Raw genomic sequence first — 144,179 nt, 5'->3', positions numbered from 1 at the left:
ATGAAAAGAGGAGAAGGATGAGTCAAGGATGACTGCAAGTTTTAAGTCTGGGTGATAGCAAAGATGATGATGTCATACACAGAGGAAGATGATGGGAGAGGAAAAGAGAAAGGGTTTCTAAAATACTGAATTAGAGTGGTGATGGCAAGTCATCCATTGGGAGACATTGTTTGAGCTTCTGGTGTATGGACCTGGTGATGTGGACATATCCAGATTAAGTATGATGATGATAGTTGAAGCCATTGGAACAGATGAGCTCCCTTGGTGAATAGTGAAAAGAGAGCATAACTCGGGATTTAGGATAGAATGTTAAAAAATTAAATATGATTCTGTATGTAAAGTGGTGGGCATATAGTAAGAAATCAACAAATGGCAGCTTTTACTACAGTTAAGAACATGCAGATTTAAAAGACAAGGTAGACAAGGAGCTTTCAAAGGAGAGGGGCATGCATGGCGAACCACAGGAGCACTCCTATCTGATCAGAGAGTGCATCTCCATGGTAAGGTGGTCAGGCCTCAGTGTGAGGATGCCCCAGGGCTCCTGAGAATCACCTTCCATAAACCTTACCAACTACAAAAGAGGGCTGAATATTAACAGTTTTGTTGGTAGGTTGAATTCCTAAGAGATATATTAATTGATCATTCAGCTATTAGCTGAAAGTGATGTAAAATATGACCCACAGATATTTTCTTAAGCCAGAGTTTGTAGGAGCCTACCAGTATTCTCACCTGGAGAATCCCATGGACAGAGGAGCCTGGCAGGCTACAGTCCATGGGATTGCAAGAGTCAAACATGACTTGGCACCTAAACCACCAACCACCACCACCATTATTAGTATTCTGGTCAGTTAAGATCAACCTTGAGATTATGAAGTATTCTTGCTTGAGTTCAAAGGCAGTTAGCATCACCTAGAACAGGGACTTCCACTTTGTAATATGCCTGCAACATCATGGCCACTTGGCTTCAGTGCTCTGTACCTGGACAGCTCTCTAATCAAGAAGTCCTAACATGAGGTCTCATAAATCCCATAGTACCCATGGTATCCATATAGGGAGACAGAAAGTCAGTCACCCATTTGCTAACATATATTGAGTACCAACTCTGATTCAGGCACAATGTCACCCACACTCAAAAAAATAAGGTCCTAAAAAAAGGGTAAGCCCAATGAATAGACATGGGAGTGGGGAGAAAATAATTAGTAAGAGCTAAAGAGATACAGGCTACTAATAAGATGCCACAAAGCATTTAACTCTTCATCTGTCTTCATAAGCTTCCTCCACTTTGTAGCAAAGAGGACAATTAGATGTATAGGCTACTCAATCCTAATTTCTGAATTTAAGAAGAAATTAATGGTTCCAAAAAAAGAAGAGTTTTTCCTCTTTTCCTACATCAATCCAGCATGAGCACAATTGTATCTCTGTTAAGGCTAGCGGGAGAAAAGAGGAGGGAGAATACGATTACTGCCAGAACAAGCTCAACAGACAGGAACAGAAAAGAATTTTACTGGCAGAAATTAGAAATTGTTCTTTCTCACTCCACCAACACATAAGTAATAAACGCAGAACTACCTTCTGCTGCCTTTAAAGCTGTGTTACAAAAATGATGCCTCAAGGGATACAAGGAGAATCTGCCATGCAATAAAACTCTACCACCTCACCTAACACACCTGAAACTATTTTTAAAATATTTAATTTTTGCTCATGACTTTTTTAATATTGACTCAACAGTCTAAGTTAGTTCCTAAATGAGGTAAAACTTTTTGGCCAGAGACCTTTGCAAATCCTCCAGAACAGATTGAAAAGCATATGGTGCAATCTTTAGAATTAATAAAACTATCACACACACGCACAAAATGATACACAGACATACAGGTTAAGTAAATGCTTCATGCATGAAACATGTAATTTTTCAGAAAGTACCAGATACGTGTAACAGGATAGTAAGACTGCTTTTGGCCAAAGCCCCTGGGATAATGAATGCCAACCACTCCCACATTCCAATGTGAGGTGCTAGATCCCCTAAGCAGGGCTTGCTGTTTTGTAACCATTGGTTGATCAACCCTTCTCTGCCTAGGAAAATAAGGCTGGGGATGCTGAGAGAGTTCTTGGAAACTGAGAAAAAATTTCTTCTAGAGTGAGTTGTGGAAGTGTGGTAGCATTCTCCTTCCCCATCATGCCTACCTCGCAGCAACATGGAGCCCTGCACCTTACCTCAAGCCCAAGGAGAGGAGAGTCAGGAGAACACCAAAGTTCAGAATGCATCTCCAGATAAACCTTGAGATATCTAAAGGGTCAGATGCTGCCGGAAGTACCCTGAGGCAGTAGAATAGAGCACTGCAGCTGTAGGTAGCTACATCCCCACTGACAGCAGAGCCAAAGTGCTTGCTTGCTATGAGTCAGTTGTGGACAACACAGGAAAGAGGGCACTGGCCTGGAACTGGTTGGAATAGTGCCCAGCAGGGTTTACTGTGAGCAACAAGACAACCTTCAGCTGAAGAGGCTCACAAGTATCAACAGGTATAGAAGTTACAGAGAGGTACCCAAAGAGGTTATCAGCAGCCAGGAGAAGGGGTTACAGTTGAGTATCCACCAGGGGGATCACTGAGAAGGCCACAAAAGCACCACTGCAGTTTGCCTTGGCTTCCCAGGTGGCGCTAGGGGTAAAGAACCCATCTGCCGATACAGGGGGAGAAGGCAATGGCACCCGACTCCAGTACTCTTGCCTGGAAAATCCCATGGATGGAGGAGCCTGGTAAGCTGTAGTCCATGGTGTCGCCAAGAGTCAAACACGACTGAGCAACTTCACTTTCACTTTCATGCATTGAAGAAGGAAATGGCAACCCACTCCAGTGTTCTTGCCTGGAGAATCCCAGGGACGGGGGAGCCTGGTGGGCTTCCGTCTATGGGGTTGCACAGAGTCGGACATGACTGAAGCAACTTAGCAGCAGCAGCAGCCAATACAGGAGACTTAGGAGAAGCAGGTGCAATCCCGGGGTTGGGAAGATCTCCTGTAGGAGGAAATGGCAACCCACTCCAGTATTCTTGCCTGGAGAATCCCATGGAGAGAGAAGTCTGGTGAGCTACAGTCCTTGGGGTAACAGAGAGTCAAACTCTCTGTAGTTTGACTGAAGCACAACTGAAGCAACTTAGCACACACACACAGTTTGTTTGCATCTCTACCCCAGCCAGAGGAAATTAAGATCACTACAGTGGTGCTGGTCAGATTTCTGGCATCCTGCTGTCCTCCTGTTTCCCCACATTTCACTATTAAAGGAGCCAGAGCAAGCCTAGTGATTGCTTGCAGAAGTAAAGGAAATAACTCACACCCACCTGAACAGCAAGCTTCCAACTGAAGCAGGTCCAAGTTAGGGGGGAAAAGATGATGTAACTTTAAATGAAGTTCAGAATTTTTACTATTACACTGGATGAAGCATATTAATTACTCAGCTAAGACTGTTTTAGGAAGTCAAATGACCAGAGGAGACGAGACTTTATGATCTGATTGTGGGCATGAAAGCTATTCAGTCTGCCCAAGATTTCATCTGGGAGCAAAGGAAATGTAACTGCACAAAACACAGGCAGTGAAGAAGAAGTACAAAGTTGTTTTCTGATGGCATCCTACTTTTTCCTCTATGTCCACAGGTCCTGCTGAAAGGACAAACCCGAGACAACCAAGTTTTACCCCTTGTAACTCCACTTCACTCCCAGTTCCTGGCCAAAGTTGATTAGGGAAGAGTATCTGTCCTCAGTCAGCCAAACAACAGCTCAGCCAGAGACTATAAGATGCTCTTAAGCAACAAGATAAGTAGGGCAATCAGTTTCCTTGGCATTTGAATATAAGAAAAAGAAGATAATGACTATCCTCAATCATGGCAGTTGAAGCTAAAATATTATTCATTGATTCAACAAATATTTTGTGAGGGTACTACCATGCTACAATAAGGAATGAAGTCCCTATTCTTGAGGAGCTAAAGTTCTAGTGGGGAAGCAGACAAAAAGCAGTTAAACTGAATAAATAAATTAGATAATGTCAGTACTAGTATTGCCATGAAGGAAGTAAATAGAACATTTGGATAAGGAATAGAAGAAGAAGGGACCCTAATCTAGGGTATGGGAAGGGCTTGCTAAGGTGTGATTTTTTTTTTTAACTGAGATGTGAAAAATGATACAGATCTGGATTTGTGAAGATTCAGGGAAATGGAGAAAAGCAAATGCAAAGCCCCTGAGGAAGGAAACTGCTCGGCACACTCCCAGAACTGACAGACGGCCAGGGCAACTAGATCAGAGTGAGGAAAGGGAAAGGTGAGCTCAGAGAGGGAGATAGGAGCCAGACCATGCTGAGATTGGGAGGCCACGGTGAGTACAATGTGACCTAGTGAAACAGAGTTGAGACCTGTGTGGACTATGTGAAATAAAACTTAAAAAAAAGAGCAAAGAAGTGACTATGAGCCATCTAGTAAGAAACTATAGCTAACAGTTATTGAGTTCTTTTGTGTCTTTTAACGTACTGTATCAGAGTTCGGCAAACCTTTCCCCAAAATACCTAGATACTAAGTATTTGAAACTCCGTAGGTCATACAGTCTTGGTCACAACTACTTAACCCTACTGTTTTCGTGCCAAAGCTGCCATAGACAATATGCAAAAAAATTCGCATGTTTATGAACACTGAAATTTGAATTTCATATGTTCATGTGCAGGAAATATTTTTTTGATTTTAAAACCATTTAAAACTTTAAAAAAATTATTCTTAGTTTCAGTTCAGTTCAGTCACTCAGTCATATCCGACTCTTTGCGACCCCATGAACCACACCACACCAGGCCTCCCTGTCCATCACCAACTCCCGGAGTCCACCCAAACCCATGTCCATTGAGTCGGTGATGCCATCCAACCATCTCTTCCTCTGTCGTCCCCTTCTCCTCCTGCCCTCAATCTTTCCCAGCGTCAGGGTCTTTTCAAATGAGTCAGCTCTTCGCATCAGGTGGACAAAGTATTGGAGTTTCAGCTTTAGCATCAGTCCTTCCAATGAACACCCAGGACTGATCTCCTTTAGGATGGACGGGTTGAATCTCCTTGCAGTCCAAGGGACTCTCAAGAGTCTTCTCCAACACCACAATTCAAAAGCATCAATTCTTCGGTGCTCAGCTTTCTTTATAATCCAACTCTCACATCCATATATGACTACTGGAAAAACCATAGCCTTGACTAGATGGACCTTTGTTGACAAAGTAATGTGTCTGCTTTTTAATATGCTGTCTAGGTTGGTCATAACTTTCCTTCCAAGGAGGAAGTGTCTTTTAATTTCATGGCTTCAGTCACCATCTGCAGTGATTTTGGAGCCCAGAAAAATAAAATCAGCCACTGTTTCCAATGTTTCCCCATCTATTTGCCATGAAGTGATGGGACCAGATACCATGATCTTAGTTTTCTGAATGTTGAGCTTTAAGCCCACTTTTTCACTCTCCTCTTTGACTTTCATCAAGAGGCTCTTTAGTTCTTCTTCACTTTCTGCCATAAGGGTGGTGTCATCTGCATATCTGAGGTTATTGATATTTCTCCTGGCAATCTTGATTCTAGCTTGTGCTTCTTCCAGCCCAGCGTTTCTCATGATGTACTCTGCATATAAGTTAAATAAGCAGGGTGACAATATACAGCCTTGACGTACTCCTTTTCCTACTTGGAACCAGTCTGTTGTTCCATGTCTGTTTCTAACTGTTGCTTCCTGACCTGCATACAGGTTTCTCAGGAGGCAGGTCAGGTGGTCTGGTATTCCCGTCTCTTGAAGAATTTTTCAGTTTATTGTTATCCACATAGTCAAAGGCTTTGGCATAGTCAATAAAGCAGAAATAGATGTTTTTCTGGAACTCTCTTGCTTTTATGATGATCCAGCGGATGTTGGCAATTTGATCTCTGGTTCCTCTGCCTTTTCTAAAACCAGCTTGAACATCTGGAAGTTCACGGTTCACATATTGCTGAAGCCTGGCTTGGAGAATTTTAAGCATCACTTTACTAGCATGTGAGATGAGTGAAATTGTGTGGTAGTCTGAGCATTCTTTGGCATTGCCTTTCTTTGGGATTGGAATGAAAACTGACCTTTTCCAGTCCTGTGGCCACTGCTGAGTTTTCCAAATTTGTTGTCATATTGAGTGCAGCACTTTCACAGCATCATCTTTCAGTATTTGAAATAGCTCAACTGGTATTCCATCACCTCCACTTGCTTTGTTCATAGTGATGCTTTCTAAGGCCCACTTGACTTCACATTCCAGGATGACTGGCTCTACGTGAGTGATCACACCATCGTGATTATCTGGGTCATGAAGATGTTTTTTGTACAGTTCTTCTGTGTTTTCTTGCCACCTCTTAATATCTTCTGCTTCTGTTAGGTCCCTACCATTTCTGTCCTTTATTGAGCCCATCTTTGCATGAAATGTTTTCTTGGTATCTCTAACTTACTTGAAGAGATCTCTAGTCTTTCCCATTCTGTTGTTTTCCTCTATTTCTTTGTATTGATTGCTGAGGAAGGCTTTCTTATCTCTCCTTGTTATTCTTTGGAACTCTGCATTCAAATGGGTATATCTTTCCTTTTCTCCTTTGCTTTTTGCTTCTCTTCTTTTCACAGCTATTTGTAAGGCCTCCTCAGACAGACATTTTGCCTCTTTGCATTTCTTTTTCTTGGGGATGGTCTTGATTCCTGTCTCCTGTACAATGTCATGAACCTCCACCCATAGTTCATTAGGCACTCTATCAGATCTAGTCTGTTAAATCTATTTCTCACTCCCACTGTATAGTCATAAGGGATTTGATTTAGGTCATACCTGAATGGTCTAGTGGTTTTCTCCACTTTCTTCAATTTCAGGCTGAATTTGGCAATAAGGAGTTCATGATCTGAGCCACAGTCAGCTCCTGGTATTGTTTCAGCAGAAGCTCTAATCTGTATAGAGTTTCTCCATCTTTGCCTGCAAAGAATATAATCAATCTGATTTTGATGTTGACCATGTGGTGATGTCCATGTGTAGAGTCTTCTCTTGTGTTGTTGGAAGAGGGTGTTTGCTATGACCAGTGTGTTCTCTTGGTAGAACTCTATTAGCCTTTGCCCTGCTTCATTCTGTACTCAAAGGCCAAATTTGCCTGTTACTCCAGGTGTTTCTTGACTTCCTACTTTTTCATTCCAGTCCCCTATAATGAAAAGGACATCCTCTTGGGATGTTAGTTCTAGAAGGTCTTGTAGGTCTTTATAGAACCATTCAACTTCAGGTTCTTCAGCGTTACTGGTTGGGGCATAGACTTGGATTACTGTGATGTTGAATGGTTTGCCTTAGAAATGAACAGAGATCATTCTGTCCTTTGTGAGATTGCATCCAAGTACTGCATTTTGGACTCTTCTGTTGACTATGATGGCTACTCCATTCCTTCTAAGGGAATCCTGCCCACAGTAGTAGATATAATGGGGGCCTTGAAAAACAAAATTGTGTGCAAGATTGGTCTATAAGCCATAGTCAGCCAACCTCTCTTCTACATGCTTTACTTGCAATTAACTCTTGTAATACCTCAACAACTCTATAAGATAGTTACTAATAATATACTCCCTCCTGGGCTTTCCAGGCAGCACTAGTGGTAAAGAACCTGCCTGCCAATGCAGGAGATGTAAGAGACATGGGTTTGATCCCTTGGTTGGGAATATCCCCTGGAAGAGGGCATGGCAACCCACTACAGTATTCTTGCCTGGAGAATTCCACAGACAGAATAGCCTGGTAGGCTACAGTCCATAAAGTTGCACAGAGTTGGACACGACTGAAGAGACTTAGCACACACACACAAGCTGCCTTCATAGAAGAGGAAAGTGAGGCAAAAGTTATCACAGCTAGAAATTAGCAGAACCAAACAAATCTGATTCTAGATTGCATGCTGTTAGTTTTGCAATCTTGTCTTGTGCTAACAAATAATTCAAATTTAACATATTCAGGAGAAGCACCTTTGGAATGGTGGAATAAGAAATGATAGAGTAGAATTCCGTTCCTCCATAAAAGCAAACAGAACACTAGCAAAGAGAATATTTGAAATCAACTTTTTCAGAACTCTGGAAATTAACCATACTTGCTACAATCTAAGAAGCATTTATTTACAAAAGTATACAAATCTTGGTAAGGATAGTGAGTTTTAAGTTGCCCTATTCCCAACTCCCTCTTCCCACTTCCTCAGTAGACTTGAATATTAACAGCCTTGTGAACACAATAGCTGTGAAAGTCAGCCTAATGGCCAATGGTAAAAAATTCAAAATTGATTTGGAATACTCCTATATGAGAGAATTATCATTGTATTACTTGTTTGATATCTCCTTGGAAGCCCCAAATCACAGGTCTTTATTTGATCTGGCCCAGACCCCATTCAGTATATATAGCCTTTTCCCTGGGGCATCTGTCAAAAATAATTCATGGTAATTGTTTAATGAAACAATTTTCTGGAGGGAAGATAATTACTGAGACAAATAAGAGGTTGTCAAAAAACCTAAGAAGAAAAGCTGGGGAATAAAATATCCCTAGGGGGCTTTGAAGAGCTGCAACATATTCTTGAAAATCTAAAAAGCTACACACATGTGCAAGGGTCTGTACATGCCCAGGAAAGGCCTGAGAAGGTTCTAGTATCTTGATTCTGGCTGACATTGAGGTTCTACATAAATAGGAAGTGAGGGATAAAGCAGAGTTGTGAACTGCCAGGGAGTTGAAGGTACACCCCAATACACACACATTGCTCATTTGCAAAGGCTAGGAGATACATTAATTCAAAGCATTTAAGAAAATCACTGTGCAATCATTAGTTGACCAGTAAGATAACAAAGCAGAGACTTTAATGATGAAACATAGTAAATAATGTAGAATTGACAGAATTAGTTTAGAAAAGTGTCAACTTAAAAAAATGCACAACATGAGATTATGAGTTACATTTTATTTGGGGCATTATGAGGACTACAGCTCAGAAGACAGCACTTCAGAGAGCTCTGAGAAACTATTTCAAAGAGGTAATGGGAAAAGACAGTAAATATGTGATTCTGGCAAAGCAGGAATACGTGCAACCAAGCACATATTTTTTGTAGAAAGCTTCTGCTGGCCTCATGAAGTTTCTGCTAGTTAAGAGAAACAATCATCACCCTGAAGGATTTTAGTGCTTTTCTAGAAATGAGGAAATATAAGAATTGGCCTCATAAAATCAGTTCCTGAGAATATCTATCTATCTAAAGACCTCTCCTGCCAGTTTCCCAAAGCAGAGAGTGCCTCATTTCTGTTCTCCACACTGAACTCCTTCAGGGGATGTTGAGGATCAGCAACTACAGCGGCACATGATTTAATCCTTGTAGAGGCAGATGGCAAGCACCCATGGCAAGTGCCAGTTTGTGACTGCCAAAAGTTACTAAACAAACAAGAAGCAATAACAATAATAAGGGGGAAAACAACAAACCCTGGGAAAGAGGGGCAATCAATGGCCACAATTAACACATTATATTATTTTAAATGCCTAGTTATGAATAAAAAATTAAGATACATGCAAAGAAACAAGAAAAAGCAATCTACAGAAACTGTCCCAAACATTGGACTTTCTAAACAAAGACTTTATATAAGCTATTATAAGTATGTTCAAAGAACTAAAGGAAAATAAGAATGTCTTACAAAATAGGAAACATCAAGAGATAGAAATTATAATTTTTTTCAAAAGCAAATATAAATTCTAGAGTTGAAAAGTACAATACTGAAATTAAAAATTTAATACTATGGCTCAACAGCTAATTTGAGATGGCAGAAGAAAAAAAATCAATGAACTTGAAGATAGGTCAAGATTATCCAGTTTTCAGAGAAAATAGAATGTATATATGCTTCTAGAAGTAAAGTGTCAGAAGGCTGTCAAAAATATCAACATCAAAAATATCAAAAACATCAAAAATATCAACATAGGAACATCAAAAATATCAACATAGGAACATCAAAAATATCAACATAGGCATAACAGGAGTTCCAAGGAGGAGGGAGGGATATAGAGGGGGAGGGGGAAAGAGGGAGTGAGAGAGAAAGAGGTCAGAAACAATATTTGAAGAAATAGTTGTCAGAAATTTCCCAAATTTGATGAAAAACATTAATCTGCACATTCATAATCAACACTCAAAAATTTCCAAGAAGGATAAACTTAAAGAGATCCATACTGAAATACATTGTAATAAAAATGTTGGAAGCCAAAGACAATGAATCTTAAAATCAATAAGACAAGCAATTTATTATGTACAAGGGAGCTGTAATAAAATTAACAGATAATTTCTTATCAGAAACTATGGAGGCCAGAAGACACTGAGCTGATATAATCAAAGTAGTAAAAGAAAGTCACAGTCAACCAAGAATTCTACCCCTAGCAAAATTTTCTTTCAAAACCAGTGAAATTAAGATAGTCCCAGATAAACAAAAACAGAGAATATGTATCATTAACAGATCTGCCTTAAAAGAAATACTAAAAGGAGACCTTCTAGCTAAAATCAAGGATATGAGACAATAATTCAAGTCCACATTAAAAAAAAAGAGAGAGAGAGAGAACCAATAAAGTTAATTACCTAAGTAATTATAAAAGACATTATAAACGTATTTTAAAATTATAACTCTTTTCTTCTTCTATTCGATTACCAGCTGCTACCCGAGGGTCCAGCTTCTAATAAACCCACATCTATGTATTGACAGATCCTGCCCAGAGCCCAAAAGAGCCAGTGAGCACTTCCCTACCTTCTCTCTCTGGCTCACTCCAACTGTAAAACCAAGTCACCAGGATCTTCCTGGAAGAAACTTGCCCAAAGTTTCTTCATCTAACACCCCAACTTTTACAGTTGCCACCTAAGGGTGTCCTCTGTCACCAACTAGCAACGACTTTCAAAGTGCATACTAAGTTGCCTCAGGTGTGTCTGACTCTGTGACTCCATGGACTGTAGCCTGCCAGGTTCCTCTGTCCATGGGATTTCTCAGGCAAGAATACCAGAGTGGGTTGCCATTTCCTCCTCCATGGGATCTTCCAGACCTAGGACCTAGGGCTCAAACCCTTGTCTCTTATGTCTCCTGTAGCAGCAGGCAGGTTCCAGCAGCACCTGGGGACAGATCCCCAAATCACCTAGCTCTAATAACCAATCTGGCTTGCATTCATCCATGAGTCCCATAGGACTTTAGCAAACAAAGAAGCTGGGATTTTTATTTTGTTTGGGGTTATGCCACATGGTTTGCAGGACTGTAATTCCCCCACCAGGGACTGAACCTGGATCCTTGGCAGTGAACCCACAAAGTCCAAACCACTGGACCACCAGGAAATTCCAAAAGAAGCAGTTTTTCATCAGGCATGTGAGCTCTCCCTGCAGCCGTAAGTGCAGGCTTAGTATAGAAGGGGCAGGCAAAATTTCCCATCTCCCAGTTTGCTCCCAGAAGGGGTTTACTGTGAACCTTAGTAACTGGTGCCTGAGAAGCTAACTTTTAATCAGTACACGTCTAGGCAATGACTGGAATCCTCCCAGGCACCCAAAAGAACTAGTGGGCTAGTAAACACTTACCCACATTTTCCCTCTTGCATATTCCAACAACACAACCAAGTTTCCAGCTTCTACCTGGGAAAAAGCATGTCCATATCTAGCACCTCAAATTTTGAGTACTATCTGAGAAATGGGCCTTTAAGTCACCTAGCTCTGATTGCCAACAATGCTTGGTATTCACAAGTCCCACAGAGTTATATTAATTTTTTAAAAGGAGTTTTCAAACAGGCACACAAGCAAAAGCGCCTATCTCCCATTTTTTTCCTGGAAGGGGTCTGACTGCATATTTCACCAGATGCTGCTTGAAGTCCTGGCTTCTAACCAGCCTGCCTATGGGAAGCTGACTAGAATCCTTCCAGAAGCCCGAATAGGCATGCTCCTGCTGTAACCCCCTGGCTCACTCCAGTAGTAAACCCCCAGCTTCTCCCTGAGAGAATCTGGTCCACACATCTAGGACCTTAACTTTTACAGTGGCCACCCAAGGGAATGGTTCTCAAACCACTTAGTTCTGAGAGCTATCAGGGCTCAGCATTCACAAGTTCCCCAGAACCACATAAAACAAAGAGGTGATTCTATTTTGTTCATAAGCACTCCCAGAAGGCAATGGCACCCCACTCCAGTACTCTTGCCTGGCAAATCCCATGGACCGAGGAGCCTGCAGTCCATGGGGTCGCTAGGAGTCGAACACGACTGAGCGACTTCCCTTTCACTTTTCACTTTCATGCATTGGAGAAGGAAATGGCAACCCACTCCAGTGTTCTTGCCTGGAGAATCCCAGGGATGGGGGAGCCTGGTGGGCTGCCGTCTATGGGGTCGCACGGAGTCGGACACGACTGAAGCGACTTAGCAGAAGCAGCACTCCCAGAAACTATTCCCTCTAGTTCAGCAGAATTAGTAGCAAAGAAAACAATGTTCCCAGTTTATCTGATACAGCCTAAAGTGCATGTCTAATGTCCTGACTTTCCTGGACATTGCCTGAAGGTCAGGCTTCTTGGACTCTAAAATGTATATGGAATCACAAAAAGCTCCAAATAGCCAATTCCTGATTTCAAACTACATTACAAAGCCATAGTAACCAAAATAGTATGGTATTGGCATAGAAACAGAAACACAGACTAACAGAACAGAATGGGGAGCCCATAAATAAACCCTTGCATATATGGTATCAATTTTCAACAAAGATGTCAAGAACATACAATGGTGAGAGAATAATCTCTTCAATAAATGGTGTTAGAAAACCTGGAAATTCAGTATGGTGGTTCTCTACAAAATTAAAAATAGAACTACCATATGATTCACCAACCCCACTGCTGGGTATATATTCAAGGGAAATGAAAATAGGATATAGAAGAAATATGCACTCTCCGTTCATTGCAGTATTATCCTCCAGAGTAAAGGTATGGAAACAACCTAACTGCGCATCAATGGATGAATGGATTAAAACAAAAATGTGGTGAATATATATATATACACACACACACAATGGAATTTTATTCAGACCCAAAAAAGAAAATACTGCCATTTGCAATAACATGAATTAACCTGGAGGGTATTATAATAAATGAGTTTGACAGATAAAGACAAATACTGCATGCTATCAAATTGCCAACATCCGCTGGATCATGGAAAAAGCAAGAGAGTTCCAGAAAAACATCTATTTCTGCTTTATTGACTATGCCAAAGCCTTTGACTGTATGGATCACAACAAACTGTGGAAAATTCTGACAGAGATGGGAATACCAGACCACCTGATCTGCCTCTTGAGAAATTTATATGCAGGTCAGGAAGCAACAGTTAGAACTGGACATGGAACAACAGACTGGTTCCAAATAGGAAAAGGAGTACGTCAAGACTGTATATTGTCACCCTGTTTATTTAACTTATATGCAGAGTACATCATGAGAAACTCTGGACTGGATGAAGCACAAGCTGGAATCAAGATTGCCGGGAGAAATATCAATAACCTCAGATATGCAGATGACACCACCCTTATGGCAGAAAGTGAAGAGGAACTCAAAAGCCTCTTAATGAAAGTGAAAGTGGAGAGTGAAAAAGTTGGCTTAAAGCTCAACATTCAGAAAACGAAGATCATGGCATCCGGTCCCACCACTTCATGGGAAATAGATGGGGAAACAGTGTCAGACTTTATTTTTCTGGGCTCCAAAATCACTACATATGGTGACTGCAGCCATGAAATTAAAAGACGCTTACTCAAAGTCTACAAATAATAAATGCTGGAGAGGGTGTGGAGAAAAGGGAACCCTCTTACACTGTTGGTGGGAATGCAAACTAGTACAGCCACTATGGAGAACAGTGTGGAGATTCCTTAAAAAACTGGAAATAGAACTGCCTTATGATCCAGCAATCCCACTGCTGGGCATACACACTGAGGAAACCAGAAGGGAAAGAGACACATGTACCCCAGTGTTCATCGAAGCACTGTTTATAATAGCCAGGACATGGAAGCAACCTAGATGTCCATCAGCAGATGAATGGATAAGAAAGCTGTGGTACATATACACAATGGAGTATTACTCAGAATACATTTGAATCAGTTCTAATGAGGTGGATGAAACTGGAGCCTATTATACAGAGTGAAGTAAGCCAGAAGGAAAAACACCAATACAGTATGCTAACGCATATATATGGAATTTAGAAAGATGGTAACAATAACCCTGTATACGAGACAGCAAAAGAGACACTGATGTATAGAACAGGCTTATGGACTCTGTGGGAGAGGGAGAGGGTGGGAAGATTTGGGAGAATGGCATTGAAACATGTGAAATGTCATGTATTTTCATACATGAAATGTATGAAATGCCATGTCCAGGTTCAATGCACGATGCTGGATGCTTGGGGCTGGTGCACTGGGATGACCCAGAGGGATGGTATGGGGAGGGAGGAGGGAGGAGGGTTCAGGATGGGGAACACATGTATACCTGTATATTAATTTCAATTTAAAAAGAAAAAAAAAAAAGAAAAAAGACAAAAAAAAAAACGCTTACTCCTTGGAAGGAAAGTTATGACCAACCTAGACAGCATATTCAAAAGCAGAGACATTACTTTGCCAACAAAGGTTCGTCTAGTCAAGGCTATGGTTTTTCCAGTGGTCATGTATGGATGTGAGAGTTGGACTGTGAAGAAGGCTGAGCGCCGAAGAATTGATGCTTTTGAACTGTGGTGTTGGAGAAGACTCTTGAGAGTCCCTTGGACTGCAAGGAGATCCAACCAGTCCATTCTGAAGGAGATCAGCCCTGGGATTTCTTTGGAAGGAATGATGCTAAAGCTGAAACTCCAGTACTTTGGCCACCTCATGCGAAGAGTTGACTCATTGGAAAAGACTCTGATGCTGGAAGGGATTGGGGGCAAGAGGAGAAGGGGACGACAGAGGATGAGATAGCTGGATGGCATCACTGACTCGAGGGACGTGAGTCTGAGTGAACTCTGGGAGTTGGTGATGGACAGGGAGGCCTGGCGTGGTGCGATTCACGGGGTCGCAAAGAGTCGGACATGACTGAGTGACTGATCTGATCTGATCTGATCATAATATGCAGTCTTTAAAAAAAAAAAAAAGTTTAACTCATAGTATCAGACAGTAGAGTGAATGTTGCCAAGGGCTTGGGGTCGAAGAAACGGGGAAAGATGGTACAAATTTTAATCTATGGGTACAAATTTTAATCTATAAGATGAATACGTTCTGAGAATCTAATACATAACATAGTGATTACAATTAATACTGCATTATATAACTGAAATTTGCTAAGAGAGTAGAACTCAAGTGTTCTCACCAAAAAAATCAAGCACGTGAGGTGATGAATGTGTTAATTAACCTTATAGGGTGAATTATTTGACATTGTATACACACTTGTATCAAATCATCACATTGTACACTTTAAGTATAATACAATTATTTGTCAGTTATACCTTAATAAAGCGGGGGGTGGGGGAGATAAAAGATCACAAATCAATAACCTAAACTTCTATCTTAAGAATCTAAAAAACTCAACCTAAAGCAAGTAGAAGGAAGAAATAATATCAGAGAAGAAATAAGTGAAATGTGTAATAGGAAAATACATAAAATCAATAAAATCAAAAGTTGATTCTTTGAAAAATTCAACAAATTGACAAGTTTTTGGTAAAATTTATCAAGAGAAAGTATCTACATTTCTAAAATCGGGAATAAAAGAGGGAACATTCCTACTGACTTTATAGAAATAAAAAAGATTATAAGGGAACACTATGAACAATTGTATGCCAGTAAAAGTTATTTAATGTTCAGGAAGATAATGAAATGAAGCCCCAGGCGGGTAAGGCTAATCCTAGGATTACAGACTGGACTCCCTGCACACCTGGTGCTTACAGACGTCACTTACCCACAGATACGCTCTCCCTCACCCAGGCTTTGTACTCAGGGGACAAACATTAATGTGTCCTAACATTAATGTCACACCACTCCAGTACTCTTGCCTGGAGAGTCCCATGGATGGAGGAGCCTGGTGGGCTGCAGTCCATGGGGTCACTAGGAGTTGGACATGACTGAGCAACTTCACTTTCACTTTTCACTTTCATGCATTGGAGAAGGAAATGGCAACCCACTCCAGTGTTCTTGCCTGGAGAATCCCAGGGACAGGGGAGCCTGGTGGGCTGCCGTCTGTGGGGTCGCACAGAGTCGGACATGACTGAAGCGACTTAGCAGCAGCAGCAGCAAAATACATATTACAGATGCAACTGGACAAATTCCTACAAAGACATGAGCTACCAAAATTGATTTAAGAAGTAGAAAATCTGAAAGAAAGAAAGACCTTCTGAGCCACCAGGGAAGCACCAAGAAAATCTGAACAGACCTTTAGTAAGTAAAGAAAATGAATTAATAATTGACAAATTCCCCAAAAGCAAAGCCCAGCTTTCCAACACTTCATAAATTCTCCCAAATAATAGAACAGGGGGAAATATCTCCCAACTGATTCTATGAGGCCAGTAATATCAAAAGGAGACCACAAAAAAAAAAAAAAAAAAAACCTCAAGAAAGAAAAATAGAGACTAATATCCGTTACAAATACAGAGGCAAAATACAACAAAATACCAGAAAGCAAAATCATACATCACAACCAAATGGGATATATCCCAGGAATGTATAGGTAGTTTGACATATGAAAATCAGTGTATAATGCACCATATCAACAGACTAAAGGACAGAACCACATGAGGTAGTAGAGCAAAATGGCTAAAAGCACTGTCTCTGGAACCAGCTACGTAAGTTTCTACACTAGGTCCACACCAGCTCCGTTGTGGGATCCAGGGCAAGTCAGAAATCTCTCTATGCCTATTTCCTCATAGGCTATTTTGAGGACTGAGTTAGTAGACTATAAAGCACTTAGAACAGTGCCTGACACAGAGTGAGTGCTAGTCAAGTACTTTCCTTTGTTATTATTTTATTCTTTTTTTAATTATTAAACTTGTTACAGAGAAGGCAATGGCACCCCACTCTAGTTCTCTTGCCTGGAAAATCCCACGGATGGCAAAGCCTGGTAGGCTGCAGTCCATGGGGTCGCTAGAAGTCGGACACGACTGAGCGACTTCACTTTCACTTTTCACTTTCATGCATTGGAGAAGGAAATGGCAACCTACTCCAGTGTTCTTGCCTGGAGAATCCCAGGGACGGAGAAGCCTGGTGGGCTGCTGTCTATGGGCTCGCACAAAGTCAGACACGACTGAAGCGACTTAGCAGCAGCAGCAGCAAACTTGTTAAAGATCATGAAAATTATAACTTCTCTAACTCCAGATTATATTTGCCACTGTGCCCCAAGTATCTCAACTGACATACTCAAATTTACTATCTTTGTATGCTGTAGAAATGATGTTGAAAATTGACAGATGCTTTCAGAGATTAAAATAAACTCACCAGTATAAGAAAAAAAAAGTTTACCATAATCAAAATCTTGGTGTTCCCTACTCAAACCTATTCTTCTTTCATTGTTTTCCTTCTCAGAAAATAACATCACCCAGTTTCTAAGGCCAAAAAAAAAATATTTAAGTCAACTTTGCTTTCATTTTCCCCCTCATAGGCAATATCCAATGGACAAGCAAATTCTTCAAAGTTTATTCCAATTCATCCACTTCCTACCTTCTCAGCAGTAGCAGGTTTAAGCTGTCACCACCCCTTTGTGGATTACTATATTCACCTCCTGGCTGGCTTCTCTGCTTTCACTCCTGCTCCCCTACAGTCTAGCCTCCACATAACACTTGTAAATTGTAAATCATATCACGACTGTTTATACCATGCCCTACAGGGCCCGACATAATCTGGCTCCAGGACACCTCTTTCCAACCCTGTTATCTGTGAATTTTCCCCCTGCTCTCAGCAACCTAGCCACAGCTAATATCCATGCTGATCCTTTCGCTGGCCAAGAACATTCTTGCCTTAGGATCTTCATACCTGCCATTTCCTCTGCAGGAACACCCTCCCCCACTTGGCTCCTTCTCTCAATTCATTTGGATCTGTGTTTACCTCTGAGAAATGCTTTGTCTGACTATCCTATCTATTATAACACAGCACCCTGCTCCTCTCTATCTTATTATCTGGATTTATTTTTCTTCATAGTATGTATTGCTACTTGACATTACTCATTTATCTGTGTTTTGCCTGTCTTTTTCCATTCAAGTTGAACTCCATGATTCTGTTTTGTTCACTGCTGTATTCTTGGTGCCTAGAGCAGTACCCAGCATATGGTAAGTGATAAGTATTTGGTGAATGAATAAAGACAAAGCCGTCCAGAGAGCAAAAAGAAAGTCACGTAGGGAAGCCAGATGTCTTTGAGAGAACTGGAGAAAGCAGCCTGTCTCCAGACCTGCTTTGACTCCAGCCAGATTTCTAGCCTCACTGACAACCCAAGTATATCCTTAGAATGGTCACTCCCCTCATTTATCTCTGCTGCTGCTGGTGCTAAGTTGCTTCAGTCGTGTCCGACTCTGTGCGACCCCACAGACGGCAGCCCACCAGGCTCCCCCATCCCTGGGATTCTCCAGGCAAGAACACTGGAGTGGGTTGCCATTTCCTTCTCCAATGCATGAAAGTGAAAAGTGAAAGTGAAGTCGCTCAGTCGTGTCCGACTCCTAGCAACCCCATGGACTGCAGCCCACCAGGCTCCTCCGTCCATGGGATTTGACAGGCAAGAGTACTGGAGTGGGGTGCCATTGCCTTCCCTGTCATTTATCTCTGGTTCCTCACAATTGAAAGAACTAAACCTGAAATTGTTAGCAGCATTGGGGTGTCAAATACTAGTCCCGAGGAAAGTGTAGCACTGACTAAGGCCTACAATCAGGGTGAGGAACAGTAGCATCTCCCCATTTTTGTATGAAAAGGAGGAAGTGTAGAGTTTGAGAAGGAAAGGCTGGAATTATAAGCCATGGACTGGGATAGCTTGAGCCCCTAAAAGATAAATCTTTCAGGAACCTGATGGTCCCTGCCTTAGAGCATTTATGAGGAATAAAAGTAAAGAAGAGGGGTTTATTACTTTTCATTTTCTCAAGTAAAGCACAGCAGGAAAGAGGCAATCTTTTTTTCCAGACTGCCCAGCTAGTGGCAGACAAAGAAAAACAGGGCCTGTGTATGACCTTGTAGAGCCATCGTAACCTTCTTGCCTCTGTCCTGTGTCTTACAAATCAATATATCAGGGAACACCCACACTGAGTGCAAAGAAGGAAAAGACAAATTATACTGCCTAGCACTGGAAAATCCCACGGACGGAGGAGCCTGGTGGGCTGCAGTCCATGGGGTTGCTAGGAGTCGGACACGACTGAGCGACTTCCCTTTCACTTTTCACTTTCATGCATTGGAGAAGGAAATGGCAACCCACTCCAGTGTTCTTGCCTGGAGAACCCCAGGGACGGGGGAGCCTGGTGGGCTGCTGTCTACGGAGTCGCACAGAGTCGGACACGACTAAAGCGACTTAGCAGCAGCAGCAGCAGCAGCAGCAGCACTGGAGATCAGGCAGAAGAGGACTGCTCTGTGGGGCTTCTGTGCGTAGCGAACTCCTACAAGGCAGAATCAAAACTCAGTCTGCTTGGTGAGCAAAAGATAAGCTTTTCTCCAAACAGTTGAGAGAATCAGCTGACAGCTATGGGGTTTCCTGGTCCTATTTTATATCCTTCCATCCCACAAGAAGCTGTGTTGTTTCTCAAAGTGGCACCTGATTGGGAAGAGCAAAGAGAGACCAAAGAAACAGGTAGATCATTTTGTGAAATGAAGTATTTCCTGCCTTATCAGTAAACAAGGATGTCAGCGATTTGGGGCCTCCAAATGTGAATTTCTGAGCCTGAAGGGCACCCAAAAGGGAGACAATACTTGTGATCCAACAGTTGTAGGCTGGGCTGCTGCCAATCCCTAGGAGGAACTAAGAATGTAAAAAAAAAAAAAAAATCAAGACACATGGTGCTGGCCCCCAGAGAGCTGAGATGCATATAAAAGAAATTATTTTAGTGAGCCTAGAGGCTTGTATCTTCCCATACAAAGAAGAGTGCTAAATTCCTTGAGATATCTGGTTTTCCTTAATTAACAATAATCTTTTGATATTCTTGCTGCAAACTTCTATATAACCTGACTCCTCCCCACGCCTCATGGCCTCCTCTGAAAAGTTCTCTCAGGATCACTTGAGATGCTGTCTTCTGGGCTCGAAGTCCTAAGAATTCCTACCAAATAAAACATAACTCTCAATTTCTAGGTTGTGACTATTGTTTTAGTTGACACATTCCAGATCGGTAAGTGGCAGTTTCAATAAGCAAGGGCGCTTACTCATGAGACTTACCTTGAGTAGCCACAAAACAAGTAGATTTCCATGCTCTCCTACCTCTCTGGCCAGAGTCTGAAAGTTCATATAGAGGCTTTAACCTGGTTAGTCATGTATCCAATCCAGATGGCTCAACAACACATTACTCTTTCAAGGCTGTGCCTTTGGAAAAGTTCCCACTGTGGGAATGGTGGGCAGAACCAACATTCCAAGGACAGGGGAGGGAGTGAGGAGCTTCTGATGCCCAGGTCCAGCTCTCAGGTGGGCACATTCTCTTGATTACCTCCTCCAACAAAATTGGCCTTAGAGTGCAAGCTTAGAGTGGGAGGGCAGACCTTGTTGCAGTTTGCAAGCCTGGAGTGCAAGTAGGAACAAGGAATGTAGAAGATGTACACCCTTAGCTCTTCTAAGAGGTACCGCTCTGTTCAGCACTCTGATGGTGTCCATTTAACCTGGTTATATATCAGTAGCATAACCTTTGCCCTGCTGCTTTAACAGTGTTGTTGAGAGAACAAACAGGCTCCAGACTCCAGGATATTAGTAAATGTTTCTCCATTGCCTCTCTTTGTTATTTGAATTCATAAGAAGCAAAACATTTACAAGCTATCATATAAACTTCCAATAAATTCAAAGAGATACCTGTGCTCTCTTCTGCATTTGACAATCACAAATATTCAATGATTTAAGACTAAAAACTTTATTGTTTTTTAAAAACAGTCATTTTAAGACCTACAGTGAAACTCATCTCAATCTTCATTTCAAAAAACATTTCCTTATTTAAAAATGTAAAGCAAGGTATTAATTACAGTTAGGTATGGCTGCAAGTAACAGTGACTTAAACAAGGCAAAAGTTTATTTCTGGATCAGGTCAAAGTAAGGTGGCCTGGGGCTGCTATGAGAATCCACAGTCTTCAAGTATTCATACCTTTTCCACATCACTGCTTTGACATTCTGTGACAAAGTCTCTGCCCTCATGGACAAAGAGAAGAGCTAGAATTTGGTCATCACGTCAATTTTCCAGGTGGAATGATGGAGAAAGGATGAAGAAGGACAGAAGACACCCATCAACTGTTTTTTTTTTTTTTTTTTTATGCTTAGGAACACAGGGTATTTTTATTTGGGTGATACTTTAAAGCTGAACAGTTGTATTTTTTTAATTTTATTTAACTTTACAATATTGTATTGGTTTTGCCATATATCAAAATTAAAATGGTTTCCTGAAGGGCGCTGCACAATATTTCTTTTTACCTCACATTAGCAAGATCCTAATCACCTTGTCATGGTCAGCTACAAGGAAACTAGAAAGTGTCTGCATTCTGGGTGGCTAATTGCCTAAGTAATATTGAGGGTTATATTACTAGGGAAAGAAGAATAAACATTGAGGCTAACAACTGGCAATCTATGCCACAGTGCAGGATAGAGCTCTGGAAATTCTGTTTCCAGAGCAGCTTAGCCACAGCTGTTGCTAGGCATGAGAAGATTAATCCATGTAGCTATTAAGACATGCCTGGCTAGAAGTAGAAAAAATGGAGGTGGAAATTTCAGTTAGAAGGTAGAATAGAATGCTTTGATTTTAAAATACAAAGAAAATTATTCTTCAGAAAATACTGATGAGGGGCTGGAAAGGAGGGCCATGCTCTTAATTGATATCTGCTCTGCCCTTCAGGCTATAGAAGTGGGAGAGTCTGAGGAGAGTCGATTAAACTGATGATTAAAAGCAGAAGTCAATAAACTATGGCCTTAGGATTAAATCCAGCTCACTGTTTTTGTAAATAAAGTTTTATTAGAAAGCAGTCATGCTCATTCATTTATATAATGCCTGTGGTTGTTTCCATGCTTGTAAAGGTAGAAACTGGTAGTTGCAACAGAGACCATGTGGCCTGCAAAGCTGAAAATATTTGCTATCTGGATCTTTAAAGAAAAAATTTGCAGACCTCTGGTTAAAACATCTGAGTGAAGCAGTCCAATCTCTAACTTTAAATACTTGCTATGTTCTTAAAGCAATTTCACATGTAAAAATAACAGATTATAAATATGATCTGAGGTATAATAATAAGAATGCAATAGCTGCATATTATTGAGGGAGGGGCAAAATTGCTTTTCTTAAATAATGAGTTGCCCTTTACCCTGGAGAAGTTTCTACTCATTGTAACTAGTTGGGTTCTCTGGACTCTGAATTCTCTTGTTTCCATAACATCCTTTGCATGGCTTTTGGAGCACTGTGTCTGGACCTCACCTCTGATAGGTAATGAGAAATGGAATATTTCTTGCCATATCAGTAAACAAAGGATGTCACAATCATCAACAATTGCAGCCACAATCAGAAGGTGAGCTGGTGAGAACTGAGGGTACTCGGGAAGGAATGAATACCTGACATCTAGCAGCCATCAAACTGCAGCCACTCCCTATGATGAACCCTGAGGAAGCTCAGGATGCGAAAGACACAGGATACTGGCCCTACATAGCTGAGGTGTATTATCAAAGGAATGACTTATGTGGGAGGTCTCTTGCATCCTCCCATACACATAAAAGCTCTAAATTCCTTAACTTGGGATATCTGGTTTTCCTTAATTAAAAAAAAAAAAAAAAAACTTTTGACATTCAACCTTCCTGCTCTTTGTTGCAATATTTGTATGTAACCTGGCTCTCCCCCCTGACCCCCATCCTCAAAGAAGGTCTCTCAGGGTTACTTGAGATGCTGCCTCTCAGGCTTAAGTCCTAAAAATTTTCATGGAATAAAACATAACTCTCAACTTTTAGGTAGCATGTACTTTTTCGGTCAACAATAACATATCCAACAAGTCATCTCACATGCTGTCCCTGAAGTTGCTATAATGCAAAATGGAGAGATTTAATTTTCTTAAGCTAATAAATTTACCTTTTCATATAAGGAAAACATCAAAGCACAGTGAAAAGGGAAAAAAAAACCCTCATCTTTCATATTCTAGATCAAATGTTACTTCCTCTGTGACAGTTTCTGTGCTCTGCTAGATGGAATTCATGTCAGACTCATCTGTCTTCTGTAGCATGTAGCTTGTACCTCTATTGAATCTGTCACATTATGCCTTGTTTTGAGATTGTCTGTGAACAGATCTCTCTTCTCTTCCAGAATCGGAGTTCCTTAGTGGTATAACTCTTATCATGGAGGCTTCTGAATGCCCAGTATCCAGCACAATGCCTGGCACCTAATTTAGGTGCTCAGTAAATGTTGAATTGAAATGTGAAAATTCACTCCAAACACATATTTTCTCTTTCTTGTCTATCACAGCAGCTAGCAGACCTGCCTCCAGCAGACCTTGTTCTGGCCATTGCATTGTTTTCCCCTTTCCCTTCTCAGTTTATTTGCTCATTTACAGATCTATGTAAACTGTATCTATGTGAAAAATGTATCTTTCCTGCTAAAAATTTCAAACTATGGATTTTATTCTTTCTTTAAAAATTCTCTTTCTGTCATACTTTTTCTTCCTCTGGACACTATTTTCCCTTGCCTCCTTCTCAACTCTTAAACATTCACCTTTATGTACCCATCAAGCAGTGAAGCAGAAGAGAGAAAAGGAGCTTTATTTTTCTATATTCCCCCACCTCCTTCCTCTTGCTCCATTGATCCAAAACATTTGAACCTGTCTTGGCAAGAACTGATTCTGGTAAGAAGGGCAGCAGCTTTCCTGCCCTGAATTTTAAAACTTATGGTAGAAGAGCCTCTTCCCACCCCCACTCTCATCAAAACATGGTCTTAGCTACAAGGACATAGGATTCCTTTATTTTAAAAACAAACACATGGAAAACCAATTGTGATGAAAATGAGAGCCCACAAGAATAGATACTCCCACAATGCCCTTCATGGGCCATGGAGTGGCTCTGCCTTTATTAGCAAGGGACCCGTGACAAGAGTCAAAGAATGGCTCCTATCTGGCCCTGGCCCTGTATCTGTGGGCCCTTTCACCTTTTGCTCATGCAGCTGCCAGGGCTGTCTCTTAGTGTTCTAGCTTCCTAGGCACCCACCAGATTCAGCTGCCAGGCTGAAAGGAAAGGAGAACTGATTTCAGTTTCCAACTTGAGCATGTCCTCACTGCTCTGACCTTGAACGGGGCTACTTCACTTTCTTGCCAATCCTTAGTCTATAGCCAGAGTTGTGTTCTCAGCATTGTTTTGATGCATTTCCCCAGGATTCTTTTCCTCATTTCTTCTCTGTGGCCTCTCATCTTGGCTGGCCCTGTGCCCTGACCCTCTCCAAACCCAGCAGGGCCTCCTTGCCAACCAGGATAATGATGGGCACTAAGAGAGTTGCGGCACTGGCTCTGGCAGGCTGAGAGGCACCAGAGAGGACCAGCAGCTGGAAGAGAACCAGGGCTACCTGGTCCATCCCTCCTAGGCTGAGCATTCCTTTGTAAATGGAGAGAGACTGGTCCTAACATTGAGGTGGTGTGACCTTTGGCAGGATCTATTTTTGCCTCCTTTTTAATTTATAAGATGAAAACAACACCAGAAAGGCACAAATCTTCACACAGAGACACTCAATGTCAGCACAGTGGCAAGAGCTCCTTGAAGGAAAGCAGTGATTGCTCTAGGCCAGAACAATTAAAGATGTGAGGAAGCAGTGCAGGAGAACTCAGATTCTCTCAGACTTTGCAATGATAAGATCCAAACTACATTAGGTAATCTATAGTCAAGCAATTACACTTCTCTTGCCAGTGAGTGTATCTTATTTTCACAAGTCAGGCTTATCTAGAAAATACCGATTCTGGCACAGTACTGCTATTCTAGAACCCCGTATTCATTCCATCCCTCTCTCCCTGGGCCATATCCCAGCAATAGGGGGTTGCATGACTCTCTCTGGAGCAAAGTTTATCCTTCTTGCTAAGAAGCAAAATGAAGATCCATAGATTCTTCTGCAGCTGGCAGTCAGGAATGAAGAAATATGTGATCTAGTTTCAGTTCTACTTCAGCTACTTGGGCAAGTTTCTTCACCTCTCTGGGTCTCGATTTCTTCCCCCTGTGAAATAAATTGGCTAAATTTTTCTCAAAGGTTCCTCCCAGGCTCTGCTGCAATCATTCATTCTTAGCTGCGTTAAGTACATCACAACTCAAGGCAAGAGAGAAGTGATTGGTTCTCAGGTGCACTATTTTCTCTTTGCACCTTTAATGGAAACTGCAGGGGACACTGCCTGGGGGGACAAGAATGGTGGTCAAAGAAGATTGTGCTCCAGAATCCTGGACATCAATTCCTCTTGAGAATCCATAGAGTTGACACACTCCTCTACTGGTATCTACAGAGGTGGCAAGAATCATCTTTAAGCATCATCCCTGCCCTCCGCTGCCCATCCAGTTTGCTGCACATGGAGTGAGTACTTCTCAGGGTCAATCACTGTTAGAAATACAAAGATTAATTTGGCAAGATAGCTTTCAAATCAAGCTTACAATATTTGATGGATCAAGAACCCATCAAGGTAAAAACCCAAGGGCCCTAGTTGAAGAATCATTTTGATCCTCGTTTTCACCTGAGGAGAAAAGGAATTAAGCATCAGTTCAGAAGATGTTTGACATCAGACATACCTGTATCCAAATTTGGGCTAATCTCTCAATTAGTTTCCTCATCTTCAAAATGTCACAAAAATAGAACCACTCTCAAAGGATTAGTGAGATAATAATGCATGTAAAAATGCTTTACTTTTTTGTCATAAACAGCTTTTAAGTGCCTTTTTGTACTCTGGAAGATAACTAAGCATATAATTTTGAGTGCAAAACTGGACCTTCCCCTCACGAATTTTTCAGTGTGGTGCAAACATCAGATATCATACAAATAAATATATCAGTTTAAAAAGCTCTAAGTACTATGTGTCATTTGGGTCCTCCAGGGAACAGTTGCAAAGACAGAATTATAAGCATAAGAGATTTGGTAGGGGTGGGGGTGGGGTTAATGTTTGAGAAACATTAAGGGCAGAGGAAGCAGAATTGGGCAGAAGAGTCTTAGACTGCAATGCAGTCTCTCAAAAGCTTGGCCACGTCGAGAGGGACCTAGGAACAAAGGTTGCCCATTAGAGGAATTCCACGTTGGACAAGAATGACCAGGCACTAGGACTACGCACTATGTCTAGTCACTAGATTGGGGCTACTGAAGAACGTGGCCTGGCTAGAAAGCTGGGGCAGGTCCTTGATGCAATGAAAGAAGACAGTCAGTCAGCTGTACTCTTTACAACTGCACAGCAAATTCTTAACAGGAGATCCATTTGGTGTAACTCCATGGCTGTCCATGCTATAAAGGAGAATTCCAAGAGAGATTAAGGCAGAACCTAGCTTAGCCTTCCTTGACAATGTCTCCTTTACATGGAGATGTAGAGGATAAAGCCACATTAACCAGACCAAGAGGTACTGGCAGGAGCCGCCTAGGATAAGCAAGAGCATCTGTGAAAGCACTCTGCCAGGAGAGGGCAGGACTTGGGTTATGGAACCAAAGGAGAATAAGATTTGAAGCTGAAAAGGCTGAAGCCAGATTGGGCAGGACCTAGTCATCCACGAAAAAGATTTTGGTCTTTCTCAGAAGAACGAAGAGAAACCAGTAAGAATTTTAAGAAGGATGAGGGAGGAGTCAACAATATGATCAGATCAGCAGTTTTTAAATATTACTGTGGCTACTCCGTTGACGTAAGAATTAAAACAAGAAGAAATTTACAGAGACCATTTAGGAGGTTCTTGCACCTGAGTTATTACTCAGACATAGTAAACCCTCCAAAATCAAGACCAATTACCATTATTAATAATTATAAGCCTGAATTACATACTCTTGCTCCATGCATTAAATCTAGACAATTTTGCATTTGCCTTAAGCTCTTGACCAATTAACTCCAGGCTAGTCATTATTCATCACTGATTATACTATTCCATACCCCTCTATTTCATTGCTCTGTTTTTCATACATTTCGCTTCGTTGTAACAACCTTACTATTCCCTGTACACAATTTATACATTTCTGCTCCAAACCACAGTCCATGTCCATATGCATGCCTTTCCCCACCTTCTGCCAAAATTTTCTTCCTCTCTTCTCAAACTCCACTCAAGCCTACTCCTCCTGGCCTGATAGAACCAGAGGGTGAAGGGAGGGAGGAACTACCACCTCTATAAGGCAGGTACATGTATGACAAACACCTCTGTAAGGCAGGTGCATGTATATGAGGCATGTGGCCTGGCTAGAAAGCTGGGGCAGATCCTAGATGCAGTGAAAGAAGACAGTCATCTATACTCATTAAAACTGCACAGCAAATTCTTGATGGGAGGCCCACTTGGTGTACCTCCATGGCTGTCCATGCTATGAAGGAAAGTTCTTTTCATGGTATTTTTTCTCTTATGATCTTCTAGAAATCAAGAACTTGAGGAGTAATAGGCACTTTGAAAATGAAAATGGATAATTTATATTTCAAGAAACATCGTTTTTAAAAAGTCAGAAATGGTTAGTATAGATAGTTTAGGACGGAGAACAGGAGCAAATGAGGAATTGCTAGAAAAGGAAAAAAATAAATGTGATGTGCCAGGAAAATACAACTAGTAATAACAGGAACTGAAATGTGTTTAGCACTTACAACATACAGTTACTATTCTAAGAACTTAATGAGCTATATTACATCACTTAATTTTTGCAAGAACTGTATGAGGGTATGATTCTTATCCCTACTGTATAATGTTGAATGATGAGTATCACCCCTGAGCTCTAAAGAGAAAGAACATTTTCTCGGACAGCTAATTTCTGAGCCTTAGTTGTGCCATGTGATCAGGAGGGGAGAGGGAAAAGCTGACAGAAGCCAAATGACTTAGAAGATGAAGCTGATTCCCAGAGGGAAAGACTGGGTAAGTAGACAGAGGAAAGGCAGGTAAGAAGGAAGTGGGATTCGGAAAGGTGAGAAGTTTACAAAATATTTTAAGGAAGTTTTGCATATCTCTTCTCCATGTCTTTAAGAATTAACAAAGACCTACACTGCCCTTTAGACTTTTCTGCCTTAGGCTTTTGTAGTCTTCAATAATGTGCTAAGTCTGGGCTTAACGAGAGCTGGATAGCCCAGCTCCTTCAGATTTACCCAAAGGTATGGTCTCTGGGAACTGTGGAGGAGTATACAGTACAGATATTAACTTTTTCAAGATTTTTTTTTTTGACGTGGACCATTTTTTTTTCTTTTTTTAATTTATTTATTTTAATTAGAGGCTAATTACTTTACAATATTGTATTGGTTTTGCCATACATCAACATGAATCAGCCACAGGTATACATGTGTTCCCAATCCTGAACCCCCCTCCCACCTCCCTCCCCATACCATCCCTCTGGGTCATCCCAGTACACCAGCCCCAAGCTTCCTGTATCCTGAATCGAACCTGGACTGGCAATTCATTTCTTATATGATATTATACATGTTTCAATGCCATTCTCCCAAATCATCCCCCTCCCCTCCACAGAGTCCAAAAGACTGTTCTATACATCTGTGTCTCTTTTGCTGTCTCACATACAGGGTTATCGTTACGATCTTTCTAAATTCCATATATATGCATTAGTATACTGTATTGGTGTTTTTCTTTCTGGCTTACTTCATTCTGTATAATCGGCTCCAGTTTCATCCACCTCATTAGAACTGACTCATATGTATTCTTTTTAATGGCGACCATTATTTAACTTTCTTTTTAACTCATAAGAGCTATAGGATTTAAAGCAGAGCAAACTGCTGAGATTGCGTGGTTATACACCCATGTTTCAGGGGCAAGGGCTGAGTAATACTCCATTGTGTATATGTATCACAGCTTTCTTATCCATTCATCTGCTGAGGGACATCTAGGTTGTTTCCATGTCCTGGCTATTATAAACAGTGCTGCAATGAACATGGGGGTATACATGTCTCTTTCCCTTCTGGTTTTCTCGGTGTGTATGCCCAGCAGTGGGATTGCTGGGTCGTATGACATTTCTATTTCCAGTTTTTTAAGGAATCTCCACACTGTTCTCCATAGTGGCTGTACTAGTTTGCATTCCCACCAACAGTGTAAGAGGGTTCCCCTTTCTCCACATCCTCTCCAGTATTTATTGCTTGTAGACTTTTGGATAGCAGCCATTCTGACTGGCGTTAAGTGGTATCTCATTGTAGTTTTGATTTGCATTTCTCTGATAATGAGTAATGTTGAGCATCTTTTCATGTGTTTGTTAGCCATCTGTATGTCTTCTTTGGAGAAATGTCTATTTAGTTCTTCGGCCCATTTTTGATTGGGTGGTTTATTTTTCTGGAATTGAGCTGTAGGAGTTGCTTGTGTATTTTTGAGATTAGTTGTTTGTCAGTTGCTTCATTTGCTATTATTTTCTCCCATTCTGACAAACCCACAGCAAACATTATCCTCAATGGTGAAAAATTGAAAGCATTTCCTCTAAAGTCAGGAACAACACAAGGGTGCCCACTTTCACCACTACTATTCAACATAGTTTTGGAAGTTGTGGCCACAGCAATCAGAGCAGAAAAAGAAATAAAAGGAATCCAAATTGGAAAAGAAGAAGTAAAACTCTCACTGTTTGCAGATGACATGATCCTCTACATAGAAAACCCCAAAGACTCCACCAGAAAATTACTAGAGCTAATCAATGAATATAGTAAAGTTGCAGGATATAAAATCAACACACAGAAATCCCTTGCATTCCTATACACTAATAATGAGAAAATAGAAAGAGAAATTAAGAAAACAATCCCATTCACCATTGCAACGGAAAGAATAAAATACTTAGGAATATATATACCTAAAGAAACTAAAGACCTATATATAGAAAACTATAAAACACTGGTGAAAGAAATCAGAGGACACTAATAGATGGAGAAATATACCATGTTCATGGATTGGAAGAATCAATATAGTGAAAATGAGTATACTACCCAAAGCAATCTATAGATTCAATGCAATCCCTATCAAGCTACCAACGGTATTCTTCACAGAGCTAGAACAAATAATTTCACAATTTGTATGGAAATACAAAAAACCTCGAATAGCCAAAGCAATCTTGAGAAAGAAGAATGGAACTGGAGGAATCAACCTGCCTGACTTCAGGCTCTACTACAAAGCCACAGTCATCAAGACAGTATGGTACTGGCACAAAGACAGAAATATAGATCAATGGAACAAAATAGAAAGCCCAGAGATAAACCCATACACCTATGGACACCTTATCTTTGACAAAGGAGGCAAGAATATACAATGGAGAAAAGACAATCTCTTTAACAAGTGGTGCTGGGAAAACTGGTCAACCACTTGTAAAAGAATGAAACTAGAACACTTTCTAACACCATACACAAAAATAAACTCAAAATGGATTAAAGATCTAAACGTAAGACCAGAAACTATAAAACTCTTAGAGGAGAACATAGGCAAAACACTTTCCGACATACATCACAGCAGGATCCTCTATGACCCACCTCCCAGAATATTGGAAATAAAAGCAAAAATAAACAAATGGGATCTAATTAAAACTAAAAGCTTCTGCACAACAAAAGAAACTATAAGCAAGGTGAAAAGACATGGACCATTTTTAAAGTCCACTCAAATTTTTTGAATTTGTTACAATATTGTTATGTTTTGGTGTTTTGGCTCCAAGGACTGTGGGATCTTAGTTCCCCCATGAGGGACTGAACCTGCACCCCCTGCACTGGAAGGCAAAGTCTTAACCACTGGACCACCAGGGAAGGCCCCAGACATTAAATGGAGAGGCACCTCTTTCTCTCCATCTGGAGGGTAGGATGAGGGAACACGGTTGGAAAGCATTTTTTTCTGTCACAGTGAAGGGCGATTTTGAAAGAGGAGTTTCATGGGATATCAGTGCCAAGGAAATGAAAGCAGGGACTTAGTGCAGAGGGTTTACAATTCCCATGTTGATCCAAGTAATCATGAAGGCTCACAGGGACCAAGGATCGGAGGCTGCACTGAGGCCACAGTGAAGGTGAAGAGGCTTAATTTCCACTAAATTGTGGCTAAATCTGTACTGTTCTGCTTTCTCTCCCTTAACATTTGGCTCACTGACTTCCCCACCCACCCAAGAACCAGAATTTTATGTCCTGATCCCCAAGTTACCAGTGGAAAGAAGAAGGAGCAAAACTTTGCTCAAGGAAGAGCTGTGTTAACAAAATAAGTATAATTAGTGTGGTAGTGCAGGGAGAGAAGCTCCATTTCTTCTGCTGAATTCCGGGCCTCATTTGCATTAGAAAAACAATCTCATTAGAGCAGTATATTAGATTATAAGATATTTTCCAGGACAATCTTTCAGAAGATCCATAGCAATCCCTTGCATATACGCACACAAACAGACACAGATGCAAATCCTAAATTTTCCAATTAAAAGTACATACTTTTTTTTTAATTAAAAATCATCCAGAAAGTAATATAAACTGACCACTGGATGCTTCTAAATTTAAGACAGGAAGACCTGTGGAGCTTTAAAGAGATAAGGACTGGGAGTTTGAAGGAAGAGACATTAAGGAAAACTGTATGGCAAGGTTAAGAGAATTGTGGAATTAATGCTGTTTAAAAAAAATAATTGTGTTAAAATTTTTTCTCAAGGAATTAGTCCATTTTATTGGCTTCAGATCAGATCAGATAAGTCGCTCAGTCATGTCCGACTCTTTGCGACCCCATGAATCGCAGCACGCCAGGCCTCCCGTCCATCACCAACACCCGGAATTCACTGAGACTCACGTCCATTGGGTCAGTGATGCCATCCAGCCATCTCATCCTCTGTCGTCCCCTTCTCCTCCTGCCCCCAGTCCCTCCCAGCATTAGAGTCTTTTCCAATGAGTCAACTCTTTGCATGAGATGGCCAAAGTACTGGAGTTTCAGCTTTGTAATTCCTTTTTTCAGGAATTTTAAATGGATGGCTACAACAAGGTACACCTGGGGAACCCCTCCTAGGGCTAGAATTGCAGTCAGCATGCTAAACCTGTTCCCATGTTAAGACTACTTGCTTACTTTCATTCCTCCTTACCCTTACCTTGCAAAATATTTCTGTTTTCTCTCTCGGTTGCACAATAACATAAAATAAAACTATTTAGGAGTAAAAAAAAATTTAATGATCATCTTGTCCTATTCTCTCATTTTCTAGGTAAGAAAGCCAGGACAAGATAGGTTAATTTTCCTAGGATCCTACCACCAGTTAAAGGCAGGGGTGAGGAAAGACCTAGAACCCAGGTCCTCCTTCCAACAGGCCTCTGGCTGTTGCCTCCAGTAACCCTCCTAGGGCAGCTCTCTCATTTTCTAATTTTCCTTCCTGGGGGCTTTTGCTAGCTCTTTATGGAATCTTTACAGATGACATGTAGTCAATATAACACACACACAATATGTTTATGCAAGGGCAATCTCAAATGCCCTGGTCTGGTTTCTGAAACACATTTTTGTGGCCTTTTGGCTTAGTTTGCACACTGGACATATGTTTCATTTTAAGCAGGCTGGCCCAAATGCCTTCCCTCTACAAGAAGTATAACAGTAAAAAAAGAACACAACAGAAAATCCTCTATTTTTCTTTTTAAAAAAGTGGAAAATACAACAAATACATAACAGAAAACTGGGAAAGTCATAATCCCATCACTGTAGCCACCTCTGTAATCACTATGATGTTTTAATACTTCCTCCAGGCCTTCTCACAGGCATCTCTTTTTAATATCATTGTTATCTGTCCTTAATCTGACTTAGTTCTGACTTGTTTTTGGAAGCAGCTGTCTGCAAACTGTCTTGTTCTTCCTCAGAATCAGTGAAAGGACATCTAGAGAACACCTCAGAGCTTCACTCAACACATAGCTGGGAATTAAATAATTTTTCTGTCATATGGTTGGGGTTTGTGGTAGAGCCTGCTAATTGTGTTTAATATCCATAATTTCCTTTTATCTTATGAAGAAAACCCCAATTTTATTAAAAACAACTCAATACCAAGCTTAAAAAAACTCCTATTCCTACAGCCTCTCTTTTAGTTAGGACTGGTCAAGTAAAATAGATGGGGTTAAAAGATGTAAGTAGGGATCACAGTGGGGAATCTTACAGAGAATAGCCTTTAAAGCAGACTGACACTCTGTTGATAAGCGCTTGTTTGGTTCTTCCCCGCTTCCTCCCTCTTCCTACCTGTGTGGTGGATGTGAAGGCTGGAGTTGCAGAAACCCTGACGGTGAAGCAGTCCTGAAGAGGAAAACTGCAGGCCAAGGAATAAGCCCCATCCTTCGCGTTGTGGTGCTGCAGACCGGCTCTGACTACCAAGTTTCCAACTTTAGGTTGTTTGAGAGAAACGTACATATCCATCTTGTTTAATCTACACTTTTGTCAGATTTTTTTAAACTTGAAACCCAAAACTACTGACGCAGGAGCCAAACAACCCTGAAACGCAATCAGAGAGCGTTTCCCTTGAACGCCTTGTCTGAATGCCCTAAAAGTTCCTCTAAGTCTGGATTCCTCGGTTACTTGCAGTTCTTCAATCCTCTCTTCGCACCTCCATCTCCCACACTGGTGCCCTGGCAAGGCCACAATCTCAACCTCTGGACTCTTTAAACCTGACTCTCTGGACACCCAAGGCTGTGCTCTTTTCCTCTTAACCTTTGCCTGAGTTCCCATTGCATCCGGGCCGTTGCTCCTTCTAAACCCCGCCCCTCCTCACTCCTACCCGCTCAATTAGTGTCTGCACCTGCTGGGGGGGCTTCCTGAACAACTTTCTACTAAATGCCTATAAAAGATTTATATGAGATATTTCTTTTTAGAACATCACCTAAGATGTGCTCAAATTTTATCTGCAATTTCCAGATTGTTTTTCCCCCTTTCCTAAAAGTCTCTATCAAATTAAGGACTAGTTCCCATAGTGCGAGCAAGAGGTAATCATGGCTAACTAGACCCAGCTGAAAAATCTATACATAGGTGGGTGGAAGAAGAAGCTTTTGGGGGAAATTTTCCCCCAAGGGTTAACCATAGAATTAGAGAGGCCCTTGATCTATTATATTATTTTTACCCCTTAATCTTTCTCATTAAGTTATGATTCTAGCAACACAAAAGATCTGAAATCTTTAAGATATGAATTTACTTGATGGAGGCGATGGCACCCCACTCCAGTACTCTTGCCTGGAAAATCCCATGGACGGAGGAGCCTGGAAGGCTGCAGTCCATGGGGTCACGAAGAGTCGGACACGACTGAGCAACTTCACTTTCACTTTTCACTTTCATGCATTGGAGAAGGAAATGGCAACCCACTCCAGTGTTCTTGCCTGGAGAATCCCAGGGACAGGGGAGCCTGATGGGCTGCCGTCTATGGGGTTGCACAGAGTTGGACACGACTGAAGTGACTTAGCTGCAGCAGCAGCAGCAGTAACTTTTAAGCCAATCTAAGATATCCAACTTGTGCATAAAAATAAGCAAAGAAAGTGAATTATTAAATAGTAACCTCAGTGTCTGGATTTTAGTGCTAAGTACAATTCTCCCCTAAACTATCCCTCAGCAACATTAGCTGTGACTATAACTTAGTCTGGTCAGGTATTAATATTTTCTCCTTGGATTCTTGTGGTTGTCCTTAATGCAAACCCTCAGGGAAGCAATCTATCTGGTTCAGATTCACTGCTAATAAAGCATTCACAGGACTGTTGCCTAATATAATTTAACTTGGTTTGTGTGTGCTCCCACTTGTCTAAGAGCCTGACTTTAGATAGAGAAAGACAGAAGAGGCCCCCTTGGCTGGCTCTGGGAGGAACTGTGCAGAAAAGAATGACTTGGAGAAGATGAAAGGCTACATAAGTGTCTCTTGGCATGAGTATCTAAGGCTTGGCTTTTGGAGACTAATTATTACTTTCAACAAATTGAGAACTGCTATAAAAACATTTATATTCCAGGGGAGATATTTCAAATCCTAAAAGATGATGCTGTGAAAGTGCTGCACTCAATATGCCAGTAAATTTATAATACTCAGCAGTGGTTACAGGACTGAAAAAGGTGTTTTCATTCCAATCCCAAAGAAAGGCAATGCCAAAGAATGTTCAAACTACTGCACAATTGCACTCATCTCACACACTAGCAAAGTAATGCTCAAAATTCTCCAAGCTAGGCTTCAACAGGTATATGTCAAGACTGTACATTGTCACCCTGTTTATTTAACTTATATGCAGAGTACATCATGCGAAATGCCGGGCTGAATGAAACACAAGCTGGAATCAAGATTGCCGGGAGAAATATCAATAACCTCAGATATACAGATGACACCACCTTATGGCAGAAAGCCAAGAGGAACTAAACAGTCTCTTGATGAAAGTGAAAGACGAAAGTGAAAAAGCTGGCTTAAAACTCAACATTCAAAAGACCAAGATCATGGCATCCAGTCCCATCACTTCATGGAAAATAGATGGGGAAACAATGGAAACAGCGAGACTTTATTTTCTAGGGCTCCAAAAATCACTGCAGATAGTGACTGTAACCATGAAATTAAAAGACACTTTCTCCTTGGAAGAAAATCTATGACCAACCTAGACAGCATATTAAAAAGGAGAGACATTATTTTGCCAACAAAGGTTCATCTAGTCAAAATTATGGTTTTTCCAGTAGTCATGTATGGATGTGAGAGTTGGACCATAAAGAAGGCTGAGCGCCAAAGAGTTGATGCTTTTGAACTGTGGTGCTGGAGAAGATTCTTGACAGTCCCTTGGACTGCAAGATCAAACCAGTCAATCCCGAAGGAAATCAATGCTGAATATTCATTGGAAGGACTGATGCTCAAGCTGAATCTCCAATACTTTGGCCACCTGATGTGAAGAGCTGACTCATTAGAAAGGACCCTGATGCTGGGAAAGATTAAAGGCTGGAGGAGAAGGGGACAACAGAGTATGAGATGGTTGGATGGCATCATTGACTTGATGGACATGAGTTTGAGCAAGCTCCGAGAGTTGTTTATGGATAGGGAAGCTTGGCATGCTGCAGTCCGTGGGATTGCAAAGAGAAGAACACACAAAGAGCGACTGAACTGGACTGAACTGATAAAGACATTTCAAAGGTGGTCCATTCTGACAGGGGTAGTTCTAAATCTTGAGGCCCTCCATGGCTCACTTCTCTATCTTTATCAGGAACTGCTCAGAAGATCTAATCCAGAGATTAAATTATTTGTCCCCTAGGGAGTCTCATTTCGGAGAAGGCAATGGCACCCCACTCCAGTACTCTTCCCTGGAAAATCCCATGGATGGAGGAGCCTGGTGGGCTGCAGTCCATGAGGTCGCTAAGAGTCAGACACGACTGATCGACTTCACTTTCACTTTTCACTTTCATGCACTGGAGAAGGACATGGCAACCCACGCCAGTGTTCTTGCCTGGAGAATCCCAGGGATGGAAGAGCCTGGTGGGCTGCTGTATATGTGGTCACACAGACCCGGACACGACTGAAGCGACTTAGCAGCAGCAGCAGCAGCAGGGAGTCTCATTTACCTCCTGTGTTATGCAGAGTAATTCTGCAAACACATACACCCTAACATATACCTCCAAATTCCCTCTCTACCACCCATCGTGACTTGGCAAACAGCTACCACGACTTCTGCTCAGAAATATAAACAACAAAACATTAATTTCTCTTACACACAGATAAAAGACAAAACGAAAATAGCTCAAGGGGTGGAATTCTGGGTGGTTTAATTTTTTTTCTTCTTTCTACTTTCAGCCTTGCCATACTCTCTTTGATTATAATACATATTAATAAACGCTAACATTTCCTGAGTACTGACTCTAGGCCAGGTACTCTGCTAAGCACATTACATATTTTATCTCACTTAATCCTCTTTAAAAATCTATGGATATACATATAAGGAAACTAAAGAAATTAAGTAACTTATCAGTGAGTAGCCTGCATCTAAGTTCAGGTCTAGCTGGCATTAAAGTCAGGACTCTTAGCTACAACAATATTATTTTTATAACAGAGAAAGTACACATTAAATAAAGATTATAAGATGTTGAAACTAGAAATTTAGTCATGACTTTATCTTAAGAAATTGTACTGTTCTAAAAATGAAAGGGTACATGGCATAATAGTATATTTAGTATGGTGGTTAAGAGCCTGGGTTTTGGAGCCAGAACTCATGAGCTCAACTTTCAGTTACATAGTCTTGCTATCTCCACGACCCTAGGCAAGTTACATAACTTCCCCATAACATATTTTCTCCATTGACAAAATGGAGCTAATAGCACCTACTATGGGGTTATTGTGAAAACTATTGTATTACATAAAATGCTTAAATAGCACCTGGCACATAGTAAGTACTACACAAGTATTATTGCTGTTGTCAGTATTGTTGTTCTTATTATTGTTTTTCTTCCAAGGTTTTTGAAGCCAAGCTATTATTCTCCTGAAAAGAAATCTGGGCTAAAATTTTCCTAAGCTCCTGCACGGAGGATTTTAAGAATGATTGCCTTCCTTTTCTAGTGGAATAGCAGTGAGGAAAGGAATGAAGGTATTATGGTGGTCAATCTCTTTGGGGGCTGAAAGGATGACTTTACAGTGAAAAGTCTCCTGGTGTCATCTCAACTACACAGTCAAGCCTCAGAGTAGAAACTTCCTGTTCATCTTTTTTTTTCTTTCATGTAACAAATTAAAACTAATCTATTATCAAAGATCTGTTCATCATTTTTAAAAGCAGGGGGAAAGTGTGTAAGAATTACCAAATGAAACTCAAAGAAATGAAAGTATAATATATGAAATAATAAAAATATTTCTCCAGCAGAAACAATTATTGCCTAACATGTTCAAAAAGCAAAGTGAGGATTTCTGTTACTAAGCTAATCGATGAGTACAAGAGCTTAAATTTCACTGGGGAGAGAATTCCTAAGAGATTCAGGTTTTCCAAAGTGGTGGTCCCTGCTCAGAAAGTCACAGGACTTGAACCCTCAAGCCTGGACTCGCAGCAGATGTCAGCGGCTCCCAAATTAAGGCTGAAGAAAAAAAAATATGAAATATCAGGTGAAATCAGAGAAGTGAATCCAGTTGGAGGAAAACAGAGAAAATGGTGGTTCCTTTGGTGTAGGGAATATAAATCAAATAAATAATGTTTCCTCCCTTCTCACCTCCCACTGCCTAATGGAAAGCTCTCCTCAAAGGTAGCCTCAGCAACATGGTACTTCTAGAATCTGGGAGCCCCACCCCCACCCCACCCCCCACCTCTAGGACAGTGGCTCAGCTATTAAATAGCTCTGAATTCTGACTTTTTAGCTTCTATTCCTTAGCCTTGCTCTACATCTTGACAGGGAAGGACAAATTCATTCTGCCAGTCACATAAGAGCCTTTGAAATATTTGCAATGATCGGGCTGTTCCTTTGGTTGACTTTTTTTTTTCTTCTCTAGGCTAAATATGACCATTTCTATCAACTCTCTGATTTTCTGACTCTCACCATTCTATTTGCCATTGCTCTATTGGTCGGTATCCCACAAGAATTGTGGTACCTACCACGGAACCCAGTACTTCAGTGCGGTCTGACCACAGCTCACTGCAGTAGGACTGGGCTGCCTGTCATCTCCACCTCATTTCCCCTCTTGCAGTCAAAGGTTGGGTTGGTTTTCTTTAGCAGACACATCATAGTGGTGGCAAATATTCAACTTGTGGTTAATTTAAGTTCCCAGTTCTTTTATATGAATGAACACCGTCCAGGTAATCTCCTCCATCCTGCAGAGCTGGTTTTCCCTTTTTAGCCTAAATGTAGAATTCTGCTATTATTTCTGATACACTTTAACTTACTGAGTTAGACAAAACATTCTAGGCTGTCTAGACAATTTTACATTCTGATTTGGTTCTGTGTTCTACTTTTCAGCTTTGTGTCACTCATGTTTAGTAAAAAAGGCCATAACTTATTGATATAAAAGTAAAGCAAACTTTTCTGACATTATTGAAAGTGTAGGCTTGAGTACATGTTGCAGAATGACTTCTAAATTAGTTTGAGCAATTTATAGACAGTCTTTTTCAATTCTCACCAACCCACCTGTGTGACAGGTAATTCAAGGCACACAAGAGAAAGAGGACCCTTTCCTGTGCGTAGTGAGCAAGACAATGGAAGGAAGTAGGGACACTACCTCCATCTTCCTCCCTATTCTCCTATCTCTGATCCCAGGATTGGACACTCTTGTGGTTTGATTCAGGCATCATCCCTGATGAAGATGAGGCTGATAGGGTGGTTTAGGGTTAGGGTTAGACTGGTGTGTTTATGGCTCTTTCTAGACCACTGCTCAGACTAGCCACCTGACTTCCTGTCTAGGAAGATCAGAGGCAACAGGTAGGTATCAAGGCATCATTTGAAGAGGATGGAAGTCAGATGCATCCACCCCAGCCTGTACAAGACCCAAACCTTTGATAGTTCTCTATTTTCCTACCAGTAACCATCTCTTCCTCTCTCTTCTTTTCATCTCCACAGGATCAGTAACAGACAGAAAAGGAGTTTTTCCTTCATTGATTTATTTCCTCCCATTTAGACCCAGTCAAAGGAACTGGGGCTAACTTTTATGAGCTTAATATTAGGAAAACAAAGGATACTAATTAAGCTAACAAATAGAACCAATTTTATAGCCAGGGTCTGCTGACCAGTATAATGTTTTCTCTCATACAGTTGAAATGAAAACATACTCTCTAAATCCATATTCAGTCTGACTTTTACAGCCCCCCTCCCAGGGAGAGATAATCGTACAATAACAAAAGTCTCCAGGAAAATTCCGTTACAATGGCGTGGGCTGCTTTTTCCTCATACTTCAAGGTCAGGTAATGTCAAATGGAACTTTAAGAAATGTTCTATATAGTCATCATACCATTTATGGGAGCCATAAAACAAGAGAATAGAGGGTAGGAGGACCACATTTGAGAGATAGCTGTAGAATCAGTTCTAGATTTCAGTACTGGCTTCTCTACCCATTGGCCACGCTGTCCTGGGCAAAGTACTTCTCTTCCTGTTCCTCAGAGATGGATAAATAAAAATAGTTGATGTGATAAGAATTAATCAAAAGTCTGTAAATTAGTTATTATAGTCCCTGGCATCTATATAGGTCTTAATAAGTGTGTTATTTTAAAATAATTTTCTAATATATATGTTCCATTGGAAAAAACCCTGATGCTGGGAAAGATTGAAAGCAGGAGGAGAAGGGATGACAGAGGATGAGATGGTTGGATGGCATCATCAACTAACGGACATGAGTTTGAGCAAGCTCTGGGAGATAGTGAAGAACAGGGAAGCCTGGTTTGCTGGAGTCCATGCAGTTGCAAAGAGTCGGACACGAATGAGTGACTGAACAACAATAATATATATGTTCAACTTTCTTTTTTTCTATAATTCAATTGCTATGCTTTGATATAAAAACAATTAAGAAAGATGGTGACTGTTGTCACCAGATTCTTAGAATCCTAGCATGTTAGAGATCTAGTTCAACCCTAGATCTAGTCTCACCTTCATCTGACTAGATGAAAAAATTGAGGCCCAGCTAGGAAAAAGGAGCTTCTCAAGGCACACAGTGAGTACATGACTGAGCCAGGACTATAATCAGGTATCCTGACTCCCAATCCTGTCCCCGGCTATATAGCAGAAAGGAATCAGACTTAGTGCATCACCAAATGCCAACTTGGATGCTACTATATATATTGATATTTAAATTGGTATGGTGCTGTGTTGTTGTGCTCAGTCGTGTCCAACTCTTTGTGACCCCACAAACCATAGCCCACCAGTCTCCTCTGTTCAGGGGATTTTTCCAGCAAGAATACTGCAGTTACCATTTCTTCCTCCAGGGGATCTTCCCGACCCAGGGATCTAACCCGCATCTTCTGTGTCTCCTGTATTGGCAGGCGGATTCTTTACCACTGAACCACCTGGGAGTCCCATAAATTGTTATACATATATACATTATTATGTAGAGAGAAATTTTAAGTATTAGCTATAGCACAATGAATCTTATGCTCAAAACTTCCTAAAAACACACACACACACACACACAACCCTCTTTACTAAGCACCATGGGGTCATGGGGAAGGGGCATAGAACTTGGAAACTGAGTGGGCCTCAATTTTAATCCCAATTCTACCACTTACTGCTTGTATGATCTTTAGCAACTCATTTAACCACTTTGAGGCTAAATTTCTTCATCTGGAAAAAGGGAATACTAACCCTTAACAGTAGCTTTTGTGATGCATAAGGCTTATCAACTATGGAGACAAAATGGCTGGTATATTGAGATACTCATCACTTGTTGGCACCCCTCCTTAGATGATGCTCATTTGATTCCCCTGATGTGGGTACTCTTACAGAAGCTAGCCACTGCCAGGTGCTGGTAAGATGAGAACCACATTTGAAAGGAAAGACGATGACGTGTTTTCTTGGCCATGAGTGGGATGGATACATGGTCCTTAGAGTTTCCATCAGGGCCACTTGTGGGCAAAAGGTTGTTTCCTAGAGGACATCGGCTCAGGAAGTATACCAAGACCCAGCATTACTTACCACAGGGAAATTGTCTCTGGATTGTTTCATGTCAGGCCTTGATTTCATTGGCTGGCCTCAGAGTGGTCTATGCACTGGGATTATATATCCTAATCCTCAAAGTCTATTATCACCTAAAAACAGCTTTTGCTTTTGGCGCTTGAAGTGTTGATTGCCACAATCTTCTCTTGGTAAGCTTCCTTACGTATTGGATATTTATAAATATTTATGGAAGAAAAGAAAGAAAGAAGACAGGAAGGAAGGAAAGAAGGAAGGTTGGTTCAAGGATGCAACACTGATTGGTCCTTGAGACCTAGGAAATAACATTCTGTTCTCAGAGTTAACCTATACAATCAGTTCGGAACAGATCAGATCAGAATATGCAAAGTCATCTTAAAGGGACAGTATAGATTCTTAGCCAAATAAGTGGTTCCCCAACCTGGCTAATGATCAGAGTCACTCGGAATCCTGTAAACATTCAGATTCCTACGCCCTTCCAGATCCAATAAATTAAGAATTTCTAGTTGAGGAAAAAAAAATCTTTCTTTGTAAATCCTTTAGGTGCTGTTGTGGCAGTAAACCCCAGCCTGGCTAGCAGACTGGCTCTGGGAACCATTGCAGGAGGTCTGAAAAGGATCAACATATATAAATAACAATGTGTAGGTCAGAAGAGGGCTGGTCGAGCAAAGGGAATGCTTGGCACATTCTGACTCATGTAAGCAAAATTCTAGAATTGGGTGCCTGCCAGGGCGGCAGAAACATCAGACTTTCTGGAGAGTGGATTCCTTTTAAGATAGCAAAGCCAAATGAGCAGAGCCTGATGTTACTCCCCTTATCAAAGTTCCTTGCTCACTGAGCAACCTTCTGATACTTCCTCTTCCCTTGCAACTGGTCTATAGGGAGCAAAGGTACAGAGCAGGCTAAATGTTCCCCACTGTAAATTAATAAACGGGCATTCTGGCTATTTATCATCTCCTGTGAGTGGGCATGAGTCAGCATCTTGAGGCTGATCAACTCAGAGTTTCTGCCAAAACTGAATTCTGATGCTGCAAAGCTGAGGGCCTGACTCTAGGCCCCATTGAATTCATCAGAGTAAAAGCATCCCATGTGGGCCCAGGAAGCCAGCCAGTTAGCCTCTCCTGAGGAGGAGAGTGAGAAGGGGCCCACTTCCCAGGGGAACACACTATGGAAGACTTTTTTTTTTTTTTTTTATGTATGTGTTCCCCAACCAGGAATCAAACCTGGACCTCCTGAAGTGGAAGTGCAGAATCTCAACTACTGGGCTTCTCCTAGACTTTTTTTGATACTGTATGTGTTTTATTGGGTACATGAACTCAGAAGGGGTTAGGTTTTTACAGTAAGAGTCATTTAAAGTGCTTTGTCTCTTTCTCAAAGGACTTTCATATATATTAGCTCATTTGACATTTGAACCAACCTGGGAGGTGAGACAGTCATATATTATTATTATTACTATATCTGAGATGAGGAATCTGAGTACATATTCACTTACCTTAGATCCAAACAAAATGGTCCAGTTGGGACCAGAATCCAGAACGTCTGACTTATATTCTTTTCACTTCTCCTCTAATTAAAAAATTACTCTAAACAAAACCCTAAAAAGCAATAGAATAACCCAAATGGGATAGAGTGGGACTGTGTTTCCATGTGTATATGCGCAGCTGGGTTAAGGACATGGGTATGGAGGGGCAAAGTTGACAGTTGAACAGAAGAGAAATCAGATCAGTGGTGATAATAAGAAAGCACATCACATTTTTTTCTTCTTAGCCCAGGAAACTGAGAAATGATTCGTGTTAATTGAACAAACTATTTATTGAGCATCTATTGTGCACAAGGCCTCATGTCCTAAGTGTTATCAGAGGAATAGAGCTTCAGAAAGAGTATTTTTTAACATGTATTTTGGTGTGGTGAAGAGTGACCCCAAAAAAACTTTTTCTTTTTTTAATGTAGCACCAGAAAGTATGATCCACATCCAGGGTATATCAGGGGAGGTGGGAAAAGGGAGATAGTGTGGTTGGGAAGCTGACTGTAATTAGGACTCTGGCAGCCAAGACCATTTGGAAATGAGCGCTTGATGACACCTCATCAGGGATGGATGTCTGTGCAAAATCCTTCTTGGGGAATAAAAAGGCAGCTTCCTCAACACTTTGCCATCATTGTATTTTATCTTAGGTCTTTAAGTCCTTGCTGACTTCACCAGTGACAGTTCCCAAAATAAAGCTGTTTTTTAAAATGCTTTTTACAATTGCATGAAAACAAAATCTAGATTCCAGAGGTGCAAGAGTTATGGAAGGGGCAAGTCCCTAGGCTCCTCTTTCTCCTCTGACACACCCTTCAGCATGATCTGCAGCTGGGACGAAGGGCTCCAGCCAGATCTCTGTTGATTAGCCCACAGACACTGCCCTGTGGCATGCTTCAGTCCTCATATTTTGCTAACTGGTTTCTGTTTATAAATCTGTACATTCTGGCATAAGCACTCTAGGGTGGCAAAGGAAGACAGAGCTGCCTGTTCCCCACCCGATTGGTTCATGTCTGGCTGGATCAGCCTCCCACCTCTCTGGCTGATTCATCAGGCTCGGTCTACTCTAACAGATGGGACTTCTATTTAAGTATTTTAATAGCATGCATTTAAGATACCCTATTGAGGATCTGATCTGACAGGGGTTTGATGAAGTGTTGATGTACTGAAAAGCCAGGCTCACTAGGTAAAGAAGTTCTTCCCAAGCCAGATAATTTGAATCAATTCAATCAAGTACTTAACTAAGGTCCGACTGTGCCACAGTATGTGCCCAGCATTGAGTTAAGAGAGCCAGAAGACATGTAGAATGCTTGGCAGACAAGCACTCAGAAACTTCTTTCTCTAGGGAGAAATAGTGCATTAATGAATGTCTGAAATTTTACAAACATCTGTGACTGCTTACTATGTGCAAGGGGTTTGAGCAGGTAAGGAGATAAGTAGTCAGAGTAGTGGCCATAATATCTCTTTTATATCAAGCCTGCATCAAATATTTCAAGGGAAAAATGCTATTGTCTCATGATGAGAAAAAATATCTAACATTTATTGAGCACCTAAATTGAATGTACTGAATGTTCTTCAGTACACCACATTCCTTCTTGACACAATACTCTTGCTTGTTATTATCCTAACTTTAATACCCACCCTCCCACTCTGCTATGCCTATCTGTATCTGCTTTTGTTTTTTTAAAGAAAAAATCTGATTTTCTTCAAAAGCTTTTCATTCCCAATCTTCACCCAATAATGCTATCTTTTCTTCACAGCCTTTAACATGCCTTTTGGAACTTCAGTTTAGCACCTAACAGCATTTATGAGGTCTTGTGTTGGTCTCAGTCTTTTAGGTTTGTGAGACCTGGATGGTCAAAATACTATAAGCTCTGTAAGACTAAAACTCAATTTATATTTGTTGAATTATTCAATATTTGGTTAGCATCTGGTTTGTACCACATCAGCACTGTGGGAGAAATAGATATAAATAAGAAAAGAGTTCTCAAGGAGCTCACACATATATTCTCTATTTTGAAATGGAATCAGAATCTGTCTAGAAAGCACTTAGAATAGTGCCAGACACATAATAAGTCTTCTATAAATGAACTATCGTTAGCTATTATTTCTCTGATACTACATAAATGAGTGAGAAGTAAAGATAAGAACTAAGAAAGGAAGTTACAACTGTTAGGTTACTTTTGTGGAAATATATAAGAAACCCAACTCAAGTAGCTTAAACAGTAAAAGGGACTTATTGGCTTATCTAACTGAAAAAATTCCAAAGAGTAATGATCAGTTATGATTCCATCAGGGTTTTGGCACCATTTCTTTGAGATTCTTTTGATACCACTCTCCCTTGTTTTGGCTTTATCCCTATAGCAAGGTAATTATAGTAACTACAGGCTTCACATTCATACATAACATCAAGAGGAAGAGAGAATTTACCTCTTCTGGTAGCTCTCTTGTAAGTCAGGAAACTTCTTTTCTCAAGGCCCCAGCAAATCCCCTTCTCATTTCAGTGTACCAAGTGAGTCACAGCATTTTTCTCAACCAATTTCTTGACCAACAAATGCCATGACTACTTGGCTTAGACTGGGCTTCCCTGGTGGCTCAGCTCGTAAAGAATCTGTCTGCAATGAGGGAGACCTGGGTTCAATCCCTGGGTTGGGAAGATCCCCTGGAGAAGGGAAAGGCTACCCACTCCAGTACTCTGGCCTCAAGAATTCCATGGACTGTATAGCCCATGGGGCCACAAAGAGTTGGACACAACTGAGTAGCTTTCACTTGGCTTGGCTTAGACTAGGTTTTTGACCCAGGCACTGTTATAAAGATGAGATTACTGTATCAGTTAGAATGTCCTGCTTATACTGCAAATCTCAGTGACACAATAGCACTTACTTCTTGTTCTCACTATATGCTGGTGTATGTCGGCAGGGGGAGCTCTACCATAATAGTCACCCTGGGACCCAGGCTGATGGAGGCTTCATCTCAACATATGCTTTAGCAATCACTCTATCTGGGAGGGGCACCTGGTGAATCGTACACTAGCCCTTAAAGGTTTCTGCCTAGAAATGACATATATCATTTCTATTCACATTTCATTGACCAAAGCAAGTCACATGGCCACACCTACCTTCAACAATCTAGGAAATGCAATTCTATTATGTATATAGTATAACTGGAATATTTGTGAAGAGCTACAATCACTATAAAGAAAGCTGAGTGCCGAAGAATTGATGCTTTTAAACTGTGGTGTTGGAGAAGACTCTTGAGAGTCCCTTGGACTGCAAGGAGATCCAACCAGTCCATCCTAAAGATCAGTCCTGGGTGTTCATTGGAAGGACTGATATTGAAGCTGAAACTCCAATACTTTGTCCACCTGATGCAAAGAGCTGATTCATTTGAAAAGACCCTGATGCTGGGAAAGATTGAGGGCAGGAGGAGAAGGGGATGACAGAGGATGAGATGGTTGGATGGCCTCACCGACTCGATGGACATGGGTTTGGGTAGACTCCGGGAGTTGGTGATGGACAGGGAAGCCTGGCGTGCTGTGGTTCATGGGGTCGCAAAGAGTCAGACATGACTGAGCAACTGAACTGAACTGAACTGAAGAATCACTACTGGGCTTCCCAGGTGGCTCAGTGGTAAAGAATCCGCCTGCCAATGCAGGAGACATAGGAGACGCAGGTTCAATCCCTGCATTAGGAAGATCCCCTGGAGGAGGAAATGGCAATCCACTCCAGTATTCCTGCCTATAAAATCCCATGGGCAGAGGAGTCTGGTGGGCTAGAGTCCATGGGGTTGGACACGACTAAGCATGCACGCATGCACAATCACTACTAAAATTACTCTTGGCCCAAGTAGGACCTGTACAGATGACTACATAGATGACTATACAGGAACTATATAGGAACTGTACAGATGACTATAGAATTAGCTTCTCCTGAAGCACATGTACTTCCTTGGGAAAGGGATCTCTTAGCAAAAATTAGGTACTACTAGGAAAGGAGCAATGAATGCTAAGCATGCAACTGTTAATGTTTACTACAGAAGTTACATAAAGGCAAAATGATCTCAGACATCAAACAAGTGGAGAAAACAAGATCATGAACAGACTGGCAAAGGCTGAGGGAAAGAGAAGCAACCGCTGTAGGTCTGTAGGCATCTAGAGATCTGCACAGCAGGAAGGGCCCAGATGGAAATAGACAGCAGGGCCAGGGCATGAATTAGCATCTTTGTGGCTACACTCCCCAGCCCCGCCATGGGAGCATAAAATGCATTATCTGGAAGATACGTAGGGATGGTGGATGATTTGAGGGGCTTTGTGTGAGGTCTCAGATTGTCAAAGAAGTTGAAGAGTTGAAACAGTTAAGAGGTTCTCAAATGTGCATGGGGGGCCAAAGTCATAACAGAACCCAGAACCAGTCATATTGGAGTTTGAGCTTCAGCATCAGTCCTTCCAATGAACACCCAGGACTGATCTCCTTTAGGATGGACTGGTTGGATCTCCTTGCAGTCCAAGGGACTCTCAAGAGTCTTCTTCAACACCACAGTTCAAAAGCATCAATTCTTTGGCACTCAGCCTTCTTCACAGTCCAACTCTCACATCCATACATGACCACTGGAAAAACCATAGCCTGGACTAGACGGATCTTTGTTGGCAAAGTAATGTCTCTGCTTTTGAATATGCTATCTAGATTGGTCATAACTTTCCTTATAACGCTTTCCAAGGAGTAAGCGTCTTTTAATTTCATGGCTGCAATCACCATCTGCAGTGATTTTGGAGCCCCCAAAAATAAAGTCTGACACTGTCTCCACTGTTTCCCCATCTATTTCCCATGAAGTGATGGGACCAGATGCCATGATCTTCGTTTTCTGAATGTTGAGCTTTAAGCCAACTTTTTCACTCTCCTCTTTCACTTGCATCAAGAGGCTCTTTAGTTCCTCTTCACTTTTTGCCATAAGGGTGGTGTCATCTGCACATCTGAGGTTATTGATATTTCTCCAGGCAATCTTGATTCCAGCTTGTGCTTCTTCCAGCCCAGCGTTTCATGATGTACTCTGCATATAAGTTAAATAAGCAGGGTGACAATATACAGCCTTGACCTACTCCTTTTCCTATTTGGAACCAGTCTGTTCTTCCACGTCCAGTTCTAACTGTTGCTTCCTGACCTGCATACAGATTTCTCAACAGGCAGGTCAGGTGGTTTGGTATTCCCATCTCTTTCAGAATTTTCCAGTTTATTGTGATCCACACAGTCAAAGGCTTTGGCATAGTCAATAAAGAAGAAATAGATGTTTTTTAGAACTCTCTTGCTTTTTCAATGACCCAGCAGATGTTGGCAATTTGATCTCTGATTCCTTTGCCTTTTCTAAAACCAGCTTGAACATCTGGAAGTTCACAGTTCACGTATTGCTGAAGCCTAGCTTGGAGAATTTTGAGCATTACTTTACTAGCATGTGAGATGAGTGCAATTGTGCGATAGTTTGAGCATTCTTTGGCATTGCCTTTCTTCGGGAGCCCCTTGGTAGACTACAAAGCCCTAGATAAATATATGTATGGGATTGTAACAGAGATGGGAAGAGTTGAGAGTGATTAGAATACAGGTGAGACTATCTCCAACTGAATAACAGAGGGAATAACAAAGTGAAGATGAAGTATAGATATCAGTGGGCTGATGGGCACTGTCTAGTAAGTCAAGACTTTTTCAATTACAAGAGATAGAAACCCAACCCCAATTGTGTGCTCAGATAGTCAAGTCATGTCTGCCTCTTTGCAACCCCATGGAGTGCAGCCTTCCAGGCTCCTCTGTCCATGGAACTTTCCAGGCAAGAATACTGGAGTTGGTTGCCATTTCCTCCTCCAGGGCATCTTCCCAACCCAGGGATCAAGCCCACATCTCCTAAGTCTCCTGCACTGGCAGGAGGATTCTCTACCACTGCATCACCTGGGAAACCTCAACCCAAATTGGCCAAAGAATAAAACTAAACATACTGACTCACATAATAGAAATAATTACAAAGGTAAAAATGATTCAAGTATGGTAAGATTAAGGTGCTCAAGTGTTGTGACTGGAAATCACTCTTTCTCCATCTCTATAGTGTCTGCCTTCCTCTGTGTTGGTTTTATTTTCAGGCAGATTGCCCTGAAATGGTAACAAAGATTGTCCCCAGCTGCTACCAGCTATGCTCTACCAGTTTAGTAACCCTAGTAGAAAAAGGCAGTGCCTTTTTCTCATTTCAACCAAAGTCCTGAAGTAACTCTCATTACCTGGCCTGGATCATATGCTCCTCTCTGAATCAGTCACTATGACTGGCATCAGTCCCAGCTGAATCACATGCAGGGAGAGTGGGGGAGAAATGCACACTGTGGGAGAACAAATGAAAACCTCCCACATCCACCATAGGAAGTAGGCTTAAGAAGCCTGTTCCTGAAGTGATGATTGTGGAGAAGAGGACACAGGAGAGAGGAGGGAAGAACATCAAGGGAGGATTTGAGGCAGAGGGAGAGTAGCATTTATTGCAGAAAGGCAAGTTTAAAAAAAGGGATTTACCAAGTGCACTTTGGGAGATGGGGAAGTAGTGTAATGAGACAGATGGTGATCACAGATATCTGTTGGTCAAAACACTGAGAATATATTTAAGAATTCCCAAAGTGGCCCAATACACTCTTTGAGAAATAGTAGTTTAGGAGGCAAAGCAGACACTGTCACAGACTTTCAATTGGTTCTTTGCTTGCTAGGTGTTTTTGTTGCTAACTGCTGAGGTGGGGGAGGGAGGGAAAAGGACTGTGTCAGTCTTAAAGGAACTAGACTAACGCAGGAGACATGGGCAGAGGTCTCCATATCATTGCCATAATTTGATAGCTTAATGAATCTCAGTGGAAAAAGCAATAAAGAAATTATCCATAAAGTTGCTAAAGTTATAGCCTGTCAGAAAGATGTGAAATGTGAGTGACATACACAGCACGCCAAGTCCTCTCCACCCACCCACTAAACATAAAGGCCCACCCCGTCTTGCCTTTTTTCTACCCTCCTACATACACATTATACCTGCACACAGGCACAGAACAGCAGGGAAGGATTCTCTTGGAACATTGTCAGAATCATTCTTTAGACCTCCCAGGCAGGTCACTACCCTGAAATGAAAAGCTGCCAGCCTCCCATTTTTGAAGCTGGTGGAACAGGGCTGATTAAAGCTGACTTCATACTGAGCAAATACTTGTGAGAGGCAATTTAGTTCTGGATCCATCCTCTGTATCTTAACAATTACCATCACCACCACCCCTGATACTGGCACACTTCCAAGCATGTTCAAACAAAAGGGCTTCACCTCGTGCTTGACCAAAAGAAGACATTAGCCCGCTACGACCCTGGACTTAAAGGATTGGCTCTGTGACAGAGAACTGGAGCACAGAGATCACAGCCCCAGGTGAGTACTCAGATGGCCAGACTGAGTCTATGTTATGACTTAAAAGTCTGAAACCCAGGAAAGGATATAAAGGGCAATGCAGAGAAGCTACTTCCTTCACAAAAGAAAATCCAGGATGCTTCGATTCTTACTTCATACACACACCTACTAGTACTTGGCCCTCTGCAGCTGTTGCTCTGGTCACCGACCCTAGAGCTCTGAATATTCTCTGTTGACTCTCACTTCCAAAACAGACATCTTGGTTACAAGGCCCTGTCTACTCCCCAAGGAGTGCCAGTAATTACTGCACACAGTGCTGGGAAGGTGGTATGTTAAAAGAAACAGCACATAGACATTATCACAGACTCAGCAATTTCACTCTTAGGTATAGGCCCCTCAAATTGAAAACAGGTACTCAAATACATGTATATGAATATTCACAGCAGCATTATTCACAATAGCCAAAATGCTGAAACAATTCAAATGCCCATCAACAACTGAATAAATAAACAGATTGTGGCATATACACACAACAGAATACTACTCAGTCATAAAAAGGAGTGAAGGACGGACACATGCTGCAACATGGATGAACCTCTAAAACATTATGCTAAGTGAAGGAGGCCAGATACAAAGGTCACATACTGAATGATTCCATTTATCCAAAATAACCAGAATACGTAAATCCACAGACAGAAAGAAGAATGGTAGTTGCCAAGGGCTGTGGTTTCCCCAGGAGAAAGGAAAACAACTGCTTAATGGGGACAGAGTTTGTTTTGCAGTGATGAAAATGTTTTGGAACTGGATAGTGAATAAACTAAATGCCACTGAATTGTTCAATTTAAAATGATTAATTTTATGTCATACGAATTTCACCACAATTTTTTTAAAAAGGGAGGGGGATACTGACTGATACTGATACTGTTATATACCTTTATCGCCTTACTCCCTCACTTCTACCTGAAGATGTATGTAGAAAGATGAAGTATTGGCCATTATGGAACCACAAAGCAACAAACACTTGTCTCAAAAAAGAAAGACTAAGTATAAAGATAAAAGGAAGCTGGGTCTTTGATATCATGAAGGAAACCACGGAATCATCAATTTTAATTTATTAAGAGATAAATAAAATCTCCAGTTGAAGAAATAGCACAGTCTTTGCTCCTCACAATTTCTTCTGTAAAGAATGACTTTAACACAGACTAAGTGAACAAATTCCCTTTAGTTAGATGCATCTGTGAGATGTATTTTGGTTAGGTGGCTTCACCAGTTGCTGGGGAAAATGCACTTTGCTGTGTAGATCAGCACTCACCATCTGTAAGCATTCCAAACAGGAAGATAATTAATACAAAATAGCATCACAAACGTTAGGTATACAATTAGGTATACAAACGGAAACTAGTCTTTTGTATAAAGGCCATGGCTTACTCCTGGCCTGGAGTAAGTAATTACGAAAAAACGTAATTGTTTTTTCATTCAGTATTTATTGATGAGTACCTACTATGTGCCAGGCATATTGAGTCAGGGATATGAGCCAGAACACTGCAGTAAGCAAGAAAGATAAAGCCTTTGCCCTCATGGAGCTTACATTCTAGCAAGGGGAGAGACAGAAATAAACACATGAGCAATCTCACATACACTGACTGTTAAGATTACACATACAGAGCACCACTTTGGGCTTCCAACTCCTCTGACTTAGGACTGGCTCTGAGCTCCTCCGTCTCTGGCTTGGCTTCACAGGATGCTCAGGTTCCTCACTTACCCAGGAGTCAGCAGCACTTTCAACATCACAAAATTGGTTTAGGTAGTCAACAATTCTCAGTTCCTTATCTCTACTGCTGATGTCATCCCCAATATTTCATCCTACTTCAGGAAACACACAAAACAAAACAAAAAACTCCTCACCCCAACCATTTTCACCCATGAAAGGGGAAAAATTAAACCAGAAGCAAAATTCATTATTGTTCCCAAGAGAAAGAGTCTACCAACAAAACAAAGCCTACCTTTCTAGTAGAGGATAGGGAGGAGTGCAGCATGAGCACAGCATTCAGGTCAAAAACTTGTACACGAGGAAAAATGTATATAGTCACTAAGTACAATACATAATTCTAGCACCTGAAGAGAATGTCCTAGACTAGTGCTGTTCAACAGAAATACAATGCAAGCTACAAATGTTAGCAATATAGGCAATTTAAAATTTTCTAATAGCCATATAAAAGAAATAAAAACAAACAAGTAAAATTAACTTTAATAGCACATTTCCTCTAACCTAGCATATCTACAGTACTATCTTTTCAACAAATAATCAATATAAAAGTTATTAATAAGATATTTTACATTCTTTAATCCCACAGAGTCTTCAAAATTTGGTATGTGTTTCATATTTACAGCACATTTCAATTTGGACTAGATACAGTTCAAATACTCAACTGTCACAAGTGGCTAGTGGCTACCTTATTTGACAGGGCGGTTCTAGACAAAATACTCACTAGGTTCTCTTTTCCATGAACAATGAAGCAAATGGCTCCCCAGAACTAAAGCTTCTAGGCGTCTCATTGGTTGCACTAAAGAAGCTATATTCTGCTACCCTGGGGACACAGTCCTAGGTACCATGAGCCACAAGTAAACATAACTAATTGATTAAGAAATATATATATAAATAAAATTCAGGCAGGAACAAAATGATATGCCTTGGTGGAGAAAAAGAGTATGCTCTCCTAGTGCCAATTCATCTGTCCATTCATCCATTCAACATTTGTTGAGAGCCTATCATGTGCCAGAATTAATTCCACAATGCTAGTATTCTGTCCTTAGTCTTTTGAGGGTGGTGATGGCGGGGGCGGGTAGTTTAGAGACATAAAAAAATAAACAAGTTCATTGTAAACATCAATGTTATTATGAAGAAAATAAAGTAGGAAAATATCACCATGAATGGGAGAAGAGATTACTTTAAGAGAAGAGAAGGCTTTTCTGAGAAAGTGCCATTTAAGCTGAGAATGAAATAAAAGTGACAGGAATGGAGAAGAAAGTTCTATGCAGAGAATATAGTTAGGGCAAAGACCTAAGGCAGGAAAAACCTTGGCACATTTGCAAAGCAGAGAACGTCAATGTTGTTAGAGAGCAGTTAACAGGAAGAATAGTAGATGTGCTCATAAAAGTAGTCAGGGGCCAGATCTCTTAGGACCTATGGAAAAGGGTCAGGAGTTTGGTCTAGATGTTATTCTAAGAAACAGTCAATAAAGTGTTTTAAGTGCAGGTAGGGGGAGGTATTAATATGGCCTGGGGTAGGCTGGTAGTGGTGAAGTATGAGGTGAGATTTCAAATATATTTTCAATTTATTAGCAAGTCTTATCAGCTCTACCTTCAAACTTAGGTTATATAAATTAGATTATATTTTGAGTCTGACAGGACTTGCTGATGAACAGGATGTGATGACCAACTACTAGACTTTTGGTGTGAGGATGTAGGTGAAATGATGGTGCCATTTACGAGATGCGAGCTGAAAAAAGAATAAACTCTGCTCTCCCTCCTGTATTTCCAATCTTGATAAATGGAACAACCATTCAGTCAGAAGACAGCTTCATCCAGGGTAGTGCCACATTCAAACAGTCACCAGGTCCATTAATGCCACCTCTCCAAAGTTTCTTAAACCTGTTCCCTCTTTCCATCCCCACAGACTTGTGTGTGTGTGTGTGTGTTTTAGTCACTTAGTCATGACTCTTTGTGACCCCATGGACTGTAGCCTGCCAGGCTCCTCTGTCCATGGAATTCTCCAGGCAAGAATACTAGAGTGGGTTGCCATTCCCTTCTCCAGGGGATCTTCCGGACCCAGGGATTGAACCTGGGTCTCTTGCATTGCAGGAAGATTCTTTACTATCTGAGCTATGAGGGAAGCCCTCTATTACTAAGACTATTGAAATCACCTTAATAATCTCCAGGTTTCAATTCCAACCCAACGGCAATGCTACAAATTGCTTCCCTGCTTAAAATTCTCCAACAGTTTTTTTGAAAAGTGATTTGGATGACACCACCCTTATGGCAGAAAGTGAAGAGGAACTAAAAAGCCTCTTGATGAAAGTGAAAGAGTGTGAAAAAGTTGGTTTAAAGCTCAACATTCAGAAAACTAAGATCATGGCATCTGGTCCCATCACTTCATGGAAACAGTGTCAGACTTTATTTTTGGGGGCTCCAAAATCACTGCAGATGGTGATTGCAGCCATGAAATTAAAAGACACTTACTCCTTGGAAGGAAAGTTATGACCAACCTAGATAGCATATTCAAAAGCAGAGACATTACTTTGCCAACAAAGGTCCTAGTCAAGGCTATGGTTTTTCCAGTGGTCATGTATGGATGTGAGAGTTGGACTGTGAAGAAGGCTGAGTTCCGAAGAATTGATGCTTTTGAACTGTGGTATTGGAGAAGACTCTTAAGAGTCCCTTGGACTGCAAGGAGATCCAACCAGTCCATCCTAAAGGAGATCAGTCCTGGGTGTTCATTGGAAGGAATGATGCTGAAGCTGAAACTCCAGTACTTTGGCTACCTCATGAGAAGAGTTGACTCATTGGAAAAGACTCTGATGCTGGGAGGGATTGGGGGCAGGAGGAGAAGGGGACAACAGAGGATGAGATGGCTGGATGGCATCACCGACTTGATGGACATGAGTTTGGGTAAACTCCAGGAGTTGGTGATGGACAGGGAGGCCTGGCGTGCTGCGATTCATGGGGTCACAAAGAGTTGGACATGACTGACCGACTGAACTGATCAGTTTAAGATGGACATGTCCTTTGATTTGCTACTTCTCTTTTATGGTTCTATCCTATAGAAATATAGAATAAGGATATATAAGGGTAATTCACTATAGCACTTTAATAGTGAAAAACTGGACACTACCTAAATGCCATTCGAGAAGGGAAGTGTTATACAAACCACCATATAATTATACAATTCAACCTAGTCCTTATTTTAAAAATGAATCAGATTTAAATATACAGATATAGAAAGATCTTCAAGATATTTTAAAAACAAATAGCAATGTATGTATGGGCAATGTGTACATGATTGTATTCACTTAAAAAGCATCGCAGTGTATTTGTGGGTATGAGTGTGAGTACGTTGTTTCTAAAGGTCTAGAAAAGGTCTGGGATGATACATACTGTCAACAAAGGATATGGAGATATATATATATATATACATATCTTATTGGATGAATTTTTAAATAATATATTTATGTAACAACAACAAATTGTACAACTATTCTACATGCCTTCATGTGATTAAAGGCACTTTAGCACCTGGCACTAGCCTTTGTTTCCACATAAATTTCTCAGACTTATTTACATCAGGTAAGTGATAATGTACTTTCATGTGATGGGAAATGTGGGTTGATTGCTGAAATTGGGTCATGTTAGAGACCTATTTGCTTTGCAACTGGAATAGGAATGGCAGCCTCTAGTACTCAGAAGGACAGCAAGATCTTTCTGAAGAGAGGTTAAGGTGCTTGTTTCTTTCCTTGAGGACCACTAGAATTAGTTCATTCCTTTTAGCTCTTCAAAGGAAGAAGCAAAATTTCAAGGCATTTCCCATTTCAACCCATTCGGCTTTACATGTTTCAAGAATACCTGTACTTATCTTATTCACAGTTTATTTTGCTTTTATAATATAAAAAGTCAATAGAAAGGACAGTAAGTTTAGTGCCATAGTTCTAGTTCCTTTCTGAAAATCTTCCTCATTTCCCCAAGAGATTTAAAAAAGAAAAATTTTTAAGTGATAGTAGCATAGCTCTCCTAGAGATAACAATGTGAAACAGCTTTCATGGAAACAAAATGCTGAACAAATAGAAGATGGAATTATACAAATTTCTAAATTCTAAAGATTTTCGTATTTGTTTTTTGATTGTCATCTCCTAGTTACTTTTTTTTTTTTTTTTTTAAACCCAGGAATAAGGAGAACAAGAAACTATACATGTAAGTTTTTCTACTGTAGTAATGGCTGGGAATCTAGCCAAACAGCCAACTGGTAGAAAGAAGAGGAACTGCTCTTCCCAAACTCATTCCCATTCACTGCCTAATTATCTCAAAATGACACCAAAAAGAGTTATGAAATATTCAATTATTTCTTCCTCAGTTATTGAGGTCAGAAATGAACTACCTTGGCCGGACCAGAAGACAAAAACCGAGTTAGTAATTGCTTATGCTCTGGTTTTCTACATTCTAAATCCTAAAGCTGCTATCTACACCAGCCCTTCCATTAAAATATCCTTCAACTGGCTTGAATTGCTGTAGCACATCAAAAGACTTCTTCTTGTTGTCTTGTTATTATTATTCAGCCTCACTTTAAAACACATTAGCTACCACTTCACAAAATATTAGAGCAGAAAGGAATATTGGTGATCCTACCATAATCCTCTCATTATTGACAACTGAGAAACTAGCCCAGGAAGATGACATCAGGTAATAGAGTCACACTGCAAGTGTCTAGTTAACTGGGACTAGAACCTAGTCTCCTGACTTCCAGGCTATGCCAAATTGGATATTTTCTTTTAATCATTTAAAGTTAATGCTCCTTAAGGTGTTCTGGAAAAAAAGTTGTATCTAAATGAGAAAAAGGCTTCAACTACAAGGGTAGATAGATTGGAAGCAATCTTCCAGCAGATACAAAGCTGTGGATCGATTACCTAGGGCAAAGTTGTTTACTCATCACCTGACTTTGGTCAAGTGTATGAGGAATAGTTATTTAGTGCAGTGAGAGGAAAAAAAAGTGGCAAAGTGGGGGAAGGGGGAAAAAGTGGGTGGAAAAATGGTTTCTTAGTTAGGGAAACATTCTGATAGACCACTTTGGATATGATAGGATCTTTCAAGGTCATACTTGGAACAGGAATAAAATAAAGAACTAAGTTATTTTTTTCTAATACATTTATAACTTTCCAAGGCCTTTGGAAAGAAAAAGGTGATGATGAGAAGGAAAAAGAAAGCTGAAATATTACAGCACTCTACTTGGGATGAAACCTGTGAGAATGGCAAAGACACTCTTTAAGAACAAGGTGTGTATCATAATCCTTGACTATTCAATGCTGAATCCCTCCCACTGACCATCCCTACTACTATAATCAAGACTTCAGTGAAAATCTGCCACACAGACTTGTGTCCATGGTTACTGTGAGTCAGTACAGATGGTGCAGAGGCAAGGTAAAGAAGCCAGGGAAGCATGGAGGCTTCCTGAAGTAAGAAGAAACCTGGCCAATGTAATGGCTAGGATACCAAACAAAAAATGTTTCAAGGAAAACATGGGTTGAACAGCCAAAGAGCAGCCAAAGAAATTGAGAAATAAAGAAAATAAGAAATGACATTAAAAAAAAAAAAAACTGAACAATTTCAGCACAGTCATAGATTATAACACTGACTCCAAGAGGGAGATGAAAGAATAGATAACAGATAAGAAAAACAGAACAGTAGCTTTAGGAAAAAGAACATGCAAGTGAGATCAAGAAAAAAACAGCAAGAAATGAGTATTCGCTGAAACGAAGAGCTGACAGTTCACCTAGAACTACATTTCAAAACTTAACATCTGATTACTACTGAACTTCTTTCTAAACTATCAATGTTTAGAAAACAACGTTTAAAGTTGAATAGCCCTATTTGCACAAGGTACATACCTAAAGTCATTCTTCAGGCAACTTATGGCCAGAAAAAAGTTTAGATCACATACAATTGCATCTACTATGTGAAACAATGCCAATAAGAGAAAAACTTCTGAAACACTTTTCTTCATTGGGAAAAGTATTCATTTTAATTATGCTCCAAGATGTTACAGAGCTAGAAATTAACAAATTTAAGTCAGTACAAAATTGATTTATTGTCAATATTTAGTCATTAATACAACCCAAGTTAATGAAACATTACTTCACACAAGGCTCAGATGCTCTAAAATCTGTCTTAACTTTACACATGTACTAGAAAATGATAAATACCTAAAAATGACAATGCAAGGGAAAATATTACAAAAAATACAACTGTAGACCCTTGTATGAAAGTTCTTTAAAGTTCTGCCTTTGGGAATAATACCATGCTACATATCAGAACCAAAAATAAACTATTTTCCTTGAGGTTACAATGCTCAACAATATACTGGATGCACTCTAAATTACCATGCTTGACAAGAATCAAAAGAGAAAAAGAAGGCTTCAAAAAGGTTGAGAGAAAAAAACAAAGGAGCAATCAATTGTTATATGCTGATTTCTGCTGCGATGACCTCTTTAACAATTTATAGCACTGTGGAAGAACTGAAAAAGAAGGGTACCAGTCTCAGCTTTCTAAATCAGCACAAATTCAGACAATTGTAAGGGTACTGTTTCCAATGCTCTCGATTCTTCAATACTTTACATGGACTCCTTATCCTAAGCCCACATTTTTTCCTCTAATTTATTCCTAAGGATTTTCCAAACACACTTTCTGTTTTCTATTATCCAATATACAAACCATAAGGCAGTAAGCAAAACAGTAACATCTGTCAGTCAAGTCAGTTCTAAAGACACCAATTTTGGTTTAGATATTAGTCATGAGATACAGGCATAATCATCCTCCTTCCACACATACTCTCATCTCGAGCCTTACAAAATGACTTCATCTTCAACCGTGAGGTAATGTGAAGCTTTAAGATTTTTTTTTCCTACATCAATGACTTGCCTGTTGTGAAGCTGCTTGGTTGGCAGCAATATCAGGGGCTGTTAGGAATGCTTGGTCAGAACAGATAAAAAGGATGTGATCAGTGAAGTACTGTAACCTATCATAATGGGCTTCTTACAGGCAGACCGGAAGAATTTACCTTATAGACTCGTCACACTCATTTCAGAAGGGAGAAAAATGTGTCTTAAAAAGGAAAGGAAAACGATTAGATAAGGGAATACAGTAAAATATTAATACTGTAGTAATAGGTAAGGGAATGCTTATAGCTAACCTACCTTGTGGGGAAGTTTCTGGCATAAAATAATCAAACTTTCTCTCCCATTATTGTTTGCACAAGATTAACAGTTGCTTTACATCAAGAGGGGCAGAAAGCCATTAAACACATTTCTTCAAAGGTAAGAAATCTCTTTTTGAAATGAGCATTAGAGAAAGGAGGAAAAGGTAGGGAAAGCTCACTCAAAGAGGTCCTCAAACATGCGTTGTCCCATTGCTATGTATGCTTCCTTTTCCTCTGGTGTCATTTGGGCCACCAGCTCTGGCTTCTGGCTCACTTCACTATAGGAGAATGGACGGCCAGCCACCATGACAACAGGGTCATCTGCTACTTCCTCAAATTCATCGTCTTCCTCATCCTCTTCTCCATGATGTGCAGCCACAGTGGCCACACGGGGTGGAGAGTCATCATCTGACTCGCTGGTCTCACTCTCAGAGTCACTGCCGTTGGCAGCGGTCACGGGAGCAGCCGCCCCCACTGAACCTGCAGGGGCAGACGGGGTCTTCTTCTCGTGAATGAGCAATGCTCGCATGACCTCCTCATTATCATCTGGCCCTGCATGGCCTTCTTCATGCTCCTGAAATGAGTCTATATCTATGCCGCCTGGAAAGAGAAAACCAGAAAGTCAATATTCTTAAATAAAAAAGGGACTCCTTTACAGCTAATAAAATATAAAAGCTTAATATATTTAAATATAGGATAATATAGGATAATACAGATTTCGCTGGTTCCATTTTTTTGAGCTACTGCCCAAAAGATATTCAAAATGTTTCTCACAAACTAGAGCTTAAGTAACATAAACCTTTAAGTATAGCTGACCCTTGAACAATGTGGGTTTGAACTGTGCAGGCCCACTTACACATGGATTTATTTTTATTTTTATATTTTTTCTAATAGTAAATACTACAATAATATATGATCCATGGTTGGTTGAATCCATGGACATGGAGGAATTATGAATGTAAGTTATACTCAGATTAATCCCTGTGTTCAAAGGTCAACTGTACCTGGGTCTGTTTTGATTTGTTTTGTTTTTTAATATCTACTTACTGATTGGGCTGCATCGGTTCTTAGTTGGGGCACAATGGGATCTTTACTGGGCACACAGGGTTAGTTGCCCTGTGGCATGTGGGATCTTAGTTTCCCAACCAGGGATCAAATGCATGTTCCCTACATTGCAAGGTGGATTCTTAACCACTGGACCATCAGGGAAGTCCCTGCACATGGGTTTTAAGAGACATATAGCTTGGATCTGAACCCTGGTTCATCCAACATGCAAGCTGTAACACTTTGGGCAAGTTATTTAGTCTCTAAACTTCGGTACCTTTTTCTATAAGACGGGATGATAAAAGTATTTGGCTTCTAGGGCTCTGGTTAAGAACATGAAGTAATGTCTGTGAAGGACCAAGTTTGTAGCTGGCATAACAGGACATCAAAATAAAGTTCCTCATCCTGCCTGGGGCAAAAGCCAAAGGTCTTACGATAACCTATAAAGTCCCACATCATCTGAATTCCTCCTGCCCCACTACTTATCCCTTCTCTTACCCCTTGCTCATTCTGGTCCAGTCACAGTGGCCTCCATAGTGTTCCCCGTGCACACCACACACACATTCCTACCTCAGGCCCTCTCCACTGCCCATTTCCTTTGCCTGGGATATTTTTCCTCTAGGTACCTATACTCTCTTGCATCTTTCATGTCTTTACTCAAATTTTACATTCTTTCAATTCACCCCTACCTCTATATTCTTAATGCTCTATTTTTTCCATATAGCATTTATTTTCTAACATAGTACTTCATGCCTAATGTCTCTGTGACCTACTTTCCACAAATGTCAGTTCTCCACAACAGATACTTACCTTTTTTACGCAGTGATATATCCCATGCACCCAGAATAGTGACTACTGCTTGTTAGGTACTGAATAAATATTTGATGAATGAGTAAATAAATGGCAGCTTATTTTCCTGAAGCAAATTAAGTGTACTTTGGACTCTATCTAGGAATCTAGTATCAGAAAGGAAAACACACATCACACACTTCCTATCATTTTGTGTACACGTTACAAATGAAGAATTTAAGAAAAACATTTGCATCCTGTATTCTGAAAATAATACCAAATATAATGCCATTTAAAACACACAAAAGAAATTAAAATGTTGATTGAAACCTGACTCCTTTATTTAAATCCTGACTAACATTTATTGGATGTGTTATTTTGGCCAAGCTACTTCATCTTTTTCTGCTTCAGTTTTCTGATGTACAAAAAGGGTGGAAAATAGTATTTATCTCACTGGATTACCAGGGTGATTAAGTGAATATTTGCAAAGGTCTGGTACTTAGATTAGTGTTATCTATTATCATTATCAAGAGAAGACCCGTGTGGGCTAAGTTGCTTCACTCCTTGTGGCCGACTCTGTGAAACCCTATGGAGTGTAACCCACTAGGCTCCTCTATTTGTGGGATTCTCCAGGCAAGCATACTGGGGTGGGTTGGTTGCCATGCCCAATCCTGGCCACAGAAAAAGTGAAAGCATCTTCTCACTAACATATGAGAATGAATTAGTTGTAATCTTGGACATTTTTACAATGTTTAGATAGAACTCCTAAGATGAGACATATAGGAAAGAGAAAAGGAAATAGGAATTGAGAACTTAAAAAGTTTAGATCAGAGATAACAAGTTTTTGATAACATGGATGTAGACGTGAGAACTGAAATCACACTTCACGGTTTATTTAAAAATGGCGCCGGAAGCTGAACCTCCTCCTTAGGGTCCTTATTGCCAATGTAGTGTTTCAAGGGGAAAAAAGGACAAGTAATGTATGCAAGTCAAAACTAAATGAAGTCATGTCTAAAAGATTTCTGACAAGGTTCCTGAGAGACTTAGGCAAAAAAGGAATTGTCTTGTTATAGACAGAAGACAAAATATAAGGATAAATGAAATCTCTAAATGGTAAAGCAGAAAAACTAGTTCTAGGAACTGTCTTATTTAACAGAGTTATAAATTACAAAAAAGATGTGTACTGGGAAACTGTCAAGTTCACTGATGGGCTAAGCAATTCTGGGTACTTAAAGCCCAAACTAACACCAAAAAAATATAGGAAGAGCTGAAGGTTGAATAAGTGGGCATAAGAGTGTTAGATCTAGTTTGTTTTTCAAACCTGCTGAGTTTCAGGGATTTTTTTTTAGTTAAAAAAATTTTTTTTGGCTCTGCTGTGCAGCAAGAGGGATCTTGGTTCCCTAATCAGGGATCGAACCCATGCCCCCTGCACTGGGATTGCATAGTCTTAACCCCGGGCCACTAGGGAAGTCCCTAGATCTATGTTAGTACTAGCATAGTATAAGAAAATCTGCCTAGCAAAAAATAATCTAAAATATACTAAACAACCTGATCTAAGCTACCACAAAAAGGGAAGGAGAGGATCTGAAAAAAATTCCTGCAAATAATTCTCAAGTTGTCTTAATATGCTTCCAGAACCAAAGCAATAAAGAGTCATGTAAAACCTGAAGGATATTTGAAATAAAACTCAAATAATTAATAATAAAATCATTCATAAATAATATGTATTGTTCTGATTACTAGGTCTCAAGTAAAGTATATTACAATTGGAGATAGTCCAGAAAAAGACAATTAAAATAAGACAAAAAATGTAGGTGGAGATGACTTGGGGGAAGAGAATGATTTGTAAGGAGAGTAAAAAAGAATCAGAATTATCACTAAAGTAATGAGGACATGATTGAAGTCTATGAAATTATTAAAGATATTAAAGTAAATTGAACTCTGAGGAAAATAAAGTGTAGGACAAATAAGACTCACTTTACAGTTCACTGGATAGAGTCTATTCAACTATCATAAAACCTAATGAGAGCAAATTTAGACCTAACAGCATATACTATTTTATACACAGAAGGAAATATTCACAAGAGGGAACCAAGGCTAGATGACTTATTTAAAGTCCTTATGATTTAAATTCCACCACTCTAGGAATTATAAACATGGAATGTTAAACTTATGAGCCTAATTGTATATAACACTGGCTAATAATAGTTTTATTTCCTTCGATTTTGTTACTAAGTTCACAGAAAAAAAAGGTTTGTGCTTCAAGAATAGGCAAGACGCCAAGCTGGGGAAAACCAACCATTAAATAGTTGACAGACTAACTACGATGTAATCTAAAATAACTTGCATCAAAATAACTAAACATCACAGCCAAGGTAATCAAAGGGAAGAAGGGAGACTGAAGTATAACTACCAAGGAAAATTTTTTTCCAGTTGCAATTAAAAAACTAACGAGAATCACACTAGAGGTATTACCTGCTTTACCATCACTACCCAACTCCACACTACTTTTACAATTCTTAGCATACATTTCTTAGTAAAAGAAATGCTAATTATGAAGGAGAAAGCACTTAGGAAAAAAGTAAACAAGTGGTTTTTAGTTACTGATGATTCTTAAGCATTAAAGAACCAGACTCAGTGATACATTGGTAATGATACATAACCTAGGAATAGGGGCAGGTAAGTTATAATACTAATGAAATCTGATTAGAGGTACAGACTCCCTATTTCATCTGTTTCCCAGTTTCTGAGTAACATTTATTCAGTTTTAGCCTCTCATTTCCTACCTACTCCTAAACCATCATCATCCAAAGTCTCTAAATCCAGTAATTTGAGACTAAAATTTATAAAGTAAAATGGTGCAGCTCTCAAACTCCTGATTATTATGCAACTGTTAACACTTCAGGGCTTACAGAGATTTCTAAAACCTTCTGGTATAAAGTTCTGTCAATCTTCTTGGATGGTGAGATACTTGTTCTTTATTCATGTGATATCTTTTTACGTATTTCAAGCAGCACAACTCCTTTTTACTTATGAGGAGGCAACATAAAAAGTTTGGGCTAGTGTATAGTTAAGGCTCCCAATTCAAAGAAATAAAAATGCATGTAAAAAGGCAACAGAAGATTAAAGAAGAGATGAATCTGGCCACTTTGCATACAAGAGCACTTTTGCAAGAAATTAAGACAAAACAATGACAATTTCTAAAATCTAAAAACAGAGATTTAAAAAGTTGTCTGTTATTTCAACTAAGTTGAAGGATAATACAAGAATACTGGTTGGTTTTACTGCTTATTGCTCAATTTACTTTCTGCTATAAGGCAACTGTTTTATAAAACAGATGGGGGATGGTTTTCAATAAAACTAAGAATTGCCCAGGCAAAATTTCTTACCAAGTCAAGTTTATTTTCTACTGAACTCAAGACATATTCATCTTACTAACCTCTACTCTTACCTTCTTTCATCTCTTCAGAATTATATGCTCCTTGGACAGTGCTCTCTCTTAACCAAATAGGTCTCTCTTTGGCAGATTTCCCCTCCAGTGAGGCTCGATGAAGATCTTCTTGGTCATCCATGTTAATGACAACATTCTGAGTGTATAAATCCTCATAGGAGGGACCCTTGGTGGTCCACGCTTCCCGGTGGTGCCCACCTGCCAGGCCAGCAGCTCCAGCAGCAGTTGCTGCACGGTCCTTGCTACATAAAAAGATCAGAGGAGGAAAGAAAGAAAACTTGAAGTCTTAGTGCAAGAAAAGAAGGGCAGCTGGGGAAGTGGTTACTGAAGTATTACATATAAATATAATCATGCACACATGCTTTAATAATTCTGAGAATTTGCTCTTATACCTCTGGGTGAAGTTTACATTGGTTAGAAGAACACATCATATTTATATTTAAGTTCCTTAAACTCTGAATCCTTTGGTGTGTACAAATGCTTGAGGTTGGATAGATTAACATGTTTCAATAAATATACTTAGTGTGAGGAGATAAAGATATAGTGACATAGACCACTTAAAGACACTAGTCTGGCAAAACTCGATGCCAGTAAAATCTTTGATGAGAATTTTGTTTCAAAACAAAAACCCAAAACAAAACACATGATATTTTTAAAAGCATCTTTTCAGCTGAATCCAGAAGAATTCAAAGTAGTTCTATGGGCTTTTCCCTGTCTTTCGTGTGCTGAGAAACTAAAAAAGTATTCTACAAAGCCAGACTTCAACTCAGAATCAATGTTCTTCTGCAACTCACCAAATAAGGCAAATCTTCATGGAGAGATTAGCCTCTTTTCTGTCAAGTTGTAACTTTCCATCTCTGCACCTACACTGACTCTCCATATCCAGCTCCAACCATTATTTCTACTCCATGGCAAACAATCTATTTCTGAGTCTATTTTGTTTAGCTTTTTACCTCTACTAGCCATGATTTTTTTAAAAATAATTTATTTATTTTTGGCTGTGGTGGTTCTTCACTGCTGCATGGGCTTTTCTCTGGTCGCAGCGAGCAAGGACTACTCTTCACTGCAGTGCAAGGGCTTCTCATTGCAGTGGTTTATCCTGTCGCGAAGCACAGGCTTCAGGGCTTGAGGGCTTCAATAGTTGCAGCATGTGGGCTCAGTAGTTACAGCGTGCAGGTTCCACAGCTGTGGCCCACGGGCTCAGCTGCTCCGTGGCATGTGGGATCTTTCCAGACCAGGGATCAAACCTGTGTCTCCTGCATTGGCAGGCAGATTCTTCACCACTGAGCCATCAGGGAAGACCCATGCTTCAGGCCAGATCACTCCTTATTTTTCTCTAGTCACTTAATGTTTTCTCACCTCTGTTAAGTTTTAGTCTTTCTGCTGCTCCTTCTGCTTGTTTTACTTTCAATCTGCTGCATACTCTTGTGAATATACCTGGTTTTCTGTGTCTAAGCTCACACCTTATCTTTCTTTGCCTGCTACTGATGCTTTCTGTATCAACATCTATGCATGACTCTCCCTCCCTTTCTGTTTAGACAACTGTTTTATTCCATAAATTATCTCATGTTTCATGAACTACCTGCTTACTTAGTACCTCCCCTATATCTTTCTCCATATCTTTTGCTGTGTTCTTTTCCATGTCTACTGATTCCCTTGCTCCATATTTCTCTAACGAAAGACAGGGAAAAGCCCATAGAACTACTTTGAATTTTTCTGCATTCAGCTGAAAAGATGCTTTTAAAAATATAACATGTGTTTTGTTTTGGGTTTTTGTTTTATTTTGAAATTTTTTCCCTAAAATTTTCCCATGGATCCTGAACTGTCTCCTGTGCAGTACCCTTTCTCATTCTGAGCCTAAGCAATACTTCATTTGTCTTTAAGTTCTGTACCACTTCTCTCAGAAGCCACTCACTATTTTTCCTTGTCTTTGATCCTACTTCATGTCTGCTTACTCCATTGCTCCTCATTTCTTCCTTGGCCCACTTACATCTACTTAACTTTTTTGTCTCATGTTTAATTAAGACTTGTCTGATATATATGGGGGTTGCAAAGAGCTGGACACGACTGAGCAACTGTTATACACTGTGGTCCGTGTATCTGATTGGCTCATTACATCTCTTCCTGAGAACACTATGTTTCTCTGGAGGTAATCTTGGTTTCATCTCATACCTCCTTGCCTCTGGATATCTACAGACTCACTGCCATTTTTTCCCTCAAAAGAAAAAAAAAAAAAATGTACCCTCTCTAGCTGTACGAACCATGCTGATCTTGTCACTTAATCCATGCCTTCTAACTACTGCCCTTAGCTGTACCAGGGCTGCTTTGTACATCATTCTTTCCCACAGACTTATTAGTTATCTCCTCATCCACTCTGAGTTTAGGCCTACGAGGCATCCCTCTGTATCCAATCCATCTACCTGTCTTGCTATAGTTTAAAGTCTTATGTTACAGTTGCAAATAACTGGTTTCCTTCTAGCTTTTATTCCTTTCTGAATTCATTCTAATGTTACTTTTTGCATTATTTACAATGTTGATCTCAATTTAATCCATATCTGTTCTTCTTCATTCCTTTTCTCTCTTCCGTGTTGTCTTCTAAAAGGTTGTGTTATTGCTTTCAGTATAATATGACTCTACTTAGTCTGGTGTAAGTTGTCTTTTTAAACGCTGGTCTCTCTTAACCATTCAGTCTTCCCTTCTCTCTTAGCCTGATTTGTGTTTTCATGTTTCTGTGCTTACTCTACATTCTGAGTCTCTCCTCTCTCACCCAGTTGTCTCCTTAACTCCTTTCAATGTCTTTTCCATCTTCAGCTAATATTCTTACCTTGTTGTGCTGAGCCTGTCCTATATGCCTGTCTGCACCCACACGCGTCTCCCTGAGTGGGCCAGATGCCTTTTCTGTCTCTCCACCCACTCAATGTTTCCCTAGTTCTGACTTGGCCAACTCCATCCTGTCCTTTTGCTCCTTCACTCAGAATCTTAAATGATTCACTCAATCTTTCTGAAGCTACCATTTCTCCATATCATCTTGAACACATAGTTGTCATCTATGCTGTATCCTTAGCATTAACTCTGAAGACTATCTTCTGAAGGTTAGTAAGTGTTCAGTACTTTGGATAGGACAATTCAAATACATGTGAATATAAGACTACTTTTAAAAAGTCTTTTGTTTTCATTACTCCATTACAGAAACTCAAGATTGGTTTTATTTTGGTTTGAGGCAGGAAAGATTTGGCCACAAGTTAAACAAATTATTAAATTTGGAAGAATTTTTTAAAGGATATTTTTAAACATGGATAATTGACTACACAGATTTTATTTATATTTTCACCAAATATACAGTCAAATCATCAGCAAATGTGACACTAAAGGAAATCCAGGTGAGAGATATCAGAATTTATTTCTTCTGCATGCTTAAATTTCTCCTATGGACAGAAAGTACACATTTCACTTAAAGATGACCAAGGTGACAATTTAGTTTTGAATCCTTTTACATTACTTAAACAATTGTAGAATTTTTAAAAGATATAACTCTTACTCACCACTTACTCAGGGGTGAGCGAAGAATATTATTTCAAAACTAAATTTTTAAAGATTTTTAAGGTGAGTGTTAAATAAGAGATGATGGAAAAGGAGAGGTTACTGGCAAGGAATTCCATTTAGGAAGGATAGGAAAACTTTAAATATCACCAGTGGGTCGACTTGCTGAAAGGCTGGAACTGTTCATCAGTTCTTGGGTTAAATCTACTGACAGTTTTGCAGAGGCAGCCTCTGGTTCCTGTTCTAGGGATTAACTAGAATTAATTGGTTACAGGAGCCAAACAATCATGCCACCAATTTTTTAAACAAAATAATGCATTACTATTGTCTGTGTACTCCCACACCACTCTATTGATGTTTTCCTTTTCTTGTGCTGGGGAAGGGTGGCTACTTCAAAACTGCTGTACTCTGAAACAAAGCCTATAGTACAGAAAACCTAAATAAACACCACTTCCAGGATGTTGGATACAAGCAGTGGAGCTTGTCAAATGCTGGTGAGGCCACCTTAGCCAGAGTAACAGCTTCTAACCTAGCTCTTAACAGTCTTGTTCCTAACTATGTAGAAGCAATCGAATTTTATTCTGGCTGGAAGTCAAGTACCCCATTCTATCTTTCTTGCCTGCCTTCATTTCCCTCTTCTTATTGACCAAGCTGTTGAGTGGCCTCTTTTTTGATCAGTATTTCCATCACTCCTAATGAGAAGCAGGTATTCTGATATACTGAGCTGCTGTTGGGCCTCTCACGTTGCTCAGACTTATCTCCAGCATGGACTGAGGGATACCTAAGTAAAGGTCCTGGAATGGGAGGTGGACTGTGGTAAGTGTGGAACAACAGAGGTTGAATGCCAATGGTGGTGGTGAATGAATATTCTACAGTGGGGAAGGATCTTAATAAACAAGAAGATAAACTACATTTAGAGGAGGAAACACAAGTATAATTCACAAATAGTATTAATATTATACACTGTACAGAAAGCAATCAGAGAAAATGTCTAAAGCACACTTCAATATGAAATAACCCATAAGCTTAAAATGTATGTATTTTTGTAAAACAAATTTCCCTCACAGGCTATTCTGACAGGGTTGCAGTATTATTTAAATGCACAGAAAAAGATATAACAAATAAATTCTTGATAAGAGACCAACAACCAGTAAGAAAAATTTTCAGCTATCTGTAATGTGTATGATACTGGCTGCCTATCAATTATGGCTCCTCTCCTTTATTTATCGATTTTATTCAAGTACTGATGGCTATTTGCTTCAAAGGACTCTGGGACCTTACTTAGTCTTAGGAGGTAAACCTTAACCAGTCTAAGCACCAGTCATGTGATCTCATTTTCTTTGTGGGACGCTGGTTTAGAAATAAGCAAATACACAATCCTGGCCAGTGCGACATTGGTGGATACAGCAGGATGAAGGTGGCCCTCTGAGAAAGCTTTCTTCCATCTTAAAACAGGACACAAGGAAGGGATGGTCCCATTTTATGCACTTGAACATTTTCATCTATATGTGATACCTAGAAAGACATGGCCATCTTAGCTAGCTCCCCTGGTGGTCCCAAGAGGACAACCAACAGGCTGAGTTCAGCAGAGTAAATATGGAACAAATCTAGATCCTTGAAGATGTAATTGAGCTGTGAAATTAATTCTGAGCTGTGCTACCTAAGGACTTTTGGTCATGCTAGAATGTTTTTCTTACTGTTCAAGCTACTTCTAGTTGGTGTTCTATTATTACAGATAGAGGCATTCTAACTGACACATATGCTAGGAAAGAAAATTCACATTGATTTGTATAGATACAAAACCTTCTATATAATTAGATTGTTTTTAACCACCAAAATGAAATTCAGTTTGCTCAGAACTGCCCAGAACTGGCTTTTCAGCAACATCTGTACCAGAGAACATAAAATACTAAGAGTGCTCCCAAAATCTATACAGTTACAATTTGGACTATTGGGTTCTATGGAAGGGAGTAGATGGGTATAAACTTTAAGCCATCAGCTTGAAACTGGAAAGATGAAAGAAAAAGGGTAGAATAGGAGAGCACTCCCTGATCTCAATTCTTATTTATGCTTTTCAAAGAAGATAAACTGCTTTTTATGGCATGACAAAATGAAGGCTGCCTCCACAATTCAAACATTAGGATACACTGATAAAAACAGAGAGCCATAGAAAGAAGTATTAACCCATAGGTAACACCCACTTACACTTCACTCTCAAGAAAGTTCCACTGAAAGCTAAGGAAGGCAACAAAAGTGTGGTTAGAATGGTTCAAATACGAATTTAAAAAGTGATTGATGTATTTCTTAAAGAACTTCAGGCTTCAGAACTTGATTAGGAAAAAAAAAAAAAAATTCAGATATTCCCAAGAGGCAGAACCAATCTGGGACTAACCAACAATTAGCAAAGTTGCAGCAGGCCCAAGCTGATTGAGTACTTAAAATCAAACTTGACTATTTAAAGATTTTTGCCTAAGGCCCACACTGTTCTGCATTCAGTACAAACAAATTTCATCAAAGGCACAAGTTAATACAACAAGTGTGGCAGAGCTTAGAATCCACATAATCTTATAGTTTTTAGTCTCCTAGTAAATTACTTACCTAATCCTGTTCTCCAAAGTACAGGCGGTTAAAAAAACGGCGAGCTTAAAGGTATTCTTGGTAAGAGTACAGAGCCTATACTCACCTCTGTTTCAGGGCTGGAATTTCTGTAGGTTCTGGTTCAAGTATTTCATAGGCCAAGTTTACATCCTCTGTCTCTCGAAGCAAGGCATAAATGGGCTCAATTTGTTCATTAAACCTTGCCAAAAGTGTGCGTGCATCTTTTTTGGGCATTGCTGATTCATCTTCTTCTACCTCTGTCTGGCAAAAGGTACAGCGGAAAGTTCCTACAGAGAAAACAAGTCTTAAGTCAGGGCACACAAATTCTTAAGACTAGTCTTTAGCAAACAGTATATATCTCCACTCTTCCTCCAATCTTTTATTATTAAAACTTTGAAAAATATTCAAAAGATTAAAGAATTTTACAATGAACATCTCTGTGCCCACCACTGAGATTTTAAAATTAACATTTTTCTATTGTTGGTTTATCATATATCTATTCATCTATCATTTTTTTGAGGCATTTCAAGTAATTTCACCCCTAACTACAGCAGAGCAAACAGATTTTAATCATAACATTTCTAACACATTTATACTTATTTTAACTTAAAATCAAATTCTTTACAGCTCCACTGAGACCTGTCCCCTGATATCAACACTTTTCTTTTTGCACTGTATACACTTGAGTCTACATTATGGGGAAAGCCAAATAAATACCTAAAACCGAAAGTCTCCAGTAATTCTGTACATTGCCGTAAGGCTATTTCTTCAAACTTACTTCTTCATCTAAATCAGTTCAGTTCAGTCGCTCAGTTGTGTCTGACTCTTTGCAAACCCATGGATTGCAGCAGGCCAGGCCTCCCTGCCCATCACCAAGTCCCGGAGTTTGCCCAAACTCATGTCCATTGAGTAGGTGATGCCATCCAACCATCTCATGTGCTGTAGTCCCCTTCTCCTCCAGCCTTCAGTCTTTCCCAGCATCAGGATCTTTTCAAATGACTCAGCTCTTTGTATCAGGTGGACAAAGTATTGGAGCTTCAGCTTCAACATCAGTCCTTCCAATGAACACCCAGGACTGATCTCCTTTAGAATGGACTGGTTGGATCTCCTTGCAAGTCCAAGGGACTCTCATGAGTCTTCTCCAACACCACAGTTCAAAAGCATCAATTCTTCGGTGCTCAGCCTTCTTCACAGTCCAACTCTCACATCCATACATGACTACTGGAAAAACCATAGCCTTGACTAGACAGATCTTTGTGGGCAAAGCAATGTCTCTGCTTTTGAACATGCTGTCTAGGTTGGTCATAACTTTCCTTCTAAGGATTAAGCATCTTTTAATTTCATGGCTGCAGTCACCATCTGCAGTGATTTTGGAGTTCCCAAAAATAAAGTCTGACACTGTTTCCATTGTTTCCCCATCTATTTGCCATGAAGTGATGGAACTGGATGCCATGATCTTCGTTTTCTGAATGTTGAGCATTAAGCCCACTTTTTCACTCTCCACTTTCACTTTCATCAAGAGGCTCTTTAGTTCTTCTTCACTTTCTGCCATAAGGGTAGTGCCATCTGCATATTTGAGGTTATTGATATTTCTCCAGGCAATCTTGATTCCAGCTTGTGCTTCTTCCAGCCCAGCGTTTCTCATGATGCACTCTGCATATAAGTTAAATAAGCAGGGTGACAATATACAGCCTTGACGTACTCCTTTTCCTATTTGGAACCAGTCTGTTGTTCCATGTCCAGTTCTAACTGTTGTTTCCTGACCTGCATACAGATTTCTCAAGAGGCAGGTCAGGTGGTCTGGTATTCCCATCTTTTTCAGAATTTCCACAGTTTATTGTGATCCACACAGTCAAAGGCTTTGGCATAGTCAATAAAGCAGAAATAGATGTTTTTCTGGAACTCTCTTGCTTTTTCCATGATCCAACAGATGCTGGCAATTTGATCTCTGGTTTCTCTCTGCCTTTTCTAAATCCAGCTTGAAAATCTGGAAGTTCATGGTTCACATATTGCTGAAGCCTGGCTTGGAGAATTTTGAGCATTACTTTACTAGCGTGTGAGATGACTGCAACTGTGCTATAGTTTGAGCATTCTTTGGCATTGCCTTTCTTTGGGATTGGAATGAAAACTGACTTTTTCCAGTCCTGTGGCCACTGCTGAGTTTTCCAAATTTGCTGGCATATTGAGTGCAGCACTTTCACAGCATCATCTTTTAGGATTTGAAATAGCTCAACTGAATAGATGAGACCAATCCATTTTCAAAATTAAAGTTTAAGAAGCTTGTGTTGTTTTTATTTCTATAGCTTCAACTTCAGCTAAATTATAACTTCAACTTGTAATTAAATTGTAATTCTTTAGAAATACCTCAGATTTTTCACTTCTACTATCATTTCACCTATCTGGGGCACCATTATCTACTTAGCCTGAAATTTAGCTTCCTAGATCTGGTCTTTGAACCTTTAGGCTCTGTCTTTCCAATTCCAAGTTCCTAGGCCACTGTTTTCTTTATCTCATCCTCCTGCTCTGAAGTCTGTCTGATAGCTGAACCTCTAAAGTCCACAGCATCAAATTGAAATCTCTCATCCTAACATTCAAGATCCTATATAACTTGATCCAGAAACATCAAAACCCAATCACAGTCCTTTACTTGGCAAGTAAATTCAAACACTTGAGAGACAATATACATTACATCTATTTTATTGTATATAAGTCCTTTCTTTCTAAACTACTTCCATGTACACTTTTTGATCCCTATACCAACCCTGTAAAATGATGTCAGAACTGAGGATGTGAGTTTTATGATTTGTCCAAAGGCACACAGCCAACAAGAGAAATGCAGTAACAGGAGCTACTGTATACCCAGTATTTACTAAGTGCCAAGTATGGCCAATCATCTGAAGATGGTATTATTATTAGTGCTCATTTAAATCTGTACAATACAGAGATTCTAAGGGGTTAGGAAACTTGTGAAAAATCTTATCACTACTAATTGGGAGGTGATGGCAAGATTCAAATCCAACCTATTATGATGAAACTCATACTCTTAAACATTACTTAATACCACTGGCCTGACTCAGACCTCCAGTTTGGTTCTGACTCTCAAATGCCAGGGATAGCCATCCTTTCTTTCTAACCCAATCAACCCAAGAGATTAAGAGAGATCACACAAGCACTCAAGTGTCTGGCACACAGTAAATACCTAAACATTTCATTTTAAAAACCTTAATATATGATTGATATATAACCCCACCCTCAACCCCACTTCCCCTAGTAAAGAATAAACAATCTAGACATCTCTGCTTCAACATTAACACTAGGCTCTACTGATATATTTCAAGCAGAATAAGTTTCTCTACTGCCTCTCACACATAAAATATCCAATCACATGTAAATTCTTTGCTCATAAACCCTGTTTAAATACTCTTAATCCATCTTCCTGCTATCCATATGCTATCTCATCGTCTACATCTATTCCAAATAAGTAAAAAAGAGAAAACAGCCTCTCATAGCTAAGAAGTAGCCCAGCACTCATATGTTAGGCTGTGGCGCTTTTCTGACAAATGGAATCCACAGATCACCAACATCAGATAAAAGGTTCTCTGAGTCCACGATGGAAGTGAGGCAAAACCAAGTCAATCTGAGTCTGTCTGAATACAGATAAAACTAAGGTCTGCACAACCACCAAAAAAAAAAATTCTAGCTAACACAAGTGACTGCTGCTTCTTTACCAATTATAGTTTTAGCCTCAGCCTGGTCATCTCATTTCTGGGATAAGATTTATTAAGATATCCAATTAAAGAATTAGTCTCACTTCTTTTTTTTTTTTAAAGCCTGTATTGAATTTGTTAAATATTGTTTCTATTTTATGCCTTGGTTTTTTAGCCACAAGGCATGTGGGATCCCAGATCCCCAGCCAGGGCCTGAACCCACACCCCCAGCATTGGAAGGCAAAGTCCCAACCTCTGAACCACCAGGGAAGTCCCTTAGCCTCCCTTCTTGACAGTACCTAAGCCACAGCAAATCTCCAATTACCTGAATCCTCCCCAAAATTATCTAACAAAAGCCCATATTCTCTAAGTTTGTTTAGCAAAGTCATGCTGAGTCACCACATGGCTCCCTATGGTGTGTGGCTTTCTTGCTGCAGAAAACATCAACAAACCCGATTTTGTTTACTGTGAGCATATATCTGATGGTCTTTGACTAATGGACATCAACCCAAAGATCTGACTTAACTGAACAAGGATACTATTTACCAAAACAAAGAGGAAGAACAAGTTTGTTTTCCTTTGTGGGAGAAAGATAACAAGTTGCTTTAGATATCTGAATCCACTGCCCTTCAAAATGGATTTATTAGAAGTCAACTTATAACTTCTCGGAGAAGGCAATGGCACCCCACTCCAGTACTCTTGCCTGGAAAATCCCATGGACGGAGGAGCCTGATGGGCTGCAGTCCGTGGGGTCACTAAGAGTCAGACACAACTAAGCAACTTCACTTTCACTTTTCACTTTCATGCATTGGAGAAGGAAATGGCAACCCACTCCAGTGTTCTTGCCTGGAGAATCCCAGGAACAGGGGAGCCTGGTGGGCTTCCATGTATGGGGTCGCACAGAGTCAGACACGACTGAAGCGACTTAGTGGCAGCAGCATTATAACTTCTGAGAGCCCAACAGTGCAATTTAAGATTAGAAATTTTGATGTGACAATCAACAACATATAGATGGTAACTGAAGTCATAAAGTAAATCAGAGTATCCAGAGATTAAGGAGAGTGAGAAGCACAAACAGTCAAGGTATAAACCCAAGGAAAGAGAAATCCTTGAGAGAGAGAATTTGGTACAATCAGAGGGATAGGATGGTGTTTCAAGGAGAAAATGGTATGGTGCCAATTTTCAAGGTCAACAAGAATTGAAAGCTAACTTTTATATTTCGTAAAGTCAAAGTAAAAGTGAAAAGTGAAGTCGCTCAGTCATGTCCGACTCTTTGCAACCTCATGAACTGTAGCCTACCAAGCTACTCCATCCATGGGATTTTCCAGGCAAGGGTACTAGAGTGGGTTGCCATTTCCTTCTCCAGGGGATCTTCCCAATCCAGGGATCTAATCCGGTTCTCCCACATTGCAGGCAAATACTTTACTATCTGAGCCACCAGGGAAGCTTTATATTTCGTTAACAAAAGCTAAATAGAGACCTTGGTTAGAGAGGTTTTAGTTTATACGCTATCTTAGGGTGTGTGCATGCTAAGACGCTTCGGTTGCGTCCGACTCTGCAACCCCATGGACTGTAGTCCACTAGGTTCCTCTGTCCATGGGATTCTCCAGGGAAGAATACTGGAGTAGGTTGCCATGCCCTCCCCAGGGGATCTTTCCAATCCAGGGATCAAACATGGATCTTTTACATCTCCTTCACTGGGAGGCAGGTTCCTTACCACTAGCACCACCTGGGAAGACCCTATCTTAGGGTCTTCTCTAACTGCTCCAGGCTGCCTCAGTTTCTTTACCATCTTTCACTCACCTCAAACAGGACCAAAAAGGCACATAAGGGAGAACATGCAATCTAGATCAAAGAATGTGCCAGCAGAGAGAAAATGAAGGCTACAAAGATTCTTTAGGCCAAGTTTGACAAATGATGAGATGAGGAGGAAAAGATGAGTTCAAAAACACTTATGTTTGATCATACACACCCATAAACTACACACACACACACACACACAAATCTAAGAAAGCTACTTTACAAATAATCCCATGTATTCATCACAGTCAATCTGTGCAACAGTATTATTCAAATCTAACATATGCGGGAACAAAGACTCAGAGGAGTTAACCTTTATCAAGTCAGAGCTTAAAAACGAAAATCACAAAGCCTAGATTCAAATACAAATCTTTCTGACTCAAAAGCCTAAATTCACTGTACCACTCTGAATTACACATCCCTTTCCTAATCTATCATCCCTGCCAGCCACAATTTAGCAAACTTTTCCCATGTGTAGGAAAGGCTCCAATTTTTAAAAATATGGAGCAGGGGAGAAGATTTGTAACAAAAAAAAATGTATTTAACAAACATTAAATGTGTATCACATGCCTGGCATTTACTCTGCTGAGTTTTAATGTGCTGGGATTGGCAGCATGATTAAAATATATCCAGATGTAGATAATTAACAGGTATTGAAAATAGAAAAAGATTTTTTAAAAACAGATATTTCAAAACTATAATTTAGGGTTGTCCATTCAGTAGTATGTGAAAGTCGAATTCTATGACTCAGGACTTTTCTACTGAAGGTAAGTTATTACTCCAAAATAAGAAAATAAATGGAGACCTACTTGTTGGGATGAGAAGAAAAGAAGAGGGAGAGTGAAAGAGTTTTATACAATTTTAACTTTCTCCCAAAATAATAAATGTAACAACCAAAATGAATCTGGGGCATGGGAGGAGGGGAGAAAAAGGACTGGGAACAAAAGGGAAAAAAAAAGTCATGTTCAACAAAATTCAAACTTAACACTTTCCTTTGCTAAACACAGAAAATTTAAATGACGTCTATTATGCTGGCCAAGGTCTTCGACTTAACTGTTTACTCATTAACATACATGGGACTCATTTTAATTATGCAAGTATTTAATCAAAGGAACAATGATTAAGTACAAGTAAAACCAAAGTGAAAAAAATTGTTTATCCTCCTTAGTTTAACAAGAAGACAATGCTTTGAAAATTTATCATAATTGAGGAAAAGGGATGAGGACGTTATGAGTCAAATCCCCAAATAATTAGACATTACTTGGATTGTGTTTTTCCCTTCTTCACACAAACACACAATGAGTAAGTCATTGGCTAATGCTAGAGTTCACTGTCAAAGATCTGCCAAACATATTAATTGCAACTGGACTATTCAGTTCAGTCGCCCAGTCATGTCCGACTCATTGCGACCCCATGAATCGCAGCATGCCAGGCCTCCCTGTCTATCACCAACTCCCAGAGTTCACTCAGACTCATGTCCATCGAGTCAGTGATGCCATCCAGCTATCTCATCCTCTGTCGTCCCCTTCTCCTCTTGCCCCCAATCCCTCCCAGCATCAGAGTCTTTTCCAACGAGTCAACTCTTCGCATGAGGTGGCCAAAGTACTGGAGTTTCAGCTTTAGCATCATTCCTTCCAAAGAAATCCCAGGGCTGATCTCCTTCAGAATGGACTGGTTGGATCTCCTTGCAGTCCAAGGGACTCCCAAGAGTCTTTTCCAACACCACAGTTCAAAAGCATCAATTCTTCAGCACTCAGCCTTCTTCACAGTCCAACCCTCACATCCATACATGACCACAGGAAAAACCATAGCCTTGACTAGATGGACCTTTGTTGGCAAAGCAATGTCTCTGCTTTTGAATATGCTGTCTAGGTTGGTCATAACTTTCCTTCCAAAGAGTAAGTGTCTTTTAATTTCATGGCTGCAATCACCATCTACAGTGATTTTGGAGCTCCCAAAAAAATAAAGTCTGACACTGTTTCCACTCTTTCCCCATCTATTTCCCATGAAGTGATGGGACCGGATGCCATGATCTTCGTTTTCTGAATATTGAGCTTTAAGCCAACTTTTTCACTCTCCAGTTTCACTTTCATCAAAAGGCTTTTTAGTTCCTCTCCACTTTCTGCCATAAGGGTGGTGTCATCTGCATATCTGAGGTTATTGATATTTCTCCAGGCAATCTTGATTCCAGGTGGCAAGAATACACAGAAGAACTGTACAAAAAAGATCTTCATGACCCAGATAATCATGATGGTGTGATCACTCACCTAGAGCCAGACATCCTGGAATGTGAAGTCAAGTGGGCCTTAGAAAGCATCACTATGAACAAAGCTAGTGGAGGTGATGGAATTCCAGTTGAGCTATTTCAAATCCTGAAAGATGATGCTGTGAAAGTGCTGCACTCAATATGCCAGCAAATTTGGAAAACTCAGCAGTGGCCACAGGACTGGAAAAGGTCAGTTTTCATTCCAATCCCAAAGACAGACAATTCCAAAGAATGCTAAAACTACCACACAATTTCACTCATCTCACATGCTAGTAAAGTAATGCTCAAAATTCTCCAAGCCAGGCTTTAGCAGTATGTGAACTGTAAACTTCCTGATGTTCAAGCTGGTTTTAGAAAAGGCAGAGAGAAACCAGAGATCAAATTGCCAACATCTGTTGGATCATGGAAAAAGCAAGAGAGTTCCAGAAAAACATCTATTTCTGCTTTATTGACTATGGCAAAGCCTTTGACTGTGTGGATCACAATAAACTGTGGAAAATTCTGAAAAAGATGGGAATACCAGACCACCTGACCTGCCTCTTGAGAAATCTGTATGCAAGTCAGGAAGCAACAGTTAGAACTGGACATGGAACAACAGACTGGTTCCAAATAGGAAAAGGAGTACGTCAAGGCTGTATATTGTCACCCTGCTTATTTAACTTATATGCAGAATACATCATGAGAAACTGGACTATTACTCAGCCATTTTCCTACCCCCCCCCCCAAAAAATCAAGCCATCAATCAAAATAAAATAAGCTCAACTGTTTTGATATGCTACAGGAGCTGCAGTGCTGAAGCAGAAGTTATGCTGCAGCCCAAGTTCTCAAGGTTGGCCAAAGAAAGAGGTAGGATCAAATGTTTGCTGCTGCGGAGCCCTCACTCCAACACAGTGAAACTAATGTCCCAAGGATTTGCCACATTCTGCTTCCCTAAATCTTGCCGGTCATCTTCTGAGCTGCTTTTCTGGAGCTCATATTCTACTGGGGAGTGGTGGTGGTTTAGTCACTAAGTCCTAACCAACTCTTGTGACCCCATGGACTGTAGCCCACAAGGCTCCTCGGTCCATGGGATTTCCCAGGCAAGAATACTGGAGTCGGTTGCCATTTCCTCCTCCAGGGGATCTTCCTGACCCAGGGCTTGAATCCATACCTCGTGCATTGACAGGTGGATTCTTTACCACTAAGCCATAGTCAATCCACTCTAGTATTCATGGGCTTCCGTGGTGACTCAGACAGTAAAGAATTTGCCTGCAATACAGGAGACCCGGGTTCAATCCCTGCATTGGGAAGATCCCCTAGAGAAGGGCATGGCAACCCACTCCAGTATCCTTGCCTGGAGAATCTGTATGGACAGAGGAGCCTACTGGGCTATAGTCCATAGGGTTGCAAGAGTTCATTAGGAGTTAGTGACTAAACCCCCACCACTTCCCATGGGGTCACAGTCAGACATGACTGAGCAACTAAGCACAAGCCATAGTCAAGACAAAAAAATATCAGGTGTTGAGAAGTATAATAAAGAAAAGCTAAACAGGGAAAGAGGATAAAGAAAAAGGAGGGTGGTAGAAAGGGGTTATTGTTTATTATACAGGAAACTTAGGGAAGGCTTCTCTGATACATCGATGTGTAAGCAGAGACTAAAAAGACATAAAGTAGCAAGACACAGATAAGATAATTCAGCAAGAGAAAACAGCATATAAAAAGGCAAGGAACAATAAAGGGATGTCTGATGAGCACAAGGTACAATGTGGTTGCTGTAGCGTGAGCTAGGGAGAGTGGTAAAAACAGTCTCTGAAATGGGGGGTAGGGTGGAGTAGAAGGGGATGGAGGAGAAGGGAAAAAGAGAACAGATAAACCGTGTTCTAAGTTCTGTTAAGAACTTTGCCTTTCTAAGAAGAGAAACCTTTTAAGGGCTCTGAATAGAAGAATGACATAACCTAACGTGATTTTTTTTTTTTCTATTTTCTACAGCTTTATTCAGATGTAACCCACATACCATACACTTCACTGATGTGTTTTTTAAAAGGGTCAGTGGCTGCTGAGACAGCTCACAAGCAAAGCAAGAGTGAAAGCAAGGAGACCAGTTAAAAGAGTAGTGCAAAACCTAACCAAGAGGTAATGGCTTAATGTTTCTCGACAATTCTATGAAAAAAAATTTGAATAAAAAGTTTTTACTTACCCTCACTCAAAAAGTTTCCAGGAAAAACAAAACAGAAGACAATTCACTTCATGTTAAAACCAAGTAACTGAACTAAAAATATTTCAGTGAAATAAAGAGGAAACTATAAAACTCCAAGATACAGTACTAACATATGGGATTAATTTTACCATTCTTTAAAAATTCAACCACTATATATTACATATTGTAGAAATCAAATTTGGACATGGGTTTCCCTCCCAATGACTATTTTATGGATTATGTATATATGAAGAAAGGAAATAAACTGAGGAGCTTGGGAAAATAATATCGCCCAGAATTCTAAATACTACTTTCCATTATGCAACAATGTGTTTCTGAAGACAGCCTAATTAAACAGAGCATATTTTCTATATGAATGCTACTATAGGAATTTCAGTTCCTAACCAAGGCTTTCAAATTAACCAAAAGTGACTAACATTACCCTCTAAAAGCAGTGATAAAACATCCCCAAGCTTCTCTATACTTTTAAAATGTCAACTATTCTCCAAATAAAAGGGTGCTTTGAAATTAAGAGTTGAGAGAAATCATACATGGTACAGAATAGAGTGATCTGATCATTTTACATATCCTTAAAAAAAGACCTACAATGATTATAGGATTTTCCCAAGGAATAGTTACTAATATAGTACAAGACTGGGAGCCAGCATGGCTCTGGAACCCAAATACAGGGTCACTTTGCTGTCTCAAAGGCACTGCTTAAAAAACAAAATGAAACAAAAACACCCTCTGAAAATGACATAGCCACTGAACACACTGATAATGCAAAAAGACTCAATGCATTAATAGTAAGTGCTCTGCAATACCCTTACAATATGAACCTAAGTTGGTCAAGCATTAATAACCACAACTGTTACAATAACAAAATATTTCATTAAATATCACTTTCCCCATTGAGGTCTGATGTGCAATGTCTGCAAACAGCACCCTCTCTGGTAGTGTATATAGTGTGCTGCATATATGGGTTGCCCTAAGGGACCCTAGAGACAGCCTTTTCCGGTGGACATTTGAAATATACTCTAGAATACAACATAGACGTATATGTACCCACACACACATTTGATGAGTTGAACTAGATAATCTCTAAGCTCCTATTTATAAGATTGTATTAAACACTCATTTATAAGATTCTTCTTTAAACAATTAACTTATTTCAAGGTTTATTTAAAATGGGACTCCCCCCTTCTCTAGTTAAATTCAGTAATAGGGGCTTCCCTAACTATTTCTAACCCAAACACCTAGCAATTTTATCCAACCCTATAATAAAACTACATTTATATGCCTTTACATGTTATAAAACTATATTTTTTAACTTATTAACTTTTAACTTTTTAAACTTTAATTATTTAACTATAATTTTTAACTTATTTTTTCAACTTTTTTAAACATTTATATATATATATTTAATGGGAATAATAGTATTCCCATTGCTAAGAATTCCTCTTAAGGAAAAACTTAAAAAACAAGAATAAAAGGCTATATGCACAAAAATATTTAAAGTGTCATATCTATATCAGCCAAAAACAAGAACAATAAAAGTGCCCCAAAGGGGTGGAAAGGAAAATATGGGAGAAAAATCACACCTAAAAACACATTTAGAACACTAGAGAGAAACAGGAGAGTTGCTGCATTAAGAAACCAAGAGATCACAAACTATTCTTTGCTATGACTGCAATAAGAGATAATACACAAAAGGCTGGTGGTTTTGAGGTAATCTTTTTCTCTTCAGAACTTTTTCTGGCACTATGGCTATGTAATTTTTAAATTAGAAATGAAAAATATTTCCATATCATCTAACTTTTAACATCTAAAAAGAAAATATAATCTCCCCCTCCCTTCTAGGAAACATGTTGCTGAATTTAACTTACAAGCATCATTAACAATATCATGGTGGTTGAGACTGCAAAGTAGAAATGCTAAGTCTATCTTCATGGTCAGAGGCTTGCTAAATCTAAAATATGCACTTATGAACCACAAAACGCTATTTTGCTGATTGATGGGGTTTAATGCCATGCTACATTTGTTTTCATTACAGAAGACTCCCATATTTCAGGAAATAAAACAACTGGTTTTGTCTGATTAAGTTTCTGAAACCAGGGACTACTGGGCAAAAGCTAGACTATTCCACTTCAATAAAATTAGCTATTGGAGAAGGAAATGGCAACCCACTCCAATACTCTTGCCTGGAAAATTCTATGGACGGAGGAGCCTGGTAGGCTACAGTCCATGGGGTCGCAAAGAGTCGGACACGACTGAGCGACTTCACTTTCACTTTATACATATCAAGCATCAAAAATTTGGAGTTCAACCCCAGAACACCAAAGGCAGGATCTAAGCAGAAAGTATGGAAAGAGTCTACACTCTTTAGGAAAAAGAAATGGGGGAGGGAAAAGCTATAAACTAAAGTGAGAAATCACTGGCTTATATGTGAATTAACACTGGTAAAACAATTTTTGCTGGACCCAATTTCCTGAGCCCAGAATTTCTGGATACTCATCTAGGAGTCACTACTCTCTGTCCAGTGGCAGAGTTGCCCATACACAGTTAAGAACTTTTTATCAGGGAAGAAGTAAAACCTAGAGGGCCTCATCTTATTTCTGAGTACCATCTATTTACTAACATAAATCACAGTGTATAAACCTAAGAACTGTTGAAATGGGAAGGGAAATAAAAGCCCATTAGATAGTACTGTCAGAAATACCATCAATCTCTAACAGCAACCAAGAAATAAAATAGCATTGTACAGCTCTAGCTTAGAATGAAAACTGTACCAATTCAAATAGAGTATATTAACAGCAGAAAAACTCCCCTCCTTCTCCTCTGATACACATACCAAACATTTATTTCCTGTCTTCTTCAAAATGAGGGGGAGAGAAATGAATACTGAGCAAAACAGGAAGGAAACAGACTGGAAAAGACCAAGATTTCTAAAGGGAATATACAGAAGAACAAAGGAGGGTGTCCAGGTATTAATAGTGGAAAAACAAAACCAAACCTAACTGATAAGCAGGTTGAGAAGTCTAATATCACCAATCAGCGTATTCTTTCCATAAAGGAAAAGGCCAAATGAAAAACCGAATCATAATCAAAAGGCAAGTACTCTCTCAGAATGGGGATCCCCAATGATTAAGAATTTTCAATCATGGTGTTACAGGCTTCACTAAAGGGACATAACTGCCAATTAAGTTGACTATTAGTGTTGGCTGATCAGGGCACTCTCCCATGAGTGACACCAATGTAAAGGGACTTACTCTTGCTCTGCTGAACCCCTTCTTTCCAGCTTCATGTTGACCATAACCCCTGTATTAAGAATACAGTGAACAGAACAGGCCTCTGTTCACACTGGCCACAAACAACAGTTTCGGTTTTAGCTCTCTTTTATAAAATGTTTTCATGCTCTCTGCTGCTGCTAAGTCACTTCAGTCGTGTCCGACTCTGTGCGACCCCATAGACGGCAGCCCACCAGGCTCCCCCGTCCCTGGGATTCTCGAGGCAAGAACACTGGAGTGGGTTGCCGTTTCCTTCTCCAATGCATGAAAGTGAAAAGTGAAAGTGAAGTCGCTCAGTCGTATCCGACTCTTAGCGGCCCCATGGACTGCAGCCTACCAGGCTCCTCCATCTACGGGATTTTCCAGGCAAGAGTACTGGAGTGGGGTGCCATTGCCTTCTCCATTCATGCTCTCTACTCTATCTCAACTCCTTCACACAAATAATCTCTTGACTGTATTTGGTTAGGTCACTTCTTCTACAAGCCACCTGTTAATTCCAAATAATTTCTTTCAGACATAAACCCTAGGTAAAATTTGAAGAGCACCATGAATCAAACTCCTGAATACTGATATATAAGCAGTGGGATAACTTCCTTTTAGAAACTTTCATGAAATTAAATAAGAATCAGGTTGAGTAAATGTAATAGAAGCATATTACTTTAAATTACCCTCTCTGAGGGACTGGATAACACCTTCCACTGCAGTCAAGAGTGACGAAGACGCCCACTGTAACACCAACATCTGCAGAAAATCACAAAACCAAAACCCAGAGCTCCTTTAAGAAATCTGTTAGAGTAAACAGCAAAAAAAATCATCAGACTTTCTAGTCTATTTTAAAGAGCTCCAGATATAATCTACAATCTTCCTCTATAGTACACTCAGCAGTACTCAGGATGGTTAAGATTTTCTTATAACTAAGACCTCTCCTAGTCAAGCCCTTTCAAAGTAAATAGTTAGGTTTAAACAAATTAAATATTTAACACAAATGTGAATTCTTTAAATGATTTTTCATCCAAAATGACTGCTTCACAATAGATAAGGAAAAAAGTCATAGGCCATCATGCTCTTTTTGCTAATAATCTTAATTGATATTGGTATTATTTCCCATTAAAAATCTTTAAAAATTCTTTACCATGTACAATATATAATATATACACAACTAAACATGTACACAAACCTGTAGTTTTTTTACAATAAAACATTTCATATGTGAAAAATTTAGATTATATTTTTAGACAGTTATTTTAAAGTCATATCTATGAATGAAAAAGTCACCTGTATTTCTGAATTCAGTCATAACAAAGGGACGATCTAACATAATAGCAGTGATTCTTTCTATAGGTTTTTACAGATTTTTAATACAAAATTGATCTACTGAGTAATTAGTAAAACCATAGTCTATTTTCCAATTTACAAATAGCAACACAACTATACAAGTCAGCAATTTAAAGTTTCTCATGTTAATGTTAGATGTATTTTAAGAAAACACATTTTTTAAATTTTGTATTGATCAGAAAAATCCTTAAAACTAAGTATTTAATCAAATGAAGCAATTTATAACTCATGTTAATTCTCTTCCATCAACGACTGGTTAAGAAACTAAATATATATTGTTAACCTAAGGGGAAAGGGTGCTTCCTCTTATTTCATCTGGTTAACTTTTACTTATCTTTTAGGTCCCTGCTATTTAACTTCTTTCAGAGGCCTTCCCAAAACCAGATTAGCTGCCCTAGTTATGTCCTCCAGAGAGCACTTTGCACTTCTACTAACCAAGTATGTAAGTACTAATAATAAGCATTTATTATAACTGTCTGGCAGTGATTGGCACAAGAAGGTGCTCAAATATTTGTTGAATGAAGAGGTCAAAAGTAAACTCAGTAAGTCAGAATAGCCTCAAAGTGGTAGGGAAAGTAAACCCTTTAGATTAGGCTGCAGTTGTAAATAAGGGATGGGAGTGGAAGAAGAGGTGGAAGGGCCATGGGTGAAAGAATAGTCCATGGATGAGTAAATTCCCTTGTAAAGGAGAAATGCTTTGCAATAGCTCCTAAAAGTAGTATGACAAATAGGACATTAAGACTAAAAATGACTATATGCTTACTTACACCAATATATTCCCTTTAATAATGATATAGCTTCCCTGGTGGCTCAGAGGTTACAGCGTCTGCCTCCAATGCAGGAGACCTGGGTTCGATCCCTGGGTCGGGAAGATCCCCTGGAGAAGGAAATGGTAACCCACTCCAGTAATCTTGCCTGGAGAATCCCACGGACGGAGAAGCCTGGTAGGGGTCGCAAAGAGTCGGACACAACTGAGCGACTTCACTATACTATACTGTACTATAGAGCTTCCCAGGTGGCGCTAGTAGTAAAGAATTCACCTGTCAATGCAGGAGATGCAAAAGATGAGAGTTTGATCTCTGGGTCAGGAAGATCCTCTGAAGTAGGGAATGGCAACCCACTCCAGTATGCTTGCCTGGGAAATCCCATGGACAGAGGAGCCTGACAGGCTACAAGTCCATGAGGCCACAGAGAGCTGGACACAACTGAGCACACAATGATATACATAATCAGTTTAAAAACTATGTAAATCAATTTAAGATAAAGGATATACACTTTATCCTAAAAAGTTACTTAAAAGAAAGATTCATTAACTGGAAAAATCTCACCTGTCATGGGATCAAAGAGCTGATTAGCTTCTAAGTCTGTAAAAGTACTACTACAGACAGGACATTTGAAGGAAGCCCGGTTGGTGGAATCTCTCTCATCAGTTTCAATCCTCCTTCTCATGTGGTCCAATTTATATTTTACCACATTAACAAGAGTACGATAATTGATAAAGTAGTAGTTGTGGCGAGTGGTTTTCCCATCTGCAGCAGTCTCTACCCTCATTCTGCATTTGATGAACTTGTCTCCCTTTAAATTATTCAAGACTGATCGAAGTTGCTTCCGATCAAATTTGAGAAGCTCCAGCATGTCCTCCTCTTTCACACAGGGGTTTCGGATCAAGATGTCCAAGGCCAAAGCATGCTCAATGCCATAAAATCCCCGGATCACATACTTGGCTAGCCGCTTCAATGCTGCAGGAACCTCAGTGAGGACATCTGGATCTGCCATCTTTAGCAGCAAAGTTCAACTTTAAATGTACTGTCAGAAAAAAAAAGAGAAAATTAGCTAGAATACAGACAAAGCAATCATTTTAAATCCAAAATAATCAACCCATTAAGTAGCTGATAACCAGTATTCTTGGAGTACCACAAAAGTACTCAAAATGTTGTTTTTAAAAGACTTATAATGCCCAAGCATGTAACAGAGTACAAGATATTCCTCTAGAGTACACAAAAGATTACACCTAAAAAGCTTGACATATTTCTTAAATGGTTTTTTTCATGGGTCGCACAGAGTCCCACAGGACTAAAGCGACTTAACAGCAACAGCAACAGCACAGAGTGTTTAATTCCAAAAAGCAACATTATTTACACCAATGATACAATGATATATTGTATCAAGCCCACTTTATTTCAGAAAGAGAAACTCAAAAAGGCTAAACAAAGTCTCATTCATTATTCTTAATGCTACAGATCTTTGGGAATGCTGGGGGAAAAAAACCCTGAGAAACTTAGTTAGCAGTTAGCATATTCTTTTAAGTGTTTTTATTTCTTTTCTTGAGTAAAATTTTTCTACCAAGATAGATTGTAGGATGTTCTACACAGTCATGCTCTCATAATAAATTCATAAGAAACCAATAAACACCTAAATAATGACCAGTTGGGGTGTTTGGCAAAATTACTGTTATAAATCTGAAAGAAATGAACAACTACATACCGGTTTACCAACCTTGAAAAGATAAATGACCAAATAAGCAAATGCTATTCAGTTCTCAAAAACAACAACAAAGACCAAGATACCCTTAAATACTGGATCCCCTGCAGGACAAGCAGAAGCTAAATGTACCCAGAGAACGGTCTTCTAGAAGCCTAAACCAGCATGAGCTAGACTTCCATGTGCTTGTTAAAGAGCCTGGGATTTGAACTTGTGGCTGTGTGATTCTAAGTGAATTCCTTAACAACTTCAAGGCACACTTTACTCTCTGAGAAACAAGGATAGTATCAACTGCCTCAATGAGGTTGTGGTGCATTAATGAGAATGTACTGTGCTTAGAGTGAAAAAAGTGAAGTCACTCAGTCATGTCCAACTCTGTGACCCCATGGACTGTAGCCTACCACGCTCCTCCATCCATGGGATTTTCCAGGCAAGAGTACTGGAGTGGGTTGCCATTTCCTTCTCCAGGGGATCTTCCCGACCCAGGGATTGAACCCGGGTCTCCCGCATTGTAGGCAGATGCTTTATCGTCTGAGCCACCAGGAAAGTCCAACGTGCTTAGAAAGCACTTGTTAATAAAGTGCTTAAATATCAACTTAGTATGTCCCTACACTACAAGGAAATTTCTAACAGACATCCTATTGAACTGTTTCAATAGGGAACCATACTGTTATTAATACTAATTTCTCCTGATCCTTTTATTTAAAATCAGTAGTTATTAACCCTATTAGATTTAATACCTCTTTTGTAAGAAATATATTTACATCCATAGTACTATAAAGGTATTTCTAAATAGCCAGTAACATACACATACAGGGGTAGGGATATAATACCTGACCTGTAATAAAGGAAAAATAAAAGGAAATAGTTATAATAAAATATATATTTTGGATTATAAATACTCAGGCATGAATAAATATAAGAGATAACAAAGTAGCACCTAGATCCAAACTTGTGGTCCTTGAGGCTTTCTGTCATCCCAAGGCTTAAGGATGCCAAGCAAGTGTCTGGGCTCAACACCAAAGCAGTATCATAATACACTAACAGACGTATTTTGTTCTCCTTTCCAACTTGGTCTATATGTCATACTTGAACCTACTTTTGGAGGTTATGTTTTACATGCTCAACAATTGGCAGAACACAGTATGTGGTTTCAGAAACAAACCAAAGGATGGCAGACAAATGTGAAGATAACCTACTTTTCTAGCATTATTTCCTACTATTGTATTCCCCTCCCTGACCTTCTACCCCATATACTCCATTTTCCAGGCCAACAACTCTCAACCCTGGCTGTAAAGCCAAATCACCCAGGGAACATTTAAAAATACCCACCCTGGACCCGTTCCCAGAGATTCTGTTTTAGCTGGTCTGGGAGGGCCAGATTAGGCATCACACTGATTTTTTTTTAAAGCTCCTTAGGTGACAAATATACTGACTACTGCTACCAACAAACTGGGTACCTGGCTATTACATACCCCCACCAAAGCACATTCCATACAGGGAGAGCCCTGTACTACTTATCATTCAGCCTGTTACTTTTGCCTGAAACATCACAGGGGCACTAAAGATTTGAAAAAGGGAGTGACATGAGGACTCCAATAGGTTTAGGCTTTGAATCCCAGTTCCACCATTTCTTAGCCTATGACCCTGGAAAATTCTCAGCCTCCATTTTACCAGATTAACAGTGCCTTCCTCATAGCATTGATGTGTGAGATTAAATGAGAATTCATATGGAAGTATTGATATTAAGAGCTATAGTAAACAGACTTATACTATGAAAAAGAAGAAATTACCAGAGGACAGGATGAATAAAATTTATTAGAGAAACAAAATCAAAAGGCCCCAATAATAATTCCAATAATATACTGGAAATCAAGTATTTTTAAAATTTTAAATAGCTATTTGGGGGGTTCCCCCCCCCCGTTTTTTAATAGCGATAAAATATACATAACAAAATTTACCAGTTAACCATTTTTAAGTAATAGTTCAGTAATGTTAAATACATTCTTGATGTTATGCACCTATCATCACCAACCACTTCCAAACTCTTTTCATTCTGTAAAACTGAAACATTATACCTATTAAACAATAACATATAGCTATTTGTTTTAAGGGACTGTAACTGGAAGAAAAAAGTACTACTATGAGAAGTACATTAACACCTGAAAGAAACAGATTTGGAAAAAATGAAGCAATCAGTGTTAGTTGCTTGTCTTTGAGGAAATACCACAGGATATTACTGTGAAGATACCCAGGAGGTAGCTGAACAAATGAAACTGGAGCTCAGCAAAGAATCACCTTGTTCAAAATCTCTACATTCTAAAATCCTCCTTCCTGACTATGTGTTCTCTCCTAACTGCCTCTGCTGCTGCTAAGTCACCTCTACTCCCCTAATTATGCTGAATCTCCTGAATCTCTGGATTTCATAATACTGAGGTTAGAGGTCTCAGTATGGCAACATCTACCATATCACTTGATTCAAAGAATGTTTTGAAAATTTCTGTATTACTGGTCAACAATTAAAAATCATGAGATTTCACATTTCAATTTTCAGACAGTCTTGAAAATTGGAAATATCTGAGGGAAAAATGTGACCATGTTCCCACATAGAAACAATTAACTAAAGAGCAGTTGACACTTCTAAACAGGGAAGGAGTTGGATTGCCAACTCAGAAGGAGTTGCTTCTGAGTGTGTGACCTCTGGGGACCAGCCCATGTTTCTCTTTTTTTAGCCTCAGAGTTCACAGGTTACCTCTCAGCCTCACCTATGACCCTACCCAGCCCAGAGCCCCAAAGGCAAGTCGGTTTTGTTTTTGAACCATATGTATTACAATCATACAAACACTGGGCACAGAGGTGGAGAAACAAAGATGAAATGAATGCACTCTGCACTTTGTCTATCCTCCTCAGTCTCCTTTCCAGGCATTCTCCAATTCCACCAGCCACACATGCGTTCCCCACTTTCAGGCCTGTGCACATGCTGTTCTCTCTGCCTGTCCCCACAACTAAGCCCAAAGTCCCTTCTCCGAACAATCCTTCACATGTCGAATGACATTTCCTCAGAGACACAGTCTCAGGTTCCCCTTAGTAGATTAAATGAGCCCCCTTTCACAAGTTCCCACAGCAGTCTCCCCTTATTTTTTACAGTGAACAGAATACAGTGAACATACTTTCTCCATGTCTACCTCGGAGACCAGGGGCTTAATCTTGTTCACCACTGACTTTCCAGCATATGCCACAGCTGGTCAAGTGCCCCACAAAACTTTCAATAGATCCGCTAAGCACCTGTTCTTCAAATATGCCCACCCAGCTTCCCCTCAATTCACTTCCTTTACTGCGGCTTCCAGAGTAGAAAAAGACAGGGTATTGGAAATCCTCTTCTTAAACTTCAAATGGTTTTAAGCAGGAGGTGATAGCATCAAATTCGTGTTTTTAAGGGCTTATGCGGACTGCAGCGTGTAAAAGAAAAAATGGAAGGAGTGGATGTGGGGAGTCCTGTCAGATTATTTCAGTTTACTTCTATTCCACTTCCAGAAGAACCTGGATTTACACAGCCATCTGGCTTTCTCTGTTGCCACACTTCACGGTACTCTCCATGCCTTCGTACATAAAGTGGCACAATACCGCGAAACCTCCGGACCAGCTGGCCTCCACGCGCCCGGTAACGTTCTCCTCCTCCCCACTGTGACACCCCGACACCCTAAATTCCCTAGGACTCTACCAGCTGAGGACACACTCGGCGCAGTCAAGCCCGTCCTACCCGAGGTCGCACATGGGCCGCTCCGGGGTAATGGTTCTTTGGAAGACCAAGAAGAGAACCGAATCAAGAAAGTAGCTAAGGGGGAGGAGGATAGCTAAGAAGGAAGGAGCGAAAAGAGAAGGCACCCTAAGAGGTGGCGCCTGGCCAGGGAACCGAGAACAACAGGGAACAAGGTTTACCAAAGCGAATCCTCGAACACTCCCACTACAGCTTCCCTCAGCGCCTCAACTACCGGCTTATCCGAGCCACGCCACTTGTGCGTCAAAGAAAACGATTTATTCCTGCGACCAGCTTTAGAAACCACCCGCTACTTTCAACCAGGCGGGCCAATCACCACAGTGAGGCCTTCAATCAAGAGTCACGCTCCTATTGGCCAATAACATTGAAGGCGCTACCTTTCAAACCCAGCTCTGATTGGCCTATAATCCCGGAATAGGCGTTAACCTCAGGAAGGCAATGACAAGATGGCGTCCCTGGATCGAGTGAAGGTACTGGTTTTGGGAGACTCAGGTGAGCACCTTAACACAACCCTGGGGCTCCCGACACTTTTGAGTTATCCGAAAATCCTACCCTTTCACTCTCCCTCCATTGACCCACCGACTAACTGATTCCGGCTCGTGGCTGAATTCCTTCTTAAGTCTTAAAGACTACACTTCCCAGAGGACTTTGCTCAATTTAACGGAGCGGCAGCGTCGTCCGGGTGGGGGGCGCGGAGCCGGGGCGTTTTCTCTGCTTTCGCAGGTTTCTGCGTCGGTTTCCAGGGTGACAGAAGCCCAGAGATTCTTTGTTTTAAAAGATGTGCAGATACTGAGTGCTGAATTGAGCGCCGGGCTGAGACAAGCGCGGACCTTGCCTTTGGGAGATTTTAATTAAGGAAATCAAACATGCACTAGGAAGAATGACACTGTTCCAAGTATTATTGACACTGTTCCAAACTTTGCAGGTATTAACTCATTTAACCCTGAGATCAGTCCTATTATACCATCTTACAAATGATAAAGTGAGGCGGAGAGATGTATGGCTTATGATATTTACATTGTAAATGACGGAACTGGTTTGAGCTGCAAGTCCACGTATCCAAAACACCAACCCATACTATTTCATGAAATAACAGGTGGTAGTCCTGTTTTACTTTCAGCTGCATTTCTCTTTTCTTTGTTCTCTTTAATCTTAATTGAAAACCTATTATGTGCTAGGCTGTAAGAAATAGAAATTTTAAGATAGAGGCCATATTGTGAAACAGCTGGAACCATGCTGAGCCCAGCTTAATCCTAGTGTTAAAATTCTTACCTTGGACACTTGAGAACTGGAATTGAAATCTGTGTTTCTCTATCCCCTTCACTATCTTTCTGTTTCTCCTAGCCTCCATTCCTAATCTTCATAAGAACCTGGAATAGATGACATCCTTGCTTTTCGTGTGGTGGTGGTGGTGGTGGTTTAGTCGATAAGTTGTGTCCGACCCTTACTACCCCCGTGGACTGTATGTGGCCCGCCAGGCTCCTCTGTCCGGGGGATTTCCCAGGCAAGCATACTGGAGTGGGTTGCCATTCCCTACCCCACGGCATCTTCCCGACCCAGGGATCAAACCGGCGTCTCTTGCATCTCCTGCATTGCAGACAGATTCTTTACCTCTGAGCCACCAGGGCAGCCTGGTGCATTTCATAGATGTACTTTTCTAAATTGACCTTTGGATATTTGCTACGAGCAAAAACATTGTGTCAGATGCTTGAAGGTGGAGAGGACGTACTCCAAAGAGCTTGAAAATTAGCCTTACCAAATGGAGTAAAATTGCTGTGAGGAGGAGTTTGAGTACCTTTTCAGATTACCTGAAGATTATTTTGCATTACAAAATATTTTACAGAGAGCATTATTTAATATTCCCTTCAGAAAGTTGCATAATGAAACCCTGTGAACATAATCCAGTTTATGTCAACTTTAGTTTTTTAGCTTTAAGTGATACTGAAGTTAATTTAATAAAAGCATTCAGTTTCACAGATAAAGAAAGCAGTGGTGGTCTAAATGGACCTCACAAGAGTATCACCAAGTAGGTTTTAGAAGAATCCAGAGTTAACACTTCCCAGTTGGCGCTTGTGATGAAGAACACACATGCCAATCCAGGAGACATAAGAGACCTGGCTTCCATCCCTGGGTCAGGAAGATCCCCTGGAGGAGGAAATGGCAACCCACTCCAGTATTCTTACCTGGAGAGTTCCCGAGACAGAGGAGCCTGGTGGGCCACAGTCAGTGGGATCTCAAAGAGTCAGACAGGACTGAAGCAACTTAGCACAGCACAGCACAGAGCTAACACAGTTTTTCATGACAGGTAAAACTGGGTGCTCTCTGTCATTTTTTAATTCCCTTTCTACTGCATGTAGCAACCCCTTCATGTTGACATCTTGTGGAAACTGTCCATTCCCCCACCCCAATTTTTAAATACCTATTACACATAACACTGAGTTAAGTGGTAGGGATATATCTGTGGAATCAAGGCATTATGCAACAGGGTTGAATTGGCTGCTCTATTAAATGTGGAAAAGTGATCCAGCAATTATCAATAGAAAACTTTTTTAAATTATTCTTATAGTTTAGTTGTAAAACAGAAGACATAGCCATACCCACCAGGAAAGTGATTGATCCTGTCACACATTCACTGAAGTTAGGCTTTATTTGCAGTCAGTTCTTGTCTTTTTATAATTCCCTTTTAACAGTGATTTGCTATCTGACAGATTAGAATAGACTTTTTACACTTCATCTGCCTTTGTATTTAAACTTCAGAGTTTACTTTTGAATAAAGGCTTATTTTTCCCTGTGAAATTTTGAGGGTTTCACAAATATATAAAGGAATGACTTTGGATTTAGAAATCTGTTTGTATGCCATAGAGTTACTTGATAATTGAGTAAGGAATTCTGAAAATCTAACACGCGCATACTCTTTTCTCTTTGTTCCTTTGGTATAAGGAATGATCTTAACACATTACCAACTCTGTTTGGCCCTGGCATTTATTTGATTATTTTGAACTTTTTTACCCAGCAAGTCAAGTGCTTTCTTTTGATCTAAGTTAGTTCTATTGATGAAAACATAGAATTAGAACCTCCTTAAATTCTTAAAGTTAGCCACTATTCTTAGCACTTAAGTTGTTCTTACTGTGTAAAGTTCATCCCGTGTTAGCTAACTCTTGTCACCCAAAACACCCAAAAGGTAATTCATGGAGAGCTATAAAATATTATTGCATAGAAATTTTTACTTTGACAGAGTTAAATTTAACTTGAAATTCAAGCCTTGTATAAAGCTGATAACTAAATGCCTAGCTATGTGCCTCCAACATAAACAAGCCTACTTGCAAACACAAAAATCAACAATATTCCCTAAAGGTAATAGATAGCAGATGCAATGCGATGAATAAAGACAAAGCTCAGTTTGAGTATTCAAAATTCTTCCTTGCTTGTATATAAAAGTAATAAATGAAAGGGAAATCTGAGAATATGTTTGGTTCAATTACGTGAGCATCTATTATATGAAAAGGTCACTAAAACCCAGTAGATAAATGGGTAGAGCGTGTCAATAGATAATTAATAAGAGAGGAAAAGCAACTGGCTTGCAAAGATGAGCATGTGTATCTTTACCAGAAGGTAAGCAAATGCAGACTAAAACAAAAATGTCACTTTTTTTCCTCTTATAAACTAACAAAGATGAAAAAGCAACCGCACACTGTTGAGGTGCAGTAAGACCTGCAGTCTTGTGTATATGGCTGGTGGCAGAGTAACGAGATACAAGTCGTCAGTGTAAATCAAGAACTTTAAATGTTCATTTCCTTTTACATATTAATTTCATTTCTTGGAAGGTATACTAACAAAATAATTTTAAACAAAAGTTTAAACAAACCTTTTCTTAGTATAGTGAAAAGTTCAAAGCACCCTAATATCTAATAATGAGAAAATGTTTAAATCATTATGTCTACTCTCTGAACTTGGAGACATTAAAAATATTTCTGAAGATTCTGTAAGAACATGGAAATTTTTAGCCAATAAATAAGTACTAATTGAGACCCTATTCTTTGTACTAGAAATAAAAAATAAGTAAAACCCAGTCCCAGGCCTCAAAGAACTTAAAATTAAGCAGCAAGAATAAAATCTAAACAAGCAAATATCATAGTGTATTTTAAGTGCTCTATGGGAGAGTGAACAGTGGAGCTGCAGAGGATGATGAATGATGTGCTTAGTTCTGCCTGTATAGAATATGAAAAGACTTTTTATATAGAATGATGCTGAGTCTTGAAAGATTAATTCATCAGGCCAATGGGAGAGGGGAAATGGAGAGGCTGGGTAGAATATTTCAGACAAAACCAGCTGTGTAAACAAAGGCTTATGTTTCTTTTTTTTTAAGTACCTGCATTGCATCACTCAGTCTGACTCTTTGCAAGCCCATGGGCTGTAGCCCGCCAGGCTCCTCTGTCTATGGGATTCTCCAGGCAAGAATACTGGAGTAGGTAGCCATTCCCTTCTCCAGGGGATCTGTCCTGGGTCTCCAGCACTGCGGGCGGATTCTTTACTGTCTGAGCTACCAGGGCACTTCCGAGGTGGCGCTAGTGGTAAAAGAATCTGCCTGACAGTGCAGGAGATGCAATAGACTTGGGTTCCATCCCTGGGTTGGGAAGATCACCAGGAGAAGGGAATGGCAGCCCACTCCAGTATTCTTGCCTGAAAAATCCTAGGGACAGAGAAGCCTGGCGGGCTACAGTCCATGGGGTCATAAAGAGTCAGACATAACTGAGGGACTGAGCACACATGCACATGTATATGTTCATAATAATAACCTGCTTATAGAAAACCTCTGCTTATAATATTAAATCTGCATGCTGACAGTAGTGCTCTTCAAGTGATTTTTTTCTTCTTTTTTCTATACTTTCTACATAGTCTGAAAATAAAACTTATAATAAAAAGTGATAGGTCCATACGCAATAAGGCACACAAAGAGGTATTTTATCTTTTATAACAACTAGTGATGCACGAAGACTCGCCAAATGTGCTTGTTATAATAGCATCCTGAAATGTGTTAATTGAATGAGTAACCCTGCACACAAACGTACATGGGATAGTTCATTTCCTTTCCTCTTCCTACGGATCTCTAAACACTAGCCCTAACATTAGTAACTATATTATCCTAAACCCAGGAGATCTATAATAAAAGAAAATACTGTCCTTTGAATGGAAGAAGGTATTTGCAAATGACATATCCCATAGGGGATATCCAAAATATATAAAGAACTTATACAACTCAATATCAAAAAACAATCTAATTTTTAAAAATATGCAGAGTATCTTAAAACACGTTTTTCCAAAGAAAACATACACATGAAAATATGCTCAGCGTCTCTCATCATCAGGGAAATGCAAATCAAAACCACAAAATATTGTATCACACCTGCCAGAATGACTGTCATCAAAAAGGCAACAAATGACCAGTGTTGTCCAGGATGTGGATAGAAGAGAACCTCATGTACTCGTGGTGTAATTGTAAATTGGTGTAGCCACAGAGGAAAACTATGGAAGCTCCTCATGAAATTAAAAATAGTTGCCATATGATCCAGCAACTACTTCTGGATATTTACCTGAAGAAAACAAAACACTAATTTGAAAAGAGGTATCCACCCCTATGTTCATTGCAGCATTAATGACAGTAGCTAAGATCTTGCCGTTTATGACAACATGAATGGATCTGGAAGGTTTTATACTCAGTGAAATAAGTCAAACAGAGAAAGACAAACTGCATGATCTCACTTATACGTATAATAGAATCTAAAAACAAAACAAAATGAAAACAGGCTCAAATACTGAGAACAAACTGGTGTTTGCTAGAAAGGAGCTGTGGGGAAAGGGGTAAAATAGGTACAGGGAATTGAGTTACAAACTTCTGGTTATAAATAAGTCACAGGGATGTATAGCATAGGGCATATCACAAATGGTACTGTAATAGCTTTGTATAGGGACAGATGATTACCAGACTTACTGTGGTGATCATTTTATAATGTATTTAAATGTTGTATACCTGAAACCAACATAATATTGTACATCAACTATACTTCAATAAAAAGAAAACTGCTGCCTGTAAAGAAAAAGGGCCATCATGTAGATGGAGAAAAGTTGTTCTCCTTTTCCAAAAGATAAGTCTAGGCCAAGTGATTGACTGCTTTCCAATGATCACCGTATGGGAGAACTGAAGTATCTAAATATGAATTTGTGAAATGGTGAATCCCTGTCACTGACAGTATTCAAGCCCAATCCAGAAGAACAACTAACAGGATCTGTGAAAGGGACCTCTGCATTGGTGGTCAGTATAGAGGAGATTACCTCTAAAGTGTAAGAGTCTACAATTCTAAAATAAGCTGAATAGATGTAATCATTCCAGAGGAAAAGGATTAGTTAATTTGAAATTGCCCTGGATGAATAGTTCTCAAAGTGAGTTCCCTGGATCAGTAGCATCAACATTACCTGGGAATTTGTTAGAAGTGCAAATCTTTGGCTTCCATGACACACCTGCTGAATTGGAAGCTCTGGGGACAGGACCCAGAATTCTATGTTGTTTAGCAATTCCTTCAGAGGATTCTGATACTAAATTTGAGAGAACCAGTGTCGTTAACCATCTTCTCTATCAGTGAAGCTTATTAAATCATCGATATGGTATGAACACCCTTTAAACAACCATGCTTTGCATAACATTATTCCTGCTTAGTCTTTTCAGCATGTCTTTTATATGACTAGAGTGCTTGTATCTTTTACAGGTGTTGGGAAATCTTCCTTAGTTCATCTTCTGTGCCAGAATCAAGTGCTGGGAAATCCATCGTGGACTGTGGGCTGCTCAGTAGATGTCAGAGTATGTGTCTCTTATATTTTAGTTTTTCAGTGTCTTATTAAAGATAACCTCTTCAAACTTGTGGTCAGATTATGGCGCTGTAGTCAGGACTAAATAATAAGAATAACTAGTCTTTATTAAATACCTACTGTGTGCTGGATACTATGCCCAATGTTTTAGATGTCTTTGCTTATTTAGTCTTTTTTAAACTGTGAGATATAGCTACCAAAATCAAGGCACAGAGAGGTAAAGTAACTTGATCAAATTCATTCAGTTCATAAGAAGCAGAGTCAAGATTTGATTCTCATTAGTCTGATTCCAGAGACTTCACTTTTAATTACTGTGCTATATATCTAGAGTTCACTTAATGTGCTCCATAAATAATTCTGCTTAAGCCTTTACCACTAAGATAGTCAACTTTGGCTAGAAATACAGTGTAAAGGCAAAATCTTCTAGGTCATCTGTTCCACCTCACATTTAGGAAACACAAGTGCTGTTTCCACTGCATTAACTGCCTTCCAGATATTTTGGTCTTGCTAATTCCAGCTAGTCCTGTCCAAGCCCCTATTATACTGGCATACCTTTCTCCATTGAGTTAAGAAATAATCATTAGCTCGATTGACAGCTATTATATTTTCCTTCAGTTCATTGCACCTGTTGTTCCATAGTCTGTGATATATATTGCTGAAGATTAGAAATCTTTCAGCCTAAGTATTCCTTTTAAAGATAATTTCTTCTCTCTAGTTTCTTTAGAAAAATTTTTTTTTTTAATCTTTGATGTTCTGTAGTTTTGCTGACCTATATTTGGGGGTAGGTTAGTTTTTAGTCGTCTTGATCAGAAGTTGTACACCTCATGTCTGTCTTCATTTTTCAAAATTTTTAGCTGTTGTCTGTTTGCCTTGCCTTGTTCCCTCTATCTTCTCCTTTAGAACTTCTGTTGGATGTTCGTCCTCACATATTTTAATTGCACTTTCATGTTTTCTTTTTTTTTTTTTTTGATTCTTATTTATTTTATTTTTTTTTTAGCTTTTAATTTTTTTTAATTTTATTTTATTTTTAAACTTTACATAATTGTATTAGTTTTGCCAAATATCAAAATGAATCCGCCACAGGTATACGTGTGTTCCCCATCCTGAACCCTCCTCCCTCCTCCCTCCCCATACCATCCCTCTGGGTCATCCCAGTGCACCAGCCCCAAGCATCCAGTATCGTGCATCGAACCTGGACTGTCAACTCATTTCATACATGATAGTATACATGTTTCAATGCCATTCTCCCAAATCTTCCCACCCTCTCCCTCTCCCACAGAGTCGATAAGACTGTTCTATACATCAATGTCTCTTTTGCTGTCTCGTATACAGGGTTATTGTTACCATCTTTCTAAATTCCATATGTATGTATTAGTGTACTGTATTGGTGTTTTTCTTTCTGGCTTACTTCACTCTGTATAATAGGCTCCAGTTTCATCCATCTCATTAGAACTGATTCAAATGAATTCTTTTTAATGGCTGAGTAATACTCCATTGTGTATATGTACCATAGCTTTCTTATCCATTCATCTGCTGATGGACATCTAGGTTGCTTCCATGTCCTGGCTATTATAAACAGTGCTGCGATGAACATTGGGGTACACGTGTCTCTTTCCCTTCTGGTTTCCTCAGTGTGTATGCCCAGCAGTGGGATTGCTGGATCATAAGGCAGTTCTATTTCCAGTCTTTTAAGGAATCTCCACACTGTTCTCCATAGTGGCTGTACTAGTTTGCATTCCCACCAACAGTGTAAGAGGGTTCCCTTTTCTCCACACCCTCTCCAGCATTTATTGCTTGTAGACTTTTGGATCGCAGCCATTCTGACTGGCGTGAAAATGGTACCTCATAGTGGTTTTGATTTGCATTTCTCTGATAATGAGTGATGTTGAGCATCTTTTCATGTGTTTGTTAGCCATCTGTATGTCTTCTTTGGAGAAATGTCTATTTAGTTCTTTGGCCCATTTTTTGATTGGGTCACTTATTTTTCTGGAATTGAGCTGTAGGAGTTGCTTGTATATTTTTGAGATTAATTGTTTGTCAGTTGCTTCATTTGCTATTATTTTCTCCCATTCTGAAGGCTGTCTTTTTACCTTGCTTATAGTTTCCTTTGTTGTGCAGAAGCTTTTAAGTTTAATTAGGTCCCATTTGTTTATTTTTGCTTTTATTTCCAATATTCTGGGAGGTGGGTCATAGAGGATCCTGCTGTGATGTATGTCGGAGAGTGTTTTGCCTATGTTCTCCTCTAGGAGTTTTATAGTTTCTGGTCTTAAGTTTAGATCTTTAATCCATTTGGAGTTTATTTTTGTGTATGGTGTTAGAAAGTGTTCTAGTTTCATTCTTTTACAAGTGGTTGACCAATTTTCCCAGCACCACTTGTTAAAGAGATTGTCTTTAATCCATTGTATATTCTTGCCTCCTTTGTCAAAGATAAGGTGTCCATATGTGCGTGGATTTATCTCTGGGCTTTCTATTTTGTTCCGTTGATCTATATTTCTGTCTTTGTGCCAGTACCATACTGTCTTGATGACTGTGGCTTTGTAGTAGAGCCTGAAGTCAGGCAGGTTGATTCCTCCTTTCCATTCTTCTTTCTCAAGATTGCTTTGGCTATTCGAGGTTTTTTGTATTTCCATACAAATTGTGAAATTATTTGTTCTAGCTCTGTGAAGAATACTGTTGGTAGCTTGATAGGGATTGCATTGAATCTATAGATTGCTTTGGGTAGTATACTCATTTTCACTATATTGATTCTTCCAATCCATGAACATGGTATATTTCTCCATCTATTAGTGTCCTCTTTGATTTCTTTCACCAGTGTTTTATAGTTTTCTATATATAGGTCTTTAGTTTCTTTAGGTATATATATTCCTAAGTATTTTATTCTTTCCGTTGCAATGGTGAATGGGATTGTTTTCTTAATTTCTCTTTCTGTTTTCTCATTACTAGTGTATAGGAATGCAAGGGATTTCTGTGTGTTGATTTTATATCCTGCAACTTTACTATAATCATTGATTAGTTCTAGTAATTTTCTGGTGGAGTCTTTAGGGTTTTCTATGTAGAGGATCATGTCGTCTGCAAACAGTGAGAGTTTTACTTCTTCTTTTCCAATTTGGATTTCTTTTATTTCTTTTTCTGCTCTGATTGCTGTGGCCAAAACTTCCAAAACTATGTTGAATAGTAATGGTGAAAGTGGGCACCCTTGTCTTATTCCTGACTTTAGAGGAAATGCTTTCAATTTTTCACCATTGAGGATAATGTTTGCTGTGGGTTTGTCATATATAGCTTTTATTATGTTGAGGTATGTTCCTTCTATTCCTGCTTTCTGGAGAGTTTTTATCATAAATGGATGTCGAATTTTGTCAACGGCTTTCTCTGCATCTATTGAGATAATCATATGGTTTTTATTTTTCAATTTGTTAATGTGGTGTATTACATTGATTGATTTGCGGATATTGAAGAATCCTTGCATCCCTGGGATAAAGCCCACTTGGTCATGGTGTATGATCTTTTTAATGTGTTGTTGGGTTCTGATTGCTAGAATTTTGTTAAGGATTTTTGCATCTATGTTCATCAGTGATATTGGCCTGTAGTTTTCTTTTTTTGTGGGATCTTTGTCTAGTTTTGGTATTAGGGTGATGGTGGCCTCATAGAATGGGTTTGGAAGTTTACCTTCCTCTGCAATTTTCTGGAAGAGTTTGAGTAGGATAGGTGTCAGCTCTTCTCTAAATTTTTGGTAGAATTCAGCTGTGAAGCCGTCTGGACCTGGGCTTTTGTTTGCTGGAAGATTTTTGATTACAGTTTCAATTTCCATGCTTGTGATGGGTCTGTTAAGAGTTTGTATTTCTTCCTGGTCCAGTTTTGGAAAGTTGTACTTTTCTAAGAATTTGTCCATTTCTTCCACGTTGTCCATTTTATTGGCATATAATTGTTAATAGTAGTCTCTTATGATCCTTTGTATTTCTGTGTTGTCTGTTGTGATCTCTCCATTTTCATTTCTAATTTTATTGATTTGATCTTTCTCCCTTTGTTTCTTGATGAGTCTGGCTAATGGTTTGTCAATTTTATTTATCCTTTCAAAGAACCAGCTTTTGGCTTTGTTGATTTTTGCTATGGTCTCTTTTGTTTCTTTTGCATTTATTTCTGCCCTAATTTTTAAGATCTCTTTCCTTCTACTAACCCTGGGGTTCTTCATTTCTTCCTTTTCTAGTTGCTTTAGGTGTAGAGTTAGGTTATTTATTTGACTTTTTTCTTGTTTCTTGAGGTATGCCTGTATTGCTATGAACTTTCCCCTTAGGACGGCTTTTACAGTGTCCCACAGGTTTTGGGTTGTTGTGTTTTCATTTTCATTCGTTTCTATGCAAATTTTGATTTCTTTTTTGATTTCTTCTGTGATTTGTTGATTATTCAGCAGCGTGTTGTTCAGCCTCCATATGTTGGAATTTTTAATAGTTTTTCTTCTGTAATTGACATCTAATCTTACTGCATTGTGGTCAGAAAAGATGCTTGGAATGATTTCTATTTTTTTGAATTTACCAAGGCTAGATTTATGGCCCAGGATGTGATCTATCCTGGAGAAGGTTCTATGTGCGCTTGAGAAAAAGGTGAAATTCATTGTTTTGGGATGAAATGTCCTATAGATATCAATTAGGTCTAACTGGTCTATTGTATCGTTTAAAGTTTGTGTTTCCATGTTAATTTTCTGTTTAGTTGATCTATCCATAGGTGTGAGTGGGGTATTAAAGTCTCCCACTATTATTGTGTTATTGTTAATTTCTTTTTTCATACTTGTTAGCATTTGCCTTACATATTGTGGTGCTCCCGTGTTGGGTGCATATATATTTATAATTGTTATATCTTCTTCTTCGATTGATCCTTTGATCATTATGTAGTGACCTTCTTTGTCTCTTTTCACAGCCTTTGTTTTAAAGTCTATTTTATCTGATATGAGTATTGCTACTCCTGCTTTCTTTTGGTCCCTATTTGCATGGAAAATCTTCTTCCAGCCCTTCACTTTCAGTCTGTATGTGTCCCCTGTTTTTAGGTGGGTCTCTTGTAGACAACATATGTAGGGGTCTTGTTTTTGTATCCATTCAGCCAGTCTTTGTCTTTTGGTTGGGGCATTCAACTCATTTACATTTAAGGTAATTACTGATAAGTATGATCCCGTTGCCATTTACTTTGCTGTTTTGGGTTCGAATTTATACACCGTTTTTGTGTTTCCTGTCTAGAGAAGATCCTTTAGTATTTGTTGGAGAGCTGGTTTGGTGGTGCTGAATTCTCTCAGCTTTTGCTTGTCTGTAAAGCATTTGATTTCTCCTTCATATTGGAATGAGATCCTTGCTGGGTACAATAATCTGGGCTGTAGGTTATTTTCTTTCATCACTTTAAGTATGTCTTGCCATTCCCTCCTGGCTTGAAGGGTTTCTATTGAAAGATCAACTGTTATCCTTATGGGAATTCCCTTGTGTGTTATTTGTTGTTTTTCCCTTGCTGCTTTTAATATTTGTTCTTTGTGTTTGATCTTTGTTAATTTGATTAATATATGTCTTGGGATGTTTTGCTTTCCTTCCCCATTTTAGAGAAGTTTTCAACTATTATCTCCTCAAGTATTTTCTCATGGTCTTTCTTTTTGTCTTCTTCTTCTGGGACCCCTATGATTCGAATGTTGTAGCGTTTAATATTGTCCTGGAGGTCTCTGAGATTGTCCTCATTTCTTTTAATTTGTTTTTCTTTTTTCCTCTCTGATTCATTTATTTCGACCATTCTATCTTCTAATTCACTAATCCTATCTTCTGCCTCTGTTATTCTACTATTTGTTGCCTCCAGAGTGTTTTTAATTTCATTTATTGCATTATTCATTATATATTGACTCTTTTTTATTTCTTCTAGGTCCTTGTTAAACCTTTCTTGCATCTTCTCAATCCTTGTCTCCAAGCTATTTGTCTGTGATTCCATTTTGATTTCAAGATTTTCGATCAATTTCACTATCATTATTCGGAATTCTTTATCAGGTAGATTCCCTATCTCTTCCTCTTTTGTTTGGTTTGGTGGGCATTTATCCTGTTCCTTTATCTGCTGGGTATTCCTCTGTCTCTTCATCTTGTTTAAATTGCTGAGTTTGGGGTGTCCTTTCTGTATTCTGGCAGTTTGTGGAGTTCTCTTTATTGTGGCGTTTCCTCACTGTGTGTGGGTTTGTACAGGTGGCTTGTCAAGGTTTCTTGGTTAGGGAAGCTTGTGTCAGTATTCTGGTGGTGGAGCTGTATTTCTTCTCTCTGGAGTGCAGTGAAGTGTCCAGTAATGAGTTATCAGATGTCTATGGTTTTGGGGTGACTTTGGGTAGCCTGTATCTTGGAGCTCAGGGCTGTGTTCCTTTGTTGCTGGAGAATTTGTTTGGTATGTCTTGCCCTGGAACTTGTTGGCCCTTGTGTGGTGCTTGCTTTCGGTGTAGGTATGGAGGCATTTGATGAGCTCCTGTCAATTAATGTTCCCTGGAGTCAGGAGTTCCCTGGAGTCAGGGTTTGGACTTAAGCCTCCTGCTTCCAGTTATCGGTCTTATTTTTACAGTAGTTTCAAAACTTCTCCTTCTATACAGCACCATTGATAAAACATCTACGTTAAAGATGAAAAGTTTCTCCGCCATAAGGGTCACCCAGAGAGGTTCACAGCATTACATGGAGAAGAGAAGAGGGAGGAGGGAGTTAGAGGTGACCCGGATGAGATGAGGTGGAATCAATAGAGGAGAGAGTGGGCTAGCTAGTAATCACTTCCTTATGTGCACTCCACAACTGGACCGCTCAGAGATGTTCACGGAGTTATACAGAGAAGAGAAGGAGGAAGGAGGCAGAGGTGGCCAGGAGGATAAAAGTGGGGAATGAAAAGGAGGGAGACAGATCCAGCCAGTAATCAGTTCCCTGAGTGTTCTCCACAGTCTGCAACACACAGAAATTCACAGAGTTGGGTAGAGTAGAGAGGGGTTAGGGAGGAGACACAGGCGACCTGGTGGAGAAAAAGAAGAGTCCAAAAGGAGAGAGAGCAGTCAAGCCAGTAATCTCTCTCCCTAGTGAAAAATGGGTACTGAAGATTGGGTTCTTAAAGGTACAAAATTGGTAACAAATACATAAACGCAAAAATTAAAAATCTAGAGTAGAGTTTGGAATTTCAAAAATACAATGTTAAAGAAAAGAAGAAGGAAAAGAAAGAGAAAAAAAAACAAAAAAACAAAAAGTCGCAAAAATTATAAAGAAAACATAGGTATAAAATTGATAACAAATACCAGAAAGCAAAAGTTAAAAATCTAGAGTAGAGTTTGGAATTTCAAAAATACAGTGTTAAAAAAAAAGAAGAAAAAGAGAGAAAAAAAACAAACAAAAACAAAGTCGCAAAAATTATAAAGAAAATATAGGTACAAAATTGATAACAAATACCAAAAAGCATAAATTAAAAATCTAGAGTTGAGTTTGGAATTTCAGGTATACAATGTTATATAAAAGAAGAAGAGAAAGAAAGAGAGAAAAAAAAAGTCACAAAAATTATAAAAAGAAAAAAAATATAGGTACAAAATTGATAACAAATACCAAAAAGCTAAAATTAAAAATCTAGAGTAGAGTTTGGAATTTCAAAAATACAATGTTAAAGAAAAGAAGAAAAAAAAAAGGTCAAAAAAATTATAAAAAATATATATATGAAGTTTGCTTTAAAAAAATAAGGTCTTTTTTTTTGTTTGCAAAGTAATAGTAGGTTATAAAAGTGAAAATTAAAGGAATAATATAGGACTTAAATTTTTTTTTTAATTTAAAAAAAGAAGGAATGATCATAAAAATAGTAAAAATATATCTAGGACTTTCTCTGGTTTTGTTGTCAGTATTGTGAGTTCAGTTCATTTTCGGCTAGTTCCTTGGTCTGACTTATATTTCTCAAGATCTATAGGCCCCTTCCTATGTAGACGGTACTAACCACAGGGTTTTAATCTATTGCTTGTAGCTTCCAAGGCAGTTCCCTCTGTTATAGCTTCTTCTGTTTGCTGGTCTCTTCAGTGTCTGGTTTCCACCCTGACACAAAGGGGACGGTGAAGGACACTTTTTTTTTTTTTTTCTTTTTTAGACTCACTTGTTCAGTCACGCTGTGGGGAGGGAGGGACGCTGCAAACAAATAACACTGGCGTGTGCTCGCAGTGCCTCAGCCACACTGGGTCTGCCCCCACTCACGGCGCACACTGCTCAGGCTCTAGGTTGCTCCTCCGTGGCCCGGGAACCATCTGTGGCTGGCCCTGGGCTGCCTGCACCTCTCAGGTCCAAACCGCTCAGGTTCAGGCACTCGGGTAGTCCTCAGAGGCCTAGACTCAGTTGGGCCTGCGTTTTGTGCCCTTCCCAGGTCGGAGCAGCTCTGCTGATGAGGTGTTTGGCGAGCGCGATTGCTGTGACTTATCGCCTCCCCGCCGCTCAGTTATCTAAGTGTACAACCGGCGCACCTTCTCAGGCGGATGTTGACCGCCCAGACCCCCAAGAAATCTTAGTTAGCAAAGAAGCCTGGTTATAGTTTTATAGATAATGTCTCTCTAGGGCTGCAATTGCCCCCTTCCGGCTCTGGCTGCCTGTCACCGGAGGGGGATGGTCTGCAGCCGGCTATCTCTGTTCAGTCCTTTGTTCCGTGCTCGGGCCTGGCGGTGTCTTAGGTTAGGGCTGGCTTTTCGCGTGGTAGATATCCCACAGTCCGGTTTGCTAGCCCAAATTATTTCGCTCAGATAGCGCTCGGGGTATTCAGGCCAGATCCTTACTCTAAGCGATGCAGTCCGCGCTGCAGCCTCCCTGCCCAGCCCCCGCTTGCTAATGGCGTGTGCAGGCTGCGCTGCTTCTCCGCTGGGGGAGTTACTGTAGGGTTCATAATCTGTGGGTTTTAACTGTTTATTTATTTTTCCTCCCTGTTATGTTGCCCTCTGTGCTTCCAAGGCTCTGCACAGATTTGGCAGTGAGAAGGTTTCCTGGTGTTTGGAAACTTCTCTCTTTTTAAGACTCCCTTCCCCGGACGGAACTCCGTCCCTCCCTCTTTTGTCTCTTTTTTGGTCTTTTATATTTTTTCCTGCCTCCTTTCGAAGACTTGGGTTGCTTTTCTGGGTGCCTGATGTCCTCTGCCAGCATTCAGAAGTTCTGTGGAATTTACTCGGCGCTTAAATGTTCTTTTGATGAATTTGTGGGGGAGAAAGTGTTCTCCCTGTCCTACTCCTTCGCCATCTTCTCATGTTTTCTATTGTTTATTTCTCTGTGGTGCATTCTGGATAATGTACTCACATTCACTTTCTGGTTAACTAAGAATCTCTTCAACTGTGTCTAATCCATTTTTTAATAAATCCACTCAGTTTTTTAATTTCAGTAACTGTAATTTTTAATTTCTAGTTGTTCCTTTGGTTCTTTCTCAAACGTCAAAATTTTTCAAAATATTCTGATTTTTAATTATCTTTTTTTATTTTAATCATTTTCAACATAATATTTCGTGGTTTCTTTGGATTATTCTATTCTTTTTTCTGGGTGGATAGCAGATCTCCTACTTGCTGTATATGCTGACTCAGCCTCATGGAAATGTACCTCCTGTATGGTTTGTAACTCTTTGAAGATGACCACATCTTCAAACAGAATTTTTTTTCCCACTTCCCTTTTGAAGTCTTATATTTTATGTTTTGAGAGTACAGTGCCTTTTTGTTCCTGTTGCTGCAGAGCTCCAGAGATTTCAGTGGTCCCTGTAATTTCTTGGGTTGGAATGTCCATGCCATCTTAATAATGTAAAGTCCCCCAGTATCCAATTGTGGTGTGTATTTTTTGTGGATCTTTCATCTGCTCTCTACAAGATCCCTGACAGAAAGTTTTTCCTGCTTTCCTGATCCAGTGAACTGTTTTTCCTACTCTTTTTCACTGACTGGGCTGCTCATGAAGGGTCCACATTTCAAGAAGCGAATCTGTTCTTTGTCACTCATCCACATATACTCTCGCTTTGAAAGCTGGAAAATGGATCCCTATTCTTGTCTGGGCACTGTAACTCTGGGGACCAACCCTTGAAACTATATCTGAGTCTGGGTCAGTTCCCACTTTACATTCTAAACTTTTTTTCTTCATTTCTAGCATCTGGGAAATTTCCTTTTTTTTCTCTCTCTCTCTCCCTCTCACTCTTTCTCTCTTGAGCTTGTCTTTTTTATTTTAAAAATATATTTTTTGTGTGTGGCATTTCTATGAGTTGGAGTCAGAAGGAACTTGTCTGTGTCATTTCAGCCTACTGTGTTCCCAGATTCTTAGCTATGGGAAGAAAAAGAAATTGTAGATAATGAGTTCAGTGGCAACTTTAAGTTTGGTACACCCAGTAATAAGTTCTGGGCATGATTTCCCTTTGGACTTTTTCTAGCTCCTTTTCCTTGAGAAAGCATGACGTACTGAAAAGAAACTTAAAATTGAACTCCCACTTCCTTGGTCAGTCCCCATATTGCCTTTGCTTTTTAAAGAGAGACAGACTAATCAGTTTACTTCTCTGAGCCTTGTGTGTCATTTCCAAACTAAAGGTAAATAATACCTGTTTTATCTAGCCTACAGGTTTGTAGGGAAGATCAGAGAAGCTTAAAACGTGTGAAGTTACGGTCTAGTGCTTTACAATTTGAAATTGAAATTGAACATAAAATTCAATCTTCTGCCCTGCTTCCACTTGCCCCTCTTATCCATACAGAGCCCAGTCTGCTCATGTAATTTATGTTTTGTCTTATTTGGGGGTTTTTCCCCTTTTCTTATTGAATCGGCTAAATTTCCATTCAGAAGAGTGTTAGTTAGAAGCAGTGCTAACAGGCATCCTTGTCTCATTCCCAGTCTCAGGAAATTTTTAATGTAATACCGTTAAATATGGTATTTGCTATAGGACTTATTGTAGATATACTTTATCAGATTAAAGTTACCTTCTCTTTCTATTTTGATGAGAGTTTGTATCACAAACTGGTGTTGGATTTTATCAGGTGCTTTTGCATGGTGATCATAATTTCCTTTCTTTATTTTTTAACTATGGTAAGTTTGTTGATTGATCTTTAAATGTGAAACCAACTTTGCATTCTTGGAGTAAATCCAACTTGGTCTTGATGTATTCTTTTCATAATATTACTGGATTCAGTTTGCTAATACTCTTTCAAATGTAGTGTGTTTAGTGTGTTAGTCACTCAGTCGTGTCTAGCTTTTGGCGACTCCATGGACTATAACCCGCCAGGCTCCTCTGTCTCTGGGATTTCCCAGGCAAGAATACTGGAGTGAATTGCCATTTCCTTCTGGGGATCTTCCCGACCCAGGGATCAAACCTGGATCTCCTACACTGCAGGCAGATTCTTTACTCTCTGAGCCACCAGGGAAGCCCTCTTTTTTTTTCTAATATTTACATCTAAACTCATGAGAAACATTGGCCTATCACCGTTCTTTCTTATAATCTCCTTTTGGGATTTTAGTATCAGGATTATGCTAGTCTTGTAAAATGAGTTGGCAAGTTTTATTTCTGTGTCTGTTCTCTGGAAGACTTTATTTAAGTTTGGTTTTGTTTCTTCCCTAGGTATTTGGAAGAATTCACAATTAAAAACCTCCAGGCCTAAAGTTTTCTTTGTGGGAAGTTTTTAAATAACATTAAAGAAAATATGAAAATGACTATATATTTCTTCCAAATCAATTTTGGTAACATGTTTTTTAAATAATGTATCTATTTTGTGTAAATTGTCAAAAAATTTATTTTTATATCCTCTGTCATCTTTCATTATCTGTAGGATCTGTAATAATATTTCTTTTTTTTAATTTCTGATAGGGGTAATTTGTGGCTTTTCTCTTATTTTCTTGGTCAGGCTTTCCAGAGTCTATCAAGGACCAGTTTTTGGCTTTGTTGATTTTATCTACTACATGTTTATTTTCTATTTCATTAATTTCTGCTCTTTACTCTATGATGTCTATACTTTCTTTGGGTTTAATTAGCTGTGTTTTTTTCTAACTTCTTGCACTAGGTGGTTGTTTTGCTGGGTTTGTTTCAGGCTTCCTTTTAGAGCTCTAAGGCTCTAAATTTCTTTCTATCTAGGCACAGCTTTAGTTGCCTCTCTGAAATTTTGTTCATTATCATTCAGTTTAGAATACCGTCTAAATTCCATTATGATTTCTTCTTTGACTCATAGGTTGTTTAGAAATGTACCACTTAATTTCCCAGCTTTGAGAATTTTTTTTACCTTTAAATTATTGATTTCTAGCTTACTTTCATTGTGTTTAGAACATATGATATATGATTTCATTTTCTGAAATTTGATGACATTTGCTTTATTCCAAAGCAAATTCATTTTGGTAAATATTTAATTTGCACTTGAAAAGAATGCAGTTTTGTAACTGCTGGCACGCATTGTTTTAACTATATCAATTAGGTCAAGTTTGTTCATCTTTTTGTTCAAATCTTGTCTATCCCAACTGATTTTCTTTGTCTGCTTGTTTCATCAGTTGCTAAGGAATGAGTATTATAATCTCCAACTTTAAGTGTGGATTTGTCTATTCCTCATTTTAGTTGTGCCAATTTTTTGTTTATATATTTTGAGGTTTTTTACTAGATGTGTACTAATTTAAGATTGTTTAAACTTCCTGAAGGATTTAACATTTTATTATTGTGATATATCCTCTCTGTATCCAGTAATACGTTGTACCTTGAAATCTATTTTGTCTGGTAATAAAACAGCTAAATCCACTTTTTCCCCCAGTTTTATTGAGATATAATTGACATGTGACTTTGCATTAGTTTAAGGTGTAGAACATAATGACTTGATACATGTCTATATTGAGAAATTATTACAATATCTTTATTAACGTGTAAGGTTTTTTTCTTGTTTTCATGAGAATTTTTAAGATCTAAGTGTCATTAAAGAATGAATGGATAAAATGTATATGCAATGAAATATTATTCAGCCATAAAAAAGAAGCAAATTCTGCCTTTTGAAATAACAAGAATAGACCTTGAGGGCTTTATGCGAAGTGAAATAAGTTAGAGAAAGACAGTCTTTGTATTAGCACACTTAGTTGTGGAATCTGGAAAAAAACAAACTCATGGGAACAGAGAATAGATTGGTGGTTGCCAGAGTCAGGGGTGGAGAAAGGGGAGGGTTATTACAGGTAAAGGTAGTCAAAAGGTACAAACTTCCCATAATAAGATAAATAAGCTCTGGGGATATAAGATACAACATGGTGACTATAGCTAATAGTACTATATTATATAAACCAATTTATTTTTAGTTAATGTTTTGTGGTATATCTTACTTCTATCTCTTATGTTTCCTATACCCTTATATTTATAATGTATTTCTTGTAAATAGGATACAGTTAGGTTTCCTTCAGAAACCTCTGCTTTTGAAGAAAGTGAAATTAAAGTTTCCTTGAGTTAGCTTATGAAAGACTGCCGAGTTTTGAGCTCCCTCCATAGTTCCAGGAAACACTGGAGAAGATGTAAAACTACCCAAAGAGAGTCTGGAATAAAGGCCATAGTAGATGAAGATGGTGTCATGTAATAATGCGACAGATTTTACTGCAATGAATGTGTTGCTGCTGCTGCTAAGTCACTTCAGTCGTGTCTAACTCTGTGCGACCCCATAGATGGCAGCCCACCAGGCTCCTCTGTCCCTGGGATTCTCCAGGCAAGAACACTAGAGTGGGTTGCCATTTCCTTCTCCAGGAATGAGTGTGTTACTGACTCCTTTAAAGCCAGGCTGGCCTGAATTGTATTACTATGGAAAAGTGGAGCATGTGGGGATGAAAATGACCTTGCTTTTATTACTCTTCGTTGAATTGGGCTGGTTGATGTGTCTTGTTTGAGAAAAATGCATTTCTTGAGTGACAGCATAAGTAAAAGGCATTTTTAAACAATACTTTTAAGGAAAGTTCTGATAGACATATAACTTATTTTGACTGTTGTTATAACAAAGTGAACAGTTCTTCCCTCTAGCAAGAATGATTAAATCTAATAAGACTTCTATCCAGATAACTTGGAAGAACACATTCTTCTCTAGCAGCTTTTATATTGCAATTACAGCCTCTCTCTTATTGAAACCTATGATGAGGATATCCAGAATCAGTAAAGATCCATAAATATACACTCTTCAGAACTCTTAAAAACAGTTGCCCCATTTAGCTCATTTCACACATCTGTTAAGAGCCAGCTAAAAACAGAGATGGTAAAGGTGATAATATAATTGTTTAATTTCAAGTGCTGGGTGAAGCTAATGATGTTGAAGTCTGTGAGTGAAAGTCAAAGTCGCTCAGTCATATCTGACTCTTTGTGACCCCATGGACTATGCAGTCCCTGGAATTCTCCAGGCCAGAATACTGGAGTGGGTAGCTGTTCCCTTCTCCAGGGGATCTTCCCAACCCAGGGATAGAAAGTATGTATTCAGTAATTATTAACATTTTGGATTTAGTATGCACTGCAGAAGTGTTCATAACTGAATTGAAGGAAAAAAGGAGAAAAGTTTTATTTTGTGGTATCCTTCATTCATTACTGTGTTCTTATTTTGTTGCCCAAAGTCTAATGGGACCAATATAATGCATGGCTGTGCTTAATTATGAAAATAAGACTTACAGAATTTAATATTTTCACAAACTATAAATAAGGAAATTGATTTGTCATTTCTAGTTTACTTTAATGGGATTTTTAACTCTAATTTACACATTGCATACAATCAATATTTACTGAATTCCTTTTGGGCAGCATAACAATATGCAAGCAGTAGGGAGAAAAAAATTTTTTAGAGGCAGTCTTGTTAACACTAAGAATATGAGCTGGGAACAAGTAGGTGGGCCAAGGGTTTATATAAATGATCTTTAAAATAATAGTATTATTGAATGATGGCTAACGTTTTTTTTAGTGCTTACTTTGACTAGGCACCTATTTAATATATTAATCCATGACCCTTAATGCTCACAGTCTGTCAAGGTAGATACTGTTAGCTTCCCTATCTGACACATGAAGTAGCTGCAGCCCAGAAGTCTTAACTGCTTTGTTCATGTTCACACTGCCAGAAAGTAATGGAAATGGAATTCCAACGCAGACAGTCTGGTTCAAGAGCCTGTGCTTTTGATCACTATTTTGTATTACCTTTTGTTCCAGAATGGTGTTAAGAAAAAGGTATTCTGGTGTTGTTAAATATAGTAATGACTAGATTCATGTGAAGATTTAAATTTAAATGAACTAAAATTAAAAATTTAGTTGTCTAGTTAACTAACCACATTTCAAGTGCTCAGAACTCACATATTGCTGATAATTATTATATTTGACATTTCCATCATCACAGAAAGTTCTGTGGAATAGCTCTTGTATAGAATATAAGTGTTACAGCAGTTGATGAGAAAAAGTGAAGTGCTTGTGAGGAACAAAATTATACTGAGTGTTAATGATTAAATGGGTAGCCTGGGCAACAGACAGCTGGACTGTTCCTTAAGAAGGGGGATATATATTACAGGTGAAAGAGAAGGAAATGGAAATTCTACTCTGGACATGATGAATGGAGGGATCTATGAGCTATCCACCTGAAGCTGCTGAGAAAGCATTTGACGTGCTGAAGCTTAAGAGAAAATTCTGAGACGGAATCATCTCTGTGGGGATAATCTTGAACCATGAGAGCTAATGAGGTTTTCAGAAAGGAAAATTTAGAAAGAGAAGAGCTGAGGGAGAGCCTTGAGGTATATTTAGGGAGTTGATGGTGAAAAGCAGGGTCAGAAAAAGGAAGAGAGAGGAGGGATAGCCAAGGTGATGAAAAACCACAAGAGCAAAAAAGAGACAAGACTCTCATGAAGGAGGGATTGATTTTTAGTGTGAAATAGTATAGAGAGATAATGACTGAGAGGAAAAACTGCATTTGGTAATGACACAGTGCTGACCTTTTAAAATGCAATGGAATGTTAATAGAAACCAAATGATGTGAGTAGGCAGAGAGAAAATATAGACAGAGGTTTAAATCAATCTTTCACAAAGTTTAGAAGTTAAGTAAAAGAGTAAGTGAGTACAGAATAGAAGGGGAAAGTGAAGGGTTTTTTTTTTTTAATAGAGGAAATGAACTTGGCTGAAGGCAAAACAGTTAGCAGAAACCTTCATGATATTATTCATTCATTCATTCATTTGTTCATTCAGTATATATATTGCATACCTCCTGGGTATCAGACACTGTGAAGAATGAGACAAATTCAATTCCTGTTCCCCTGATACACTCACATTGTTGACTTTTTTCTGTCCTGTCTTTTCTCCCAACTGTCTCCTAAGACTCCTACCTTCCTGCCTGTCTTTAACAATAGTTTACAGGCACACATATCAAACCAAACTTATTAAAGAACATTTAAAACATACACTGCTCTTTCCTGGTGTGTGTCATTTTCTTTACTAAATTTGTTTCTTCTTTTTATAAATTACAAACAATGAATAAACTCTTCAAATGAGACAAAACCTGTTATACTTGATCTTGACTTGGTTTCCAATAAAAAGTAAAGAGGTGAGTAAATGAGAAGGACCAAAGTTACAGTATGGTTCCTTTTCCCATTTGATGATCAGCACATACTGTTGCTGCCTGTTGAGAAAAACCATTCCTTCTGAGCTGTAAAGTCTGTCATGACTAAGTATTGGATCCCTGATGACCTGATTTAAATATAAAACACATTTCTTAGAGTTTGGCATTACCCTCCATCATGTTGAACTCTTAGTGTAGCAGCAAGGTACCACTTAATGTGTCAAGAGCAATACTTGTTATAATGTCATGCTTTCCCTTGGAGATCACTTACCCATATAAAAGATACAATGTCATAGCTGCAAGCTGTGGTTTAAAGTTCGTAGGACTCGTTACATTTGAAGTAAGTTAAACTTAGTTTAATTCAGCAGTTTGGAAAGGAAGAAGGGCATCTTCTCTTCTAATTCTGGAAAGAAACATGAAAAGATTTGATTAAGGAAAGTATTTTGTGGTGAAGAGTATAGATGAGTAGGTCAGTCCAGTTTTGAAGTACGTACTGCCAGAAGGGAACTGCCTAACAGACTTGGTACATTGCAAGGCTAGGAGGGCATGCTACCTGCAAATTGTGTTACATGGTGGCTGTTATGGAATGAGTTACAGTCATTTAGGGGAGGCAACATTAGACATTTGAAATACCAGTAGAGACAAAAGTGATGTACTTAAATGGTTGTCCAAGTTAATTATGTATCAGAATCACCTAGGGAGCTATCTTTCAAAATTCAGATTTTTGAGCCCTACTCCGGAGGCATCAGGAGTTGTCCAAGAATATTTTTTTTAAATAAGCCTTCCTATTGGTTCTAATTTAGTTTGTTCTCAGAACTGTACTTGAGAAGCGCTGGAATTCAGTAAAATAATAAACAGAATATAATAAAACCTTAGAGGATGAGACACCCTGAATCTTTTCTTTGATTTAACCAAGCATATCCAAATATCTAATATGTGCTAGGTATTATGCTATGTTCTAGGCTTACAAAGTTGAATAATATAGTTCCTGCTTTTAAGCTCAGGAATCTAATAGAAGAGATACTGGCAGATAAATGACAGTGTGGTTAGTGAAATGATAGAACTGTGCAGCGTATTATGGAGCAAATAGGAGGACTACCTAACCAGTCCTGGTTGGTTTTGAAGCCAGGGAAGGTGGCAGGATCAAGAGAGCTTCATCAAAATGGCTGAGCTTTTTGATACCAGATAACTAATGCCTTATAATATCTCATATTGTTCATTTCAGTGGTTGTGCTTAGAAATCTTGATCAAATGTATTAAACATTTTCTTGTTTTAAAAACAGAATTCATGTAGTTTAATCTTTTTATTGATGATTTAGCATGATCCTTTATTATGTTATTTATGCCATATAATTGCAAAATAGTGATAACTTGTATCACATTCTACAGAATTACTTTCTGTTACCACAGTGGTCCACAACTACTGTGATTTGGTATTGTCATTTGTGTTTCCTGTCCTCTTTGTTGCCATTCTAATCATTGTCTTCTCTTAATGTCATTGTGGCTATCTGTAGAATATCTTATTTATTTAAAATTTTCCTTGGACATAATGATTTGGATCTAAAAAAAAGAATGTCATTAAGTAAAAAGTATGAAGCATTCTGTTAAATATAGTACATGTATTTTATGATATATATTTTAACTACTCAGCTATCTTTTTAAAATTAATTTTTATTGGAGTATAGCTGCCTTACAACGTTGTTAGTTTCTACTCTGTGCTATGCTCTGCTTAGTTGCTCAGTTGTCTTCGACCCTTTGCGACCCCATGGACTGCAGCACACCAGGTTACTCTATCTGTGGGATTCTCCAGGCAAGAATACTGAAGTGAGTTGCCATGCTCTCCTCCAAGTGATCTTCCTGACCCAGGGATCGAACTCAGGTCTTCCATCTGAGCCTCCAGGGAAGCCCAAGAATACTGGAGTGTGTAGCCTATCCCTTTTCCAGGGAATCTTCCCAACCCAGGAATTGAACAGGAGTCTCCTGCATTGCAGGTGAATTCTTTACCAGCTGGGCTACCAGAGAAGCCCAATTTCTACTCTACAGCAGAGTTAATCAGCTATATGTATACATGTATCTCTTTTTGGATTTCCTTCCCATTTGGGTCACCACAGAACATTGAGTAGAGTTCCCTGTGCTATACAGTAGATTCTCATCTATTTTAAACTTAGTATCAGTAGTGTATATATGTCAATACGAATGTCCCAGTTCATTCTACTCAGCTGTCTTACTTTTTAATTCAGAGCCATTTGATACACATAATATAACTTCTTCATTTTCATTTTATAAGCAAGTAAGCTGAGACTCAAAGATATCAGGGATTATCAGTAACAGTCAAGGAGTATGGTCAGGCCTCCTGATACCAAAATAGTTTCAACTTTCTATAAAATCAGTGATTCTTAATTCCTAGGGGTTATAGCAAAGTCATTTGAAGAATTTTCAAATTATGCATGCCAAACACTGGACCCAAAAGTAACTGATTCAGTAAGTCTGGCATGTATATTTCTTTTTTTTTTTTTTAAGGACTTTTTTCAGCTTTGTTTAGATATGATTAATAAAATTATAAGATAAATGTATATTGTGATGATATTCTTATACATTGTGAAAGGATTCCTCCCATCCAGTTAATTAGCACATCCATCACCTCACGTGTTTATTTGGTGAGAACATTTACATTCTACTCTCTTAGCATATTTCAGTTATACAGCCGAGTGTTCCCAACTACACTCACCACATTGTATATCCTCAGACCTTATTATTTTAAAGCTGAAAATTTGCACCTTCTTACCAAATTCTCCCTATTTCCCCCACCTCTGCAACCCCTGGCAAACACTTTTCTGTTTTCTGTTTCTATGAGTTTAGCCTTTTATTCAGATTCCACATATAAGTGATCAGATCAGATCAGATCAGTCGCTCAGTCATGTCCGACTCTTTGCGACCCCGTGAATCGCAGCACGCCAGGCTTCCCTGTCCATCACCAACCCCCAGAGTTCACTGAGACTCACATCCATCGAGTCAGTGATGCCATCCAGCCATCTCATCCTCCGTCGTCCCGTTCTCCTCCCGCCCCGAATCCCTCCCAGCATCAGAGTCTTTCCCAATGAGTCAACTCTTCGTGTGAGGTGGCCAAAGTACTGGAGTTTCAGCTTGAGCATCATTCCTTCCAAAGAAATCCCAGGGCTGATCTCCTTTAGAATGGACTGGTTGGATCTCCTTGCAGTCCAAGGGACTCTCAAGAGTCTTCTCCCACACCACAGTTCAAAAGCATCAATTCTTCGGCCCTCAGCCTTCTTCACAGTCCAACTCTCACATCCATACATGACCACAGGAAAAACCATAGCCTTGACTAGACGAACCTTTGTTGGCAAAGTAATGTCTCTGCTTTTGAATATGCTGTCTAGGTTGGTCATAACTTTCCTTCCAAGGAGTAAGCATCTTTTAATTTAATGGCTGCAGTCACCATCTGTAGTGATTTTGGAGCCCCCAAAATAAAGTCTGACACTGTTTCCACTGTTTTCCCATCTATTTCCCATGAAGTGGTGGGACCGGATGCCATGATCTTGTTTTCTGAATGTTGAGCTTTAAGCCAACTTTTTCACTCTCCACTTTCACTTTCATCAAGAGGCTTTTGAGTTCCTCTTCACTTTCTGCCGTAAGGGTGGTGTCATCTGCATATCTGAGGTTATTGATATTTCTCCTGGCAATCTTGATTTCAGCTTGTGTTTCTTCCAGTCCAGCGTTTCTCATGATGTACTCTGCATATAAGTTAAAATAAACAGGGTGACAATATACAGCCTTGACAAAACTCCTTTTCCTATTTGGAACCAGTCTGTTGTTCCATGTGGCTTATTTCACTTAGCATAACTCCCTCAAGATCCAACCATGTTGTTGCAAATGGCAGGATTTCCTTTTTTCTCGTGGCTGAATAATGGAAGAATATTCCCTTCCCACAGTTTTATATCCTATCTTCTCTGTTCATTCATCATCCATTAACAGACACTTGAATTGTTGCCGTGTCTTGGCTGTTGTGCAGTAGAACGTGAGAGTGCAGATAATCTCTTTAGCATCCTGTTTTCATTTCCTTTGGATATATACCCAGGAGTGGAACTGCTGGGTTATTTGGTAGTTCTATTTTTAACTTTTTGAGGGACGTTTATTCTGTTTCCATAATGGCTGAACCAGTTTACTTTGCCATCAACAGTGCACAAGGGTTCCCTTTTCTCCACGTCCTCGCCTACACTCGTTATCTCTTGTCTTTTTGGTAACAGCCATATTAAGAGGTAGGAGGTGCTGTCTCATACCTTTAATTTGCATTTCCCTTCTGATTAGTGATATTGAGCAACTTTTCAGGTATTTGTTGACCATTTGTCTTCTTTGAAAAACTCTGCCCAGTTTTTAAATTGGGTTGTTTGGGGGTGTTTTTGCTATTGAATTATATGATTTCTTTATATATTTTGGATATTAACCCTTTATCAGATATATGATTTGCAAATATTTTATCCCATTCCATAGGATGCTTTTTCACTTTGTTGCTTGTTTCCTTTGCTGTATAGAAGCTCTTTTACTTGATGCAGTGCCACTTGTTTCTTTTTTTGCGTTTGTTGGCATGCATATTTCTAAAACAGACAAATTCTTGAAAGACTCTGGTGTACACCCCTGAACCATCATGTTATAATCTAGTTCTTGTCTGTATTCTAATAGATAAGGTTGGAGTATATCAGATTTCATTTCTGAGTAATAATATGGTACAAGCAATAAATGCTTATAAAGTCTAGACCACGAGAGATTTCAGAGTTTACTCTGAATAAAAGTCATTGGAGAGTTTTGAATTGAAGGGGAATATGATCTAAGTTGCATTTTGAAATGATCACCGTAGCACTACATGCAGAAGAAATGGAGAGTGGTGGGAAAGTGAGTCACTGAGGCTCTAGTGGGGAAAGCAGTTAGATGATTACCTTAATACAGGCAAAGAGATGGATAGAGGCTTTGAGGGTATTAATAGTAGAGATGGTGAGAAATGAATGGGTCTTGGGTATATTTTTAAGACAAAAGCAACAGGATTTGCTGACAAATCAGATATGTAGTGTGAGAGGAGTTAAGTTTTAAGTTAAGAATTCAATCTTAAGTTTTTGGCCCTTCAAGTAACTAGAAGGCTAGAATTGCCTCTTACTGAAGCAGAGAAAATGGGAGAAGAATGGGTTTGGGAGGAAGACTGAGATATTATTTTTAGATATGTAAAATTTGAGGTGCCTTTTAGACATCCCAATTGTAGTCTGGTGATATGGACTGATAAGTCTGAGGTGGAATGGATCCAGCATGGATGTAAATTGCAGACAGATTCTTTACCATTTGAGCCACCAGGGAAGCTCATCGACATATTTATGACATTTTAAATCATAAGGTTAGATGATATTGTCAAAAAAGCAGGTGTTAATAGAGACTCAAGAACTAAACCTTGGAACACTCTAACAATTAGAAGGTAGAGAGATGAGGACAACCCAAATAGAGACAGAAACGGATTAGATGGTGAGGTGGAAAGAAAAGCAGAACAGTATGATATCCTCTAAGTTAAGTGAAAAAAGTACTAAAAGAGGAGTGATTAGTTTTATCAGACAGTAGAGTAAGATGAAAACTGTTCATTGATCATTGGATTTAGCAATATGGAGACTATTAGTGACCTTGATAAGGAATATTTCCGTGGGGTGATTGAGACAAAAGGTATGACAAGGAATGGGTTCAAAAGAGAATGTAAAGAAAAGAACCAGAGACAGTTGAGAAGAGACAACTCTTTGGAGGGCTGTTGTTATAAAAAGGAATAGAGAAGTGGTATGGTAGCTAAGGGAAGACATGAGGTCAAGTTTTAAGATGGGAAAAATTATGGCAGTGTTTGATGGTGGGAATTAACCAACAGAGAGGAAAAATTTGATGATGAAAAAGAGAATTGATAGAGCTACCTCTTTGATAAGAAAGAAGAAATGGGATTTCATGCTTAAGAAGGGGATTTGGCCTTAGGGACACAATCAGTTATCTATAAGAGCTGCAAGGAAAGTAGATTATATGGGTACAGATGCAGAGAGTAGATAGATAAGGGAAGAGCAGGTTGTAGACATTCTTTTCTGTTTGCTTCTGTCTTGGGAAGCAAGCTTATTAGCTGTGCTTGAGGATAGGAGAGAGTTATTGGAAATTTGAAAAAGAGGAGTAAGTGTGAAATAGCTATCTAGGAGAGGAAAAGTAGAAATCGACTATGGAACTGACTAAGGGACAGCTTCAAAGGTAGACTGGAATTTGAAGTGAATCCAGTTAGCTTGAATTTATATTTTTCTGAACATTCTATTCAGTTGCAGACATGGAATACAGGAAAAGGTGGATATAATCAAGGTTGAAATGTTTGGTGAATACTATGTTGGGGGGTGGGGAAGGAGTGACAAAAATGACAAATAGTGGAACTTTTGCTTTGTTAGGAAGGAAGTGAAGATTTGGAAGTGGAAGGGAGAACTTTGGAAGATGTTAGGAACAATGAACCTTAGGAACCTTTGGGGTCAGAAATTATTTTTAGAGTTGGAGTAGTAGAGAGAAGCTGAAAAGACGGGAGGTGGTAATCAGAGTCAGAGGGTAAGCTGCTGATATGGAAAGGCCCAGTGCTTTAAGCTGGAATGAGGAGGCTTACCAGTTTTCTTAGTGGCTATAATAATTATTCTGATGGATTGATTTGTTAGGTTCATGACTACAAAGAAGGAACTCCAGAAGAGAAGACCTACTATATAGAATTATGGGATGTTGGAGGCTCTGTGGGCAGTGCCAGCAGTGTGAAAAGCACAAGAGCAGTATTCTACAACTCTGTAAATGGTAAAGCTTTTTTTATTTTTACCATATTTTAGTGGTCTCAGATCATCTGATGTGGAATGCTGGACTCAGTTTAAGAAAGATATAGTATAGTCACAGCTCTTAAATCTGCATAACACATTCCAGTTTATGTTTTCTAGATTCTGACTATGTATTTCAGAACATTAGATATTTGCTTTGTCTAAGTGCCTCTGTTTACATTATTGTCATAAACTAAATATTGAGACATAAAATTGTATTCTTGGTACTCGACATAAAACATAGAACTTTCAAAACACTGTCCCCTGGGAGTGCTTGCTGTTGCTTTAGTCAACTGAGTGTGTACCATTAGGAGTCTCATGGTCTAAGCCAGATGTCACAGAGATACTGAGATTTCTTTCATCTGCTCCTTAGAGAGAGGCCTATGTAATTATAAAAGCTACCTAAGGATGTTTTCAGGGGTGCAGAAATTTCATCCAGTTATGTACAAACACCTGGAGCAGACTTCCAGATAGAAGTGTGTAATAGGACATGATTGCAGTTCATAGAGTGCCTACTGTGTGTCAAGGAACTAAACTGTTGGCACCTATGATTTACCTCTAGTTGTTTTTTTTTTTTTAATATTTTTTAAATTCAGTTTTTACCTTTTTTTTTTTTTACTGTGAAATATAATTTCAGCTTCTCTTTGATTGATATACCAACAGATTTAGCATCTTACCCTTCCTTTCTGATAGATGCTTAGTTATTAATTGGGCTTCATTTATACTATACTTAGATCTCATTCAATAATAGGTAAGCATTGTAATTATTCAGTACCATCTTCATTACTTATATTCTTTTTTCAATATCTTATCTCCCATATCATAAGGTTTTGTAGATACTATAAAAAGTAGAGAAGGCTCTTGTCACTGGATACATACTATAGAATACAGGATGAGTTGTGTTAGTTGTATCAGAACTGTTTTGCATTTAACTCAGAATTCTATCTGAAAGTGTCACAATCTAACTGAAGAAACAAAATATTCATAAATGAAACAAAATAGTTAAACATGGTGACTAATATATGATATCATAATACATGATAAAGTACATGATAATATCATGTATTAATATAATGTATATAAGTGAAAAAACAGCTAAGACTGGTATAGTGTTAGGTGACTAATGTTAAAGAGCAGGAGAGAAAGAAATGAGGCCTGATTTATTATGTTGGTCAAATGACTTGTCAACATTGGTATCAATCTGATTTGGCAAAGAGAAGTTTGGATAAATGACACTTTTGCTGTTTGATCTTTTTTAGAAAGAATTAGGATAAAAATTATAAATAAATAATAAAGTTAAGGACTGTTCAAATCCTAGAAACTTCATGGAATTCTGAGTTGTAAACTTAGTAAATACTTAAGAAGTCCATCTACATCCATATTTATTTGGTTATCTTTTTTATACCTACTATCCATTAGTGATTTGTGTCTTCCTTGAATATTATTGAAGTAATTTCATACACCCTGTGTTAGTTTTACAGGTAAGACTGAGATACAGTCCTGCTTCTTAAAAAATAATCCCTGTTACTTGATGTATACCTATTTTTTCAGAATTTAGTGCTACTTTTGGAGCTAACCCATTGAAAGTGAAAGAAAGTGAAAGTGATTCTAGAAAGTACTTTTATTGTAATCATTGGTAATATTAGTTTATATAATAGCACAATCTTCCTCCATCTTCTTCCATGAACTATACTCAAGAACTGCAATCTTTGTTTCTATTATGAAGGATTTGGACACTTCAGTTTTTTCTGTCAAGTTGATGTATGGCAAAACCAATACAATATTGTAAAGTAATTAGCCTTCAATTAAAATAAATAAATTTATATTAAAAAATATAAAAAAATAATAACCCCTGTTAAGAACAATCTTAATAGGGATTCACAGACACAGAAAAGAAAATTATGATTACCAAAGAGAAAGGTAGGGAGGGATAAATTAGGAGTTTGGGATTAGCAGATACAAATACTATGTATAAAATAGATAATAAGGTCCTACTGTATAGCACAGAAAACTATATTCAAGACCTTGTAATAACCCTACAATGGAAAAGAATCTCATATATATATGTATATGTGTATAAATATATCTGAATCACTTTGCTGTACATTTGAAACTAACACAGTATTGTAAATCAATGATACTTTAATTTTTTAAAAAAAGAGAAAGATCAGTTTCTGAGTTCTTTGAGCCTGCCTCTGGAACATTTCTCTTATTAGAGGCATTCAAGGTTCTTTACTCAATCTACCATCCTTAGTTTTCTAAGAAACAGAGCATAAGGATCATTCCGTTCAAATATACAATCTGTTCTTAGCAATAACTTTCTTCCCTCAGTATCCTGCCTCTTCCCACTGTGATGACTGAGGCTGATAATCCCTAAAGGAGACCTGTAAAGTGTCTCTCGCTTTCAGTTTTTAAAGATTTAGCACCTATTCTGATCAGCTGTCACCCTGACTTCTTTCCTTTGGGCCTCACTGTGTCCCTTCTAGTTCATAGTCTACAAAGCATGGACTCTCAGCCCAAATGAAAGAAGGAACATAAGGAAAAGGGTGCTTAGTGCCCTTAAAAGCTCAAAAGCCATAAATAGAGATCCTCAAAACATCTAATAACTCATTTAGGCCTTTGTAATTTTTTCACTGTCTCAGCCAAACCCACTCATATGTTTGTATTTATACCTAGGAAATAAGGAGAGGAGAAAGTATCTGCCATTCCTTTGCCCTAAAGTGACTTTATTCTGCTTTCCTCCAGTCTTTTACTGTCAGATTACTTGATTTCAAATCCTGGCTGCCCCACTTACCAACCTCTCTGAGCCTGTTTCCACATGTATAAAATAAAGATAATAATTCTTATTTCATAGAACTGTTCTGAAAATCAAATTAGATGACACACGGAAAGCACAATATGTAGTACATAAATACTGAATAAATATTAGCTATAATTTTTGATAGTAGCTCTTTATTCCTTTTTCAGTCTACCCTTGTTTCCTTAATGCGTATTGAAGCCCCTCATTGAGAAGGTAGAGTGAATGCAGTTGGACCGGGGAGCCAGTGTCAGATCTCTGTTTGTTCTAGATGCCAGGAGAAATGCAGATTTAACTTGAGCCACCTGGAACTAGTCAGCTATCACTTGCACAAGCACCTTAGTTGTAGTGTCTATAAAACCTAGAGGAGCCAAATCATTCTAACTCTCATGCCCTTCTTTTTTCATATCTATATATCTTACATCTTGAAGATGGGAGAATCGTCAGTTTCACATTCTTTCTTCACAGTAGAATCTGGGTAATATAGGAAAGAGTTGGGGTTTGTTTAAAAACATATAGTCTCTTGACCACAAAATGATACTCTAAATTTCTCTAGGCATTAAAACATTTCCTCTATTGTATATATTGTATCATAATTACCTGCTTTGCCTTTCTGTCTAGGATCTTAGCTGATTCTATTTAATTGTACTTCTCAACCTCATTATATTTTACAGTTTTGCTCAATCTCTAGAAAGTCCATCTATTTTCTACTATTCATACTTCTTAACTGTCTTTTCCTATCTCCTTATGGCATATTTCTTTTGCTGTGTTTTAACGAAATCTCTTACAGATTGAGCAAGCTTACATAGCTAGGCATTAATTCAAAGAACTAAATGATTAGACTTTTAAGTTGATTAGGTCCAGGTAACCTACAAGAAAACATCTTGTCAGCTAAAGAATAGGAATTTGTATCAAATTAAATCAATACCGTTTAAATAAATTTTTATTATTAAATATTTTAATAAGTGTAAATAATAGGTGTATGTATGATGTCTATGACAGATGCATAGTGTAGAAAAATAATCTTTTTGAATGAATATAATTTCCTATATACTTAAAGTAGTTTTGATTCTTTTCATTGATGAAGTAGTTGTATAATTAGGACCAGGCAGAGTAGGCACTCATTAAGTGTTTAATGAAGGGAAAAAAGACATTCTAAAAGCTTAATGAAATTTTTGTCAGCCCTTGTAGAATTTTTTTTTAGTTATATAACTGACAAAGAAAAAAATTTAGTTAATTATTTGCAAGAACTTACAGAGGAAATTTTTAAATAATCATGTCTGAGTTTGTTAGTCATACCAGAATGCATTCATTAAGGAATCTAATGCTTTGTCACTTGCAAAATGAAGAGGAAATGTTAAAATATTGACACTATTTTCTCTGATTATTTTAGGCATTATTTTAGTGCATGACTTAACAAATAAGAAGTCATCCCAAAACTTGTACCGTTGGTCATTGGAAGCTCTAAATAGGGATTTGGTGCCAACTGGAGTCTTGGTAACAAATGGGTAAGTCCAAATTACTTCACAATTGGTTTGAAATGCTATAGCAGTCACAAGAATGTACCTTCCAAAATAACCGTTTTGTAAGATGTTTGATTTGCAAATATTTTCTCCCAGTCTGTAGTTTGTCTTTTCATTCTCTTAGCAGTATCTGTCACAAAACAGTAATTTTTCATTTTGATGAAGTCTGGTTTCTCTGTTTTTTTTCCTTTATGTATTGTGTTTTGAGAATCATGTATAACAACTGTTTGCCTAATCTGTGTTTCTTTTAGAAGTTTTATAGTTTTTGGTTTCCTTCTAGATCTGTGATTCACTTTGAATTAGTTATAACGTTGTGAGGGTTTAGTTGAGGATGACTTTTGTATCTGAGTGTCTCGTTCCAAATTATTTGTTTTTCTGAATTCTTATCTTCTCCAAAATGGTAGATAAATACAGTAGTCTGAAAGATGCAAGGTTTTTTGTTTTTACCAAAGTGGTATTGTACGTATAATACGAAAACCTGGTTATCTGTCTCTTTTGATGTTAAGGTGTTATCAGCCTTATCCATTCATGATAAAATTCCTGATTTGTTTTTTACCTAATGATTTAAAAAGAAAAAAAGGATTTCATTACCAAATTTCAAATTGGATATAAGATTTAATGAAAGAAAATGAGCGAAAAGGAAAGCTAAAAAAAGAAATGAGAGAACAGATTGTGTGTGTATATATTTATATATATATTTCATGTAACATATATGTTATGTTACATATATACAATAAACATATGTGTGTTAACTTGCAAGGGATTATGAAAGACTGCAAGTGACAGAAATATATGTGTCAAAGATGATGTTTGTTAAAATACATACAAAAATTTGTATGTAAGCCAAAGTTAGAGTATGGGGCAGAAAAGTCCTAAAGGAAGACACTTTCAAAGCTTTATTCTTGGGACTTCCCTGTCAGTCTAGTAGCTAAGACACCACACTCCCAATGCAGGGAACCCAAGGTTCAATCCCTGGTCAGGGAACTAGATCCCACATGCCTCAAATAAGAATTCGCACACTGCAACTAAGACTTGGTACAACCCAATAAATAAACATGCACTTTTTTTTTAAAGAACTTTATTCTCTAATAAAGCAATTTTCAGTTTTGGACCATGTCTCTTAAGTCAGCATTGATGTTGGTAAGAAGAAACAAAAGCCTTGAACTCAAACTGTTATTGGTTTTGATGCAGTAATTAGAATGATAATATTTTTATGAAATGGGAGGTAAAATAGTTCAAAACAATTGTGCTCCAAGGCTGAACAGTAATTGAGGCTCTGTAAGGTTATCGTGAAGGGCAAAATGATTTGGTAATTTTGCACACACATACACACAAGATTTAGATTATTTAAAGAGAAAGAAAAGTAATACCAAAAGAAGGAAAAAGCTGTGCTCACCTGGTTTGTATTGGTTGGGTTATGCAATGTTGATTTACTAACATAAGGTGTTGCAACCAGATTTTGCTGACTGTTATAAACTGAGCTTATAATATGTCAGAAATCCAAATCTGTTTTATTTTTCATACGTGAGTAGAATTTATATTAACTGAATAATATTGAGCTCTATGTTCCTTTCAGTAATAGAGTGACCCAAGGCCACCGACCCCAAGTGATTCTTACTGCCTGTCCTGTGACTCCATGGCTCTCATGTCAGGACAGACAACTATTTGTTGCTTAATTCTTTACTTTTACTATTCATTTCACATTTAAGCTGTTTCCTGTTTCTTTCCCTTTCCATTGGTTGAATCCATCTTTCCCCAGGATAGCATCAGCTATGGTTGATTTATTCTGGCCTCAGCATTTCTATTTCTTATTTTCCTGATATGATCTATTTTTCTTTGCTATTCACAGACAGAAATAAGTATGGTGGATGTAAAGCTTATGTGTACTCCAGAAGGTACCCAGAAGCTTGGCATTCCCCTCTGCCAAAAGGCTTGACTGTGTGCTAGGTTCCTGGATTTTCTGTCCACTGAGGCTTGAATCCACTCTGTATATCTCCTCAGAAAAATTCCTCAGCTATTAGCCTTAGAAGACAGAGAAGACTTTTTAGAAGTCAGTCAACCTATTTTCATATACCTGGTGGGCTCTCAGTTTATTCAAGTAGTCCTTAAAGACCCAGGGACAAATTTTGAGTAGTTGAATTAATAGTTGGAACTTGAAGGATGGTGAAGACTGATTGAAAAATGAAGAGGCATGTGTAAGAAATTGGGAGAAAAGTAGGTTTTCAGGTGATGGGTGAGCAAGAGTTAGTGAAGTATATGTAAAATAGTATAAGCTAGTTACATTTAAATATTACACATCTACATCAGAAAATATAAATTCTGTTCACCTCTTCATTATTATTTATCACAGGGATTATGACCGGGAACAGTTTGCTGATAACCAAATCCCACTGTTGGTCATAGGGACTAAACTGGATCAGATTCATGAAAACAAGCGTCATGAAGTTTTAACTAGGACTGCTTTCCTGGCTGAGGATTTCAATGCAGAAGAGATCAATTTGGTGTGTATTTTCACTAATGCATGCTTGTTTTATTATCAGGAAAAGGCAAAATCAAAGATTTCACAAATTACATACTCAGAGAAGAAGCTTTATATTTGAATCAGGCGTTTGGGTTTTAGTCCAAACAGTAGTGAAGACTGGAGCCATACAGATTATGAGATGGGCACAGCCTCCTTGTGTGCTGATCTGTTGCAATGTTCAGACTTTGTTCTAATGTAAGTCACAGGCTTTTTCTTGAAAATATCTTAAAAAATCACACCAAAATCAAAATAATTAAGAAGACAAAGCGTGGTCACTGATACTGTGCGTTGTTTATTCTTGCTTTAGAAAAGCCTCTTAGCTTCTTAAACTAGAGAGTTTACCTTAAAGGGAAACAGACATATAAATGAGAAAATTGCAAACTGTAAACTAGGAGTGCTTCATAACCATTAGTTTATGTATATTTATATATATACCATTGAGCCCCTTCTTGAGATATTTAGCTCAATTAAAACTAGACTTTAAAAAGGCTAGGAAAGTTCTCATATAAGCCAGTTAGTGTTGCTGAGGGAATGATCCTGGCCAGCAGTTTCAGTCATGGTTTATATGTCATTGTTCACAAGTAGGATTTCTACAACATATCAGTGTACTGGTATTTCAGCCATGGTGGTGCTGGTTTTATACAACTAAGGGCTCACGTTTATTAAGCACTTATTAGTGCCAAGCACACTGTTTTAGTACTTTATGTACATTGTCTCACATGCATCGTCGTCACATCAATCCTAGAAGATAGGTACTATAAATACCTCCATTTTTAAAATGAAGACTAGAAGCAGAGAGGAGTAGCTAAACCAAGGTTACCCAGGTGGAACCAGGTGCTCTAACTCCAGAGCCTGTGCTCTACAATTAAACCTATTTTCCACTTAATTATCCTTCAACTAACATTTAGAATCTTGGATCTGAAAGAATTGTTAGAAATCATCTAGATCACCAAGTACCCAAACCTAACTTCATATTCATATTACCAACAGTATTTGAAAATATTTTTGAAAAAGTGCCCTACAACTGGAGCTTTTTATTCATAACGTGTGACAGAAGGACCTGGATTCTGTAATTTTAACAAACGACTCAGGTTATTCTGAGCCCTTTTCTGTGATTCAACATTGGTGAATGCTGCTAGGTTCAACCCCACCTCTACCCCCATAAGTGAGTAGCTTCTGCCTGACATTCCGCTGTTGTTGTTTTTTTATAATCTGCTTTGCAGTGGAGGTCCCTTTTTTTCCTCAGCTGCCAGCATTATGTCCCAGGTAGTGAGGACTGGACCATCATAGTCCAGAGAATTCCTATTACATAGAATATATAATGTCCTTCTTGAAGAAGCACTGAGGTTACTTTTTTTGAATATGGTTTCCAAAGAGAAATTTGCCATTGAATATGCTTAATTTGTTCCAACAATTACTTTTAATGTATTTTAGAATGTGTCTGTTTCTGTACCTGTGAGTTTCTATGACAATCACCTAGCTATGTGCTTTTCCTATTGTACGTGCAAAGGCAGGGCCATCTTTAATTGTTAACAAGATGTAAAGGTACTCAAACAGTGGTACTTCGGCACACGTGGCCTCCACAGTGTTCACATACAATGTACTTAAAGCCTTCGATCAGTGTACACTTTCAAGAGCGCAGAAGAAACAAGAGGGTCTTGAGGATGCAGAGAAGAAAAAAATGAGGAGGAAAATTAGATAAGCTTTTCAAAAAGAGATAGTAGTCAAAAAGACTCAGCAAGTATATATAAAGTCTCAAGTAAAAACTGATTTAACAGTATTAATGCTAACATCTTTGGTTCCTATATGAATTTACTTAACATTATTAAACAGTAAGAATTAACATAATTGTATACCTCAAAGATAGAATCAAAGCTATCTTGTGTTTGGGGGAGAAAAGGCAAATTGTTTAAATTATAAGCAGGCAGGCGATTACTTATTGTTTTAAATCCTGCTAGGCTTCAGAGAATCCCAGGGACGGGGGAGCCTGGTGGGCTGCCGTCTATGGGGTCACACAGAGTTGGACACGACTGAAGCAACTTAGCAGCAGCAGCAGCAGCAGGCTTGTTGTGGGCTTCCCTCATAGCTCAGTCGGAAAAGAATCTGCCTGCAATGCAGGAGACCGAGGTTTGATTCCTGGGTTGGGAAGATCCCCTAGAGAAGGAAATGGCAACCCACTCCAGTATTCTTGCCTAGAGAATCCCATGGACAGAGGAGCCTGGCAGGATACAGTCCATGGTTGCAAGAGTTGGACACGACTTAGCAACTAAATCACCACCAGGCTTATCATGTCTAGCACAAATTTTTCTCTGTTCCGTGTTTACTTCAAAGTGATCATTCTGAAGCATCTTCCCTAGTTAAGATTTCTTTCTCAAGCTTAGGGAAGGATTTAGAGCTATTAGTTTTCAGGCTTTGACCTCAGTCATGATCAGTAGCAGATAGTTTATAGTTCTTTGAGATCTAAAATTCTCATCCTAAAATTATAGGATTTCTCTAATCTGGTCACCTTGAAATTGTTGAATTAAGTTTTGGAGGGGTTTTGTTTTTTGCTTGATATTTGATTTAGTTTTTGTATTTAGTACTTTAGCTCTATGTGGTATCATCTCTGAAGTCTTAACAGTCTGATGATTATGTAATCAATATCCATTTTGTAAAACATATCTACTTAAGGTTTGTCTTTTATATGCCCCAGCTACTATATAAATGTTCAAACATTATTTCAAATACAACGGATTACACAATATTTCAGTCTATTTAATCCGTATATAGAATTACCTTTTATTATGTTAAGTGCTTTTGTGTCTAAAAATTCAATCTGATGGCATTTTCTTGGGATGAAGAAAGAAGGAAACTAATATTTCAGTACCTGCTATGTGCTGGACATGCAATAAGAAAGTGAAAGAAAGTGAAGTTGCTCAGTCGTGTCCAACTCTTTGCGACCCCATAGACTATAGCCTACCACGCTCCTCCGTCCATGGGATTTTCCAGGCAAGAGTAGTGGAGTGGGTTGCCATTTCCTTCTCCAGAGGATCTTCCTAACCCAGGGGTCAAACCTGGGTCTCTCGCATTGTAGGCAGACGCTTTACCATCTGAGCCACCAGGGAAGTCCTGGACATGCATTATCTCCTTTAATTTTCACAAAAATCCTACAAGATGAGTATTGCTATCCCCATTTCACAGATTGGTAAGCTTAACTTTAAAGGTTTTGTAACCTAACCAATGTCACACAATCTAGAGATATTGAGATAGATACTCAGGTTCAGAGCCTGCTAGCTTCCAAGACTTCTGATTTTTCTTTTACTCTACAATCTTTGAAAAGTTATTGTAGTCTCTTTTTTCTTTTGTGGTTTTGGAAAATGTATTTTAGCTTCTAGCCAAAATTTAAAATGTGAGCCTTTAAATGTTGTATATTGGTAAAATAGATGATTGTTATAAAATATATTGGAAAGGAATCATGTGGTTATTTATCAGAATAAATTACAGTCAGAATAAATCCAACAATAATTAGGTCCCAAGGAACACAGATGATTTATAACCGAAAAATTAAATACTGTCCTTGCAAAGAAGCCTGTATCATATCCCCATGGTTGGGTCTTAAGTGGCATTTGAGGTAAAAATCGAAGTAGTCAGTCTATTGAGGTGGCAAGTCAGTACTGACAAGTGAAAGCAATTCAACATTGGATTTCCAGAAAAAGGATAGTGAACCATTTAAGGTCTTTACTAATCATTGCAATGTACTATCATTATACTATTTCAGATTATTTTATCTTTTCAGAGCCCCATTTTCTCCTCTTTTTATTCTAGTAATATCTGTTGTTTCTTATTTAATTACTATTAAAAATAATAATGATATTTTAAAATAAACTTATTATCTGTTGTTTATTATTATCACAAGTATATCTATTGTTTATGATTATCTTTATGGCCCACCAAGGATGTAGTGCCTTGCATTGAGTGAGTGAGAAACCCCTCGCAACTGTTACTCCTTTACTCCTAATTTTCATGCTTCCTACTTTTCCTAAGATCTTCACAGTACTTAAGTTAGTTGAGTACTGGTAAATAACTTGTATTAAATAGTGAAGTGTTATTTATTTTTGATAGCTCTGTTTCTGCTTTTCAAGGTAAATATAGGTAAGTCACGTAAGTAGTATCTTGGTTTTGTTGTTAGTAAGACATTACCAATCCTGTCTTCCTTTATGAAGTTATTTGATGATGAATACATTGGTTCAGTGTCCTCTAAAATTGCCTAAATAACAAAGAGTAAGTGGCCTTATCTTCCTTTAGCACTTTCCTTTTTGTTCTGTGTATCATAATTTGAAAAATTACTTGAGAGTATGATGGCTAATATTTTATTATAGAAATGTGCAAGAGGAATAGTAATGACTAACAAAAAGCTTATGTTTCCTAACGTTTAATTGTGGATCTTACGTTTTATCTCCTAGGATTGCACAAATCCACGGTATTTAGCTGCAGGTTCTTCCAATGCTGTCAAGCTCAGTAGGTTTTTTGATAAGGTAATGGCTTCAATTAAGTTATTTTTAAACTTAATTTATGTACCATGAGAGTTTAAATTCTTTGCAGAATGCTTTGTCTTTTTATTCCTTCATCCTGAACTTCACAGCTTGAATAATACTTGTTTTGATCTCTCTTATCTGTTTGTATAATTGCTCAAGACCTGCTGACGTGTTTATTCTATCACCAGTGTTCTCTAAGTGAAGGATGAAACCTACGAGATTCAAATAGTTTTTTTTTAAGATACCTAATTCCCTCCTTAAAACAATTTATGTTTCCATATTTCCTAGCTCTTTTTGTACTCATGCACTACCCTCAAGCCCCCATAAAATGCACTAAACTGAGGAGATTCTGCTTAAAGTCCTGAGTCATTTTGCTCACCCAGCTACTAATATTCTCCCACATAAATGTTACTATTACTTTTAAGGCTCTGTCATCTTCTTGATTCCCTACTTTTCCCTATCAGAAACCTTTGCATTCCAGTTATTGACTCTTACCAGCATCATCTTATTGTCCTGAACTGGAACGAAAATGTAGAATGATTCAGCATACTGGTAAAATTAGAGGACTGTTTGTCTTTCCTTTACAAGGCCATATGTCTGCATTGTGTATAATATTGACCAAGTTAAATTGTTCACCCAATGTTGACATTGTGCAGTAAAGTGAAATAGGATGTATTCCTGTATTATTATTGAATAAAGATTAATTTCTGTATTATATTTCCTTTTATAAGTAAATCTCCCAAGAAAAAAATTTCCCTCCTCATAGCTCTGTCTTATGAGTCATTTTTCTTTTAGCTATTTAGAGATCTAAATATTTGGCTCTTTTGTCTAATAGGTCAACATAAGATAGGCCCCACAGCCCGTCCCTGTTTAAAATTAGACCACTGGGAAATTTTTGCTTCATTGCATAAACTCCCAACTGGTGTGTGGCAGAAAAGGTACAGGTGTACTGAGATGGTGATCCCCTCAGTTCTCAGAGCAGCCAAGGCCCCTGGGCTGGCTCTACCATTTACCCCATGTCACACACAAATATTAGTATTCTCTAAATGTGCCGTGACTGAGAAAAAATGGTAGGAAGCACTGCAAGGAACCAAATTTTCTTTCCACATTGCTTTCACAGTTAAAACATATGAGCTCCTGTTTGGTTTAGATCCATGACCACCTTGGTGACTCAGACAGTAAAGAATCCACCTGCCAATGCGGGAGACCCAGGCCCAATCCCTGGGTTGGGAAGAACCCCTGGAGAAGGGAATGGCTACCCGCTCCAGTATTCTTGCCTAGAGAATTCTGTGGACAAAGGAGCCTGGTAGGCTAGAGTCCATGGAATCAAGAGTCAGACACAACTGAGTGACCAACATATACCATCTGTGTCCCCTAGGAACAACATCTTATATTAATAGATCTGTATCTGACATGGAAAGATCCCACAATATATTGTCTTAAATTTAAATAATTTAATAATTTTATTTTTTACTTAAAAAAATTTTTTTCCTACTTTCTGGCCATACCTCATGGAATGTGGGATCTTAGTTCCCCCACCAGGGATCGAACCCATGCCCCCTGCAGTGGAAGCACAGAGTCTTAACCTCTGAGCCTCCAGGGAAGTCACTTAAATCATTTATTAATTTTAAAATTAAAAAAATAAAATGTGATAAGTTATATCCCAGAGAAACAATGGATTATAGGCCAGTGTGATTCAAGTTGTCAGGCAAAGCTTTACTTAAAAGAAAGATATTAGAGGGAATTTGGTTGGTTTTAAGAGGAGAGCAAGATTTGATAGAATAATAACACAAGTTGAGGGCAGGGAATTATGAGCAAAAGGGAAAAGTAACTCCTCTTTTGGTTTCTTAAATCACAACAAAAGGTAGGTGGATTAAGAGGTTGGCCAGACCTCCAGATTGCAGTGGTTGCCTGAAAGCAAGGGACCTGCATCTTATCTTCCAGAATTCACAGGATTTCTTTTCCAAGAGGGTATCTAATCCTCTTCCACACTCCCTTCACTAATAGTAACTCCTCTCCACTCTACAGTAATAGAAGTTTCCTGTCCTACCCTGGAGAGAAGAAAGAGAATCAGTTCTGTCATAGTTTTTGTGGGGTCAAGTATTTTAGATGTATACTAATCACGAACCAGCTTTTCTGCCTTTGAGGCCAGTGAATGCAACCTTACCCTGAGTCTCTTGTGGCTAAAAGTAACTGAGCCATAGTCTTGAAGATAAAAAGAATCCAGGTGAGATGACTGTCAGGCCAGTGGGAACAAGCTGGTACAGGCCTGGAAGAAGATACTCTGCTTTATTCAGAAGAAATTCCTAGCTTCATAATTCTAGACTCTAATCTCTTAATCTCCAAATAATCTGTATTCTAATCTGCTGAACTTTTCTTAATCACAACAGCTCTGTGTAAAGAAAATAATACTGCCTCTGTTGACATTGCAGTTTCTCAAGTGTTCATCATGTAGACATGTGGTACTCTTAAATTCATTATATTAAGGTGTATGTTTTGAAGACTTCTTTTCAGTAATAGTGATGGATTTTGCCTTATTTCTCCCACTGACCAAATAAAAACAGTTCTGAAACTGCTGAATTAAGGGTGCAAATTAAGTCTATAAGAAGTTAATTGACCGATTTTGATATTGTGTCATCTGTCACCATTAAGGACCTACAGAATTTACAACTGTGGTTACTGGAGGGATATGGCAGTTGACTATGTTATACAGACAGAGACCTCTTTAAAGAATAGTTGTGCTATTGCAGTAGCAAAAATGCTTTGCTTTTTTTTTTTTTTTTTTAATTGGAGGATATTGCTTTTAGACTCTTGTGTTGGTTTCTGCAATACAGCAGAGTGAATTATCTTATGGATTCGGTCTGGTACCTTTTGGGGCTGACTGCAACAGAGTTTTGAACCAAATTTGCAGCCAAATTTCCAGATTTACACTGGGAACTGCATGGGATCAAAGGTCATTTTCTCTCGTTATTTAGTCATTTTTGTTTGTTCATTTATTTTTTGACTTATCGTTAACGCTTTTTGGAACTAGAGACAGGCTTTTATAAAAATACTTCCACAGTCCTGATCCCATCAGCACCAGGTTTAACTCAGTGTAGTAGATGTCTGTTGCTACTGAAACGACTCTTGGGTGTACACCTTTTAGTGCCATCAGTGGTCAGTGCACTTACTGCTTTTTCAAGGTATACATGCTAAGCCCTTAATATCTTTGTTTCTAACAGGTCATAGAGAAGAGATACTTTTTAAGAGATGGTAATCAGGTCTGTATCTATCTTTTTTGATAAAATGATTTCTTTAATTTGTGGAAAGGTTTGATTGATCTGAAATTAACTTCCAAATTCCTTTTTGAGGTTTTTTTTTTAAGAAGTTGGGGTGACGGGGGAGTACTTTGCAGGCCCAACCAAATGACTTTCTTCTGTCTTCTTAAATACAGAAGAAAAACTCAGATCAACGGAAAATAAGGGTCTTAGAAACAAGAAAAATCCAGAGATAAAGTTACATTATAAAATAATAGGAAACAATTTGCTTGGGACTGCAAAGGTACATATCCATAGTCTATCACAATGCAGATAATTCATATGAAAGTCCAGCAGGTGAATATTGTGAGTTTCACCTTCATCCTGTCTGATTTAGATGACACTATCACCAATTACTCGGCAAATGTTTTTCATTTTAGTAGAATTTATTTTTATTATTTAATCTGCTGTGGTTTTCTGAGTAAAACCTCAAAAAGATATTTCTTTAAAGAACAACAGCATAACATACAGAAACAAAAAATAAGGAAAACATTTTAAAGGCTGTTAGCATTTGAACTCTGCCTATTTTGAGTCCTAACATGATTATCTTTCTTGCCTACAGATTCCAGGCTTTCCTGATCGAAAAAGGTTTGGGGGAGGAACATTAAAGAGCTTACATTATGACTGAATTACACTCATCCTTTGGAAGAGTGAGCAAGCGGTGGCAGTTTTTCACAGCTTTCTTCTTGCTGTGTCGATTATTAATGTCTCAGCCTTTTAATGAAATCATCTTTAAAATGCCACCTTTCAGCCTCACCCTTTAGTGGAAAACTGAAAGGAAGTAACAGCGTGGGAGCTCCAGACTTGGTCCTCATTCTATTTTTCACCTTTCTGTCCCTGTTTATAGATTATATAAAAACCTTGTGGAAATATGAGATGTCAAAATGATGCAGTAAATGAGCAGTGACAGAATGCTGCAGAGAAAATTTACTCTTGCCTAGAACTGGAGGATTTTTATGGGTCTGTAATTTTCCCACACTCATTGCTGAAGGCTTAATTAAGTACTTCAGAAATGTATCTCCATTGTTTTACCTTCTGAGGGGAAAGGTTATGTTAACCAGCCTGAGTTGTCCACCCCAAACAATCTCTGTCATTTTCAAAGAAGCAAAATGGTGTTATTTAATTGTCTCCACCTTCATCACACACACAAGGATGCCTAATAATAGCAATTGTCTCTCTCTCTTCTCCTTTGCAAATGGCTCAGTGGCTGGAAGAGGCAGACTAATAGCTGGAGTTAAATATAAATAGATTAATAATACATAGAGAACAGCAGTACCAGTAAAGAAGAATTCTGCAAGAAATTGACAGCTCACTAAACCCTTCACTCCTTAGGTTCCAGCTCTGCACCCTATTACTGTTTTCTGTTTGAAAATAGGCAAGGTGAACTCTAAGACCTGCACAAGGGCAGGAAGAGGGATTTATACCCTCTTCAGTTTTTATTTTTATTTTTGAAGGAAAAGTCAACTCCTAAAATGTCCCTTAACTACAGTCCATAAACTATGAATATTATTCTTTGTGTTAACAATGCATTTATGGAGAGAAGTAAAAATAAGTTCCACAGCAACACATTTACATGAATTATGGACTAGGATTCTTGGATTTCATAATCTAAAGTTTTTTGGGGTGGTGTGTGTGTGTGTATATGCATAACTGTTCATCGTTACTTTTTTTACCCATCTTTTTTGCTTGTATAATTCCCTTTGCCCCAGTTCTTTATTAATATATAAACCTGTTTTACAGAAACTGTAATTTGCTGCCTTATTCAACAACACCTTTTCACACATATTCTCTTTCTAGCTTTGCTGTAAGACTCCACACTCCTGATTTTGCTCCATATTAAAGTATAATAATAGTAAATACACAGTTTCAGCTTCTCATTTCAAAACTAGGGGAAAAAAACACTAAATTCTCTTTCTGTTCGGTACTCTGGAAGTCAAGGTATGCTGAAAATGGATATCAAAATCACAATGTTAGTGCTTTTAGTAAGGCAGTTTTGGGGATTTGAGAAAGGATTTTAAAGCACTTTTCATCAGCTAGAATATTCCCCAGTCTTTTTGCACATCCTCCCCCACAAGAGTTAGCCCTGATTTCTTTTTCAACGTAGAGGAGAGCTATGTAAATCAGGATCTGCACGTGGAATCGGGCACAAGCGTATTGTGACAGAGGCTGTGCAGTTAGGAAGTGGAAACCAAGTGCATACACAAGGACCGAGACCAACTGAAGTTCTCTGTGTTCCTTTTTTAAAAAACAAATCAATAGCCCTTTCTTCCTCTTTCTTTCCCTTAATTAAGAAAAAGATCTATTCCAATTTCTGTATTTTCTCCCTTATTGAAAAATAACCCATCCCTTGATGGCTTCAGGATCAACTTTGAAAAATTAACAGTACTCCACTCCATTTCTTCTTGCTCTCAGGCTTGACTCCTGAATTATAGTTTTCTAAGGAAAAATAATTTTTAATAGTCTACAGTAAGTTTGTTGTAGTATTAGTAGCAGCAAAATAAGGTTGTTTGCCAAAATGAATGTTATTAGCCAGAGTTCTTCTAAAAGAATCTTTTGAAGCATAATTTTTGCCAAGACTTCCTGAGACCTGGTCATAAAAATTGCTTTTAGGTAATAAACAAGTGTAAATACCAAATACTTCCTTAGAAGTGTTAATTAAATCTTCAGTTTTCTTGCTTTCTTGATGGAACAAATTGCTAGCAATAGAGAAAGTTTTTTGTTTTCCCCTGTTGTGATTCAGATGTCTAGCCAGTGTTCTTACTCACTGTGGAGGCAACTAGATATGAAAATATTTGTCCACTCATCTGTCCCTCAGGTTGCTTGATTTGCAACCCAGCTAAGGATATGGGTTGGTCTTTCCACTTTAGTGCTCTAAGGAAAGAGCTGCTCCCAAAGGGGTTGATCCATATCAGCTTTATTCAGGTTCTCAGAAGTCCCTGCACTTGAGGCATCTTTGATATAATCCAGGTGCTTTGACACTGCTGTTTTTCTGTCCATTCTGAAAATGGACTTAATAGAACTGATGTGCTGGGCTGGGCCATCAGACTGAGGTAAAGAGCTCCTAACCCGCCTCTATGATCAGAGGTTTTGAATCTTCATTTCAATAGTGTGTGCTTTAGCACCCAGCCCAGGTAGGGCCTTGTATGGATATCTAAATGCTGGTTTAAAGCACAGGTAGCAACTGTTTTAAGAACTTTGAAGGTCTAACAGGATGTCTGCATTGATTTAATATCTATTAAAATTCAAAGGAGGATACCCTTTGGGGAAAGGAGGAGAAGGAAATAAAAAATTCATTTCTCCCTAATCCCAAAACTGAGTTAAATTACTGTGGTAGGAGAGGAAGGGTTGTAGGAAGCCTAGTCCTGGGAGAACCCTGAACCTCACATATTCCCCAGTATGTTGGCCTGATGCAGAATTGGGAATTGGAGCCTGCCGGGGCTGCTCCATAGAGTAAGAAAGAGATCCAACTTTGAGTTACAGTTAGCACCTTCATTTAAGAACTCAAAGAAATGACTTTCAAACTCAAAAATGCATGAAAGGGCTCTGAAGTGTTTATTTAAAATGCAAAGACTCTGAAATTTCTTCTGCCCCCTTCACGCAAGTCTATGGAAAAAACAGAATGAACTTTTTGGCCAACCCTATTATATGACATAGGCCGGGATTCTGTATTTTTAACAGGCAAACTAGGTGATTTTAATGCAGGTAGTTCAGAATCCAGCCTTTTAAAAAAAATTCATATCTAAAAAAGTAAGAAATACATGGATTGTAGACTCTAATGGCACCAGTTTTGCAGAGTTCACCAAAGTTCATGTTTGGGTTCCTGTGCACAATCACCCCGTAATGAACTGAGCTATGCCTCCCTCTCAAGACTATCCACACTGCAGCAATCGTAACCTGATTGTCACATCCTCTATTCACAAAACAGGAGATATTTATCTTTGATATACTGCTACCCATTTTTATTACTAGCACTTTCTACCCTCTGGGTATATCTATTTCTAATAAAATGCCATGTCATCTTATACATAGCCCCTCTCTTATACCATATTTGTTTTCTCAGCTGGCTAACCACTAAGCTTTACCAAGGTCATCAATAAGTCATGGTGAAGAATGAAACCCCTAAACTTCAACAAAGATCTAAAATCTTGCTCAGTTACATCAAATAGATCAGCTAATCTATCAGTTTCATTTTCTTCTTGGAGACATCAGTTCTGATGTCCTCCGTCCTCTAATTCAGGGGTCCCCAGCCTCTGGGATCTGAGGCCCGATTGTCTGAAGTGGAGCTGATGTAATAATAGAAATAAAGTGCACAATAAATGTAATGCTCTTGGATCATCCCAAAGCCATCCCCCTGCCTCATTCGTGGAAAAACTGTGTCCCACTGGGGACCACTGCTGTAACTGCATTCTGGAGTGACTCTTCTCTAGGCATGCCACTCATCCTTCTCGTTACCCTGTGACAATCCCCAGCTTCCTGGATGCAATGTTTTCCACCTACTTGGTGTGGATCATGGTCTTCCAACTGGGATGTGTGCATGTATCTCTTCCAAAAGGTACAAGGGCACAGATCGTTTAAGGGAATCATTTTCCAGATCATTAATTCCCACGTGAATGTTTCTTTATTAACAGTGTTTGTGAAGCAGCTCAATAATGGTTCTTACTTCTCACCTCTACATTCACAATTGCCCTTTTCCCACTGCAGAAAAGGAGCATCTCCCTAGTAGTGCGATAGAAATCCGGCTTATTGCCCCAACAAAAGGGCATTTCTAAATACTAGTTTTATTTAAGGATTTTGCCTGTTCCACTCTTCACAATTACAAAGAAAGAAAAAAAAAATGCAGCGCTCTTAAGGAATAGCTCCTGAGGACAAAGCAAAGAGCTTTCCTAAGAAACATTCATGGCTATATGGCACTTCTTTCATGTCAAGGCTTCTTACCATGAAAGAAATCTATCAAAGTATGGAAGTAACATTTTTATCAAAAATAATTATACAGGCAAAGTGTGTATAATTAACATTTTTATTTTCCTAACCCTTTCTGAGTAAATGAGTTGAATAAAGCACCTCCAAGTGCAAAGGTGACAGTTACAGCAATGATTCCAGTAGCTGGTAACAAAGCTGATCCAAATCAGGTTCCCAGTTATTTGAGTGCAGTAAAATTAACCTAGCTGAGTTGTTAACTGATAAGTCATTAAAATAATATTTAACAGTAGATCAGTGTGTGATTTTTGGTGTTTAATTTAGAAGGAATTTCAGTGATATAAAAAAATCCCTTCCATTCATAACCACTTATTTATGTGAACAAATTTTCTCAACATTTATGTCTGTAAAGGCAAGAACTAGGATTAAAAGATGGGGAATCCTGTGTCTTCCTAGAAATAAGAATTATTAATTCATGAATATATAAAGGTAGGAGGGAGCCAGTCACCTCATTAAAAGAAGCATTTCTAGAATGACTTTTATTTAATAAGTATTTATCAAAATGTATAGTATTTATGTAACACTGTCCTAGAGAAGAATCCTCCAGGGTCCTGTCTGGAGGGTAAGATGCTTGCTGGTAGTGTTCTGGAAGTGCAGTCAGAGAAGGAAAGTGGAGATTTCATCATCACTACACTTGGTTTTGGTTCTTCTCCCCACTCCCTGGTGTGTGTGAGTCCAGAGCCTCTTCGGAGAGTAAACCTATCTTGTGCCAGAATCCAGAGGTGGCCTATATCTGATGTCTCCAATTCCTGATCCTTTTCAAATTCTTCACTTCACCTGTTCCCCACATCCATTCACTGGATCCCTCTCCCTCTGCCTGGTTTTTAGCATCTTTCTTATGGCTCGCCACTTGGATACTGTGATTCTTCTCTGGTCCAGTATATGACTGCCTTACCCAGTATAGTGTGTGCCTTACACACAACCTGCTTCTTCCACTGGCCCTCTTTGAATGTTAATCCCTCTGCCTCTTTCCCTTGCTTTAAATATCTGCCCAAACTCCCCTTTCTGAAAGACTTCCCTCACTAGACTCCACTCTATGCCATCAGTGCACTAAAAATAGGTCTTTGAATGTGCTGCACTTCTCTTTGTACACAATCCTCCCTTGATTCATCCCTTACTGTATGTGATTTGGCTCAGCTATCACCTCAGGAAGCCTTCCCTGCCCTGCTAGTCGGAGCTCTGCAGTCCCTAATCCCTCCCATAACACCATGGACTCTTCTTCCTTGTCACAGGAAGAGTCCAGGCACCCCATTGTAATGGCCCATTTATTGGTCAATCTTCTCCAGTGTGCACCCTCCTAGAGGACCAGACTCATCTCTGTATCCCCCACACCTCACAGGGCCTGGCATTTAGCAGGTCCCCAATAGTTGTGAAATAAATATGTGATTAGATTAAAATAGAAAGCCATCAGACATAGAATCAAAGCTACGTGCTTCTGTGTTTTATGTGTTCTCATTTCTCCTGTGTGTATATGGCACAATACCTGGCGCATGGTGGTGCAAAGCAAATACTTGTCTTATTAAGTTGTTACAAAAACCGAAGACAGGAAATAAAGTAAACCCACTTGGGAAAAACCTCTAAATAGGAAATTGACAGGTTTATTCGATTTTAAATATTTTCAGGCCCCTAAAATAATTTTCATTCTGTTGAGGATCTCTTACCACTTTCTTACTCTTTCAGAAATCTCTCACATCTTAGGAAAGAACTGAAACACCTCTTAAATCTGCCTTTAAAGCTGATTCAGAAAGAGCACATGAAGTTTATGGAAAATCAAAGCAGTAAAGCTTTTCCTTTGTCTCTTATTGGTTCTCATCCATTTTTCCCCCTAATCACCAAACTCTGGCTTCCAGGATCAATAGCAGTTCAAGAGCCAATGTACTCATAAACTCAGATATGCAAGAAATATTTTTCCTGAATTCACTTTTGATTTTGAGTCTGCATACTGCAGGAATAATAAAAACCTAGCCTCAGTAAAGCTGGGGTTTACACCTTCCCCCTTTCTCCCAGGTTTGCGTATACATTCCAGGGAAGCTTATGTAATACCACAATGTTAGCTGTCTGTGCTGACATACGCTGAGATGTGCTATAAGTTCCCTGGTCTGCAGGCATCAGTCCACACAGTGTGCTTCCAACCTGTCACTTGTTTCTATCAACATGGCACCTTTGGGCTGGTCTTTCTGCACTAACACCTCAGACACAAGCAAATCATTCTGCTGCTACTGCAGTACGCTGGAGCCTGGGGACCTCTGGAAGATGCTTAGACCCATTTATCTAAAGCAGAAGGTGTCAAACTGGCAGCCCATAGTCACTCACACCTATATGCATGCTTTTTTTTTAACATAATTGTATCAGTTACCTATCACTGCTTAACAAAACACCCCAAAACTTTACTGGCATAAAATATGTCAATCTATT

At 38.9% G+C, this 144,179-nt stretch overlaps 2 protein-coding genes and 1 non-coding gene across 4 annotated transcripts; 2 read left to right on the top strand and 1 right to left on the bottom strand.

The window, feature by feature from the left end:
- Positions 1–56,601: 56,601 nt before the first annotated feature.
- On the bottom strand, positions 56,602–92,196 carry GTF2E1 (general transcription factor IIE subunit 1). Of its 2 annotated transcripts, none has more exons than XM_027530868.1 (5): positions 91,885–92,042; positions 86,972–87,449; positions 71,158–71,359; positions 64,935–65,176; positions 56,602–60,250 (listed from the first exon to the last, which is right to left on the bottom strand). In XM_027530868.1, exons 2-5 carry the CDS (start codon positions 87,417–87,419, stop codon positions 59,826–59,828), a joined length of 1,317 nt encoding a protein of 438 aa, XP_027386669.1. In that variant the 5' UTR covers positions 87,420–87,449; positions 91,885–92,042; the 3' UTR covers positions 56,602–59,825. The 2 variants fall into 2 exon arrangements, with proteins under 2 accessions (XP_027386669.1, XP_027386588.1); XM_027530787.1 differs by lacking the exon at positions 91,885–92,042 and adding an exon at positions 92,064–92,196 and having other exon boundaries at positions 56,603–60,250.
- On the top strand, positions 81,899–82,031 carry LOC113899584. The gene has a single exon (XR_003512942.1). It is a non-coding gene; the product is annotated as a small nucleolar RNA SNORA70 (small nucleolar RNA).
- Positions 92,197–92,290: 94 nt separating the features above from the next.
- RABL3 (RAB, member of RAS oncogene family like 3) lies at positions 92,291–138,648 on the top strand. Its single transcript, XM_027530985.1, has 8 exons — positions 92,291–92,394; positions 98,664–98,755; positions 121,990–122,119; positions 126,327–126,441; positions 128,807–128,957; positions 133,420–133,491; positions 136,713–136,751; positions 137,350–138,648. Exons 1-8 carry the CDS (start codon positions 92,349–92,351, stop codon positions 137,413–137,415), a joined length of 711 nt encoding a protein of 236 aa, XP_027386786.1. The 5' UTR covers positions 92,291–92,348; the 3' UTR covers positions 137,416–138,648.
- The last annotated feature ends 5,531 nt before the right edge of the window (positions 138,649–144,179 follow it).

Source organism: Bos indicus x Bos taurus, chromosome 1 (assembly GCF_003369695.1).
Source record: "Bos indicus x Bos taurus breed Angus x Brahman F1 hybrid chromosome 1, Bos_hybrid_MaternalHap_v2.0, whole genome shotgun sequence".
Lineage (NCBI taxonomy): Eukaryota > Metazoa > Chordata > Mammalia > Artiodactyla > Bovidae > Bos > Bos indicus x Bos taurus.
This window is presented reverse-complemented; position numbering and strand designations above follow the sequence as displayed.

Excerpts from the sequence above, each read along its gene's own strand:
- GTF2E1 (XM_027530787.1), bottom strand. The coding sequence starts at position 87,419 with ATGGCAGATCCAGATGTCCTCACTGAGGTTCCTGCAGCATTGAAGCGG. Across the intron at positions 65,177-71,157 it reads ATTCCAGCCCTGAAACAGAG|CAAGGACCGTGCAGCAACTG; the intron begins GTGAGTATAGGC and ends CTTTTTATGTAG. Across the intron at positions 60,251-64,934 it reads TTCTGAAGAGATGAAAGAAG|GCGGCATAGATATAGACTCA; the intron begins GTAAGAGTAGAG and ends TTCTCTTTCCAG.
- RABL3 (XM_027530985.1), top strand. The coding sequence starts at position 92,349 with ATGGCGTCCCTGGATCGAGTGAAGGTACTGGTTTTGGGAGACTCAG. Across the intron at positions 128,958-133,419 it reads ATGCAGAAGAGATCAATTTG|GATTGCACAAATCCACGGTA; the intron begins GTGTGTATTTTC and ends TTTATCTCCTAG. Across the intron at positions 136,752-137,349 it reads TTTTAAGAGATGGTAATCAG|ATTCCAGGCTTTCCTGATCG; the intron begins GTCTGTATCTAT and ends TCTTGCCTACAG.